At 37.6% G+C, this 144,179-nt stretch overlaps 2 protein-coding genes across 3 annotated transcripts in view; both read left to right on the top strand.

Moving 5' to 3' along the window:
• KBTBD11 (kelch repeat and BTB domain containing 11) overlaps window positions 1–9,476 on the top strand; it is a 23,135-nt gene extending 13,659 nt beyond the window's left edge. Inside the window, exon 2 of the mRNA XM_015859342.2 lies at window positions 1,771–9,476. Coding sequence (XP_015714828.1) covers window positions 2,275–4,059 — 1,785 coding nt within the window. The 5' untranslated portion in view covers window positions 1,771–2,274 and the 3' untranslated portion in view covers window positions 4,060–9,476. The remainder of the gene's footprint in view (window positions 1–1,770) is intronic.
• Window positions 9,477–37,246: 27,770 nt separating this feature from the next.
• MYOM2 (myomesin 2) lies at window positions 37,247–109,246 on the top strand. Of its 2 annotated transcripts, XM_015859343.1 has the most exons (38): window positions 37,247–37,636; window positions 45,011–45,144; window positions 46,175–46,294; window positions 48,037–48,175; window positions 48,371–48,528; window positions 49,401–49,493; window positions 57,926–58,014; window positions 58,092–58,142; window positions 58,409–58,573; window positions 61,513–61,674; window positions 63,638–63,779; window positions 65,364–65,563; window positions 66,678–66,731; window positions 69,368–69,495; window positions 72,819–73,002; window positions 74,533–74,707; window positions 75,609–75,730; window positions 76,488–76,508; window positions 77,141–77,328; window positions 79,803–79,929; window positions 84,272–84,450; window positions 84,650–84,764; window positions 85,344–85,500; window positions 85,610–85,716; window positions 87,462–87,506; window positions 87,904–88,040; window positions 91,183–91,327; window positions 91,440–91,499; window positions 92,939–93,006; window positions 97,579–97,692; window positions 99,101–99,188; window positions 100,312–100,350; window positions 101,007–101,112; window positions 103,630–103,793; window positions 104,081–104,117; window positions 104,249–104,271; window positions 105,118–105,173; window positions 108,157–109,246. In XM_015859343.1, exons 2-38 carry the CDS (start codon window positions 45,038–45,040, stop codon window positions 108,454–108,456), a joined length of 4,365 nt encoding a protein of 1,454 aa, XP_015714829.1. In that variant the 5' UTR covers window positions 37,247–37,636; window positions 45,011–45,037; the 3' UTR covers window positions 108,457–109,246. The 2 variants fall into 2 exon arrangements, with proteins under 2 accessions (XP_015714829.1, XP_015714830.1); XM_015859344.1 differs by lacking the exon at window positions 76,488–76,508.
• Window positions 109,247–144,179: the final 34,933 nt, after the last annotated feature.

The raw sequence follows: 144,179 nt of genomic DNA, 5'->3' as shown, positions 1-144,179 counted from the left end.
TTTGCTTTCAGTCCTCTTTTATTGTTTCACTTGCAAAATCAAGAAGTAGGCTGAGAGGTTGAAGCTACATGTAGGAGCATGGAAACCCTGAGGAGAAGGTAGGAGAGAAGATAGCTCAAAGAAAAATCATGATGTTGACAGCAATGAGGAAATCATATTAGTACCCTTCAAATGTTAATGACGAGTGTGTCAGGCTGTCCAAGAATTGTATTGAGATACAAGTAGAATGTCAGCCCCAGGAAGAGGAGGCAGGCACAATATGTTTCAATTACTTACTTATATTACATTGATATTATACTGGTAGCAATTTTCTTTAAATAATAGTACATTACAGCTTGGCATCCTTGATGTTTTTCAGACTGTCTCCATTTGACATTTGTCATTTTGCAAGTATCACTTACAGAAGCTACTCTTGATCAAAGCTGATCATCAACACTTTGGAGATCAGAAAATGGATTAATCTTAGTGTGTACAGTATAATAAAAAATGTGGTTGAATAGTGAAGTTAGGACTGTGAAGACTCGTTTGAAAATAAAATTACATCAATAGATATGCTGCCCAGTTTAGAGTTATTAATAAAGCAATTTGTCTTTCACACCAGTTGCACATGGAGAATGCTTCATTTCTCTCCATCCTGGTAACTCTACAGCAGATAAGTCAGTAAAGCCTAACCTACCGAGTTAGGTTCTGGCCCTTGGGGAGCTTGCTACTAAGTCCATTCAGAGTTCATAAAACTTCGTATAAAGATCTTAAGTGCTAGGTTTTAAAACACCTAAATGAGAAAATGGTTGTGAAATCTGGCCTCTCTCGTAAGGAATTTTCAAGTGCTATTTAATCCGTGTAACAGTCTGAAAGGCTCAAAAAGCCAGAAGTCAAACCACAGTATTGATTTGTCCTTTAATTGAATGTTCTCAAATGTAATAGAAAGCCCTTTGCAGGGCAAATGCACAAGGCAAGTATGTAGGAGAAGTCTGATCTAAGTGTGGGTGTTTGGATCTCATGTCTGTGTCAGAGGTTTCCAGACAGTGTCATCTACCAATTATGTTTCTGAAAAGTTTCCAAAAGTTAGACTCATCCAACAGTAGTTTAATGAGATAAATAAGTAATCTATACTAAAGGGAAATTACAAGCTATAATTTGCATAGAAAGGACTTAATTTTCTTCCAAATTGAACCTGGTCTGCAGATCCTTGTTGCATGAAATCAAGTACTTTTGGACAATTTTTGTGTATTGTTTATCAAAACTCAAACCAAACCCAGGGAATTTGTAAACAAAAGGATGCTTTTTTATGTGGAATTCTGAAAACTGCATTTCTAAAATGAAGATAGACCTCGTTGGTGATTAGGCTAGCAGGGACTAACCTACTCAGAGCTTTGCTTTACAGCCTGACATTTTACCATTAATAAAAGTCTTGTTCTATTGTGATTTTTACTCTTTTCTGCTTTTTGTTAGCAGAAGTCTTAAAACTTGATCCAGGCCTATGAAGTTTGATTACATCTTCCTAAGGCATTGTTGCTGCGTCTGCTGTTATATATATGTCAGATTGCTTTTGGCATAAGAAAATAAACTCTTTGTTGTGTTTTATAAACAGCAAAAGTTGTTGAGTTCTGTTAGCGTAATTCTGTAGGGTAACTGTAACTGTAGGGTTCCATTGATGTGCTTTAAAAGGAAATATAACCTTAGTAGTCTTGAACTTATGGGAGGGCTGCGACTAAATCTGTTTTAAAGCTGATCAATTTTTCATGTTTTTTTGTTTGTTTGTTTTAACAGGGGGAATGCATATGAGGAGCAGTGATATGAAGAAACCTTCTTGAAGTTCATGTAGAAGAAATCTTGGCTTCTAGGATATCTTCCAGGACAAACTGCAAGCACTGTCTTCCCCTGAAGTAGCTGTACAAGATGAACAGGCTGTGATAATACTCCTAACTATCTGACTTGAAAGGACATGTTTCCAGGTTGCTCAGCACAGTGTGGGGTCCAGTTGCCATGAAAGGATGCTGCACATGAAAACTGTTTAAAATTTTCATATAAGAACAGAAAAAGCAGAACTGCTTTGCAGGCTATTTGAGGTGTGATATTTGTAAAGGGAAGACATTTGGGTTTTCATAGGCCGTGCCTGACTGAGGAGAAGCCATTGCTGGCTAGGCCACAGAAGCTAAAGGCTCCCCGATGTCTCCCAGCAGGTGATGGGCATTTCCGTGCGACTAAGGCCTGTCCAGAGCAGCACTGTGCAGCGCCAGAGCAGCTAGCGTGGCTGTTGCAGAGTGTGGTTTGATGGAGGGCAGCAGCACAGTGGAGGAGGAGGAGAGTGGGGCTGGGTCTGGAGCCCCACCACTCACCCTGTCCTCCCCCTGCAGCTTCAGCTCTTCTCTGTGCTTCAGCTCTGCCACCTCTGAGCAGGGAGCCCCATCACCGTCCTCTACTGGTAGCCATGTGGTGGAGAGCCAGTGGGAGCTCAACAGCGTGGCCTCAGAGTCGGAGGAGGAGGAGGCGAGTGCGCGGGAACCACCAGCTGGTGCACAGCCTGCAGGGCGGCCAGCTGAGGAGCCCGACCTTGTGATTGAGGTGTCAGGGCAGCGCATCCGGGCACACAAGTCAGTGCTGGCAGCCAAAAGTGACTACTTCCGTGCTCGTGCCTCAAGAGACATCCTGCGGGTGAAGGGAGTGAGCTATGGGGCGTTGAGGCTCCTCATTGACTATGTCTACACAGCCCGCATGGGTGAGGTGCGGCACGACAACCTGGCCGAGGTGGTGAGCGGTGCCCGTGTCCTCCAGATGCCTTGCGCCTTGCACTGTGCCGCTGAGGCCATGCGTGCTCAGCTGCGTCTTGACAACTGCTACCAGCTCCTCTGCCTGGCCAAGAAGCAACGACTGGCAGAGCTGCGGGAGGCTGCCTACCGCTTCATGAGTGACCACTACCTGGAGGTGCTGCGTGAACCAGGCGTCTATGGCCGGCTCAGTGGGGCAGAGAGGGACCTTATTCTGCAGCGGCGCCTGGAGGCTGGCCGGCGCTGCCTGTTGGTGGCTGAGGTCAGTGATGCTTTTGAGCGGCCTGGTGGTGGCAGCCGACCACAGAGCCGTGAGAGCAGCCGCCCACAGAGCCCCTCTTCTGTGATGTCTTTGGAGGAGAGTGGCTCCCTCATCCATTGTTACCATGAGGCCAGCCATGAGTGGAGGGTGCTGACGCGTCTGCCTGAGGAGGCCAATGCCAAGGGCTGCGCCATGTGTGTCCTCCACAACTACCTCTTCCTGGCAGGAGGCATTGCTGCAGGACCGGCAGGCAGCGAGCCGCGGGCTCGCCTCTCTGACAAAGTCTTCTGCTACAACCCCCTCACTGACACCTGGAGCCAGGTACGCCCGCTGGCTCAGCCTCGCTCACAGCTCAAGCTGTTGGCTCTGGACGGCTACCTCTATGCTGTGGGGGGCGAGTGCCTCTTCACCGTGGAAAAGTATGACCCACGGGCTGATCGGTGGAGCCCTGTTGCGCCCCTGCCCAAGGGAGCCTTTGCTGTTGCTCATGAGGCCACCACTTGCAATGGGGAGATCTATGTCTCAGGAGGATCTCTCTTCTACAGACTGCTCAAGTATGACCCCAAGCGTGATGAGTGGCAGGAATGTCCTTACAACAGCAGTCGTCGGCGCTCTGCTGACATGGTGGCCTTCAAGAACTTCATCTATCGCTTTGATGTGAGCAGTGGCCGTGGTGGAGAGCAGGGCCCAGGTGGCGGGACTAGTGGCGGTGTTGAAGTTTTCCGGTACAACACAGTGGCCAAGCGCTGGAGCCAGTGTGCCAGCTTGCGGCCCAGCAGTGGCCCCATCCAGCCCTTCCGCTGTGCTGCCTTGGGTAACACCATCTACTGTGTCAACCGGACCGGCACTCTCCGCTTCAACTTAGCCCAGGATGGCGAGGTGGAAGCAGATGGTGGGCTCAAGGGTACCTTTGATGGGGAGCTTCTCAAAGCTCCATTTGATGCTAAGGGCCTCCTCCTACCCTTTGTGCTTACCCTTCCAGAGAAGCTGGAGAAAGCAGGGGACCAAGAGGGTTCCCTCTCACTATGAGTGGCCAGCCTTGCTCTGGACTGCCAGAGGGCTGGTTTGCAGGTTTTGGGGAACACACAAATTCACTCCCACGGAAGGGACCCCCTCCAACATGTCTGCAGAGAGAAGGGGTTCCCCCCACCCCCTCACATGGTTTTTGTCTGGAAGTGCTTGGTTGTCACTTGGAGGTAACTCCTACTGTGTTTGCTGTGCTTTGTGTGAAAAGCTGAGCAAACCAGAGGAGAAGCTGCTATAAAAAGATAATCTCTGGATTATGTTTGTGTCAGTTCCTGATACTTTTTTGCACCCAGGGTTCTAAAAATTCCTGACAACAGCGTCGTAATGAAATGTTCTGGTTAGTATTGGTTGTGTGTCTGCATGTAGATGTGATCTGGGCAGGAGCCTCTTCTGCCACCTGTTTTCTTTGCTCTCCTGGATGATTCCAGGGGATAAGTACTGCTGGCAACATCGCTCAACTGTATTTGTTCTTATGTCAAATCAACTATTTCCTCTGCTAGAAAAGTATAGGAAGATCTTCTCAACAGCAGTGTTTCAGTGCAATAGATTGTTTGTGGAAGACATGGCACTGTGTGGTCCCAGGAATTTCAACTGCGATGATGTAACAGATACCAGACTTAAAGCTTTAAGCATCACAAATGTGTGCCGCATGTTCGTATTTGGAATATACAAAAAAAGAAAAAGGAAGTTTCTTGTTTAAAATGCGGCCTGTTATGGCACATATGAAATGATAAGTTCTTTATTTGAAAAAGGCAATGGTTTCTGTATAAAAAGACAGTGTTTTGTAACTTTTTTTATCAGAGATTTTAAATTATAACAAAAAATGGACTGAAGCTGTTTGGACTGTGGTAGATTTACATGACCATGTAGACCACTAGAGCTGTGGGAACTATTTTGTACTTCAACTACTCTTTAATTAACTGCAGGTCGAGGAAAATTAATCTAAACCAAATGTAAATTCTTTGAAACTGTCTGCAGACAGCTTAAATGTTTCTTTGTATGTTCAGTACCCCGTGGCAAGAGGCTTTTCCAACTTAATGCATGACCATCAAAGGAGGACATGGAAAACAGGAATGTGCTACACATGTTGATTTTATTGTGCACTAGCGTGATGTTGTTTCCCTATCTTTGGATTGAGAGACTGCTTTATTTATTTTGATTGACTGCTGTAATCAATAAGCCCTTGTCAACTGCAGTACGTGCTGATGGCCCATACTGTCATTGGGATTCCGAACCACTTGGGTGCTGATTGTGGAGCAGCGTCCAAACAAGACACAACACCAGAGAAATTCTTCTTGCCTGTGCAAAGTCAGAGCGTATGTTTTTTGTCATGTTACTTGGAACTGGAAAAGCATAAACTGTCTACATGGACACAAACTATACTGAAAAGGGCACTTGCATTTATTTTTAAAACTTTATATATATATGAAAAAAGTCAATAGACAGACAAGGCAAATGTTTTAGCTTTACTGTAAACCACTGAAACCTTTTCTGAAAAATAGAACCAGTGTTTTTACTATTAGTGATTCAGCCTGGAATTGTCATGGACTATGGAAGGGAGTTGTTTATATTCAAAGTCCTAGTATAGATTCATATTTTAGAAATAAATAGGGACCTTACATCAAAGGGCAGCAGATCTTTTTATGTTTTATTAAGATGTTTCCATTAGCAGAACATTAGCATTCTTATGTTATGGCTAGTTCCAAAGGGAGGCAGCAGGCTCTGTCCTAAGAGACGCCGTCTTTGCAGAAGACGGTAGTGAAGTTTATAGAGATTTCTTTCCTTTCCTTCCCAGATTTTTTCTTCCTGGTTTTTTTTTTTTTTTTTTTTTTTTTTCCTTCTCTATCTGTCCTGCATTTTAATACAGCTGATCTGTTTTGCTATCATTAGTAAACAGTGGTTTGGTTCTGACAGTTCTTAGCCAAGCGAGCCTATTCCCTGTGAGCTCATTAAAGCATCTCCCAGGTGGGAGCTGCACTTTGATGCTTATCTTAGCCTCACTGCAGGACAGTGCAGTGGAATTTAGTGCCACAGATGGTGAATTTGTTAGTGATTCGCAAAGAAACTGTTTTGTTGTTGTTTTGTTGATTTTTCTTTTTGCTGAATGATGGTCTTAATTCTTCAGTGAGAATGCTTGGAAATATTGACTCAATTAAATTTCAGTGTTGTAGCTTGAGCGGGAAAGAAAATGACGTATTTGCCTTCAGTATCATTTTTTACTTTAACTGTAGAAGGTATTTCAAGCTGTGTAGTGAAATACTTAGGTGGATATTTAAACTGAAGATGTAAGGGCTAGGCCAGGTTTTCAATTAGACACCACCACAAACACCCATATGTCAGTTCTATCTTACAGTACAATGTGGTTTCGTAGTTCAAAATATTTAGTAGTACAGTTTTTATGTTACAGCATAGTAGGGAGTCAAGCCAGCTTTGTCACTCCTATTAATTGGTCATTAATTAAGCATTCTCATTCTGTTAATGCATGGAAATGCTGCTAAACGAGTTGAGAATTCTCCCTGACTTGAGATGCAAATATATGTCGCAGACTTTGAGGAAGAAATGAAACACATCCTTTCTTCCAGAACTTGTTGCTGTATACCACAAAGAAATAGATTTGGAAATAATCTTTACAGCACTATGTGTTTGCCAAACGTGCGGTGGTTTGTGTTTTTGCTAGCTTACATCATTAGCAGAGGTTGTTTCAAGTGCCTTCCCACTCCGCTGTCACACAGTGAGAGCAGAGTCTGGTCTCCATTAGCAGCTGTCCATCACGCCTGTTTCCTTCCTACACTCTGCATAATCACAGCCCGATGACTGACTGCAGCGCTGTGTTTCAGCCCACATTTCCTAGTCTGTGGCCTCTCTTTTCTCCCTGCTAAGCCTGAGGCAGATTTGCTGGGAGCTGGTTTTTTTTTTTTTTCCTTTTTTTTCTGCTGCTTGCGTCTTTAGTGTATTGAAAAAATTAATGCTTGGGTAATAAAAGCAGAATTTTAGTAGACTTTGGTAGTGGAAGACCAGATGATGTGATACCCAGGAGTCACTGTTGTAATATGTTTGTATGGTCCAAACCAAAGTGCCATGCTACCCTCACACTGTGTCTATGTTTGGCTTTTAAAGCAGTTATTTATATAATTGCCTGAAGGCTTCTGCATTTGCATGGAACATGGAGACATTTGCTTTCTTAGCCTGCAATGATTTAACCCAAATCCCTGGAGGACTGGAGGACTTGGAGCTAATCCCTGCTCTCTAAATATTTGCATTACAATATAATACAATGTTTTGTACTATGCACTAGTTGGCTAAAAATCTCAGAATTGGTCCAAATAGGTGAATTCAAACCACCATCCTCACTGAGTGGTCTGAGACAAGCTGGAGGGCCATTTTCCTTTCTGCTGTTTTTAATTCATGAATTTCACAGTCTCCTCTCCCTCCTTTACCCAAGCATGCAGGAAATATTTTTTCTTTCCTATGGTACTCCTGTTTTCCAGGCCATCTTCCATAAGACATAGACTTGAATTCTCCTGAGCAGAAGAAGGACTGAGCTCAGGCCTCCCACATCACGTGTATGAATTCTGAAATCTGGATATTTGTACTAGAGTATTGGTACTGCATCCTACAGCTTCTTTCAGGGATGAATCTCATGTCAAACTTTCAAAAGCACATACAGGCTCCAACTACTGGATGGGTAAGTCAGGATATGTTTAGTACCAGGAGACTGCAGAGGTAGTTCAGATCCCCCTCAGGGTCAATGCCTTGGTTAAGAGGTGTGCATGGCATGGAAATGCTGGGAGCCTTCACTGCATCTAAATGAAATCCCTGCATGAATAAAGGCATGGGCCACCTCAGCAAATGCTGATTACAGACAGAAATTTACTATTTCCATTAACTGCATCTGTAAAAAGAATTTAATTACAGCAAAGCCATTGGTACAAATTCTGTTTACTCTTGGAAAATAAGTCAAAGGAATAATTGGCAAAAGAATAATCCTATTTGGTGAAAACAGGCACTGTTAAGCAACATGGGAAGGATGCTAATCGTACCCTACTAATGAATAAAATTATGCATCAGCTGATGTGAATTCTGTCCACAAAAACAATATCTTTGTAAACAAGTACATGGTAAAATGTAAAGAATGAATTATTCCCATGAAATCTGTAACTCTCCTGTGCTGTCTGGTTGGCTCTCAGAGTACTGTATCCCAATGTTCACTATTCATGAACGGCCTGTTGCTTTTCTTGCTTTATGGTATCCGTTCCATTGACTGCTCTATAGATGGGTTGCCTTTCATTACCACAAAGCTTAACGTTGGCACTGGGGTGATTTGCTTTGTGTCTGAACTGACGTGTAGTGCTTTCTCCTTGAATGAATCCAAAGGATTTAGAATTATCTTTCTTTGGGCTTTTTATTTTTTTTTAGTGGCGTTGCTCTTGGGAAACTTAAGAGAGCACAGGAAGGGAAATGGTAGTGCACTGGAGGAGCAGTGGTAACAAGCATTTAATGATTTTCTGTCCACCATTGTCCTACACATCAGATGCACACTGGACTGAAAAAGGTTGTCTCTGTGTGACTATTAGCAGTGTGATCCCAAGCGCTGCTGTAGCAAAGTATGTTTTTATTTAAGTATATTTACTGGCTCAACTCCTACTCTGAGATCATTTAATGAAGGTCAGTAGTAATTCCATAATAAAATAGATTACTGGAACTATTCTGAATTGTACAGCTACTAAAAGCAGATTGACACCCAAATTCAGTAAAACCGTGCACTCAGAATATGTAATAACACACTTTTCATTTGCTTTGGCTTAATGAATGCTGTTGTAAGAGCTGCTGGAATGAGCCCATCCAAATTAGGAAGCAGCAGGCTATTTTAGAGGCTCTCTAAGCTTCATAAATTACTAAGTGAGAGGAAATGGGAGAATGAGGAAGAGGGAGAACTGGGAAAGAAAAATACCTACCACGTATTCAGTAGAAATGAGTAGCAGAGAAGGGAAAACAGAGTTAGTGTTGAGACTGTGATGACTACATGACCAAATTTTTTTTCACGTATTTTTTAAGTAGTTTGAGTTTTTTGTCTATTATGTTGTTGGCCTTGTCGTTCTGCAATTCATCTCAAACAACCACAGTGTTCAGTAATCTGCTTTTTACAGGAGCTTTGTGCTTTGCTTTTAAGTTTTGGTGGATAAACCTTGGACAAATCTGTGAAACCATAAAGTAACCATGTTGATGCTGCCACTTAAAACAGGTTAAGTCATGCAAATGCTTTAGACACTGTTCACAATTCAGGTGAATTACATGTGTAACCGATGTATTAACAGTTCGTTTTCAAAGTGTATATAGGTAAGGTCACTGTAAAGCTTTTTATGTACTCCAACTTATGCTGTAATGAAATAAATACATATGAAAAGCTTACGCTCCCCTTAGAGGTTTCTGAGTAGCTGTTGGTTTTTTCTTTAGCATCTGTCTGATCAGTAAACAGTATTATGTGTGCTCTTATCAGAAAACAAAGGCAGAATCTTCAGGAAATCTTTTTGAGGCTGAACTAAAGTGAATACTTTTATTTCACCATGCCCTGAATATTGGGACCATGAAGTACTCAGTAGTGAAAGCACTATGTTTCAAGTACGTATTTGCATAAACTCCAATTCCATTGGTTTTTGTTTCCTGTTCTGTTTTTTGTTGTTTCTTTTTTTTTTTTTTTCCTGGAAAAATGTTAAAACATTTCCTTGTCAGTGTTATGTGTGGATTTTCCCAGCGTGCCCTCCTTTGCTATGTCAGACATTGGATTTTTGGCAGCAGAAGATTTACAGCAGTGTAAGTAAGAGCAGAATCAAGCATAACCTGAGCTTAGTCTCCTACTTATTTTCTCATCTATTAATTTGCTGAAATGAAGTCACGGAACCCTTTTGAAAACTCCAGGATTCACAGTGAGACTCAGTGGAGTTTGACAAAGCAGGATAAGTCAGGAACGACTTAACCATATGTCTGAGGTTGACAGAGGAGTTGTTTCATTAAGCCCCAGAGTTTCGATCTGACTTATTAGGGATCTATTTAGGATTAAAAAAAAGAAACAGCTTATGGATTAAGATTTAGGCAATCACTAATTTAAAGTGTATTTGTGTGTGTGTGTGTGTGTGTGTTTTCTTGGATGTTTAAAAACCCATTTTGTTACAACATAATGTTTTTAAACTATGTCACTTCCTGATTTTCTCTGTGCTGTTAACTAGATTACAGGAAGCATAGGTCCAGTGACATTTCATGTTAAGCATATATTCCCTTTGGGTTCATTGACCACTGTAATAGAGTCATATAATAATTTGAGTTGGAACTTGAAAGACCATCCAGTCTCTTCTCTGCAATGAAAAGGGATCCCTACAGCAGATCAGGTGCTCACAGATCCCTACAGCATCACAGGCTGACCTTGGCTGTCTCCAGGGACGGGGCATCCTCCGCCTCTCTGGGCAATCTGTATCAGTGCCTCACCAGCCTTATTGTTAAAAACATTTTCCTTACATAGAGTCTAAATCTCCCCTCTTTTAGTTTGAAGCTATTTCCCCTTGTCCTGTCACAGGAGACCCTACTGAAGGTAAATATAACTGGGTGGCTAAAAGTAGATCAGAGAAGCAGGAAAGCAAGTGGTGTTTATTACTCATCTATGACAGCAGTTGCAGGCTTTTGTTTGAAAAGAGTATGGAGAGCATCTGCACCTCCAACAGCACCTGGAGCAATTGCAAGCAAGCAGGTTCATCTGTCAAGGAAGGGAGTAGGCACGACACAACAGTGACACTGCTTGGCAGCAAGGAAAGAGATGAGCTGAATTAGAACCCTCCGAATGACAGCTGTGCTGACAAGCAGTCTTTGGAAGGGTGTGAGGAAATGATATGTGCCTGGCAGTCCTGCTGCTGTGCCCTCTGTGCTGAAGGTGTCACACAGACCTTTCTTCCCACCTGTTCTCATTTTTTCTATTATAATGTGTATTTCTGTCTTGCCTTGAGTGCACTAACAGGGGGCTGTGAATTTGAAAAAATTACCAACTGGAAACCAGTGAAATTCCTTTTTATTTGACTTCACTCAAGAAATCCTTAGCTCATTAGTTTTCCCCCCAGATCAGGTGGGGCAGGCTTAATAAACCTGCTCTTGGGCATAATGGTGTAATTAACTCAAGCTGCTTGCTTTCCAAGGAAAGACAGTTGTGAGCAGTTAAATGAGTCATAAGACTTGAGGTAAGAGCTCTGCTCCCTTTGTTAAGGTACTGGTGCTTTCAGTCCCTGCAGCTTGAGGCTTAGCAGAAAGTAACTGTAGGAGTATTGAGCAGGTAGGAGATCTCTGAGGAATGGAGTGTAGACTGAACTATGGCAAAATTAGGTTAGTTCCTACACCATTTAGCAACCATTATTTCAGTGCTCAAGGCGTAATTTATTGACCGCTTGCTAGCGCATGACAGATTCAGTTGTGTATTGTTGTGTTTGAGTTGTTTGTTTGTTGTGGGTTTTTTTCCCTTCTACTGCATTGTAGTTCTTTGTGTTTGTAGAACACAGACTACAATAAAAACAAAGTGCAAAATTTTTAAGAGTAAAAATGGAGAGAATTACCTTCATTCATACATACTCCAGGATTCACAGTGAATCCTGGAGTTTGTTAAGCATTGCTTCAATTAACTAAGTGTTGTTTCAATGCAGATTTCTGCTGTCTTGCTCTGGTTTGCTCTTGGCAGAGTTGCAGTATAAAGGTGTGATGGCAGTGTGTGTTAATTATCACATGTAATGCTGGGTTGAAATCCTAATGCAGGTGAATTGGTGCCGTCTGTAACTCAGCTGACTGTAGCTGAGGAGCTCAGCTTGACTTATTGCTGTCACTGATGCCAGACTTTTCCATCAGGCTGCTGCTGTGTAAGCATCTATCAGCATACCTTATAGGTGCCTGGAATTCTCTTTTATCCCAACCTACAGAGACATTGATCCTACAGCCAAGGAGAGGACATGGCAGAGGCTGGTTACCTGATACTCCCTATTGTAAGCAATGGCTGCAAAGATGCTGGGCAAAAAGCTGATCTGGTTCCGGCTGCTTTCCTGACCAGACTGCCTGTCTCGCTGCTGGTCATGAGGAGGAAGCTATGTTTCTCTCCCAAGAACTAGAGAGGAACAGCAGATTGGTTGTTACCCATTTGTAGGGCTTCAGGTTTTGTCTACCTCAAATTACAAAGTAGCCTCTGATTCCCGAGAGCCAAGGAATAGCTCAGATTACGTGTGTTAAAGGAGAACTTGTAAAAGAAGTTATTTTTGAAGGGCAGTGACAGCTCTGACAGGCAGCAGATTGCCTTTCTACTGGTGTTCAGATGCCTGCAGTGCAGGAATCAGGTGAGTCAAATAGGTGGTTTGGTAATGGTAGTTCCTCACCTTCACCCCTTGTCTGTATGCGTGGAAGGATACGTAGTCTGGAGAGAAGTGGAAAGAAAAAAATAGTTCTCCCTCTCAGTCTTTTCTCTGTTCCTCTGATCTGAAATTAAGCTCAGTATTTTAGTCTGAATATAACTACAGTTACAAGCATTCAAATTTTCATGGTTTTTCACTTTGCCTTTTTTGGGGGGGCTAGTTGTGTCTCTCTGTTAAATGTAACATCCAAAGCCATTGAGCAGTTCATTGGAATCCACTGTATGCATTCAGATGGGATACCCATTTTTATTCTCTTCTAGATGAAATCATAGCTTAAATCTTTGAAGTGTTCCTTTTAGTAGACTTTAGGAAATTTAAAATTTTTGTCATTAAAATTAAATATCCTAATATTTTGGAGAAAAAAACAGTCAAACTCATATACTGGAAAGAGCTGTGATTTTAGGTTTAGATCCAAGCCTTGTCAAGGGCTGCAAATCTAAATACATGAAGTCAAGAGGACTGTGCTGATTTGTGCTTCCTGAGAATGTGGTTACTAGGTGACTTTTGCCAGTGTCCTTCCTTGTGCAAGGATCTGATGGTTTAAGGACATCTAAAATGCACTAGCTATTCCCTTGCTAACCCTGTGCCAGCATTCTACATGCTGTTGATGGTGTAGTTCTCTGAACATTCAGTTCCTGATTCTGCCAGCTGATGATTGCCATAGCACCCCTGGTCTAAAGTTTCAAAACAAATATGGGGCAGCCCTGGCCAGTTCCCCATAGTGACACAGGCAGCTCTGTCTTCGTTCAAACTGGTTGGCAAGGCACAATCAGTTGCTCTGAGGGCACATCCTGTCAACCCTATGAGCTTCTTCATGCGGTCCTGCTATATACAGCTTACCCTTCCTTTCTGGATTGGAAGATTTGTGATCTCTAAGCCAGAAATCCTCTACAGATCTGAACTTATCCAACAGGGCCAATTACTACTCCTGGTTGTTAAGAGCCCTGTATAGCCATCTGAGTGTAGGGAGGGGGTGGAAACCCATGAAAAGCTCTCACATAAAGAATCCTTATTATCAGCCTTCATGTATGTCCACTTTCTAGCTTTGTGCCAGGCCACAGACTTGCATAAAAATTAAAGCTGAGTGTATCTAAGCTTGGCTGTGTTCTTTGAATAGTAAAGAAGGCATTCTTCTGCAGCCTGGGGCTACCAGAGATGGAGTACAGCCTGCTGATCCCAGCCTGCAACTCTGGATGTTACTCACTTCAGACTGATTATGGTTTCAGTAGGAACTCCACTTATGAAACCACACAGAGTGCAGGTAATTGGAAACAGCATCTGGCACAGAGGTCTTCCAGAGCTTTGCAATGGGCTTTGACTTTGTAAATAGAAAAGGGTTGTGGTTCTCTCAGTAAATTTCATAAAGGAAACAGAGACCTTATTGTTTCCTCTCTCCCCATGTAGTTTGTCTTCGTTTTTGTTTTGTTTTGTTGTTTTTGTTTTCCTTTCTCTTTGATCTGGGAAAACTACAGGACAGCTTCTTTAATTAAGGGGCAGTAGGCAAAAGTTTGTCTGCAATTTGTCTGCAAAGCAGTGTTTATGATGACAAACAGAGCTAAGCCTGAAGGTTCTGTCTTTCTCTACATCTGTATTTGGAGAAGCATGACACTTTTGACCTTTCTAAGGTTATAATATTCCTTGTTGAAAGCATTTCTTTTTGTTTCTTTCTTTCTTTCTTTCCCTCAAGAGTACATGCCTAGGCAGACTATATATAAAAGATGCTTTTCTTTCACTTGTATTCACTAGTACTTTTATGGGCACTGCACCAATGGTAATTACACCATTATATTCAAGAGCCATAGGCTTCCCTTCTACGTCTGTTGTTAGGTAACTGGGATATCAGTCATTTCCTTAAACTGTTTCTTCTCCCTCTTGCACAGTTCTTCCCCTTTCTGCCTCTACCCATCTCCTTTTACTGCTTACAAAGCACCAGATATGAGTGTCATTGTAAGCAGCCACGTCTTCAGAAGAAATTACTTCTGGTGCTTTATTTTACAATGTTCACATGGCCAACTTCCCAGCTTAAAAAAGGGACTGTTCAATTCACCCTGCATGACTGGTCGAAGTTATCTGTGGCTGAACTCCTCCTCACTCAGCATCTCCTTGGTGATGGTGACTGCACATACTCCAAGGTATTTTAAAATAAAATATCCCATGGTTACAATTACCAGTTGAATTATGAGGATAATAGCGGTGTTCGGTATCTCACATAAAGAACTCCAGGGAGACCACTGGGACTATAAATACAGTGCTTGTTAATCCAAATAAAAAAGACCCACATGGGACAGAATTTAAAGTGCTGGATGCAGTATTTTATTTATCTTGTCAGTCTGGACAGTGTAAACATCAATGGAGCTGGTTTGGAGCTGAGGAGAAAAGGGAAGAAACATTTTTTATTTTTTATTTTTAATACCATTTTGAGTCTTTTGATGGATTTTTCCCAGGGCTGCTGAAAGAACAGGGTCTTCTAGAAGTAAATTACTCATTACAGGAAGAACAGAACTATTGCCTTACCACTAGTAGTGGGCATATAAATCTAGTTGAAGCAAGCACTCATAAAGAAAAAGGCAGCTGGGATGTGCGTAAACGTGAGCCTGTGGGTTTGGTGACACATAGAGAAGTGGTGCTGACAGTACAGGAGTGCTGGGACAAGTGGGAGGAATAATGATCTCTTGCTGCTGCTGAGACATAGTTGGAGCATAAGCCCTGAAGAGAGATAAGAGACATGTTCAGACAGAAGTCTTGCTCTTACAGCCAGCACTCACCTTCCTTTACCAGCTCTGCAAACTGGTATTGTGCTAACTAAATGCCATGTAAACAAAGCAGAGGCTTGCTTGTGGCAGATGAGATGTTTGCAGTGCACTTGGGAACTGTGTTCGGCTCCTGCCCAGGCTCCTCCTCTGGGTCACACATATTTGTGGCTGCTTATTGCACTTCCCTAAAATCATGTTCTACATCACTAGAACTTGCACCATTTGTATTTTGTGGTTTCCTATCAGGGTAAGGAGGAATGACAAAAATGCTTGCAAAAACAATTGGTTCATTTTTAAAAGTGTTTAAGATTTGAAAGAGTTGTTTCTATTTGGGTGCCCTGGCAAAGTAGGACTAGTGTGTTACCTGGTGGAAGCTCAGTTTTAACTTAAAAGTACTAACAACATGAAGTACAGCCACTGATCCTCGTTAAGAAGAAATGAGATGGTGCTGTCCAGCCTGGCAGAGCTCTGATGCTGACTATCCTATGGCTGAGGCAAGCAGGCTGGGAGTAGTTCAGCTGAACTCCAGAAAAGTATGGTACTCAAGTACTCAGCACTTGTGATGCTGCACCTTGAGTACTATGTTCTGTTTTAGGCACCTCACAGCAGGGAAGATGTTGGGGCCCTGGAGTGTGTCCAGAGATGGACAATGAAGTTGATGAGGAGTCTGGAGCACAAGGCTTGTGAGAAACAGCTGAGGGAACTGGGATTATCTGGTCTGGAGGAGGTTCAGGAAAGACCTTATTGCCCTCTACAACTAGCTGAAGAGAGGTGGTGGAGAGGTAGGAATTGGCTGTTTCTCCCATGTAACCAGCTGTAGGACTAGAGGGAATGGACTCAAGTTGCACTAGGAGAGAACAGATGTTAGAGAAAAATAATTTCTTCAAAAGAGCAGGAAGGTGGTGAAGTCACCATCCCTGAAGGCATTCAATAAATGTTTAGATCTTTACTGAGGGTCAGGGTTTAGTGGGAAATATTGTTGGTAGATGGATGGTTGGACTGAATGATCTTAGATGTCTTCCAACCTTGGTGAGTCTATGGTTGTAGGGTTCCAGAGGAGGGCCACAGAAATGGTCCAAAGGATGGAACACTTCCCTATGTGGACAGGCTGAGAGAGCTGGGGCTGCTCAGCCTGAAGAAGAGAAGGCTTTGGGAAGTCCTGAGAGTGGCCTTTCAGTGTCTGAAGGATGGCTGTAAGAAAGAAGGAGACGGACTCTTCTGCAGGGGCTATTGTGATAGGATGAGAGGAAATGGTTTCAAACTAAAATAGGGGTGATTTAAACTGGATATAAGGAAGAAGTCTTTTTTTTTTTCTTTTTTTTTTTTTTATGATAAAGGTGGTGGGATAATGTGACAGGTTGCCTAGAGAGGTGGAGGAAGCCTCATCGCTGAAGATGCTCAAGATCAGGCTGGACAGGGCTCTAAGCAACCTGCTCTAGCTGTAGGCGTCCCTGATCATTGTAGGGAAGTTGGACTGGATCAACTTTAGGGTTTCCTTCCAACTCAAATGATTCTGTGACTCATGTTTTTCGGGGAGGGAAGGTGGAAGAGCTGCGGTAGGTCTCTGAAGCATGGTGGTCTTCAGACAAGCAGCAGCTGGCTGTAGGTATGGCCTGGTGCAGATGGAGTGAATTAAACTGGCAGAAGGTTGCTGTGCTTGCGTTATCGATTCCTGTCAGGGGAAAAGTTCAATGCTACGATTAAGAAGATAACGTTTTCTGCCTGGATAAGCTGCATTTCACTTAGGGAAACTTCATGGTAGAGCTTAGTAGGAAAGTGGACAAAACATTTAAGTAATCAGAAGGCTTGGATTTGTCGGTGCTTCATGAAGATTGGTTTTAAAAGAACCTGAAGGAGTCACTGAGAAACTGTCAGGAATTCATGCCTCTTTTCTCCTGGTATCTACTCTCCAAAATGGACTATGGTGTCATTCCCTTTACATCCCATCAGACATTTCATCATTCCACACCATATGTAGCAGTCGGTACAGAAAAGACTGAGAAAGGCATCTGGAGAGCCCTTCAAACCCCTGTTTTATCAAGGGGCTGCAGTGATAAAAATTCACACTTCTGTGGGTAGAGGAAAAGGGCTGAAATTCCTTTTCCCTCACTTATATTAAAGCTCTGACAAGTTGCCTCTGAAACAGAAGATTAGTTTCCCTCCCCGTATTTTGTGCAAAATGTTACCTGAAAAGTATGTTCTGAGAGATCTGGGTAAAGGAAACCTTACAAATGTGGTTTTGGATGGCACACAGCAATAATGAGGAAGTGTTCATCTGCCTGAGGATAGGGAAACCCTATAGAGGGATCTGGAATGGCTGAATTGATAAGCTGAGGCTGGTGGGATGAAATATAAGACCAAGTGCTGGGTCCTGCACTTCGATCTCAACAACCTCTGGCAATGCTGTAGGCTTGGGGCAGAATGACTGGAAAGCTGTGCGGAGGAAAAAGACCTGGGAGTGCTTGGCTTGGATGAACACAAGCCAGCAATGTGCCCAGGTGGCCAAGAAGGCCAATGGCATTCTGGCTTGTGTCAGAAATAGAGTTCAGCAGTATCAGCAAGATTGGGGAAGTGATCACCTCCATGTACTTGGCTCTGGTGAGGCTGCACCTCAAATACTGTGTTTGATTTTGGGCCCCTCCCTACAAGAAAGACATCAAGGCCCTGGAGTGTGTCCAGAGAAGAGCAATGAAGCTGTGGAACACAGTCTTATGAGGAACAGTTGAGGGAGCTGGGATTGTTTAATGTGGAGGACACTCAGGGCAGACCTTACTGCTCTCTACATCTATGTAAAGGTAGGCTGTGGAACAGTGGGGGTTGGCCTCTTCTCCTGCATAGCCAGTGATAGGAGTAGAGGAAGTGGCCTCAAGTTGTATGCCTGGGAGGATTCAATTTGGATATTAGGAAAACTTACCTGAAAGATTAATTGGACACTAATGGACTACCCAGAGCTGTGGTGGAGTTGCCATCCCTGGAGGTGCTCAGGAAACACGCAGATGTGGCTCTTAGGGACATGGTTAGTGGGCATGGTGACACTCCAGGTTGAAGGCAGTCCCATTCACATCCAGACATCACCATGATGTTGAGAAATACACGGCAAGAAAGAGAGGCACAAGGGCATGCTTGATACAGTGCTGCAGATGGGTATGGATGTGGTTCCCTGCTCCCATTTTTGTTTATGCAGTGCAGTTTTACTGCAAAAGGATGAAAGCCCAGGGCTGAGAGCCATCTTCCCTGCTTGGCTGTGGGCCCAGTGCTGTGGGCAGTGATATCTCCTGCTGTCTCTTCCATCTCCCAGCACTTGTATTCCTCTCAGCAGAGGCCCAGTGGCTGCTGTGCATCTGTCTTACTTAACAAGTGAAGCTAAAAGGAACCAACACAACATGTTGTGCAAGCAGGAGTGCAGGACTGGGCTTGAATTAACTTTGCTCTGCTAGCTTTGCTTCAGCTTTAACTCACCCCATCTTCCATTGCCTACCACAGAGTTCCTCTGGCATCTTATACTGATTTAGTAGTGTGGAGAATTGAGCCCAGCGTTGGAAGCTCAGTACCATCATTGGAACAGCAGCTGGACTTACTGCTCACACAGTTCTCAGGTCTCTCCTTGGCTGCTCCTTTTCACAGCAGTTTTTTCTTGCTGTGTCAGATCTGCGGTAAATTATATTGCTAATCTCTCAGGCTGTGCCTCTGTGTACAAAATGCTTCCTCTCTGCTGACAACTTGACTGCGAGGGATTTGTGCTGCAGAGCTTGGAGGAAAAAAAAAAAAAAAAATTAAAAAAAAATAGAAAAAACAGAAGAGAGAAGTGTTCCTGTTCCCCTTTGTCCGCGTGCGAATTGAGCGTGAGGCGCTCTGCTGGCCTGGCTGCACAAAAGGGCCTTTCTCCTGCTCGGCCCTGGAGCTGTTCCTGCACTGTTCCCACTGCTCTGCTCACTGGATGCCATTCCAGGAACAAATTGGGGTAATGAAATGGCCTCTGCTGTTCAAAGGGGTCGCTGCAGCTTACATAAAACACACCAACTCCTTAGAACCATATCCAATTCCTCAACCTGATTACTATTCTGCGTCATTTTTTGCCTTTTTTATTTTAGTGTCTGTAATAAACTTGAAAGAGGATTGTATCATCCCACACATGTGCATTACTGCTCTTCCCTAGTCGGTGTAAGATATCATCAAGCCTTGACTAGAATAACCTCTGTACTGACAAAACATTGTGCTTATGCTTGGCAGTACCAAAGTAGTAATGAAATGTTGTACCCAGGTGGAAATATGGATACACATATTTTAAAGTAATAAGATTTCACCTGGGGCTCCATTGAGATTATTGTAAGTGGAACTGTAGTGTTCGCTATGGAGTCCTTGCTTGAGTCACAGTGCTGGACCCTGTGACCTCTGGAAGCTTCCTGCAACCTCACCTGCTCTGTGATTCAGTGGCATTGTTAGCAGCACATCACAGCTGCTTTTGCAAACAAGCACAGAAAGAGAAATACCTTGGGGGGGGGAAGTCTTGTTTAATTATTACTAAAGACATTAAAAATAGTTTTATTCTGGATAACTTTGCTTTAACAGACAAGGACTGAATAAAATGCTTTGGCTTTGCTTTTCTTGTCTCTCAGAATGGCTTTGAAAATATGTAGGAAATTGCAGGATAGGTGTGAACAAGCTGGCTTCAGTTCCATACAGAGGAGAGAGCAAAAGAAGGTGAATGAAATAAGGAAATATATAAGAACTAGAAGGTACACTAAAAAGAGGACATGAAATCTCCTGACCAGCAAGTCTAATATATTAAAAGAACAAAATGATGTGAATATTTGGCAGATGCAAGTCTTGCTTTTGCTGCCCCAGGTTATGACTGGAGTTATGTGGTTTTCAGGCAGACACCTCCATGACTGCCTCATCTTGCAAATGAAGCTCCAGGTGGGTGGCAAACAGCTCATATTCTCTGTGGCATACCTGGTTCTGTAGGTGCCCAGTGTGACCTGGTTGAGTTTTCACTCTTGAGTTCACCAGAACAACATTCATCACCTGGATGTAATACAGGGCCAGCTTTCTTTCATCTAATTCCCACACTGTTTAGGCAATGTATGCTTTATACTTAAAAAGTTTTAGTGTAATATGATCTACTCCATGTCAGCTTACCAGACAAGATCCTGGAACCCTGTCTTTGGCTGCTTTAACCATTTGGTCTGTCCTCATCTTGTAGTGATAAAAACCAGTTTCCTCTTGTTTTCTCTTTGGATTTTACCCCTTGAACCATCGACACAAAGGTGTTTGTGGCTTTTTCCACGTGAAGTTGCTGGCAACAAAAATGAGCTTCATGATAGCAAGAAGGAGTTAGCTTGAGCATAAGCAATGAGTGGCACAAAACACTGCCTCTGTGGGAAGGGAACAGTGAGCCAGGTGGTAGAATCCTACCACATCCCTCAGGATGCTGCTGGAATGTAAAAGAAATTGGATTGCCAACATCATGATGCAAATAGCATACCAAGGAGAAATTAGCCCTCAGAAAATTCTGAACATCGGTGCTATTTGTGAAATGGAGATTAATTTCATTTCTCTTCTTGGCAGGGGTGAGACCAGCTGAAAAACTTCAGCAGCTTTCAGGCACTGACTTTGGCTGGAAATATGGACCCACTGGAGAGGACAGTAAAATGAACATGAGGATCAGGAAATGAGGGAAAGTTCAGGGCAGTGGGTATGCTTAATCTAGAGAATGAAACATTTAGTAAAGAACATGAGAAGTTGTCCATTATATAAAAGGTTGCTATTTGGGAAGTTAAAGATCAGTTGTTCTTTTAGATCCTTTAGGAAGAGCAGAATGAAATCAGAATTATTTTTGCTTACTCTGCAATTAAAAAGTCTCAGACTGAATACTGTGTAAAGTATATTCTATGTAGAAGTAATATTCCCACCAGACAGCTTGAGGGTGTATAACATTCTCATTTCTTATTACTTTGTTACCAGAAATCTCAATGGCTAAAATGTGCTCAGGAAGCGTTAACTTGCTTTCCAAAGTTCTTGAAGTGCCTTCAGGCCGCACAGGGCTCCTGAGTAATTTCTAGATAAAATGAACAAAGATGTTTCGTTCCTAACAATATGTGCTTCTAATTATCTTGGGAGCACTGTTGGAGCGGCTCATCCTTTCAGAACTGATTTTGATACTGAGCTTTGGAGAGAATTCGATGTGCTGTAGTCCAGTCAACATAAGGAAAGTAAGTTGGAAAAGTAAAAACTCCTAAGGAAGTTAAACATGGGAAATAACATTGATTATGTCGTTAGGGAAAAGAACGTCTGAAGATGCTGTGAGAAGAAGAAACGTTTTCAGGCACATGACAAAGTGACCTCAGCAAAGCTATGCATGCAGGTGATGAAGGAAAATCTTCCTAACAGAGAGCTGTAAAAGAGCTGGGTGGAAACAGGAGAGTGGGCAGATTAAAGCAGTGGCAGATGAAGTGTAGGAGGCAGCAAAGAAAAGCTGCAAAATACATGAGGATGAAGTAAAGGTTTTCCTTCCCACTTTCTTACATTAAAGGATAGGCCTGCTTGAAAGAGTTGAAAAAGAAAACAAAATATTCTTCAGCCTTGAGGCTCCTTGCACAGTTCCTGAGGAAGACATAGTGTCATCAAAAACCACTACCTAACCCCACACGTGCCTGATCAGACATACTTTGCTATTCTAGATACCACAAATGGTATCTGGAGCTCATGTTCCTAACTCTGTAGCTACCTGTGTGTACACAGAAAAGTCTTGCTTGTAATTTCTGTGCCTCTGTTGAATCCTGAATTTCTGCTCTAATGACTCCATTCCTTCATTTTAATTTTGTTAGTTCTATTACTGCAAGTGTTTCTCCTTTGGTGAAGCTACAAGATTACTGGTGACCTTGCCTTAAATTGCATGACATAACCACCATACTACTTCTTGGGTATCTCTTATCCTAGAATCAGAGCAAGTGCTTCATTTTTAAATCTACCAGCTACATATATATAAACACTAGCTATATATATGTGTGTGTGTATATATACAGTAAATAGGGTTATGGCTGTTGGCATTGTCACACGTGCACTATAAAGCTCTCATAGCTACCGAAAAAGGAGAACCACATCCAAACCTGCATGGACAATGCACCCTTGGCCATGCTAGAACACGTGTTGTTTGAGAGAGTGACATGTCCTAGCCAGAAAGGTGCCAAGGTGCATTCTAACACTGTGACAGCATCAGCATATCCCTAGCAATCTCCTGTTTGATTAATGACTAGCCACTGTGTTCTACCTTCAGCAACTGGTATTGGAGAAGACTGTCTCCAAGGGTCTGATCCAGACAGGGATAAATGGGACAGCAATTTGGCCTGGTTGTTGCCCATTTTGGTATGAGCAAGAAGTATAAGATATCCAGCTTGCCTATTTTGTCTTTGTCCCACATGGCCAGTGCCCCTCACCACAAATGCTGTTGTGCAGAGCTCATAGGAAACTTAACTGTGGTGTTATGTAACCATAATGTCACTAACATTTACTTGAATGATTAACTTCAAGGCTCAAGGTTCTCCTCTGCTGCATGTGATTTACCATGCTAACAACTCCCACCCCATATTTTCCTTACTTTCAAACAAACCTTTGAAGCTTTTGTAGTTAACACACTCTTACTTAACTCTGTAGCCTAAGGCAGAGAAGTTTAAGCTAAAAGCTGAAGTTCTATCACTTCTGAGAGGTTCTGAGAATTAGGTGGTTTTGGATAGATTTTTGTAAGGTCATCTTACAAAACTGATGAACATGGGGAGAAAAAAATCTCATCTTAGAAAAAAATTGCTACCGCTTGTGCTGTTAAATAGAAATGTAATAAAATGTGTCTCCTTCCCTTTTGCCTACCCCTAAGATCTCTGCAACTCTTACAGCTGTATCTGAACTAATGCATGATGGTGATCACTTTTAAATGTTTATTTCAGAATGGGATGAATTGCATTTGAGCAGTGCCTTTCTCCTCTGGCAGCCCGTGGTGATGAGTTCAGGTATATCTTTGGGGATAACATTCATAGTAATAGTAGGCCATATCACACTGTGGGACAATCACACTGCAAGATGGTAGATCATCAACTAGGGTTTGGCTGTGAGCTGTGAAGGAACAACAGTTGAAAGCCAAAATGAATCAGAATGATGCTGTGGATCAGTGGTTATGGCACTGGCTGTGTAACACACACATTTTTGTTTCTCAATCCCTTGTCTCCCTTTGTAACGCTGAGATAGAAGTTTTCTGCAGGGACTGATCTATGAGGCAGAATCCAGGCAGGGGAGCTGGTGTGTTTCTGCAAGAGGAAGGATGCCCAGCAGGCAGCCATAGCTGAAAGGCCTCCAACTTCTATTGCTTGTGGGAAACATAATTTCCTAAGGGATGTTGGCATTGCTGTTGTTTGAATTGACAGGGAGGTACTACATGATGCTGCATGTGTCATATTATTTTACTAATGTCCTCCTTTATAGGTGGGGAAAGCTTCAGTCCTGTTGGTCAGAAACAGATCTGTAAACTTTTCCGAATGTTGTCAGTAAAATATAGGATTTTTTTTTTTAATTTTTATTACTATTTTTAAATTTAATTTAATTTAAGTTTTTCCCCAAAGAACAACATTTTTAAGGATTAGGTAGCCAAGAACCTGTTCTAGTGCATCACCACTCAGAGGGCAGTGACATATTAGAACAGATTGCCCAAGGAGTCTCCATCCCTGGAGACATTCAAGGCCAGGCTGGATGTGGCTCTGGGCAGCCTGGTCTGGTGGCTGGCGATCCTGCACATAGCAAGTGGGTTGAAACTAGATAGTCATTGTGGTCCTTTTCAACTCAGGCCATTCTATGTGTCTATGAATGTGGGGTTTAGGGGGCCGGGGTCTGTGTTTCACTTCTGGAGTAGATACTAGTTCCTTTATCACTCAAGTTCCAAATTCAGCTCGAGCTCAGCTCTCAGTTCTTCAATCTCAGATCCCATTCTGCCCTTATTTCTCCTTTGGAAACGCAGCTTCTCGTGGTGGACGCGGTAGTGTGAGCTCAGAACTTCTTGCCTTGGAGCCCCATCTAGTGGGCAGCAGGTAGCACTGAGCAGCATCGAAAGCAACTCGGTGGTGCTTTGAGAAATGGAAAGCACTAAAAGGAGCTGATAGGAGATCCCTACGGCACATAATAACTGCAAACAAAATCACTGTGTTCATTCATCTCCTACTAACATTCTGCCATTTTGTTTCTGTTTCTCGTTATATACATAATGTTATTTTGCACTGGCGTACTGACGAGTTTTCAGAACATAGTGAAAGTGTATCTCAGTCCTACATGAACAAGCAAGCAAAAGGAAAAGCTATAAGCCAAACAAACAAAAAAATTATCCATTCCTTTTGTACCCCTGCAACCCCTGCATTTCTTGTACTGTTTTGGAGGAACGGCTACATTATTTCACTGACTACTCTATAATCAATGTTGAATGATTCTAGGATGTCAGAATTACTCTGCAAAGTAATCTATAAATTAAGAGGTTCCTTGGGTAACCTTGGAAATAGGAAGCATTCCAGCACTATTAAGCAGTCTATCAGAGCCAAATGTTTTAAATCAGCAATTTATCTTGAAAGAGCTGCTTATTATAGCTGATTGCTAAGACAGTTCATTCTGACGTGAACTGTTGTGAACCATTAGTGGTATGTATGTATGAGGAACAGAAAAGAAAATTGCTCAAGAAATGGAAAAATATTTCAAGGCTCTTTCTACTTTTACAAATGATGTGTTTTTGGTTTTTTTTTTTCTCCCAGTCCATCTGTCAAATAAATTTAGAGAACAAAATTTGGGTTTCAATTGCAGTTAAGTAGTTCAGTATAACCCGAGGGAGTAAGGTGGATAGCCAGACAGAACATATGGCCCTGGATGCCTAAAAATTTGCTTTTTTAAAGTTAAAAAAAAAAAGAAAAAGAGAAGAAAGAAGGAAATAGATGAGCTATCTATCTCATAACAATAAAGTTGTTCTCCCTGGCAAATGTGTTTTACAGAACTATTTTCAAGGGACTGTCTGTGAACTCTTTGTGGCTCATTGTCTCAATTTGAAATGAACCCCAATAAAAGCACTTTCTGAAGAATTTCTCTGCTATCTGTACCTTCAGAGAAGATCACAAGGGGTGGAGGCTGAGTACTCCAGAAGTTATTTAATGGATTGATTTGACAAAAAGTTATTTCACAAAGGATGGTCTGATTATTTTCATTAAACTGCATAGCAGGGTTATTTAAACACAGTGCATGAAATCCACCAGGAAGAGAGACTGAAAGATAAATGAGTGTCTGACTAGAATAAAAAGAGTATTGTTGGGAAATAAACCTGTTTTTAACTTTGACTATTGAACCATGACCTCGAAGTCCTCTTCACTTATTTATTTATTTTTTCCTTTTTTAATTTTTTTTTAAACCTAGTGAGGAAAAAGTACAAGTTATTCAGTGTCTGGAAGGCTTTCCATGCCTTGAAAATCTGACTTCAGTTTACTGCTTATAAAAGAAGAGTAGTCTGCAAGGGAGAAACTTCTTTCACTGGAACAGGCTGCCCAGGGCGGTTGTGGAGTCTCCTTCTCTGGAGATATTCAGGTCCTCCTTGGATGCCTACCTGTGCTACCTGGTGTAGGGAACCTGCTTTGGCAGGGGGGTAGGACTCAATGATCTCTGGAGGTCCTTTCCAATCCCTACAATTCTGTGATTCTGTGTATGAAGAAAAAAAATCAGCAGATGATTTACCCTTTTTTTCTCATTGACACCATATACAATTTCTGTTTTCAGCTTTTCTCTCTCTTTTTTCTTTTTCTTTTTCTTTTCTTTTTGACTTCCACATCAGATGTCACTTTGGTAGCATAGTTACAGTTCTCTCTTTTTACTAGTTTGGTCTTACACTGTCTCAGGAGTCATGTAGAGAGGGGGTCAGAACTTTAGCTGTGCAAATGCTGTGCTCATAGGCATGGAGAACTTTTTCCCTCCCCAGCCCCCACCTCTCCTTCTCTTTCGTACCTTGTGTCTCTCAGTCTGTAAGAGCTAAAAAAGTTTCTGAAATAAATGATCCTGGAAAAAATGACTTTGAGAATAAATGATCTGAAGCACAGTGCTGGAATTACAGCAGCTGGAATGGTCCCATAAGAGCTATTACACTGACCAACAGTTGTCCTAGTTCGGCTCCTGACGAAAGGCGTGAAGGGCTGACAGAGGAGAATAATGATAATGTTTTCAGAGAATAGATTTTATTTGTACTGCAGCTGTATTCCACTCTAGACTAGACAGAAAATGTATTTTTCCCCATAAGAAAAACTAAGTTTTAGAAAAAGTTCTCAAACTGAGACAGTACTGAAATTTTTGATAAATGGAAGTCCTTCCATTACCCATACTGAGGAACAAGTCCTGGCCTTGGTCTCCTCTGTGTTCTCATATTTAATTACTCTTTCATTATTCAGATTTTAGGGAGGCTGGGCATAATGTCAGAAATGTCTGTTTGGAGAGGGAAGATATAAATCCTTATAAATCCATGCAGCAGTTAATGCCAAAGAGGAGGAATGACAGTGAAGAGGACAGAGATGCTTCCAGACAGCGTGGAACTGAGGACTAGGCATGGGAGAATATAGGTGTTGAGATAAAAGATGTGTGATATGTGATGGTCAAGATACATGACCAAGTGCCTTGGGCACTGGGACTCTAACAGCTCAATGGCAGTCTGTCTTTTAAGGTACCTCTGCATAAATTCTGTATCTAAAGATATACTTACCTGGATGTAGAGTTTTGGTACGGATGTTTTGGATAGAAATCACATTTTATCTTGAAACTCCTGAAAAAAATCTAGTCATTTCCCCAGAATATCAACTCCCATTCAGATATTTTCACATCAAGCATAACTGATGAATCATATTCAGATGAACATAGCCTAGTGCTGAGATGAGCTTTGGTATCCACATGAGGCAGTGGAGCTCTTTGAGGGAATGTGGTTGTTAACCTGTGTGTATGAGTAAACAAACAGATCTTCACGGCTTATTAACTTGGATTTAATTTTGTGGTGATGTAGCTACAGACTGCACAGACTGGAAAAATGCTGGGTGCTTTTCCATAGAGTGCAAGTAGCACCTCATATGCGGTAAATGTGATATTTGTTTTTGGATATTTAATATTTGGTAGCATGAAGTTTAAACCATTAGCAGGACCAAAATAGTTACTGAAACTTACTTGTTTGAAACTAGAGCTTGAGAGCCATCATTTATTGCAAAAGTTAAATGAGGCCTTAAAAGATATTTGAGCAGGTTAAAGTGCTCGTTATTTAAGGGTGAATACTACCACAGAAACTCCGCTCTCCTAGTTTGAATTCCTTATAAAATTCTACATTCTGTGTTGTGAATAAGACAGTAGACATTTCGTGATCAATGCATTTTCACTGATGGCCTGCGTTAGGCAGTGTGTTTGAAGAGAAGTCCTTGGAGTAGGCTTTCACCATTTATTTCAGTTTGTGTTTATTACCTCTTGTCCTTACACTGGATACCACTAAGAGATCCTGTCTCCATTTTCTTTACACCTTCCCTAAAGGGATTTATACACATACACATGATCCCCCCTGAGATATCTCTTCTCCAGACTGAACAGGCTCAGGTCTTTCAGAGGTCTTTCTCCTCTTGCGTCAGATGCTCCAATCACTTAATCATCTTCATGGCAGTTAACTGGAAATATTTATTTAATAATACACAGAGCAATTAATCCAAAGATGGCAAATGAAATATTAGTTAGTGGTGCAAGATTATCAAGTTATGATACCACCTTGAATGTTTGTTATAAATTATTCTGAATGAAAGGAAATTTAAACACCTTATATAAGACATATTTGGACAGCTACTACTTAAATTCTTTCCTGTAAGGAACTGTTGATCTTTGGTGTTGATCTTTAAGTGTAATCCATCTACCTAGAAAGACGTCATTGTACTTGGCTCCTCTTCTGAAATCTTTAATGCACACATGATTTATCTTACCTCCTTGATTGTTGCTGTTTCCTAGTTGTTTCTTTCATTAGATTACATTTATCAAACAAGTTTATTAGCTTTTCCTCTTTTTGACTCCTTGGCGCTAATTTTACAGATGCTACATTAAGATAAGAATGACTGAAATTAGACAAGGCCTACAGTTAGATCTTAGTGTCTTCTCCCTGCCTGTGGCAAACAGTAGGTTCTCTGAATTTGAAGAGCAAGACAAACAGGTATGTTGTGCTGCTCCAAAGAGTAGTTTCTTTCCTCTGAATCTATTCCAGGTCAAGGGATTCTTCAGAGCAGTATGGAACGTCTCCAGTTGTGAATTTGGAAAGGCTGGATGTAGAGGTGTTATTTCAGGACCAGCATCAGCTCACCATGTTTCAGGTGCCCATGTGGTCCATCAACAAGAAGAGTGACTGCCTACAGAGAGTCTCAACAGAAGACTGAGGGACGTCAGGCTTTCTTATGCTGGTAAACTTATATGTAACCCTGATAATATCTTGGTAAGTGGTGAGAGATGATGGCATTGTTTTTCCATGTCCTCCTCTTATCTAAGTGGATAGCACCAATAAAAGGACACTTCCTTTCATCTAGCTTCCTGAAGATTACTAATGAGGGTGGGAAAAGGAGAGAAATAACAAAAAGTGATAAAAATCAATACAATGGTAAGGCAGAAATCCAATATTTATATTACTCTATATTACTTGAGGCTGTGGCTTAGGTGGACTATCTCCATGTGTTTCTTTTGAGGCACTGTTATTTCCCAGCTCACATAACATGCAAAGAAATTTCTGCCACACTCCCATTGGAAAGGATGTGACACTATACACGTGTGTCCTTACTACCAGTAGAGAGGTGCATGAGTAGTAATGCATGTTTTGTTTTCAGTGCCATACTTACTAAAAACTGGGAACAGAGGCATTATTTCTATAATTTCTATATATCTCACATGGTCTTAAGACACACAATAGATCAGAGATCCATGGAAAGGCAAGCCTCATTTGTTGTTGTTTCCATTTAAACTCAATGAGTCCAGAGGAAAACTCTTACTTTCCCTTTCAGATAATTCTATCATCTGCTGACTCCTTTCATGATTCCTGTGCAGACATGACCTTCCTGCCAGCCATTCAACCACCAGGTGTTGCAAACACTGCTACACTCTTTACACATCTGTACTTAGACTGCCTTTTTGTACACACAGCATGAGTTCAGGCTGAGGCTTTTGTATCACAGTGCAGTAATGGAATGCAGTCTTGCACAGATAATATTACCTGGAACGCTTCTGAAAATAACCCTAAATTGTCTTTTTTGACATTATTCCTCTTTCTAAAGTCTTCTTTCTTCAAGATTATTTATTTATTTATTTACATTCCACTGCAAACTCTTACTTCCACTGCTCAAAGTTTATTACCATCAATGTCTGTTCCACATCTCTGATTATTCAGTGATCAGCACATAACGGGAACTTTCTTATTACTTCATTGTCTACTTCTAATGCTGTCTAGGCAGCCACTTTCTTTTCCCCTTACCTTGAAAAAATGACAATTATAATAATCCCAATGCAAAACTTTTTCATGATGAAAAATTTATCTTTCCATTCAGGACTTTTCATGCAGTGGAAACTCTGAACTGCTGGTTTGGGTCCCTTTGCCAGGGAGAGGGTAAGGATCGGTCACTCCCTGAGGTACCCTAAGCAATCCCAATGGCTTCGATCATGTTACGATGTTGTTGCTGTTGTTGTTGTCCTGTTGTAAATGCCCAGACATCTTGACGACTGCAGTCAGCTCAGAATTTTTCCCTCTCCTGCTCTGCTCTGAAGTATTTGTGTCACTTGGGGAGTACTGCCAGTGGATTGGATCAGGTACAATCATAACCAGACAGGCCACTGAGGGAGCGAGAACAGCTGCCCTAAGCATTCAAAGCTTCACATTCTCTGCAGCTCTGAAGTGATCTGGGCCTCCAAATATTTATTAAGCTGGAATAAAACCTTTTTCATTCTTGCAGCTCACTGGATCTGCTTACTTATTATTTGGATATTTTACCATAAATCCAGAATGGTACCCAAAGCTGCTCTATTGCAATATACATTCAAGAAAGAAAACAAAACAAAACAAAACAGGTTTAATTCTCCCTATGGAAAAAAACACATACTGCCACCTCTGCAATACTATTAAGCTATTTGAATATCTAGAGTCCATAACTTCATCCAACTAAAATGAAGGATAAAGAACAAAGGCTTTGATTCAAATATCAGTGAAGCAGGAGTCCAAGTTTACATATTTCTGCCTATAAAAGCTTTCCATTCAGCAACTTAAATATCACCTTGTGATAAAAATACAGTCACAGAAAAATACTCAGTAAGCCTAGGACATAAAATAATATGTAGGTGAGATGACTTACAGAGAAAACCTAAAATGAAAAAAAAAAAAAAAAAAAGGAATGTCTTGTATAAGCTTGTATAGTATAAGTGTGGGAAACAGTCTTTATTTAGTTAAAAACACCCTCTGAGATCAAGTAAGTCTTTATCTTGAGGATGAAGGATGCTGGTGTCGTCTACCCTGGAGACAAATATAATAATAACTGAATGTCAAGGAGGGAGAAGAAAAAATTAAGAACAGTTAATTGGCATGGCAAAAGAATTCAGTAAATCCTCCAGTCAGAGAAACTTGTTGCTGTACAATGGCTGAGGAGCAGTAGTGGTAACTGTGAGTACTGGTGATCACCAAATGTATCTTGGCTGGGAGCACTAACAGGGCTTGCAGCATTGCTGTTGAAGACCTGGAGAAGTGACTCACTGGCATTTCTGTCTAGTAAGACTGTGCAGACTCTGGGCCTGACTGGGTCTGTCAAGGTTAGCACACCTCTTGTTGGACCTCTTTGTACTGAACTCAGTCCTTTTGTTTATATCTTCTGAAATGTATATAACTAGCAAATTCTTTCAAAGAATTCCAGCAGTAGCACTAGAAATTACAGGACCCAACTACCATCATTCCTAAAGAAAATTATGCCTAGGCTGTATTTCCAGTGTTTCTTGCCTGTTCACAGTGAACTCCTGGTCTGACCTCTATTTTATCATTCCTTATAGTTACTGTCCTTGTGAGTAATTTAATCTTTGAACTAAATAATACTATGTATATATATTAATGAGAGTTACCTACTGCCAGGAATATAGAAAAGACTTAGTACTCTAGAGCACTTTTACAATTATACATAAGTCAGAGAGTGGATCTTGTGTGGCACGGGTCAAACACTGCGTAACAAAGTACTTTCAGTGACATGAATTGATGAATATGTCACTCAAAGTTCAATAACCCTAAACAGTAGGATATTCCTGAACTTGATACCATTTGGTGATCTCACATGTTCTCACACTGGACTCATGCAGGTGATTTGCTGTGTGTTATGTTACCTACTTGTTACCTTATCTTTTTTTTTTTCCTCCTGTGAAACAGGAAAAGTTAATTTCCATATTGTCTGTGTGAGGATAAGTGGAATGGAAAATTATTTTTCTCCAGAAGATGACGTGACCTTGTTGTGTAAGGAGGGAGAGAGGAGAACCAAAAATAAAGAGAGAAAAGATCTGACTAACAACAACAAAGTCAGTAACAAAAATGTGTTTTGTTGCACTATTTGGGGAAGCTAGTAGAATTTAGAATGTTTCTTCCAGCAACGTGATCTGATTGAGGTGCTCCTAGAGTCAGGGTGACAAGAAAAGGTGAAGGCAATAAACAAAGACACAGACCTGACAAACAGTGAGAATGTGAGGAGAAACAAAACTAACCGGTCACGTTGACTGATGACTGGATATCCCAGGAAGACTAACCTGGACCTTGCAAATGGTAAGAATGTAAACTAAGGTGTGGAGATCCTGAATCCTGGTCTGGGAGGTGGGAACTGGTAGAACGGTGCAAACTTATGAAGGAGCATTTAGGAGAAAGGAATGGGGGAGGAAGACAAGAGGACAGGACAAGAGGCAATATGCATAAATTAGAACAGAGGAGGTTCCCTCTGAACATCAGGAGACATTTCTGTGCTGTGCAGGTGTCAGGGCACTGGTGCAGGCTGCCCAGAGTCTGCAAAGTCTCCGCTTCAGATGCAATGCTGGGCACCCTGCTCTGGGGGTCCTCTTTGCTTGAGATGGTCCCAGAGGTACCTGCCAGCCTCAGGCTGTCTGCAATTCTGTGACGTGGCTATCTGTGCATATGTTTGATGTGAGTCTCATGTTTAGGAGCTGTTGATGAAATGCCTTGTATTTGGTAGTCTTGGAGATCAGTCATGTTAATGTCTTCTGTATGTCTGCATGTCTCTGCAATACATGTTCAGCTTCAGTACTGATTGAACTTGCAAATGGAAAGCAGCAAGAGAATGGGGTCCAGTATCTGAGCAGGAGGGAGGCTGCTCAGATTCAGAGTAAGTGCTGCTACTGTGAATGCCTGCAGAACATTTCACCACACACTGTGTGACACTTGTATAAATATAGCACAGTTAGACAAAATCATTATGGTCCTTATCATTGTACTTGGCTGAAAAATAGAATGCAATGATAAATGAAGAAAGAGGGGCTGATATATATTGGGGATCACCTATGGTATGACTTGTCTAACTAACTGCAGTTAGTAAACTTCAGTAAGTGCTACTGTTGTCATTAAGTTCTCCCAGAAACATTTTCCAGTAAATGTTTGGAAACTTCCCAAAACATTTGATTAAGTAAATAAATAAATAAGAAATCTAATCAGTAACTTCATGCCACAGGTGGGAAACCAATTTGCCTGGCTCACCCTAAAACTTAGCAAAGCATGCTTAGCTAAGTAATCCCACTGTCTGAAACCCTGATTTTGATTAAAATATCACTGTCAGCCCATTACCAGCTTTATAGTATTTCATGATGTCCAAAGCAATGGTAAATATATTCTTCTTGTCACTCGCAATAACTCACAAATGAAGAATTTGGAACGCTTTCTGGCATGAAGCGACCCTATATTTTTTGTTTGTGTTTGAGCTAACCCACTGTCAACTCCTTAAACAGGCATTAAATCAAGAAGAATATGATTCAGAGCCTTCCTGAGTCAGTAAAACCTTACTGCTGACTCTGGTGTGCTCCACAGTAGGTCCTTGCACAGCAGAGTGACACATTACGGTTTAAATATCTTTTAAAATGTCAACTCAGTGAATCATGGGCATGTTTGCCTTCTTAGATATAAATAAGGATACTTACTAAGAGATTGACTTAATCTTATATTGCAGGGAAAAAGTTCTCAGCATGTTGTGTATACAGGTATTTTAGCATTTGCTCAAAGTTTGTCGCTGTCTGATGTTCTGGATGCAGTTCAGCCTACCTCTGTAGAACTGCCTGTAGAATCATAGAATCACAAGGTTGGAAAGGACCTACAAGATTATCTAGTCCAACCATCTTCCCTTTACCATACCTACAGAAAACACCTAAACCATATCTCCTAGCTCCCTATCCAGATGCCCCTTGAACACTGCCAGGGATGGCAACTCCACCACCTCCCTGTGCAGGCCATTCCAGTGCCTGACCACTCACTGAGAAAAAAAGTTCCTTCTTAAAGGAACTTAAAACTTCCTTCTTAGAAAATCCTGGTCTGGATATTTAAATCTGCTTCTATCAATGCTTTTTGCAGCTGTTGCTGTCCTGTCTCCCAGGAGCTCCGCAGCCTTCTCTTGGTTGTGTCTTCTACTTCAGCAAACATCCTGGCTCTGGCATATCTTCACACAGCCTATCCTCGTTTCTAGGAGGGGTAGCTGGGGTTTTCAGTGCTGTGCCACTGCATGTGCTCTAAAATACAAGTGAGTTGGGTGCTGAAAAATTAAAAAAGGCTCTAGTAGAAAAATGAAAATAAGTAGATGGTAGAGAAAGAAGTGTGCAAGCTTCTTAGGAGCTGGGATGGGGCTGTCCTTTTCCCACCTGAAGAAGGCAGTCAGGTATGTTTAATGATTAAATGGGCAAGAAAAATTTAGAGTACTTCATATATTCTTCTGTTTTGAATAAGAGATATTTTATTTGTCATATATCTGGACCCATAACTGATAATCTTGAGCTTCTGACCAAAGGCAGTAGTTGAGTAAAGAGCCTGTTTTCTTTATGTGGTTAGACTTGCATCCATTGTTTTACCTTTCATTTGTAGTGCCAAGAGAGATGCTAGGACCTGGGTAGCTATGAAGGAAATCATAGAATGGCTTATATTGGAGAGGACCTCAAGGATCATCCAGTTCCAGCCTCCAGCCATGGGCAGAGTTGCCACCCACCAGATCGGACTGCCCAGGACCCCATCCGACCTGGCCTTGAGCATCCCCAGGGCATCCACAACCTCTCTGGGCAGCCTGTCTGGGCTTCACCTACCTTTGAGTAAAAAATATCATTCTAACATCTAACCTAAATTTCTCCCCTCTTTTTAAGTCATTCCCACTTGTCCAGTCATTATCAGATTGCACAAAAAGTCACTCTTCCTCCTTCTTGTAAGCTCCCATAAAATACTAGAAGGCTGCTGGGAGACAGGAACATCTCCCTGGGTTGCTTTATGATTCCCAGTGTACAGTATCCTTTGTCATGATGTGGCATCAGAAACATTACCACAGGGCTTTATAAATAATTAGGACTACTGCAGAAATGAGGAACTTCATTTCTAGTTACCAAACTCCCAAGTCATGTGAGACTGTAAATAGACTAAAAGCATTTGAAGAAATCAAGAGCTAAAATATTAAAGCCAGGCTTCAGAAGATGTCTTTCACAGATGCAATTTGTTTTTCTGGAAATGGAGAGAGAAAAAAGCACAAGGTTGAAGCACTCTTGAAGGGAAAAAGTGCTGTTATATTTCCTTTCATTACTGTTTTGAAACTTCCTGCAGTAGCTAACAAAGCTAATGCATCTGTTTTTTTTTTTTCAGAGCTCCACTGCAGGTCTTGGTATACCCCTTAATGGGAATAGCTGAGCCATTACTTAAGCCTGTATACATGTAAACATCCCACATCAAGGGACTGGTATAAGATAGAGAGGTAATTCCAAAAGACCACATTCACTAAAGGATTTTAGCACAAGCTCAATTTTAAATGCTTGAATAATCCTTTTGATACCCTGCTAAATCTCGGGTTTAAAAAAGTACCTCTCAGAAAAGAATTTCTGTTTGGGAATTAGAGGGATCAGGGGGAGATGCCTTTAAAGAGGAAGTTTGTGCCTGGCCATAATCTAATTTTTTTATAATTAAAATGTTGGTTCATTTCTGGATTGTTAAGTGTCCTACTGCCTATATTTCAATACCACCGAGTGACACAATATTGCCATTCTCCTTTCTATTCTGTATTGTGAATAACTACAATGAGAAGGAGAATTTTTATCTTTTAATTACCTGGAAACAGTTTGGAGTCAGCCCCACTGCATGACTCTTCCTTGCCCTGGTCTCCTCCCCAGAGCCCTCAGGATACACTCTCACATTTTTGACATCCAGCCACACCCTGAGGAAATGACTTAAAATAGAAGAGAGCTCAAGTGTTAGGACAGACAGACAGACCAGGCTGTACATCCCTCCATTTCTTTATAGAAAATAAATATAGCACATGAAATTTAAAACAGATTATAATGAGAAATTTAAAGTTTTCCTGCAAACCTACCTCTTGCCTCCTAAAAGATAATGAAATAGGAGAGCAGGATCTACGTAAGTAAAGTTGGTTCGCTCTGTTCTATTACATTACATCTAATTACTTTGACAGCTGCTTCTGAAGAAATGTCTATGCTCAGTGCATATGCACTCATTCCACAGTGTCTGTCTGTGTAGATCTAATTCTGTCAGACTGAGTTATAGTTTAAGATCGAAGGGAGGAAGGCAGAAGTCTGCATCGAGGAAAGGGTAGTCCTAGAATATGAGAAAGTGAGAAAGATCCTTAACATGAGGTATTTAGGAACTTTGGGTGAGTGCTGCAGATGCAATTAGAATCATCTGATTAAAAGCTTTTCCACATCCTCTTTTGTTCTACCTTATACATGTACATAAGAAGAAAGCATGACTTAAAGGCATGTTGCTCACATATCAAAATTTCTTAAACCATGTGCTGAAAAATCTTAGTTGATATTCAGTGAGTTTGGTCTTGATCCCATTCTAGCACAAGTGAATTTAAAATAAGTTTTGTTGTTTTAAAATACTTTCAACATCCATTAATTACCCTTATTATATGTTGCAGTTTCACTGATTAGGCTCACTCTTTGTGCTGTTATCAGCCATGTACCTTTAGGAGTATCATATATTGGCAGAAACATCCTTATTTCCAGGCAGACTAACAGGAATGTGATTGTTACTTTATACTTGTTACAAAGCCTTGTTAGGGACCCGTTCCCTTCCCATCACTCATGCCACATGACAAATCTCTACTGGGTTGCTCACCACCAGAGTAGGGTACCACCACTGAACACATGCTCGCCAACTCAAGCAAGCACTGTTGTCCCATCATATCCGGATGTATCTGAGCCACTGAAGCAGTGATGCGTGCTGCCACCATCCATGCTTCTGCCCTGGATCTACCAGATGAAAATCTGGGAACCCTACAGGCTCTGAATGACCATTTTAGTTGGTATTAATCAGAGATCCTTGGAGTCTTACAGAACTGTGTGCTTTGGGTTGTTTGCTTTTCTTTTTTCCTCCTTTTATCTTTCTTTCCCTCCTCTTTCCTACCCCCTCCCAACACACAATTATATATACCTCAATGCATATTAATTTCTCTTACATTATCTACGTGTGGCAGAGAAATTTCTCTTAGGTTGACCAGTGACATTATGGAGATGGAAACAGTGAGTAAGAACTGGACTCTCTTTAAACCCATGTCAATAGGCTTTTTATATAGTTGCTGTGTCTTAATATATTGCAGTCATGGTCTCCAAAATCCAAGGAGCTCTTAAGGAGGCAAGGGGGAGGCTCATTTTACAGCCTGAGGCACCAAGGGGATCTCATGTCTCTACTAATAAGATTCTGGGGTTTATGGCTCCTCACTGATCTTCTAAGTTACTGATTATTTTAAATCTACAATCACTTCTAAATAAAATGTTAGAACTGTTTTCTCACAATAAACTATTTCCCATGTGCTCAGTGTCATGCTTTTAACAGAAACTGCTTTATTTAGAAGTGAGGTCTGTCTTTCATAAGAATACAGTTTGGACTGCATATGGGTTAGGGCTTTTCTCTCATCCCTATATCACACCCTTATTGCCTATTAGGCTGACCTCAGTTTTGGGAGAATTACTTGGTTAGTTCTAAATATAGCATTGTATCTGCCCTTAAATGGGAGTGAAGGGGCAGTAGCCTTTAGAGAGGGGAATTATTTTCGTTTTCCTCAGCCAGAGTCTACTAAGCTGGGAAAGGCTGGTCTTCTGTGCTCTGCAATATTTCTGTATCCTTTGGTAAGTCCATTCTTCATCTAACTTGCTCTTGTTCAGAAAAAAGGGAAGTGATTATGGGGAACATGTGCCTTTCTGTACCTCATAAATGATTATTCCTTCCTTGCGCAAAAGCAGCAATAAACAGGACATTGATGAAATTATGGCAAAACAAACAAAAGGAAAGAAGAACTGTTTCATTCTGTTTCCCTTCCCAACCAGTTTGGTTTTATTGTGTTTTATGTACTTTACCTTTTTCTTTTCTTTCTTCCTTTTTTTCTTTTTCTTTTTTTATTTTGAATATAAAGTACTACGTTGTATCAATACATAGTTCTATTGGTATATGTGCATTCACAGTGGCACATATATTGATGGTGCACTGTTATTTTGTTTGTTTTTTGTGGGTTTATGCTTTATGAAGAGATAAAGCATGAGTTTTATGATGGATATACTCAAAAAATAAGCATGAATTTCATCCTGTAGTAGCTGGCAAAACTGTTTGGCATGCTGAGTAATGAAATGTAGCTGAGACAGAACGTTCTACTTCTATTTTTTGTCTGCTGTGCTTTTAAATACATCTTCAGAAAATGCATTCCTAGTGCCTGTATTGCTTTAGGCTACGTGATGTGTTCTGTGCCATATGAAAATTCCAGCCAAATTCCACTGATAGCGTCTGGGGAAATCACGTTCATGCTCTTGAAACTTTGCCTGTGGGTTGATAATACCTGTGAGCCAATGAAAGTATCATAATTAAAGATAATAAAGCTTGTGATGATGGGAAATGACTGACTTTCATCATGTCACTGTCTCACATTCCTTGTTGTCCAGCTGAAGGGATTTACTACACTTGCCAAGCAAAGGGAAATCTTAAAACTGTATTGGAACTTGTTGCAACTTCTTATGTATTTGGAGTGCTGGGATGGCAAAGTTTCAGGTCAACATGGCCAAATGCAGCCTCATTTGATATCCAGTGAAATAATATTGCAGACTCACAAATAGAAGAGGATATATGCTGCTTGGCTTATACCAGTGATAAGGCAAAATACGTTAGACTGTGGTGATGGGTTTTGTGTGTGTGCACTCCCTGCCATCACAAGACTTGTGGAAAAGCCAAAATTACAGATTAGACTTTCAAGAATGCAAAAACTGATGTGCTCCAGATGGCAACAACCTCACTAGAGGGAAAGGTAGCTGGGGGAGGTAGAGCTTTGGCACTGCCTTCTGTCTACACACTGCAGAACATAGCTGGTGGTGGACTCTACCAAGGGTTATAGATGTGACCATGGTATATGTTAAATTGCCTTCACGCTAACTGTGATGGCTGAAGGTAAAGAGGACTGATACGTCTTTGCAAACAAGACCACTAGGTATAGTGAGATGTTAAATGTCTGCTCATTCAAACTTACTTACTTAACAAAACCCAGATACATCTATGGTGGCCAGTATCATCGGATACTTGGAAATGATGCTTTGTTGGATGTTCAGATGTCTAGAAATTGGTCAGAGAGTCTTTTATTTTTATTTAAGTTTAAAGAGGAAAGTGATGCATGTATTTCTCAAAATGATTTGAACCAGATCAAGCATCTTGTCCACAAGATTTCTGTTTAAAACCAATTTGCAAAACTAGGCAAACCCTATTCCCAGACAGTTTAGACATGATCATTAAAAATGAGACCAGCTGTGTAGCTAAAGACAAGACAAGGAAGTAAAAAAAGACAAAGAATCTTGGAGCTTGATGACTAATGTCTGGAGTTCCACATGGTTTAAGCATTGTGAATTCCATATGCTTCTTTAATTTCAGAAACATTTGTATTCTGTTGCCAAAAAAGGTGAAGCTGATTTCTTATTGTGCAGAAGGGAAAAAAAAATTCAATAGGAATGACAACTGTCTGAAACTAACAGTAGATTGTGTGGGGTTGTTTTTTTTTTTCTTCCAATTTCTCCTCTTGCATACACAAAACATAATTCTTTGTATAAGATCTAAATACAGACATACACACAGAGATAAAACACTGAAGAAAAATATTAACATTTTAGAAGTTTATTATCAAAATGGAGATGTTACCAGACCCTCTACATGCCATTCTGTTATAGACTGCAGTGTCTATGCATGGCATAATGACTCATGCTAACTTAACCGGATTTCCAACAAAGTGAAGTTTCCTGAGGGAAAATGTTCTTATGTGTCTGTTGTAATTTCTATGGAATTGATTAAGCCATCTGGAAAAGACTACATGTTTTCTGAGGCAATATGGTAATTCTGTAAGAAAGATATTTGAAGCAAATAATGTCTACGTGCATTATTTTTTCTTTCCCTTCTTTCCTTTCTTCCTTCCTTCCCTCCCTTCCTTCCTTCTCTTTCTTCCTACCTTCCCCTCTCCTCCTCTCCCACCCCCTCCCCTTCTCTCCCTTTCCTTTCCTTTCCTTTCCTTTCCTTTCCTTTCCTTTCCTTTCCTTTCCTTTCCTTTCCTTTCCTTTCCTTTCATACTTACCTTTGCTTTCCTTTCTTTTCCTTCCTCTCCTTTCATTTATACTTTCCTTTCCTTTCCTTTCCTTTCCTTTCCTTTCCTTTCCTTTCCTTTCCTTTCCTTTCCTTTCCTTTCCTTTCCTTTCCTTTCCTTTCCTTTCCTTTCCTTTCCTCTCCTCTTTCCTTCTCTCTCTCTCTCTCTCATACAGGCAAGCAATATGGAATTAGTTGTATTTTATCAGCTAAATATCACAAATTTTAATGTACTAGAGAAGTATAAGTTGGAAAACTAGGGCTTCTGAAAAACTTACACTGAGTAAGCAAACAGAGCTACAGATTTTCAGAGGAAGAAATTCCGTGGGGAAAATCAGGACAAACCTTTGATTCAGTTTAAAAGTTCAAAGTTATTTAAGATGATACGCCAAGGAGGCTCACAGATTTATGCACATAAGAGCAGGACGTACTGATCTTGCAGCCAGACTAAGAAAGATAGGCTACATGAGGGCAGACAAGAACCTGAGAATCATTTTTGGCACTTCTGCAGATGGACAAGGACAGAGATGAGCAAAGGAAGTGCAAGATGCATGGTATAGCATTGACAGGTCAGGCAGAGAGAGTACATGCTGTATAGTGCATCTCTCGTGACATGATCCTCCTGAGTCTGAGAATGCAAGTTGTCTATCTGTGGTGAGCACAGCCATGTTCTCCTTCCCATGACATCTGTCAATCCCATCCATCAATTTATTTGGTTGTGTGCCTGCTCTCTGGGGCTGGGTGTGTGATCATGCTAGAATTTACTGCCTGTCCTTTAAATCTTAAATTAACTCACTTATCAAACAATGTCTCCATATCAGACGCTTGGCTTCCTGCTCCCAAACATGGCCCCTTGTCACACGGTCCTAGATTATTGCATTCTATTCAGACCACTATTACTATTGCATGAAACTATGCTATTCCTGACCTGGGAATTCTATCTACTCCTGAGTTTTCTCTTTTATTCACATACATAAATTGTTATACAGATGTGTATTTATGTAATGTGTATTTGTGTAAACTGAATTGAACAATCTAACTCACTCACATTTTATATCATTAATTCTCATGGGCATTTTGATTGATGTAATATTTTTGATTATATTTGATAGTGCTCTGAGAGCTTTATACAGCACACAGTTAGATCCTGCTGATATCATCGTTTAGAGTCAGAGAAATAAATAGGTATAAAAAACAAAAATGAAAGGGTACAAAGGTACTATGCTTTGCCAAAACAGTGAGGGTCAGATAGGAAACTAAACATCTTGACCTGTAACTCTGGATCTTTTTCTTGAAGTCCAGGGAAGTTAACTGGATCTCCACAGATGAATTTCAAGAGTTGTTTTATGACCAGTTCCCTCTAACTCTTGCACTCACATATCAGCAGAACTTCATGAATAAGATTAACATTATTAATTTTCTACGGTTGTTCAAACAGTTGATTTGTCTTTCTTATGGCCTATTTATGTAATCCTTTTGTTGATTTCTCAGTTTCCCACTGGGAAATGTACTTTTTTTCTTTGATGTCTCTATCAGATCATTGCCTGCATCTTGCTATTGGGTCAGTTCCATCAGTTGGCATGCCAGTATAATCAGGGCTCCATTAGTAATAAAATCCTGATTTACCTGAGTAAAGAAATTCATTGTGGCTAAGTTGTTATTTATGTCCTGAGTTAACTAATACTGGTTTTGGCATGTTGACTAAATATTAATATATATTTCAAATACCTCACATAAATGCATACCAGCAATAAACTGGAAAAACAGCCAACATCTTATTCCTAGGAAGACAATAGAAACTTCCCTTATCCTAAACTCAAGATACCCTATAGACTCTGTAGACTCTGCTAAAACTGTTTTTACAGTGGGGCTGTGATTTTGTTCTTCAGATCATCATCTTTGCAGGACCACTAAGTATTAAATACATACACTGCAAGCATCATTGTAATTAACTGAGGATGATTACTGCATTTGGAACTGTTGCCAGGCAGCTCCCCTCTGTGTTAACAGAAGGCACAATGAGTCTGGCTGCTAACAAGCTCTGCTAATTGCTTGCATGTAGGCTGGGAGCAAAGGGCTATGCCTGTTTCTGTCCTATAGAAGCTTGGGTGAATGTGAAGAATATCTAATCTGAAATTTTGAGATTTGTGTGCTGATTAAAAGAAACAGACATGCTAGTTAAAGTATAAGTTTTACATGTAGTGAAAAAGGCAGGACTGTAAATGGCAAAGATGCTTTCTCCTATCTCAGAAATGAAAATAACCTGGACTGTGATCCATCCAGCCACATGGGAACTACTGTGCAACCCTTGTACACAAATCAGATCTCAGAGGGAGTTATACACATAGCAACGCATAAGTTGCATGTTGATAAATTCATAGAATTGTTTAATGGGGCCACATGTAAACATGAGTAGCTCTTCACAGCTGAGTCAGCTGAATCCATGGGTTTGCCATTTGCACCTTCATTTAAGTGAAAGGGCTAATTAAAAATAGAACAGATGGAACACTATACTATTAACTGTTCGGTTAACATACAAACTTAGGAGAAAGACAGATGTCATATGCACAATAGTCACAGCAGGAAGAAAATCAGTATATATGTCATGTACAGATATGAAAAGCAGGAGGAGACAAAGCTGCTAATCTGTCTGTGTAACAGTGTTTATGTAGCTAAGACAATGTTACTCCTATAATGAGTTAATAGATTCAAGTCAGCTCAGCACTGTGTGAGAGCACAGAACCAAATCTGCATTTCTGCAAGCTGTTACACTGCAGTGTACTAACTTGAGTGATGTTAACTTTTTTATTTCTCTAGAAATTTTATAATACGTTTCTTTAATATATCTTATTAATGCTGTAAACCTCCTTTATTTTTGTCTCACAGCATATGGTATTTTGCAGAAAGCCATCATTCCTGTATGTGTGACTAGTAGCTCTTATATCTCTTTAAAATAGGAATTAAAATGTAACTAGAGACTATGCAAAAGGTGCAGCTGTCAGGTGTTAAATTATAAAACATTGCATGATTATGTCTTATGGCTTTTTTTTTTTTTTACTAAGATCTTTCTACTATTAAGTGTATCTGCTAAATACACCTAAATATACCTGCAGATACTTTTCTTGGAAAAGTAAGACTAGCTGATGTGAGAATGTCATGACTTGGGGGAATCTGATTCAGCATTTGTATACCTGAAACTAACACTCAGATGCAGCTAAAATTTATAGTACCATATGCTAGAAATGGATTATTTGTAGGTACATTACCAGAGTTTAAGGTTCATTTTCTTAACCTTTTAAACATGTCTGTTTGCTTGTTTGCTTTCAGTTAATTTGGATTTAATTTTGTAGGGTTCAGGCAAATTGCTAAACAGACACACAAAGTGAAGGGACTTATTAAACTGCATTGCAGTTTTTCAATGACTCATCTTCTTCCTAAAAGTCTGATATGCCCTATAAGAAACCCAGCTTTGATTTTTTTTTTATTTTTATTTTTTTCCCCAAGAAAAACGTCCAGCAGTAAGATATACAAAATGATACCCTCTGCATAAGTAATCTGACTAATAATACAATTAGGAAAATCTTTAATAGGTCACACTTAAAATTCATGCAAAATTGTTGATTATATTTGTGATTTTCAACAATTTTATAATTGCTTACCTGTACTTAAATAGGAATTCTGCAACTGTTTTTCTTCTTCTTTTTTTTTTTTTTTTTTTTTCTTTTTCTTTTTTAAACATAAGATTATATAAAAAATCTGGTACACAACAAAAAACACTTCTGCTTTCAGAAGAAGTATTTAAAAGCCTATTTTCAGTAAATGGATTGCACATGCTTCTCCCACAATGCAAAGATTAATTAGTTGCTGAAAACTGAAAGTTGACAACGATGTGGTGACTGAGATTATTTAATTTTGAATTAGACTTCATCTTAGCATCTGTTTTCCTGAAATAGTTATTCTTCTACTTTTGACATGTGTGTTAATTTCCCCCCCCAAATCACAGCTGTGTGGTAATAAACAGAAAATAAATTAAAATTGGTCATTACTAGTGCCTTTGAATTTATTTGCTGGGAGTACCCATTGTTTCTAAGCAAGCAAGCACTGAGGGCCCCAGGGATAGACAAGGACTCCTTGGTCACAGGGTAGGCCCAAGGAGTGCTTGGTAGGGATAGGCAGGTCTATCACTACCCTGGGGCCTTCAAACCCTCTCAGTGTGGCCCCTGGGTGAACTAGTGGTGTTTCATGTCCCAGAGAAGTCTACTTTATAGACTTTATACAGGGAAATTGCTTATATTATCACTGAAGAGCAGACATCTCTTGAAGAAAGTGTTGTCTGATTTGTTTGCTTGCTGGAGTGCTGGAGACCCTCACAGACATTTAGACCAAGTAGCCCAGGAGCACAAGAGCCTACATCCAACTGAGAATACAAACAGGACTTCGAGTTGCATGGGCTGGCACCTACTCAGCATATGGCGAGTAGCATTCCACAGAAGAAGTTTGCAAAAAATTTTCATCATGTTCCTAATGAGCATAAAGAGATGCTGATACCTCTGCCTGCTTTTAACAGCTGTGCAGGGGATATGTTTAACATTGACACAGTGGGAAATATGCCTGCCACCCATGTGTTTCAGGGAGCTCCCTGAACCTTCTATATTAAGGAGCTATGACATCTGGAAAGAAGAGAAAAATAATCCATCGAGATCTTCTTGTTCTACCATCTATGATTGTGTGGCTCATTTTGTAGCTAACAGTCTGATGTGCCCATGTATATAATTGATGGCTCTGTTTGTGACAGAGTGATGGAATTTTGTAAGTTTGTGCTTGCACACATGTATACATATGTAAAAATATCAAACTTAAGTGTCTGAAGCATATGGCTAAATGTGATTTCATTGCAGGAGTTGCTGATTGTAACAAACTGAAGTATGTCATCAGTAGTGGTGCCATTTTACCAGAGAAGACACAAGCACTTTGATCAGTCCTATCGCAACATTCAGACAAGATATGTACTTGAAGAATATGCAGCAAGAAAGTAGGTACCATGTATTTCTCATGTATTGCACAGAGATGTTTCTATACTGGATAATCAGCCAGTTCTTAGAATCAAGATATTTACATTCTCCTCTCCCTCAATGTTGATTTATTCGGAATGGTATTTTTTTCAGTTCCATCCATAGAAGTGCTTCTTGTCTGTCATCCCCCACCAGCATAGATAGACTATCTAGTTTGGTAGCAACTGCACAGACCTTTTGTCTGAGTTTTCATCCTGTTTACTACCTCCAAGTTGGAAATCCCATTTTTTAAGCTCTGATTGAAACTCTGTCTTAAGTAAAATTGCAGTGAAATAAATTGTAAATAATAGAAATAGGTTTTTTACCCATTCTTCCATACAACATGAGAAGGATATTAATTCTCCTGAAATTGACTATTCCTAATTATGTTTTTTTGTCAGTTAAAAAGCAATTAGGCAACAAAACAGTTTCAATTTCTCTCCTGAAGTCTCAGAGTTTTAGTCTTAAAGTCTGGAACTTTGAATCTGGGTTGCTTAAGAATTACTGTCCACTCTCTTCAGTAATTAATATCCCTAGATAACTGCCCGGCTTCTGCATATTCTCTTATGAAAGAGGGATTTTATGAGGAATATTATGTGAAGTGTAGAAAGGCAAGAATATTTAGACATATGCAATATTATAGGGATTCTATTTGCTTTGATTCTTAGACAAGCCGGTACCCTTGGGATTCATTTAACAGTGCTACCACAGCACTTAAAGAATTGAAGACAGGCTATAGTGCATATATTTAGTAGAATCAAATGAAATAGTGTCTAACGAGCTCAAGGGATGAATGATGGGCAGTAAGCCTCTGAAGGTCAAGTGGGAATCAGAGCATCCTAATAGCACTGCAGTTAGTGAGGAATGCAAAGTAGCATCCTTACCGAACTATGCTCAATTATAGAATTCAACTTGTTTAAAGTAATTTATTTTACTTTCATGAATGCATTTTTTTTTCCCCTAGAATTTCTGGGCTCTAGAATTTTTTTAATTTATTTTTTATATTTGAAGGGCTGCATCTAGACAGGCTGCTCACTATGAATCAACTGGCCTGGGAAAAACAACATGCAGACTCTGTGCCCGGAGAGCACGCAGCTTGGCTCATGAAGCAATGCAAGAATCCAGGAAAAGGTAAAGCTCTGTCCCATCTGACCTGTATGGTGGCTCTAGTCCCATTCAGTATCTCCTTTTTGCCAGGGCTCTCTTCAAAGTCAGCAAGAATGGAGTCTTCTCTGTCACTGTTCAACACTAATCTATTTTGGCTTGAATACTAAATCACCAAGTATCACTTTCATTCTCATATTTCAACCAGAAAGAGTCGTTCCCCTTAATCCCAAGACTAGTCCTTGAAAATAACTTTAAACTCAATAAAAATAAGAATCTGCTCAGGATCCAAAACATTTTCAAACATATCTAATGTGCTATTACTGCATTTCTGGTTTGGATCAGTTTAAACATTTTGAATTATTGACTTAATACCAAGATGGCTTATTGTCGTGTCTCAATTACAGCCTTGGTATGAAGTCTTAGAATAAATGTGCTGGCAGCAATGCTCCAGTTAGAGAACTTGACTGTTTCTGCTCCAACATGATTTACAGTGACTGTAACAAAGATACAGACAGAATATGATACAAGAATGAATTCTGCCTTGTCTTTAGAAAATTTGTTGATGGTATCATACACATATTTAGGGTTCTAGAACTTTATTTTCAAAGATACGTTCTAGGAGCAGAATGTTCCAGGAGAGTAAAATGCATTAGCATAATATAACTGATCTTTTAAAAAAAGTCTTAAATTTTATCATTATTAAATTATACATGGCAAAAACAAGGCTGATGTTCAAAATACATTCAAGTAGCAAAACCAGATATTTAAAAAAATACCAGTGAAAATAATACCTTGATCTACTTGTTCACTGAAGACCATCCAAGTCCATTTGCTTCACTGCATCTTGGGTTGTATTTATAGCCATGTTAGAAATTCCTGTTAGCTCCTTGCTTTTATGTTGTTGGCAAGGCCAAATAATGTAGGCTGCTTACAGAATCATCATGAATGAAGAGGCATGAGTTAGCTTCTCTTGACAATGTTGAAAATGTTGCTTTTTACAAGAATTCTGAAGAATCTATGGAGTCAGTTTTTCCTCACAGTTTCCCCTGGTGGCTCACTAACCCTTTCAAAACCCACAAATTTCTCAAGAGTCTTTTACTAGCAGTTTCTGTAGCATGTCCTGCTTGCCCCTGTCTAAGGGTAGCTTTAGCATATGCAGTAGTTTATCAAATCTTTCTGAACTCCTTGTTCTCAGTCTGTCAGGTGAGGTCATTTGATGCGGTCCTTGGATCTAGCAGTGCTTCTCATGTGCTAGAGCCAAGGGCACATCAGAAACGTGGCATAACTTTTATCACAATATGACATAGGCATAGAGGTGGGGGAATCACCCCCCTTGGCCTGCTGGACATGCTCTTTTTAATGCACCTCAGGACACCATTGGCCTTCTTGGCCACAAGCACACACTTCTGGCTCATGGCCAACCTGTTATCCACTAGAACACCCAGTTTCTTCACAGAACTCCTCTCCAGAAGGTCAGCCTCTAATCTGTACTGATGCATGTGGTTATTCCTCCACAGGCTCAAGACTGTACTTGCTCGCATTAAGCCTCATCAGGTTCCTCTCTGCCCAACTCTTCAGTACATGCCATATTCATATCACCTCTCAGGCTCACCAGGATATGCTGGTAGACTGTTCAGAATAATCTCTCAACTAAGTTTTCCACTTTGATGTGGTTTTAAAAACCCTTAGCCGCCTAATGTGTGGAAGTAATAATCTTAAAACTTCATATTAATTGTTCTTATCTAACATTTTTTCTTGTTCTACAGAACTCATGAGCAAAAGACTCATGCTAGCGATGAAAAAAGGATCAAATTTGCCAGTGAGTTGTCATCTTTGGAAAGAGAGATTCACATGGCCAGGCACCATGCTAGGGAACAACTGGATAGACTTGCTATACAAAGAATGGTACAGTACTGACTTTTTTTGTCCCAAGTACAACTATAAGATATAGTATGATTTAGGTCTATGTTTCAAATATTAGTAGTGACTTAACATGTTTTGATATTGTAGATTTAGGATTAAATCTTCTAGTCTATTTGAGTCTAGTGCTAAATGCCTCCTTTTTTTCCCCTACTTTTATTGTTTTTCTTTGTTTAACAGGTAGAAGAAAATATGTCTCTGGAAAGACATGCTTTTGAGGAAAAAATAAGTCGAGCTCCTGAAATTCTAGTGCGCCTGAGATCTCACACTGTCTGGGAAAAGATGTCTGTGCGTCTTTGCTTCACTGTACAGGGATTTCCCTCCCCTGTTGTGCAGTGGTAAGAAACTGGCTTTATCCAGGCCTCTAAAAATGTTGTTAAGCTTTTCCCACTGGGAATTCATGGCATTAGTGATAATTGTCACATACTTAATGTTAAAAACACTTTGTAATCCTCATGTATGGTCTTTATCCTAGTACTTGATGCTGAAGTGGGAAGAGTGAGAGGAAAGCTTGCTGAATGGCCACGCTCAGTGTGAGAAGCAAACTTGAGAATTTCAGAAGCAGATTGTAGAAAGCATTTCAGTCTTTTTGGCCATTCATTTCCTTGAAGATTAAGTAGAAAATGGCACAATACACAAAGCTCACAGACTAGGAGTGGGTTAACTTGCACAGCTCTATTGTTGTCATGGACAATTGCCACAGACTGCATGTTTGCCTTGTTGAGGCCCCTGTTGAGGTGTACATTAATGTAAAGACACTGAAGCTGCCCTCCTGTCTAGATAAGTGCTATCTGGTATATATCAAATCTACATATTGACCTGTGCATATCTAACCCTATTGCTGTTTCCCTTTTGTGAGCTGAAGTGCTCTACTGTGATCAAAGTTTGCTTCCCATCCTGCATCAAGGCTAGTGGACTGGAAAGTTCAAGTAGCATTCAGTCTTTCTCCACTGCTGTCTCTTCTTGTCTGGGTAAATTCCTTTCCACTATCTACTGCAGTGATGGTCCTCCTTCATCTCTGTGGCCTGAATATGTATTTATTCACACAATATTGGAAAATACACAGGTAGAGAAAATGTATAGAATTATCAGATTATAAAATATGATTCCTGAATGTAAAAAAAAAAAAACAAAAAAACCCAACAACAATGGAATTATTGAAATGAATTGAAGCTGCTATTAATTAATTCATTTTTTTCTTGATTGTCAGGTACAAAAATGAGGAACTGATTACCCCTGCAAGTGATCCAGCAAAGTACACTGTTGAAAACAAATATGGAGTGCATGTGTTGCATATAAACAGGTATACTTTAGATTTTTATACTCTATGCAAATTCAACATTTCTCTCACATTTAGGCTAGAGCTGGTTCACTAAATAGCTGCATATTATGTCATGAAAATGAGTGGAAAATGAAAAAGTAGATATTTCTATTATTTCTATTTGGCAGTCTATAAAAAGTAAAGTAGATATCAGTTACTGAAAGAAGTAGTTCCATTTTTTTTTGTTTGTTTTTAGAATTTTATCTTCTTGACAATAAAAGTAGAAAAAAAATGTATATTTTATGATATTTTTCATGATGAAGCTCTTTAAATTATCTAGAAATTCTGCTGGCCATGGCAAAGATACTCAATTACTGGGTTTTGTTTTATTATATAGCAGGTTCTATTTCCTTTTGATCTCCATTTGTTTGTTCTCTGGGAACTAAGGAAGTGTTAACTTAGAAATAAAAATCTGATTTAATTTTAAGTTTTTCACAGTGGTGTTAATATTGTAGTACAGAAAGTACCTGTATAGAACATCTTCCTAAAACTAGCACTCGTACCAGCCTGTCCTAAACAACTGAAATGTTGCCTATCGCCTAAGTCTCAGTAACAATTCTTTTTACAAAATATAAAATGCCAGAGTAAAATGAGGGCATAACAGTTTTATTCAACAAAGATAATTAATATATAGAGAAAAGACATTAAAAAGGCCTGTTTTAAACTTCTCCAGAACATGAGTATCAGCTGTGGGCAAACAGCTGAAATATTTGTAGCTAGTCCTTTTCTAGTCAAACTTTTCATCTTCTACTTTGTCTACCTGTCAGCAATGGAAGAAGCCCTGAACTTGTGGTTTTAGCAGAGAAAATAACTGCATTATTCCTTCTACTCTGGGGAAGGAATAATTGTCTTTGTTTCTGAAATGAAGTCCAACTTGACTTTTCAACTTTCCGTAGCTCAGGACAAGAGAAGCATATCCCTGTATAGAAGTCCTCAGCCAGAACCACTCTGCTGTTGCTTCTTAAGGGATATTTCTCAAGGAGTAGTAGTACTTACAAGTACCTATAAGATACAGTCTTCAACCCCAGGACATCAATAATTTCCTGGCTGCTCTCTGTACTATAAGATGTCTCATCACAGCTAGTTCTCTCCCACCAGCATCAGTTTCAGAGGTGAGATAAAAGTAAAAAAACATGTTTCTCTACTGCAACCCTCTTACTTGCACCAGATGAAAATGGAAAATACTCTCCTCTGTCTGGGTGTGTGGCAATGAGTGATAGATAAAACATAGGTGACAATGCAACTAAATGATTGTACTTGTGTTTATCTCGCTTAGTGTTAATAAGCTGCTTCTTGGTGAGTCCTGACACTCACTATGTAGCACAGTTTCCTTTTGTGACTTTTAGAGTGTAAATTGCTTTTTGAGAAAGCATGGATCAGTGAGAACAGTGCTTTTAGAGCATCTGTAGCCATCGCATCAGAAGTATAATTTCCTGTTGTTTTTTATCTTTCTGTTACTGGTTATCAGTCATGTAGACAACAACCACAGCCACCTTTGGGATTGTTCAGATAGAGCTGTACTTATTCAGACATACTTTAGAGTCATTCACTGGCAACCACAGAAGAGTTCACCCCCACTTATCATTGTCCACTGTTTACTAGGCACAGATCTGTATGTATTCATATGTGGTTACTCATGTTCAGTCGAGCTGCCGTTGCTCTGTTCCTCTTCTGGTAGTGTGGTCTTTTCGCTAACTAAGGTCACCTATGTGCTCTCTGATAGGTCTCCCTTCTCCACTTAAAAGAGCACGGGGGTACTGTAGACCCAGAGCTATGATTTATTTACCATAGACTTATACAGTTCATTAACTTAAAAAGAAGTCTAAGTTTAAATAGAATTATTTATTACTAATCTATTTTATTTTAAAACTTGAGCATCAATTGCTTAGTGCTCCCCAATAGTTGAAAAATAAATCTGTGGGAAATGAAAGAATGTTTTGATAGTTTTTCTATTTCTGTTATTAGATGTACCAGTATTAGACAATGAAATTATATGTATTTGGTTAACATATGTATTACTAAAGCTTTAAGTAAAAACATAGATCTGTTCACTTCAGATCTTCCATAAATATCTCTATACATGCATTTTTATAGCACTAATTTTTTCCTAGAAGTAGAACAGTTTGGATTTTCTACCTATCTGCTGCTGTGCTCTTCTCAGCTGTTCATACCAAAGTGCTGAGCTGCATATCATCTGATCCACAGCCACTCAGAACTGCCTTGGAATTTCTTGGCTACCTTTTTAGTGCCTCAGGGAAGCTCAGGGAGTGAACTTTTCCTTCTGATGCAAGTGTGATATTTATTCCTATGAGTATTCCTTGATCCCAGTGGAAAAATTCTCGAGGTGCCAGAACCAGGACGTCACCTCGTCAACTTAAAACAGTAACTGGACACAGTTTCATCCCTCCCATTTGATGTCTTTCAGGGCCAATGTCTGTCTATAGCAGATCATTTTCATTTCTCAGTCTCATATTTTCACGGTGCATTGTGCTCAGTTTACCATAATTTCTACATTCATTAAGCAGTATCATTGCCATATAATTCCACTCTCTTGCTCACTTTAAGCTTTCTCATTTCAGAGTCTGAGCTCAAGATCTCTCTTACGCAGTAAAGAAAGATATGGAGCTTTCATGATAAGTTTTGAATATCTCACAGTTATAGGGCTTGTTCAACATTTATTTCTTCATCCCTTCTAATTTAACTACAAATTGATAATTCAAGAAAATATTTCTCTATTGGAGGTAGTCAGGATTAATACACTTTGCTACTCTATAGCACAGCTATAGTGTATATCTCAGTACTTTAAATTCAAACATTTTGGATTTCTTAGTTGATGCTATTTGTTTAGTCACAGACCTTTGTTCTATTCCCTAGTCCTTTTCTTTTTCCATTTTTTTTTTCTTGTGATGTATGGACTAGTTCTTTCACTGATATGAAAGTCAAGTTGATCCTGCAGTGAATCACTTGACCTTACACAACCATGAAGGGCTATACTATGTATTCTGATATGGTGACAGGGGTATAGAGAGGACGGCAGCATGCTCCCAGTATTCCAAAAGCCCTGCAATGAGCAGGTGGATGAACAGATGAGAAATGATAATCAGAAAAGGAAGTCTGATTTTCCAGAGCTCTGTCAGTGTGGTGCATTTGCACACTGCCACTTGTACAATGCTCAAAGTTTGGCAGTGTTTTATATTTTATTAGTGCTATCTCCCTTTCCTGTTTCAGTAAGTCACTGCTTAAAAATGCTTCTAATTGCAGCAAGAAAGGGTTTGTGAGAAGACAGAGAAAATGTGTGGCAAAGCCAGCAGAGTGCAGTGTAATACCTACTGCCAGAAGGCAGAGCTAGCCCCTAATCGAGCACTCAGCTCCTAAGCGTCATCAGCATTGCTTTAAAAAAGAAAAAAAAAAAAGCTTAAAAATTGAACCAACCTTCTTTTCTAACTATTCTCATTTAACAAATGACACTGTGCAGTCAGTACAGTGCTATTTTAGTTTGATTAGGAACAAAAGGCTTGAAATGATTTAAGCTGGAATGAGGCTTGCCCTTGCTCCTGCTGTGGGTGGAAGCAGGACAGAGTACAGGCACTGCACCAAAGGCACTTCTCCAGTTCAGGCGACAGAGCCTTGGGGCTGCATATAATTGGTTGTGTGGTGATAGGCTGCAGGTCCTGGTGTTTTGCAGGTATGCGCTGCCAGTGTGCGTGTATAGTCAGCAGGTATGGTGTGCTCCTGTTTTTTCTTTGCAGAAATGCAAACAGCATCCCCCAAATGAAATTATCTGCAATTTTCTGACCTGCCAGTCACTGTCCCCTATAAACTGCAATAGCTGGAAGCCAATGAGATGGGCACGAGGCAACGTCAAACTCAAAACAGAGGTCCCCTATTCAGTAATAACAAAAAACAACTAATCAGAAAGAATCTATCAGGTTCAGTCCATCTAGAGAATCAGACTATAAGATGGTGATCCTGCAAAGTGTTTCCACATTTTGGTGTCATATAGACGTAACACCGAACATTTTGTCATTTGAATTCAAGGAGGCAATTTTAACTCTTGAAATTTACTATATTATGCTTCCTGCTCTTGACATGCACTGAGTCGTGCTCTAATTCAGGCAAAAATATTATCTTAGTCTCAACCCCCAGATTTAAATCTACACGAGGCAGATGGATGAATGTAAGCATTTTAAACAGAAGTGTCTGCCTGGGAAATATTCCCCACACAAGCATAAGAGCTGCAGAACCTCATGTGGATTGAGGGCAATTTAATTTTCACAAAAATTATTAGTACCTTGGAACATGTGTGAGGTGCCCTCACACCCTCTAAATGTACTCTATGCATATTTTTTCTGACCTTTGTAAAGGTTGGAAAATACATTCTCCATCGTGAGGCGAGGAAAACTGGTGGATGGACTACACCTCCTCTCCTGGGTACTTCTAATATCCTTTATAAATGGTCTTGACTCAGTGCACTTTACAGTGCATCTAGGAAATTTATTTTTTATATTCACAGAAAAGGAAGTAGTTTCCAAGGTAATCCTCAGTCTGAATATTATCTGGCACCAAAGGAGAATTAGAACTTGATGTACCTTGCCATCCTGTTCAACTTCTTTTAGTGTGCATTTAGCGAATGTGCTGTGTAGTGGTAACCCACTAATCCCATAAAGAATCACAGAACCATAGGGGTTGAAAGGGAACCTCCAGAGATCTTTGAGTACAACCCCCCTGCCAAAGCAGGTTCCCTACACCAGGTCGCAAAGGTAGACGTCCAGGCGGGTCTTGAATATCTCCAGAGAAAGAGACTCCACAACCCCCCTGGGCAGCCTGTTCCAGTGCTCCGTCACCGTCATCATAAAGTTCTTGCGCACATCCGCTATGCTCCAGTTTCTGGCTGTTTCCCCTTGTCCTGTCTCCACACACTGCTGAAAATATTCTGGCCTTACCACTTTGCCCACCACACCTCAAATATTTATAGACCTGGATCAGATCCCTCTCAGTCTTCTTTTCTCAAGGCTAAACAGACCCAGTTCACTCAGACTTTCTTCACAGGGGAGATGCTCCAGGCCCTTTTCCATCTTTGTGGCCCTCCACTGGACTCTTTCCAAAGATCCCTGTCTTTTTTGTACTGGGGAACCTAGAACCGGACACAGCACACCTCCAACATCTGCTTAAAGGCAGGCCTCTGAGTGTTAGGCTATCTAAGGTGGTTTGATTTATCCCCTGCTGAGTTAAGTTAGAGGTTATGGCAAAGAACTATAAAATGGTTTCACAGCAGTGACCTCCAGAAAATGGACAGAATTTGTAGGATCTCTTAAAATGTCTGGACTGGGGACTTATTATCTGTATGTCCATAGTAACAACAAGGATCTTGTTCCTCATCATAAAAGAAAAGACACTGTAAAAAAGAAACGTGCTCAGTCTTTTTATAAAGTTAGTTCTCACACCATCATGAATCCAGACTATTCTGTCAGATAGGTCCTTTAATACATTGAGCTGGTTGGGCTAAAGAAACAATCCTTCTGTGGTTCTGGAGACTTTTATGATTATATCCTCTTTCCTCTACCTTGTTTCATTATGGCAAGGTAACATACAGAGCTGAGAATAATAGTGTGTAAGTTATGTGCATTCCAGTACAGAGACATTGGACCATGATTTAGGAAAAAAAAACCAACAAACCTGTACTGAAGTTTTAACTTACTTTTGACATAACACAAATGTTAATACACTGAAACTGGGATACTAAAGAAAAAGTATTTGTGTTATTTAGAAGTTAATGTCACCAACTCCAACAGCTTTCAAGTAAGTTCAGAATCAGTTAAAATTTATTTAGATTGGTGAACAGACATTGACATTTTAAAAATAATTCCAGAAAACTCTGAAATATTAAATTACATTTAACCTAGTATTTCAATTCTTCTCTAGTGCTTTTCAGGCTTACTTTTCCTGTCCAGAATGTAGTAGAGCAATAATGGGCTTCATACTCTAAGTGGGTTAATCTTAAGAGTTAGTCCTCTGGCTCTGATAATTAAATGTACGATCGACTTGGTAGCATGCCATGTTGTTTTGTGGATTGTGTGCTGAAGATTTGCCTCTAGGAGGAGCTGTTACTCCTGTTCGTTTGAAGAGTTAGATCACAATTTAATAGAGCTTCCATCAAGCTGTATTTTAGGCATCACAGTACAGATAGTATCATTTTTTACTGACACTACCCAGAATATATGTAAGAGCTGAAAAAAAGGAGTCTGATATGTCTGTCTCAAGTACTACATGGCCCCAGACTGGCATTCCCTTATCCAATTTACTTTAAACACCTTTACGTATTTTTTCTTCTTTCACACCTGGGATACAAGAATTCTTAGAAGACAAGCACAGCCATAATTTCATCCCTTTAATCTGGCAGTTACCAGGAATATACAAATTCATTCTTCTTAGAGGAAACTAAGTGTACACGTGTAGAACATTAAATATAATCACTGGAAATTCCTGAAGGATCTCCATTAAATGCATTGAAATACACAGAAGCAGAATTCAATTATATGTGTTTCAGACAGTGCTCTGATTAACTGATGGCTAAACATAATAGAAATTCCAAGAAATAGGAAAGAAGTGTCAATTTTCTTTGACATAATCATATTTTTAAATGAAAAGAGCTCAAAGGAAGATATCAACTTGGGCCAAATTAGAATCTTTATTTATGCAAAACCAATATATGAGAATATTTCATGTTAAAGTATTTAGTATGTTTCTGAAAATAAAGCAGGTGTAAATTCTGAAATATCTTTTTAAAATGAAATGTTCATTCTGAAATGATTATGACTGTTTATAAGAGTGGATAGTAGTAAGACACGGGGGAATGGTTTTGAACAGATAAAAAGGAGGTTTAGGTTAGATATTAGGAGGAAGTTTTTCGCTCAGAGGGTGGTGACGCCCTGAAACAGTTTACCTAAGGAGGCTGTGGATGCCCCATCCCTGGAGGCATTCAAGGCCAGGCTGGATGTGGCTCTGGGCAGCCTGGTCTGGTGGTTGGCAGCCCTGCACATAGCAGGGGGATTGAAACTAGATGATCAGTGTGGTCCTTTTCAACCCTTTTCAATGTATGATTCTATGAAATATTAAAATGAAATATTTCAACTTATTCAAAATTGTTTCTTCCTCCACACTAAATATTCTTTTTTGAGGAAATTTCATTCTAAATCTGCATTTTAACAAAAAAGAGTCCAAAATATTTTTAATGCTTCTAGTCAGTTTTGTTTATTAGACACAGACAAATTTACTTTCATAGAATTCTCAGAACTATCAAGGTTGGAAAAGACCTAGAAGATCATCTAGTCCAACCATTACCAATACTTCCAGGCTAAATCATATTCCTCAGCACCACATGCAAGCGTTTCTTGAACACTCCCATGGTCGGTGACTCCACCACCTCCCTGGGCAGTGCATTCCAATGCCTGACTACTCTTTCCGAAAGTGATACTTCCTAATGTCCAGCCTGAATCTCCCCTAACACAGCTTAAAACCATTCCCTCTAGTTCTATCACTGATTACACGAGAGAAGAGGCCAACCCCCAGCTCACTACAACCTGCAAATTAAAGTAATTGCACAAAAATGCGCGTCAAATAAAGAATTAGTTTTCTTTCCTTTATTTCAACTTTATGTCATATTACTGAAGTAATATTTCTTGTAGTTGAGCACATCTTTAATAGAAAAAGGTTTGGACTTGTGTCATACTTGGCCATATATCTGCTCGTGTAAATTCTCCTTCAAGGAACGATGTGGTAGGTGAGACATTCCATCACTGGGCACTATTTGCCAGGAAGTAATTTTTTTTTTTTTTTTTTTAATTTGCTTTCCCTTATATTCTCCTTACATAATAGATAATTTTTGTCACTAAAAAAATAAATCAAATGAAAATATTTATGCCACAATATAAGTCAGATTCCTTGTTCATTTTTTGTTTGTTTTGTTTGTTTGCATTTCCTGGGAGCTATGAGAGAGGCATAAAACCCAGTACTTTCTAGGAATAGCTGTAGGGCAGTGTACTTCTGCAAGCATCACATCCTTTTCTTCCATGTATCTTTCTAAAAATACGTGGCAGAAGGGCAAGACAGATTAAAGAGCAAAGTTACATAGTGAAAAAGTATAGCCAGACTCGTATATTCCAACTCTCTTCTTTAGATAATTCTCTAAAGGTCATCTCCAGTTTGCTCTGATTCATGAAACCTGCACATTAATCCATGATAAAACTGTAGCAAAAATAGTACCAGCTTTTTGATTGCCTTTCATCAACCTCTTATACTGCTTAGTGTGAGTGAAGAGCTTTGCTCAGTGTTAGCACAGCTTGGTTTGTAATACTGATCATTCAGAACATTTGTATTTGCACCGAATTATTTATTTCCATCTTTTCCCTTCTCAGAGCTGATTTTGATGACTCTGCTACCTACTCAGCTGTCGCAACAAATATCCATGGACAGGCATCAACTAATTGTGCTGTGGTTGTGAGAAGTAAGTCCTAATTTATGATTAAAATAAGAAATAATTATCATGTTCGTGGTGTTGAATCTTTATTGTGTGTTTTACAGGGTTCAGAGAGAGCGAAGAGCCTCACCCAGCTGGGGTAATGCCCTTCCACTGTAAGCAATTTATAAAATCTTTACTTAAGTAGTTTTATACCCTTATCATTATTAAGAGCCATGATAATGTTTTACATATGAGAAAATTAAATGTAACTTGTTTCTTCAGGTAGCAATACGAGCTGTCCAGACACTTTTCTTTCTCATTAGCATCTCTTAATCATAATATAGTATAATAGAGAGTTCCATTTTCTATTCAGATTAGACAGTGATCTGCTTGTGCCAACTACAATTTAATAAGAATGTTTTCATTTTCTCATGTACAGTGCCACTGTCATATGATGTTTGCTTCACACACTTTGATGTCCAATTTCTGGAGAAATTCGGAGTTACCTTTGCAACTGAAGGTGAAACACTGACACTTAAGTGTTCTGTGTTGGTCACCCCAGAGCTGAAAAGACTACGTCCTCGTGCCGAATGGTATAGAGATGGTAAGTATACATATTGAATAGAAGCCACCTGGAAAATGCTTGAGAAAACACTGATCAGTTTGGAATGTGAAATTCAGAAGTTTAATTTCAGAATAAAGCAAATAAACATCCCTAGTAAGAATTTATGGACTTAATCTCTCTTTAAACAGTGACATGGTGCACCTTTTCTTGAGCACATATTTACAGCAAAGGAGGTAATCTCGTATTAAAGAATCACAGAATCACAGAATTCTATTCACAGTATTATCTAATAAGGTAATGGTTAAAATATTTACTGACTAGGTGGAAACCTAAAGTCACTTCCTCACATGAGTGCGCCATATTGTTCTAGTTTTCACCCATCATGCATCGTTCTTGCTCTGTGGAGCAACAGGTTATGAACCTTTCAGATTAATACTAAATGATGCCAGCATAATTCGCTTTTGATATGTAATGGATATGTAGATGGATCACATTATTTCCAAGAGGTGTAAAGCTGTATCAACTGGCAGAACTTGTTCCCAAATACAGCAGAAATTCATGAGATATGAACCTTTGCTGTGTGCTACAATTCCCCATGTGGAATCTCATGAGATCTGGAGGCAAGGCATAAATATAAATGATGAGAAGGTTATTAATATGTAGACCATTATGTGCTTTCAATGTTGTGGGTTTTTTTTGAGATAATATTTAATTCTACTATTTTATTAAGACAAACTTCATTTTTCCTACGATTTTTCAGTTTATATTAACCAAATAATAACAATGGAATCACTGAGAAGGATGTGTATGATTTATTTCTAATAATTATACACAAGAGAAATATGTGTTTATCCAGTATTAATAAGCTTCACATGAGTGAAGCTTATTGAGGTTGTCTACTAGACTCCTAGGGGCATATAAGTCAACTGAATCAAATCCTCTAATGTGGTTTGGGATTCAGCAAAGATGAATATGACGTTTACAATTCATGGTCCACTTAGAACAATCTAAGATGCTGAAAGAACTAAATCAAGACAATACTTCTGAAATGTATATCCAATCTTAATCAGCTGGTAACTAGAGCTTTCTGATATTGATCTCTGGTGTAACATAAACATTATGAAGTGATATGCACCAGCATTCTGCAGTTATTTATACTGTAATAGAGAATATAAAATTTAATTCAAAGGAAAAAATCACAGAGTGCACAACTGAGCTGATGTTACAGGAGATCAAAATGCCTGATGAAGATAAACTTCAATCTATATAATTTCCCCTCTGTACAGTGTTTTAGGAAAAATGTCTCTTATACTGACAGCAGCAAGTGAAGACTTACTCATACTGACTCTGAGGGTTACTCTCAATAAGTCTTGGTAGAAATCATGGAGTGTAACGTGTCACTGTACTGGAGATTTGATCACAACTGGGAGGCTTTAGTATTGTAATATTATTGTGATCACGAGTGCATAAATACCTTCCCCAGTAAAACTAGAGAATACTTTTGTGGCCTCTGAAATTTATTCTTTTTTGTGGCTTCTCATGTCAACCATCCAGGCTGCATTAAAAAGAGACCTCTTGCTTTCTTAAAGGATTTGGTGCGTCTTTGGCCTTCTGTGAAGGAAAGTTTTTCTGCTCTTACCAAACACACCTATTTCCATGAATTCTGGTGTAAGGTACACATGAGCAGTGGGAATGGATGATTCTGGCCTTACCAGGCAACACAGGCTTGCTTGCAGTTTGTATATATTAATTCTGGAGTGTCTGCCATTCCTCTCAGCTTGGAATGTATATAAGTGACCTTTTATTCAGAGGTGCTGGTGGCTCAACTTCATTTCTCTCTTAAGGATTTTCCACAGAACTCAGGCACTGGTTAAAGATTCTAGGTGGAGATGCTTTCTGATTTCATTTAAAGTATGTCACATCTCTCTGCATAAAGTGTCAGTTCCATTGTGACATGACAGAAAGGGACAGGCAGATTGTCTAGGCAAGGATCTCATGATTAAGGATTTCATGGGAATAAATGTGACTGCATTTACTTTATATTCTTCTCTCTAAGAAGCTGTGTGCTTAGATGATCACGTAATTTATTGTAAGTTTTAGTAGCATGTTTTATTATCTCCATGTGTTATTTTTTATGCTTTTCCATGTAGTTCAACTGGTAGCTGGAAAAATGAATGCCTTAGCAATCATCTGAGTGTCTGCACCAACGTGTATTTAAGCAATAGAATAATAAACATTTATAGATATTCATTTCCTTTAAATGTAATTCTGCTGAATTGATTAGAATAAATTAATATGCAATAGGACTTAGGGAGCTAGAAATAAAAAATAATCCAATCAATTATTTAAAAAGTTGAGGTGAAGAAAGTCTCTTGGCTAGCATAAAATATCCTGCTTGTTCTTTTGCTCAGGTTTCACTAGGCAATCAGATTAATTTGCATTAATCATGGGTCACCACCTCTCACCTACGAGAAATTCAAATTTAATTTCATTCACTGCTGAACAGACATACCTTGAGGATTTAAATTCAGCCCAGATTAAACAGAAATCTCATTTTTAAACTTGGAGAAAGAAACTGAGTAATCTGACATTTGACCTGAACAGGTTACAAAACTTATTAATAATGAAACAAAGTTCCACCCTACATTTATTACAGAGTATGGCAGTTTTTTGTATTTTTTTCCCCAAAATGTAGTGTTTTGTAATATTTTTCTCTGTCAGCACATTCAAAACAACAGTGATGAAAGTTGAGAAGTTTGCACTGCATAGGATAGTCTGTGACCTTATATATGCAAATTCATTAAAGAAATATGCTTAGGGAGTCAAAGCTCACTTTATGTGGAGTTTTCATGGCATCAAAGCACTGTCCCTCTAAATAGAATTTCTATAAAGCTGGTGTAGTTCTTACCTTTGATTAGCACAGAGTTACACTAAGACATTGTTCTGGACAGTGTGCTAATGTTGATCTCCTGTTCCAGATGTTCTGATAACGGACTCCAAGTGGACAAAGCTGTATTTTGGAGAAGGCCAGGCAGCTCTGTCCTTCACTCATCTGAACAAAGATGATGAAGGTTTATACACCCTGCGGATGGTTACAAAAGGTGGAGTGAATGAATGTAGTGCATTCCTGTTTGTCAGAGGTAAGGTTTTCACCCCCTTCTTGGAGAAATTTAAAATAGCAGTAGAAAGAGCAGTTTCATTAAAAAAAAACCCTATGCAATAAATGAAGCAGAAAGAAAGGTTTGATTTATATACTAGCCTGTGCTAGAAAAAATACAGTTGTTCTACATAAGTGAGAGCTTCAAGAAGAAGGAGAACAAGGTACACCATTCTTATAAAGAAACGGCATATATCTTTCTTTACTTTCTCTTTTCCCAGTAGGAAAGAAACATCTTTGCATGCTAACAATCTGCAATGTAATTGTTTTATCTACATTACCAACTGGGAACAAGCCTTGTTGGGCATACTCGAATTCTGTGCCTGGCCTTAGGTGGAGACACGGGAGAAAAAAAAATTCTCACTGACATACCAGCCACACAGCTTAATAATCAGAAAAAGAAGCAAAGTAAGAAATTAGCTCATTGAAGAAGAAATACGGTTTTCACAAGAGACATAGCTAAAAGGAAGATAAATGTGTTAAAATAGAATAAAGGTCAGAATTTGCCCTTGCATTTGCATACACAACTCTCAATGAAGAGAGAATGAGCTCCCACATGTACATCTGTGCAAAGCTGTTTTTCCTCTTTATACTTTCTTTCTTTCTTTCTTTCTTTCTTTTCTTTCTTCTTTCTTTTTCTTTTTCTTTTCTTTCTTTCTTTCTTTCTTTTTTTTTTCCTCCTTCTTTCTTTCTTTTCTTTCTTTCTTTCTTTCTTTCTTTCTTTCTTTCTTTCTTTCTTTCTTTCTTTCTTCTTTCTTTTCTTTCTTTCTTTCTCTTCTTCTTTCTTCCTTTCTTCCTTCTTCCTTTCTTCCTTTCTTCTCTTTCTTCCTTTCTTCCTTTCTTCCTTTCTTCCTTTCTTCCTTTCTTCCTTTCTTCCTTTCTTCCTTTCTTCCTTTCTTCCTTTCTTCCTTTCTTCCTTTTTCTTTCTCTTTTTTAATTGAATGATGAATATAACTGGCTGAGCAGTGCTTTCATTCTCTTAAAATACATTTGACCACATGCTTGGGTGTGGCAAACTGGTGCAGACATGCTGAAGCTGTTGGAGCTGCAGTAATTTTAAATCCATGGAGATCTGGGCTGGTCTTGGAAACACACCTGCAGAAGTGTCTTCCAGCCAATTTGTGCAGAGTGGAGATGCTTGAATGCTTTTTTGAGTGACAGAGATCCATCTTCCTCACAGGACTAGCCTGTGGGTTTCATCATCTTTGCGATATGTCCTTAATAAGCCACCCTGATCTCTCTGGAAACAATATGCAAAAGATTTCTAGTTGCATTTAACTTCTAAAAAAGAAACTACCCAAGTGAAAAAACCTTCACTAATTCATAATAATTTTCCTAGAGTTTATTCTCATTCTCATTCTGATGAGTTAATTTCAAGTACTGCAGTGGTCCATTTTGCACTTAGTCTGATGCATTCACACACACAGAATCTTGGCCTTGAGCTCGGTACTCTGGAGTCTGTAGTGCCCTTTGTTGGCCTTTGTCTTAGCTATTCTTTTCCCCTTTCATGTGTACAGGGACATTCATTACTTTGGCCTGTTGGTACTGTAAAATTTTATATAAAAAGCAGCCCTAGAAATGAATCAAGAGTTTGAAAAATTTTAATTCCCTGAGAGATTTATTTTCCTCAGCTGTACGTTTGTTACCTTGGTCTTACCCATTTAGCTACAGCTCTCAGTGGGAAAGATCAAAAAACACATGGGATAGTAGGGCTTTTAATTCCTGTGAAATGTAATACAGGTTTGATTCTTAAACTCTTTCTGGAACATTTTTATCCATGCGGAGAGAGAGATATGAGTCTGATTCATTAGTGCAGTGAATTAGAGTACGACAAAACTTTTGGCTTCCATTCACATAAAAGGCTAGCAGAACAACTGAAAATTTTTCCTTTTGCCTTTGTTGTAGATTTCACAATCAAAACTGACTTACTTTTATTTGTGATCCAGATGCAGATGCATTGATCGCGGGAGCACCAGGGGCTCCAATGGATGTTAAATGCCATGATGCTAACAGAGACTATGTTATCGTTACCTGGAAACCACCAAATACAACCTCTCAGAACCCAGTCATTGGATATTTTGTTGACAAGTATGTAAGCACTGGGATATATTTAGTTCTGTTTATTGTCAAAACAATGTACATTCTGAAGAATAAAAATGCCATTGTATTCCCATGTACTCATCATCTTTAGCTGTATTTCTCTGCAGACTCCAGGCATTGTAAGTTGCCTCCTTTGCTGAATTACTAGAATGTTTTCTGGCATGATTATAGCTCTGATTTTCTAGTACTTTCACGGGCGATCCTGGACACTGTCTTGGAGCTAGCAATGACCAGGAGCCTTTCCCAGTAATTGTTTGCAAGCACTCTTTATCAGACAATGAAAATGCTCAATAGCCTGGATGTGGCTAAATCAGAGAATATGCCCTGACACTATTTGATTTATAGGAGTCAGAAACTATGCATATCTTGAATTAGATTTAGTCTTTATAATCTGTATGCTGCAAAAGCTGGAATATAAGAATTATTATATTATCTTTTTATTTTAGCTATAACTGTGTTATAAGTGGGGCTTGAGGCACAGGCTCTTGGGAGCCAATAGTTTAAATCAGAATCGCACTTCTTTCTTTCCTCCAGTCTATTCTGCATTTTGCTCACTTTCAGCTCAGTGCAGGCAACCCAGAATTGGGAAGTCCAATTGTTATTTTGCATCTTTCTTCCACTGAAGTGCATAGTTGCCCCTTGCAGCTGGGGTAGAATATCTGACCTTTATTGTTGGAAGCTGACAGTCAGCTAAAAACATTACTGAAATGATTTCACAGTGTACAACATTCTGTACTTAAAAGCAACATTTATAGTTCATTGCTATTTGCTACCCTGTAATTTAGAGTAGTTCAGAGACAACTGTCTGGGAATTGCTGGAAAATATTGGTTTATGAATAGCAGTCAGCATGAAGAAATTAATGTAAAAACTTAGGACTCTGCCAGCTATATTGAATTTGTGCAGTGTGTACATCATAGGAACATTTCATCTGTTTTGTATGTAATCTATCCAGCTGTTCTTTTTGACATTTTGCCTGGAATACTGCAGCATGAAGTAGCCTTTGATCATGACCCTGTTTTTCACAGTACTGTCATAGCAAAAGGTGGCCTTCTCCATTAAAGTTTATGGTAGTAGGAGAAAAAATGTGTGGGCACACAGTGGGGCCAGTACGCAGACATCACTGTGCTTCTTGATGACTCCTGCACTAAGTAACTGAACCACTGTCGGAGAGAAAAGCCTGTTTGATTAAAAATATGACAAGGGTGAGACAGAAAAGATTATGTGAAAGTTGCAATTTCAGCATGTTCTGTAGAGATACATATAAAAAATAAAAGTGGAATAACTTGTGCCTTATACAGCAAGGTAGAGAACTAAATTGAAACAGAGTGAGTTGACAAGGACAAAAACAACCCATAACCATGCAAGAAAAATGACCTTCACAATTGCATAATGAATAAATATGAACAAGGTGAGCACTGGTTGTCTGATCAGAAGAAATTATATAAAGTGTGCAGCTTTCATTAATAAGTTGTACAGTTCAGTGGCTTTTGTGATTCTGATTTGATGTGTGTGGGATGGTGTATTTTGATTGTGGAACAACACTGATAAATGCTGTCTTCTGCTACTCCAAGATGTGAAGTAGGTTTGGAGAACTGGGTCCAGTGCAATGATGCACCTGTAAAAATCTGCAAGTATCCCGTGACTGGTCTTTATGAAGGACGGTCTTACATCTTCCGTGTGAGAGCAGTGAACAGTGCTGGCATTAGCAGGCCTTCTCGAGTCTCTGAACCAGTTGCAGCTCTTGACCCTGTTGACCTGGAAAGAACACAAAGTAGGTTGTACAGGGCTGGAACACATATTGAATATTTGATCTCACTTTTTTTATCAGTTTCTGTTTACTTGAATAAACTGAGGAGCAGCATTTGCTTCTTCCTTTGAATAACTATCTCACAAGTCTCAAGGTTGGGGGGATATAAATAGAATGCCAAGATCTGCACAGACAATTTGCCAGGACCTGGGGCTTCTATCTCAGTTATCACTGTGATTAATTAATTAAGTATAAACAATATAAATTACTGCAAAGAATGGTGTTTTCAGAAGAGCCAGTATGCCCTGGCAGCTTGTATCATTTGCAATGTGAAATGGGCCCAGAGGTCCCATTATCTTTGACATTTGATGGCAGCAACATTTGGAAAAGTAGTTGAATATGCCTGCTTTAGAAAAAAATACAAATGGAATTATGATATAAATTCATCAACCCATGGATTGATGTACTTACCCACAACTTTTTTTTTTTTTTTTTTTTCACCTCAGAAAAGTGCCAGTACTGACACAAAGCTCCCCTGCTACTAGTTGAGGTATCTGATATTATCACTGATAGAAAAAGTCAATCTTACAAATGAACAGAAACCCTTTCTGAAAGCTGGTCTTGTGCTAAAGGGCACTAAAGTCTGCAGAGAAGCCTTATGAGAGCTTCTCTGTGAGAAGAATAATCTGTCTTGCTCTGGGGACTACTTTTATTCCATATATTGTATGTTTGTGCACCTTCAGTTTTGTGTGCTTCCCTTATGTTGAAAGGAATTAAACTCATTGTGAAGATGACTGAGTGCTATCCCAATATATTCTGTAAAACCTGAGCTGAAGATACTCTTTCCATTGGCTTTATAATTAATTCCTATAGCAAAATTCCAAATCACAATACAACTGTTTACCAATCTGTGACAGAAAAGAACTACTGTGACTATGGTTCTTACTGTTTATCACATCATAGTGTCTCACTTGGCTTACCTATGAAAGTGAATGAAGCAATGTATAACTTCTAGTTAGTAACAAAGTTATGGAAATAGAAGTAAAGAGGGTTATTAATAGATAATATACAGTAATTTGCAACATTTACAAATATGTTAAACAGATTCAAGAAACTAACTGAATATTTTGCTTAACAGCTGTTCGTGTGGATGAAGGGAGAAAGATTGTAATCAGTAAAGATGACCTCGAAGGTATGTTACATTTCTGTGATTTCAGTCCATCTGTTTTAATCCCAGGAATTTAGCATTGTAATCTGAAACAGCTTGAAAAGAAATCCTCCTAGTGAATAAATGCTTTATAATAATAAATATAGTCAGTTATTTTGGCTTGCAAGCCTGAGAGAACACAAGTGAAAGGTAAAGGTCTTAAGGGACAGACATCACTACACTCTTGACTTCACTAATTGCAGTAAGTGCTGACAGTATCTCCTCACCTTTTTACTCTGGCTAGTGCTAAGCTGCATTTAAACAACATTGCATTTAATCACTTACATTTCTCTTCCATCCATGCTTCTAGGAGCTATAGTTTTTTGAGTGCATTTGGTGAGCTGAGCAAGTTGTTTCTGCATTCATTAAAAAAAAAAAAAGAAAAATGAAAATAAAATTAAAATCAACCACATACTAACATATCTTTCTCTGAATGGAGATGTTGTTATTAAGGTTAACTTTATGGACTAAATATTGATCTTCTCAGGAGAACTAAAGAGGCTGCTGCCAGTTTTTGCGATAAAGCCCAAATTTCTTCCATCTTTGGTTGTTTCTATATGCCATGCCTTTTTTTTTTTAATTATTATTGGCTTGGATAATAATCTTCTTTTTACTTAAATGGTTAAAAATGTTAGCTTTAATGGCTCAATAGACAAAAAAAATCTATCTACTGTCTTTAACAAAGTAAACTTATAAAGCTGTAACTCCAATAATGAATTAATAGAAGAAAATCCACCTGAGAATAAGTGTAATTGAATGGAGAATTAAAAGTTAAAATGTTTCTCTAGTGCACAGCTAGGACAGATGAAATTTTGGCCATGTATCCTAAATGAATTTTTATGGATACTGTAGAATCAAAATCACATTATAGAATCAGAATATGTTTGTCTGATTTTTTTTTTTTTTTTTGGTTCAAAATACATATTCCTCTTTTCAGAATTACCTTAGAATGATCATGGGGGTTAAACAGGCAATCTGGTATAAGTATGAATAGCGATTCCTCTTTCATTATTTCTTCATATTTAGTAAAAAGAATATGATTCATATAGATCACTAGTTTCATTTGAGAAATTGGAGAACACTGTTGAAGAAGTGATCTCAGAGATCACAAACAGATTTCTTTTTTAGTATCTGTTACCCCTTGTTCTAAGAAAGAGGGTCATATTATCATGTTATATCATTAGAAACTGCCAACTTTGTTTTTTTAAGAGTATAAAAAAATATGTTGAGTTATGTAAAACCAATTGGAAGTCTTTGGCTACACTTAGTGTTCAGCAAATGATTATTTTTAATGTTTAAAATAGTTTTCTTGACTGAAAGTCAGCAGTTTTGTCTTAGACTCATCTGATTCATGTGCTTTTCTTAAGGAAAAAGTATCTGTAGGAAATCAAATATTAGAAAATACTTAGAAAAAAATGTATTCTCTTGGGCTAGGTCAGTTCACTTGTAAATGTTTTTGATGGTAAAAGTTTTTGACTGGAAAATATGAGTGAAGAAATAAAATTCTTTTATTTTTATTTTTATTTTTATTTTTATTTTTATTTTTATTTTTATTTTTATTTTTATTTTTATTTGTATTTTTATTTGTATTTTTATTTTTATTTTTTTTTAATTGTGAGCCCTATAGATTCTAGAAATGTTTATAAACACAGCATTGTTTCTCTAATTTAAAGATTACTATTAAAACATGTTTCTCTTTTTTATTGTCAAAATTTTGGGTACAAGTGTTCCCTGTTAGTATGGGAAATGAGTAAACTGACCTTAAAACAACAAAACTTTTTTTTTCCTCAGTGGCAAGCCATAAAGAGTAAAAGATTTGCAGGTATTAGCTGAATTGTTATTTGTGATCTGCTATCAAGAGGAAGCTTCATTCAGAACTATGTAGCTATGTCTGAAGCGTTCCTTTGTAGGTCTGGGTTTTACAGCATTGTAATCCCACTGGCATGGAAACAGACTTCTTCTCATGCTGTGGAGGGTGATAGTGGACAGGAAGAGCCATGCTGAATTCCTTCAGCCTGGATCTGGACATGTGAGTCCTGCCTCACCTTCCTGGTAGTCCTTCAGAGCAAAAAGGTAGAAGGTTTTGGTTAGGCCTCTCCAACTAGTAGAGACACCAAAGGGCTCTACAGTTTTTGGAAATGCTTTAAGCTGGCTTGTAATATCATCACTTTATATCTCAATGAGTTGTATTTCCTTTCCTGCTTTCCACTTTGTTTTAAGCTGTGTCCCTCCTTCTTGTTCTTCTTTTGCAGAGAGATGAATTTCTTATATTAACACACAGGGCTTCTGTCTTTGATCAAAAAATATATCTTATTTGTATATAAGAGGAGATTTTTCCAAGGCATTCTGCTCAGCAGATAAAAGTAATTCAGATGTGATCAAAGAGAAAAAAATGTGTGACAAATGCACAGCTTGTCAGGGACATATTTAACTTTTACTGAAAAAGTAAATAATCAACTCAATTCCTCAAAATGGAATTGAAGTGAGCAAGTGGACTGCAAGTATGATATCATAGCTGAGACTGTGCTGCAGGGTGGGAGGTCAGAAAGATGAGCTGTAGCATGAGCCGACTCTGAGGTTAATCCACTGTTTCACACTTGCTATGCTTATTACTCTTCCAGGCGATGTTCAGATTCCAGGCCCTCCCACCAATGTACATGCTTCAGAAATCAGCAAAACATATGTTGTGCTCAGCTGGGATCCACCTGTTCCTCGTGGCAGGGAGCCACTGACGTATTTCATTGAGAAGGTACTGTACTGTACAGAGGCATTTGACTATGAAGGGTTTCATTGCCACATGCAGTTTTATTCAACTCATTTTTAGAGCTGCAGAATGAACAGAACAGAGCAGAAACTAGGATCTTTTGAAGTCTTACAGAATTTGGTGATAGAATGTTAGAGAGACCAGGACAATGAAATGATTTAATGGATATTGAAATTCAAGGTTTGGGGAAAAGGTTACTGCTTCGCAATTTGATTACTGCTGTCTAAAATGAGAACAAATAACATGTGTAAGATAGGAGTTTAGTGGGAAAAAAGCCATCTTCTTAGGTTTCGTATCCCTATAGACAAGACTGCAAGTTTGCACTTTGCCTGTATTAAAGGGGTTGTTATGCTGGTCCTGCAAAAAAGCAAGGAATAAACCATGACTCATAACTTCATACTCTTCTTTTTGAAGGCATACTGCCCCCTCTTCTATAACCAAATATTTCCAGTTTATTCCCTATGAGGCCAGTAGCTGTTTCTCTCAGATTCACCGATGCCCAGCAGTCTTCTTTGTTGCCTTCCTCTTCCCTTGGACTTGATAGGGAACTTTGTTGGTCACAGCAGGAGATGTTTGTTCTCCCCTGTAGGCTACAAAGATTTAGGTACAGCTGTCCCCAAGTCAGGTATCTAAATCATGTTGAAATACAGCCAGAGGTTGTAGTCTTTCTTCCTTGCAATGCTTTGCCATCACTTCAGCAAGTAAATTGGGCCTCATACCTGACCTCTAAAACTCCTACATGCCAAGCTATATTTAGTTTTTATGAATGATGTCTCTAGCATATGCCTCCTCTTAATGACCCACAAACAGAGAAACCATCCATAAAACTGCCACACATTCAGTTTCCATCTTAAATATCGTGACAGCATTTTCTTAGGACCTTACTGTGCAAGTTTTTTTCTTTTTAAAGCTGTTCAGCACATTCCTTTGAAGTTCATTTCTTAGCCAATTATTTTGTGGGTATTTTCCCACTTTTTGCAGCCTATCATCTTGCCTTCCCCTTCTAAGTCACTTTGAAATCTCTACATCCAGTGCCCTTCATCTGTACTTTATCAGCATATATTGCCAGCAGGGTGCTGTAACATGAAGGTCACTAACAAGATTTACCAGAAAGTATGTTTATGATTTCTCCCCCTTCTGTTTTTCACTTTCAGGGAAACTAATTACAAAGTCCATTGAACTAAGTATTTTGTTTCTCTTTATGCAACAAAATAATAACATGCAATTTCTTATTTATACTTATGCCTATATATAAATATCTGTTCTTATTTATAAATATAATGCAAATTAAACAAATAATTTTGAATTAGGTCTTTGTTCTGTACTGATACCTCCACTGACAGTAACTTTTGGTATCCGACTATGGTTTCCAGGAAAAAAACAATCAACCAAACTAACCAACCAACCAAACACAAAAACCCCAACACCGACCCATATCAGGAGCATGTTTTAATCACAGTCTGACAGGAAGTATGGGATTAATCTTAATTTTAGCTGCCTATAATCTCAGCTATTTACTTGCATTTTTCTGTAGCAGTGAAAAAGAAACCAGAACTTTGTATTGGACAATTACTTGGATGAAATGAGGCCCAAAAATACCTACTTGTTTCCAGAATATACAGAACTCATTAAGATGAAAAGCTCAGATGAAAGTTTCTATTGAGTGGACATTAAAATTTAGTTGAATTTCAATATAATTGTGAATTAGAAAATACAGATATATGCATATTTTAAAGGAAATGCTTTATATAGCTTCAGAAAAACTGTACAGCAATGGCAGAGAGGAACAAATGAGTCTTAATTAAGTACCAAAGTTACTGAGAGAAACTGAGAATGAAAACTAAAAGGATATTATTATTAGGGAAAAAAAAAGTTCATCACACTAATTAATACCTGACTGTAAAATTATTTGGAATATAAATAACTTGTATATATGAATAGCCCAACCAGTACATAAGTGTACATTTGGTTTTTGCTTTGCATAGTCATTTGTTAATTTAGGAAGCACATTTTCTAATTAATTTCAAATAAAGAAATCTCAGTCCTGCATAACAAAAGGAGTATTTAAAGGCCTCAGGAAACACAAACTGAAAGTGAATTTTCCATACAGCATAGCAATATTCCCTTAAAGCATTTTTACCACATAAATTGAATCAGACTGCAGGGTAAAATATGATATCGATTCTTGCCCCTATGAAACTGAAATGCAACAATTTATACTTTTCATTCCAAAAAGTTAAATAATAAAAAAAAAGTTCAGATTTTCCATCTTATTAAAGAAGAAAATGTTACATTTTTGTTTTGCTATAGACAACAATAGATGCATCTATAAAATAAGATTTTGATACATGGGCTCCAGATGTTTACTTTTTTTTATGCACCTAAAGTAAGCCTTATAATGTACAGGGTAGTTTTTAAGGACCCATGAAACAGTAACCCTTCTGTGAGAAATCTGCACTCCATTAGATTTTGTTCTTGGGCTCTTTTCCTGATAATTTATGAAAATATAATTTTTATGCATGTTTCTGTGTTGGAAGGCAATTTATTTATGCTGTTTACTGGGCACTTGTGTTTTATGAAGCATATTGAACTACAATAAGAGTAATCTTTGTTTTAGGTCAACAAATTACCTGGGGAATCTAATGGGTAGCAGAACTTTCAGAGACTGCAGGTTTGCTGGCTCTCTTCTACGTGCAGTTATAATACTAACTAGCCCAGCAACTCTTCCAAAAGCAGTATAACAGAGACTATTCAAAAGTAATTGTTTCATTTGATGAATGATTTTAGGGATGTGACCTTTCTAAAAAGAAGCTGTAAATATGTGGCAGAGAGTAAAATAACCTCACGCCACAACATACATTTCTGCTTAATCTGCATTATACTGAACCTTTGGGTGTTCAAGTAAATTTTACAGAGTATGAGACCTTTGGGACCAATCTTTTGGGACCAATCATAGCTGACAGTCATGACTCTAAATGCAGGTTAGCTATATGTACAAGAGTACATATATTCAAGTCTAGACAGATAGGGAGACAATTAAGTACTCAGACCTTTCCTGTAGAGTAATTAAATGCACAAGTTATGAGAATCTGCATATGCTAAAGCAGGACATCTGAGAATAATCATTCTCCATTAGTTCATGAACAAATTCATGGCAGAATGCAATATAGCAATGTTTATTTCTGACAGTTCTCAAAAGTGATTTGCAGCATTTTTATTTTTTTCTTTATTTTATTTTATTTTATTTTATTTTATTTTATTTTATTTTATTTTATTTTATTTTATTTTATTTATTTCCCTTCTTTCAGTCTATGGTTGGCAGTGGAAGTTGGCAAAGAGTCAATGCACAGGTTGCTGTAAAATCTCCTCGCTATGCAGTGTTTGACCTTGCAGAAGGAAAACCATATGTCTTCCGAGTCTTGTCAGCAAACAAGCATGGCATCAGTGATCCATCTGAAATCACAGAACCTATTCAACCACAAGATACTATTGGTAAGGAATTAATTGTAGGCATTAAAATTGAATACAGTTGATATCGTACAAAATATAAAGAGACAGCTAATGTTGTAATTAAATTAGTCTGATTACAACAATAGTAATCAAATTCATTTGTGTTCAATACTGCAGAATTTTAAAAAGACCAAGTTGTTAAATTTTGAAAGCATTCCAAAACTTTTCATAATTATTACAAGTCTCTTTGCTGAGAACAATAGTTGCTAAAAAGTTAAATGGATTTTAGTTAGTCATTCCTCACAGTGCTCTACACATGACTTTTCAAAAGAGAGCATGGGTTGTCACTGACTTAGATAATTACATTGTCTGGCTCAGGAAATTATATACTACTTAATTTCCTACATTTTCAGCTCGATAAGTTAGCCTTTCCTTTCTTTCCTAGTATTCTAAGTGGCAAATTACATCTGGTACAGAATTCCTGTGGCAGACAGATGATTAGATTTTAGTGATGGGGGAAGATACATCTTCATGGTCAATGGTTACATTCCAGATGAAAATGAAGTGTGTATTTTGGGGCCACATTCAACCACACAAGTAAAAATTTAGGGAGTGGTTATTCCTCTTGTTGCTTAAATATTTGGTCTACTTTTGAGGTTTAGCAAAGTTTAAATATGACAGCCCCATGTATTGACAACTGTCACCTTCGGAGAACATAACTTGTTAGTGGACTTGCTGGAAGTTGAGAAAGTTAGTACAATATCTGATATACCACAGTGCAACAAATGTTGATAGATTCTTCTTAACATTTACCATAACTTTTAAAAAAGCAGCCCACTGCCTTTTAGCTTGATCTCTTACTATACAAAATGAAATTAAATCATCCTTTGCTTTTATGTATTCTTGATTTGATATTTCACTAATGAATAAAAAGTATTTAAACTGTTCAACATTCCCCAAAGTAGGAAATAATAACAATGTATTTATTTAACTTAGTACAGAAAATAAACTGCCCCTTAGCGGTTAACACAAGAAGTTCTGAATAAATCATCATTAAAATTGACAGCAGAAAGAAGATGATTTTACTTTAAAGAGAAAATAAAGGAGTACTTTCAGAGGTGGAGTTAACCACCTGAGCTAAAATGCATCAAATAAACATGACTTCATTTCTGGCACACATCACTACTCAGCATTCCTAAGGGTAGCTGAGACAACTTCATGGGACTGCTAAACATTATGTACAGACTATGGGGTGGCTGTTTCTCTTGAGTGAGAACTGGAGTGAATAAGGAGTATGCTAGGCCATTGAAAATGACACAGTTGAATTGAGCGGTAGAAGGGGGTTGAATTTGAGGCTTACATCTAAATTTAAGTATGTTTATGTAGGCATCCATATAGGTGCTCTGGGTCTCTCTCCTCTCACACTAAATTATAAATCATATAACAATAATAACAGCAAGAAAAATCATAGCCAGAGTAATGAAATATTGTATAAGTGTCCAGTGTTGTCTACTTTCACTTATTTTTTTTTAATGTGTTTCATAACAATACATATTTTTCTCTTTTTCTTAGTTGTCCCATCAGCACCTGGTCGGGTAGTGGCCACAAGGAATACAAAAACATCAGTTGTAGTCCAATGGGACAAACCAAAACATGAAGAGAATTTGTATGGCTACTACATAGATTATTCTGTGGTGGGATCAAATCAGTGGGAACCTGCTAACCACAAACCTATTAACTATAGCAGGTACTGGCAATACTTACATATTTTGTGGAGATTTAGAATCAGTAGTTAGTTTTAATTCAGTTTAACTGCTAAGCGATGGTGTTCTCATAGGTTGTGAATGCTGAACGAGAGTGAATAAAAATAGTTTGCAGATTCTGAGCTAAACTTTGCTGGGCAAATTCTTCTCTTCTCATGGGAGAGCTGCTCTAGTCCCTTGATAATCTTGGTAGTCCTTCTCTGGACTCTTCCTAGTATGTCTATGTCTTTCTTAAGTTTAAATGTGTAAGGCATATTTTCTTATGGGCGTATAACAAGCACGTCATACTGCTTAGTATATTTTGTCAGTTACTAATTAATTTTGAGTGACTTTGTGTTCTGCTGAATCCTTTGATGAAGCAGTTTGATCAAAGCAATTTGAACAGACAAAAAGTAGAGGACTAACTGTTGACCAAAAGGGTAGGGGCAGCACAAAAGTAAGAAAATAGTGAATCTATCCTGTACTGGGATATTTCTGACTATTCTAATGCTACAGTAATTGCCCAGAACCTCATAACATAACTGAAAGCTTCATTGGGTGGTTACTATGAAAATGAAATGAAAACTATAGTGTCTTCCAAGATTAGATTAGAATTTGGCAAGCCAATACTCACGTGAAAGATACTAGAGTTGGCATGATTCTACCCAGTAGATCAGCATTAGCAATTCAATATGAATCCCCTGAGTTTTTCCAGTGTTACATCCAAATACATTGCATTAAATCATAAAATTATATATCAGTTTCCCTCCTGGGAATATTTTTCTTTGTGAAGCATTCATGAGGTTGAATTTATGGTTGTCAAGATTTCATGTTACAGCAAAGAATGGTTTTATTTAATATATTTAAAAAAAAAAAAGTGTTTTTATTTTTGTTTTTTAAACACAGATTTGTTGTTCATGGTTTGGAAACTGGTGAACAGTATATCTTCCGTGTGAAAGCTGTGAATGCTGTAGGATTCAGTGAAAACTCACAGGAGTCAGAGGCTATAAAAGTGCAAGCAGCCCTCAGTAAGTACAATTCTGTGCAACTAAACTTCTTGTTTCTTTAATGAGTTACATTCAACAACCAGCTCATTTACTATAACAGTATATTTTCTAGCCATTAAACACATTCCCTCACTGAAGTTTACATTCTGGGATGTGGCTGCTATACAAAGAAAAGATGATTTTAAAAATGAAAGTTATTTCTACAGTCTTAGAAATATTGGGTCAGATTCGTTGTAATGCCCCGGATTCCTGTAGTTGCTCATCTATAAGAAATAAACAGTAAATTTTGATGATGTTAGGCAATAGCTTATGGGTGACTTGGAGTGGTGTAAATCAGTTTAGGATGGAATCTGCTCAATTTAGGAGAGTTTTGGAAAACTTTATTACTATGGGGCTTAACAGAAAATTGCCTTTGGCTGTTCAAGGTCAGAAAACAGCCTGCGTCGTCTTGTACCCTGCAAGCAAAAGTCCTGTGTGAGAACAATCCATGGTTTTACTTCCAGTAGGAACAATACATGGCGAGTAGAGGGGTGAAAAATTATTTAGAGCATAAATCTGGGCAATTTCCATTTCTGCACTGTTTCAGATTCTTACTGAAATACTTAAAATGGAACAACTTCTCACCAGCCAAATGGCCCATATTTCTTAGAGAAGACCAACAAATATCCTTGTCAAAAATAATACTCTGAAAGTTCCACAAGTCAGAACAAATATTAAAAGATGCCTTCCTAACTTTGCATGAGGTGTTACTGACAAATCTATTCTTGAATTTTTTTAGGACGAAGCGTGTCTCATATGGGTAGGTGGGACACAAACTCGTTTATATCTGTCACTCATATTTCATAAATGCACTCACACCTTTTATTTTGACACTGTATGTTTTGAAAGTGAGAGCTGCATGGAGTATGTCACCAAACACAGAGCAAATGGACCTTATAGAAACTTACAGGATGTGAATGAATTTAATCCATTTCAGTTGTCTTAAGAGAAATTCAGCTCAACTATTTGTAAGGCTCACTACTAAAGTAATGCCTCATATTTATTTCCATGGAAAATTCAATAAATACAAAGAGCACAATAACAATATTTGATAGATTAAATTCTCAGCTACAAAACGCTAATTTTTAGCATGTTCACCACCATTAGCTATGCATTTTTCACCAGTCCTGAAGCAGAGCCTGTATGTCATGCTTCTAAAAGTTTAGTGATCCTCTGTAGCTGTCACCACTGCTCAAACACACCACTCACTGCTGCACTGCTCACATCCACTGTTATCTCTCCAGGAACATTCAGCAAGTGTCAATAAATGTCAGTCTTCATCTATTTCTTCTTATCACCTCCTGAGAGGACAGGACAACAGGCAGATGTTCCATACAGGAGCTTCCATATTTAAGTTTGGCAACAAAATTAATTTTGATTATTTTCTTATAGCTTGCCCATCATATCCTCATGGCATCACTCTTCTGAACTGTGATGGTAATTCAATGACCCTTGGCTGGAAAGCACCAAAGTACAGTGGAGGTTCCCCAATCCTTGGTTATTATATAGATAAACGGGAAGCTAACCATAAAAACTGGCACGAAGTCAATTCTTCCCTTATTACCCGGACAATTTATACGGTTGGTACTTTTTTAATCCTTAACTTTCTGGAGTTGGTTTTTACTAATTCTTTGCTCTTGGCTGAGTTCTACTTTTATGTGGATAAATTATTTAAATTTACTTACTACAATGCTAACAGGCCATCCTGCTGTGTATTTTGGAGTGTAACAAGCGTGAAAGCTGGAGTAGAGACACAGTGAATCAGCATAATCATTAATGTGAAACTGAAAGACCAATATGGACATTAGATGAAGAAATTTTGAAGAAAAATTTGCGGAGTTAATTTCTCACAAAGGACGAGATAAGCTATATATTCATAAAATTGAATACAGCTTTCACTAATGAGTAGCATGTGTATCACCACTGTAGTAACATCCAGAGAAAGGATAGCAGCATTTAGTAGGACAGATGATCATGCTGTCTGTAGAACTGGGGACTTGAAAATGAAATGCAGATGGGCTTGAAACAAATGTAATGAGCCCTGTTCTTTCTCTCAACTTTTGCCTGCACCTGGAAATAGGAGTCTATTAATAAACCTACCGTTATGTCTAATATCCTCCTTTCCAGTGTAGCAGATCAGTAATTTTAGTTTTGAGATAAATTACATCTGGTAGCTCCTATAATTTATTCAGTTGGTTAACAGAAGGAATTTCTAGTTAACTTGCATGAGGAGAGATTAGAAAGATAGGATACAGCAAGTAATTAATCAATATGATGCATATTAAACAATGTTGTTTTTTCTCAAAAAAATAATTGAAATTATCTTTGCAAGCCAGCAAATTGTTTATCAAGGTATAAATAAGTCTTTAGGAAAAAATTGACACTGAAGTGAAAAACCCTGCAGATGAACTCAGAAAGAATGTTTCATGAATAGAAGGCAGCCAGTAGTACTCAACTACACATATGATTGTGATTGAGTTTATAACTGGCATCTCTGACATAGCAGACAGAGAATGGATAGAAAGAAATAAAAAAGGGTAGATAGGATAGACTAGAAATGGCAGTGCTAAGCAATGATTTTCTGATATTTTCAATTTTGAACTCATTTGTAAACATATGAGTAATTAAGGGAAACCCTTCAGAGTTTAAGTTGATATTTAAGTCTCCATCCTGCTAGTAGCTGGATTTGTACCTGAAGGTGCATCTTCGTACATTATTTTTGTGGACTGGAATTTGAAATACTTAAGGGAAATAAAACTAAGACAGCTTTTAGTAGCCCAGAATATTTTATGACACTGCAATCAGACAGAGCCCTCAGATACACAGAACAGCACCAGGCAATCACTGAAGTGTAACTGTTTCTGATTAAATAATTCAATGGGAACCCAAAAATATTCTTTCCTTAATAACCTGGGATTTCAAAGTCATATTCACTGGCTGAATTATTGTTGCTTTTTGTAAACGACACTATATTGCTCTTTATTGTCAGGAAATTCTGTCTTAACTGTCTTGATGCACGTCTTTTCTTAGCTTACTCTGTTTACTTTGGTATTGCATCTAATGCTGCCCCAGATCATCATCACATCATATCTTTGTTCCCATAAAGAATATCACACTGATATACATATATATATATAAATCTCATGTTTTTCCAGAGAATACAGCTATAGTATGTTTATCCGTGAACATTTAAAACCTTTCAGTATCTGTACCAGAATTACTGCTGCACTTTCCGCTTGAGGTATATGAGTGATTAAATACAATTTTGATAAATTAATCAAGAGGACTGAAGTGTTGAAGACTTGTTTATTGAATTGAGGTGGTCTGGTAAAGGAAAGAGGTGCTTAAGGTGTTAAGAGGTGCTTGCCTTACAGATTACACACCTTGATCTCAAAATCTGAGATGATGGTGTGAAGACACACTCATTGAATATGTCTGGTTTCACTTACCAGTCAGAGAGGTAGCATAGATTCTGCTTATCCCATTTCCAGTGCTTACTTCCTCACTATGTAATGATAAGTAATATTGAGAAAAACACATACAAGCAAGAAAATAATTGTTAAGAGAGACTCTTTCCCAAAGTAACACACACACTACAGGTATTAATTCCTCATTGTTTCCCCCTCTTCTCTGGTCAGTCCAATATGATCTCTCTAGACTAAATAAACATCTGAACTCTTGTGAAAGCAAACAATGTATAAGTATTACAGGAAACTATTTTATCTTCGAACACTCCTCCCTCAGTATCTGTTGGTGGCCATTCGTTAATTAGGTTCTCTGGACCTTTTTTGCTCAATCTTTTACAGCCTGTCATGCCAAAATGTTGATACTTCTAGGATGATGTGTTTGAAATCATGGAAGTACAGCCTATATTAATGTAGCAAGTTTGGTTTAAGAGTAAAATCCATAGGTTAGAGCCTGCCAGTAGTCTAGGCATGGCAGTAAATCTTGATAATGAATTAACCAATGTCAAAATGCTTATTTTTAACTATTTCGTGTACTTAAACACTATAAATCATAACTTTTGATATATTGATTTGTTTTCTCTGTAAAGGTGGAGGATTTGATAGAAGATGCCTTCTATGAGTTCAAAATTGCTGCAGCAAATGTGGTTGGAATAGGTCAACCTTCAGATCCCAGTGAGCACTTTAGGTGTAAAGCCTGGACTATGCCAGAACCTGGTAAGTCTATTAGTTTCTCATGAATTAATCTTACAATAAACTCTTTATACAACCCATGTAATGCTCTAGTAATGTCTCTGGATCTCCACTGATGACAGCAGATGCTCTAAGAAGTGGATGTTCTTTACTTAGCTTGTTAAACATCACTTTCATTTACTGTCCGTATCAGAACAAAAATACCCTCAGCCTTTATTGTATGTTTTTATTACCATCATCTTTTTAGCTCTGGGCTATGAGCTCTATCTCACTCTCTCCGTTAGGGCAACATGCAGTCATCCTAGCACAATAATTGGAGTCTATTATAACTATTTCTGGAGTTTCAGACTCTGATACTGGGATGGTGGTCATAAATAAGATTCAGCAGGGACCTGTTTCTTGGCCTAAAGGAAAGTAGCACAGCATACCTCACAACTTATAGCTAAACTCTCACAGTCTCAATTACTGTGCCTGCCTCCCCCCCATCCCCACTATGTGATTACTGCAGATTGTACCCAGATGTTACCTGACAGATCGTTATTAGCCAGGTGTTAGAACAAATGTGCTAACAACCACACAGTAGGAATGATCATGTGTGAGAAATTAAACTGGTGTTTAGGTTGTCTTTAGTTCAGCAGTGTAGGCATAGCTAAAGACTGTTAATTACAGTGCTAACTCTTTAAAAACATTAAAGAAGCACTGTGAATTTAGGGCAGGCAGTAGAAGGAAGTTAACTTTTAGTTATCCTGTGAGCATGTAAATTTGTGCCTGAATGTTAGGTACCAAGGGAATTGATTTCTGTCAGTAATGCATGAGTTCTGCAAATAACCTATGAAAGGATACTTGAAGGCTAGTGTGCTCTTTTTATAACACTCCTTCACACTGAGCAACAATTTTGCTGAAGCTGTTTCTGATATCTGTTACTGATTTGCCTAAACAAAGGGTGTCAAAGCACAGCCCATAATGAATTCACAGGTACCACCCACTTTTATGTTTTTATCTTATTTTCTTCCAAATGCTGTGAAGTACAGATGTGTTGTTAAGTTGAACTTTGTATATGACACTGAGTTTTGTAATGCTGTTAACGATCTACCTTAGTACCTGTTTAAGTAATCAAGATCTGTCTGAGCTATACACATCTGTTTTATACTTGAGTGATCACGTGGTCTTTTTGTCAGTAAATCAAAACACTGAAATTATTTATGTAAAACTATTGAAGACTTTTAAAAAGGCATAATTCACTTAAAAAGTCTGGAATCTTTATTTTTGCTTTCTATATAAAATGTAGCTTTTTGCCTAGAACAAGAAATACTTCATTGAGTTGATAAATACCTACGTTGTTGGCAGAGGCTTGTTTATAGACCCATGAAGAATGTCCAGGCTATATAGACAGGATCTATTCCAAACTTTACTACATTATAATGCAGAAGTTTTTCTATTATGCCTGAAACTTGCTTGTAATTTAATCCTGTTTACTCCTTGTCTTGTCTACAGAGGATGTGAAGAGGAGATTGCTCCTTTCCTCTTTGCATAGCTCTCTTCTAGGACTAGAGGGAATGGTTTCACACTGCATAAGGGAGATTCAGGCTGGAAAGGGTGGTCAGGCACTGGAATGGACTGCCCAGGGAGGTGGTGGAGTCACCAACCCTGGGGTTGTTCAAGGAGCGATTGGTTGTTGTGTTGAGGGACATGGTTTAGTGGGAGCTATTGGTAATAGGTGAACGATTGGACTGGACGACCTTTTTGGTCTTTACAGCCTTGGTGATTCTATGATTCAGTGGATTTTCTTTGTTTTTAAAAACTTGTTCAGGCTCACAGCTTTTGTCTTAACAAGAAAAAGAAGTCTGTGAAGCATTTCCACATGGATCATTTATCTGCTATCTCTAAATAAATGTATTTTTTCTCACTTCTGAACTTTTTCTAAGTAAGTGGTTCATGTCCATCTTGAATGGTAGCACACAAACTGGAGATATTTCAAATCAAGTTTTGTCAGTACTAAGCAGGGAAGTGGTGACTCCACATCCTTAAATTATATGCTCCCCTATAAATCCCTTCCTATTTGTCATTCAAAAAATCATTACATTGTTGTACTAAGTTTAGGATTTACTTCTGTTTAATGCCAAGGATTTATTTATTTTTTTCTGCAAAACCACTTGTCAGAGAGTTCGTCAGCACAGTTTCTAGCTCAGTTCTTCTCTGATTTCATAAACCTTGACTTCTGGGTTCAATGACATGGCAAAGCTGTCAATTACAAAATGTTTAAACTCCTAACATAAACTTCCAGTGTGTTAATTACAATTTCTTACCATTCTGTAATATGTAGCTTAAATGCAACATCAGAGGGACAGTTACTTTCCTTAAAGAATAGATCTGTGATTTATACTCTCTAAAGTTTTTTGCAAATGTCAGTGAAACTGCCCAGTGTGTAAACCAGTCAAGATTATCCTTCATCCTTCATTTAAAATTATATATAAAGAAATTAAGTAAAAGGCACTTTCAGGAAGTGAAGAGAGTGAAATTCTCATTTTCATAATGAATAATCTGACCTTTCCGTTCCTTGGCTGATTACATTGTTCTCATTATGAGTACAGCTGAATGGAGCATTACATTCTTCTTGCTTAAACAACAGCATGAACAAACAACCTTCTTGTGCCCCCAGATCTTCAGACTTGTTAAAACATTTCCCAAGTCTTTACTAAGATTAATTTTAAATAATAGCTTAGCAATAGCAAATATAAGAACTTGAGAATTTAGACTGTGAGAGGCCGATCTTTTCCCTGAGTAGCTGAAAGTATGGCTGACTAATGTGATGTGACTGCAATGTACTCCCAGTGTCACCAAAATATTCTCCCACGTTTTGATATTGAATTGCAAGATTTCCAGTGTGAGTGATGGATTCAGTGCCCAGAGTCCATTATTATTTCATTGCTCTGCAGAACTCCAGCCCTAGGTATATCTGTGAGCCTCTGTGAGTTAGTGATGAAAGCTCATGAATTATTTTACATGACTTAAAATAAAAAAAAAAAAAAAAAAGAAACATCTGTGATCTCAGACTCCTCAGAATAGAAAATACTTCATTACACATTTTGTCCTGTTGTCTAGATTTCTAGTAGGTGCATCTGCCAGTGGAAATTCAATTATCTTTGGATATATAGACATTTAGGTTGGAATCTTAATCGAGCCCTAAGAGAATGCTTTACCTTCCTTGAAAATTCCTTGAAAATTTCCATGAAAAGTCTAGTATTCAACCTCGTAAGATCTGCAGCATATACTCAAATGTTTCTTTTCTGAAATGTACTTATGTACTACTGAGAAAAACTCTGTGATGCACTGAATCTCAGCCCTGAGAAATTTCTCATATGTTGACATCAAGTAAGCTGGAATGGCAATCAGATTTGTTTTCAAGGTTTTCCTGCTTTTTGTTGTTTTACATGATGAGACTTGTAGTAAGAAAAAGTAATATTTTGATGTAGGCAAGACTAACAGCACTGGAAAATCCCTGTCTCAGGTTTTATTATTTTAAATTTAAAATGCAAGAAGCAAGCTTCCAGCTACATTATTTGTCTGAGAGGCAGTATTCTGTTATAGATGTTGTCACTTTTCTTGTAAATGGATATGATTATGCCTTGATAGTCTATAGATAGGGATAAATACCAAGAATGTAGTAAAAACTAAATGCTATAAATTCAACTGAATGGTTCTGGGACAGTTAAGTGAAGGTAAATAGCAGTGAGAGCATTCCATGATAGCTGCAAAGGTAAGAATTTATTTCTAGAATAAATCAGGATGTTTTTGGTGTAAATAGTTATCTTAGCAGACATACTTTGTAAAAGTTATTCTTGTCTATCATTATCCACTTCCCATTGAAGAATGCTCTTTTGCCAAAGAAAGTGAAGCCTGATTTGAAGTCCACTGGTACCAGTTGGTTTTGAACCAGGCTGCAGGATGTACACCATGAAAAAATACAAATCTTGATGCTAAGTTGAGAACCTGAATCTACGTTCAGTGAAGCAACTTCGTTTTGGGGCTGGAGAATACACAAAAAAGTTCCATTCCTTGTTGTAAAATTTTGAACAGCATAGATTGTCAAACTGAATAACTTTCTCCTATAATGGAAATATTGGCATCCAGATAAGAGTGCATGCTTTGGAATGTTAATGTCACTCACCACATAAAGCATATCTTGCTGTTTACTTGAATATAATGAATAACAAGTTTATTACATAGGAGGAGATATTTGGAAAGAAACACAGTCGAAACAAAATTAAAATTATATATTTCCATGTCTTCAGGAACAGTTTAAAAACTTTATTACTTCACTGATGTGAACTTCCATATATGTTATCAAATGTTTGAATTGTTTTAGGTCCTGCATATGATCTCACAGTTTGTGAAGTTAGAAATACATCACTTGTTCTTCTATGGAAAGCTCCTGTGTATGAAGGCAAAAGCCCCATTACTGGGTACTTAGTGGACTATAAGGAAGTAGATACAGAGGACTGGATCACTGCTAATGAAAAACCTACTTCACACCATTATTTTAAGGTAACGTATAAACATTACAGTTTTTGTTAATTCAAAATTGAATTTTAAGAACATCTGATTGAGTTCAGCAAAGATGCATGTTTGAACTTCTGCTAATAATGTCTTCTGCTAACATTATCATATAGCTAAATGAAAGAACTTAGACTGTTGTGTTTTTTTGTTTTTTTTTTAATTGATTTTGCTATTCATCTTTTTCAAGGTTACTGATTTACATCAGGGTCATACCTATGTTTTCAAAGTTCGTGCAGTGAATGATGCTGGGGTTGGCAAGTCATCTGAGATATCTGAACCAGTGTTCGTTGAAGCAAGCCCTGGTAATGGACTGTTTTACCTCCTCTGCTTCTGAAATACCTGCAAAGAGATTTAATCACTCTGACCAGATATTGTAGGACAAATAAGTATTTCACAACTTCAAAAGCTCTTAGCCTTAAAACTGAAAGAAAAACTTGGTGTGAATTCAGAGGTACTACCAAGCCTTGTTGCCTTACTTACTGCAGGAAATATTTTGATAATTGGTTGTTTTAGTTTTTTTTCTCATAATCAGAGGTGCTGCTGTGATGGGTGAAAAGTATAACACAGCAAATTTATTTAAGCTTCAGTACTGAATATAATTTACTTCAATTGTATGTATCTTCTCTTATTCAGTTTCATTTTATTGCTTTGTTTCTCAATAAGCACGTAGTATTTTTAGTATTCCTTATTTGTTTAGAGCAAGAAAGTGGCTAGAATGTGATGCTGAATCAAAATATGACACAAACATACTTCAAAACATACAGGTAAACCAATATCTATTAATGGTAATGGTTAGCATCTGCATAGGTTTTTATCATTTCTGTATAGCAGTGCTAAAAAGAAATGCAGCATTGACATTTGTTTTGATTCTCATTTTGCAGGAACAAAAGAAATCTTTTCAGGTGTGGATGAGGAAGGTAATATTTACCTGGGTTTTGAATGCAAAGAAGCTACCGATGCATCTAATTTTCTGTGGGGAAAATCATATGAGGAGATTAAGGATTCTGATAAATTTAAGATTGAGACAGAAGGAGATCAGTAAGTCATGCAATCATCTGTATCAGAGTCCTAGGAATTTATACTATTAATAAATCCCAATAGCATGATAAAACCCACTAATTATATCCTTCATTATTGATTATTTTAGTTCTAAGCTGTACTTCAAGAATCCTGATAAATCGGACATGGGAACTTACTGTATTTCAGTTAGTGACACAGATGGTGTTTCATCCAGCTTCGTTCTGGATGAGGAAGGTAAGGTTCTTACCAGCTCAGGTCTGTATTTTGTTACCCCATATGCAATAAACATTTTCAAAGAAAAAGAAACAAACAAACCTCCCATTCTTTCCTGTGCATAAAGAGCAAAAAAAGAATGATATCACAGCAGGTTTCATGTTGTTATATTTTTTTATTATTATCACAATAATGAAATTTAGTATAAATATAATTTAATACCAGTGAGTTGCATAGAATTAGGGAGAAGAATCTGAGAAAAAGAATGTTCCTTTAACAAAAAGTAAATATATTGAGTTCAGTCATCTTTTGGTATAAATTGATATTAATTTTGTTTTACTTTATTGTAGCTGATTTATTTCATTGGAGTTGCAGTGGATTTGCTTCAGTCTGACTTTGGTATAGCATATAGGGTTATGGAGGTGAAATGCAGAGAGAACTTGGCTATTCTTTCACACAAATATTTTTGGAGCTTTTGCAGTCCACATTCTGCAATTGTAGAGTTCTTAAATTAAGCATGATTGTCTCTACTGCTACCTTCTTTTTAAGATATTTAAGGAGAAACAATGAGGCCAAGTGAGAGTCCAGTTGTAGGCAGGATTTCTGTTACAGAGCAATCAGCATCAGTTCTACCTTTCACCTTCCATTCAATGTTGGTATCAAGTTTTTTAAGTTTTTTGTACATATATAAAAAAATAAAAAGATTATCCAGGACATAGACCATTAATGTAGATTCTTAGCTGTTATCAATATCATTTTCTTCTAAGGAAGATAAATTTGTAATATTTTGAAATTTCTGTTGAATACTGTTGGAAAAGACAGGCCTGTACTTGATAATGGTAACTTCCTTTTTGTTTAGTTTTGAAGCATGTCTCTGAAAATGCTTTATAGGTCTTGTTACCTTAAGTCCTACCTTCTAAGTTTTTCTATACAAGACAAAGTGATTCCCAACACATATTTACCTTATGTCTTCCCTTGTCATATCCATCACTCAAAATTATACCTGTATTTGTTCCAAAAATAAGTGTCTGTTTTCATATCTCAGTGCCAAAAAAACATTATTTCACTGCCCACTTCAGAAATTCTGGAATTGGCAACAATGTTCATATTCTAAATCTTTATTATTAATGGTATGGGGTTAGTCTGAAAACCTAATAATGTGATTTCTAGACACACAGCCTTTATGAGAATGTAGTGCATTAGACAGAATTTTCTTCGCCTTTCTCAGACTAAGTTGCACTCATTGTTTCCTGCCATAGTAAGCAAGATTTTCAGGTGCCTTGTCAGAAAGGATGTCAGTAGATAAAAAAGCCTAATGCACTGTCTGAGCTGTTGTCTTCCATCCTTAGTTTAAATCTCATAGGAAGTTTAATATAGAGGGTATGCATGAAATCATAGAATCATAGAACAGTGTAGGTTGGAAAGCACGTTAAAGATCATTCAATTCCAAACCCTCTGCTGTGGACATGATTGCCACCACTTGATCACACTGCTCAGGATGGCCTCAATCTGGCCTTGAACACCTCTAGTGATGGGGCATAGGAAATAGGAAAAATGAACTTATAAAAAATGAACTCATAATAAATCCATGTATCATACTTTTAAATTTCTTACAGCTTATATTTAGGGAATAATTTTCTAAAGAAAACTGTGTATTTCACATGTAAAACTTAAGGAGATTATTTGCTCATGCTCATTTATAACTTCGTTGACAATCATGACCATATTTTTCAGAATAAATTAAAATGTGCTTTTCTGAATTTCAGAGTTTGAACGTTTGATGACAATAAGCAATGAAATAAAGAATCCAAGTAAGTTGAAGACCTTAATCTATTTTTTACTTCTAAAATAAATATAATTACATACTAGTGACTGGAATTTTCAAAAGGATCTTCCTGATACAATGGCAGCTTCACTAATCAACTTGATAATAGACTATAAGTTGTTTCTAGCTTATTCCTTAAATAATCTACAAACTGTAAATTGTAGACTCTATTTTCTCTTTGAGAAAGTAATTTAAAAATGAGCCAAAGACATTAGATGTCTTTTCAATGCATAAAATTACTTCTATATTCAGCATTCCATAAATAATGGGACGATATAATGTTTGACTACAAAAGTCCCTTAAAAGAATTCATGCATTGATTACTTATGATTGCTTTTTTTTTTTTTTTCCTTTTTTTTTTTTTTTTTTTTCCCTCCCTGCAGCAATACCTCTGAAATCGGAATTAACTTATGAGGTTCTGGATAAAGGAGAAGTCCGTTTCTGGATTCAAGCTGAAAGCTTGTCACCAAATTCTACCTATAGATTTGTTATTAATGATAAAGAAGTTGAAAATGGAGATGTAAGTGCATTTGAGTACTAGTATATTTGTGAAAATGCTTAATGCAACTTTAGACATTAATAATATATTTATATTAGAAGTTTAAAGCCAATTTATTAATATCAGTGTGATGATATTTGAAAAAAAAACCACAACAAAACCATAACCCTCGGAAGTCCATGCTCATTTTTTGGAGCCAGATGGGTAACAGGAAAAGAAAAGGGGAACTTAGGCCCTTAATTAAACATATCTGACTAAAAGTAGTGAATAAATATTTTAGGAAAATTGTTCAAGACATATGAAGCTGCTTCAAAGTACAGTTTTTGACTGCAAACCATGTAGAAATACTGCTCCCTCTGAAGCCAACATTGGCAGTTTTATATATAGCGTGGAGGTACTTGACCATGCAAGAACTGTCATAGACATAAAAGCTTTAGATGGTATCACTTTCATTTTCTTTAATTATTATTACTATTTTTAATTTTGGCCTAGACATTGAATTGTTACTGACTGGCTACACAGAGATGAAAGAGTATAGCTTTTTAGCTCTAGGAAGCCCTTTCTTGCTAAGGGACACTAAAAAGATTGGGCTGTGAAGAAATCAAGGTTATGTTCTTGTGGACCTGTAATATGATTCATTTACTGACCATAATGTTCAGCACTGGGAATATCTTTTCCTGTGAGGAATACACATACAGTGCAGCTATTTGAAAAGTTCAGTTTATTCTCAGGCTTGCAAAGCCTGACTTTGGCCAGAGGAACTTATCTGCATTTTTATAACACAGAAAAACAAGAAGCATTTCCCTTCATGATATACTTGCTTTCTAAGCAGAATACTCCTCTGTATTTTGTACTTCAAGAAATAATAAACTCTAGCACTGAAAACCTGAATTTGGTGATTAGAATACGTTGAAATGGTAATATTCAGTCTTGGCAGGCTCAGTAGAACAGAAAAAGCTATTTTTAGCTCACATATGTTTTGAAAGTGTTGACATCAGAAGGAGAGTCTTGAAGTGCAGTTTCATTATTTCACCTTTTTAATTAGTAACCCATAGGTGACATTTACTTTTGGAGATTGATGATATTTTTGTGGAAAGTCACATAAAAACCCGGTATTTATGGTGCCCATAAAATCATTGAACTTCATCTTGCTGCATAATGGCAATAGTTAGAAGCCTAATTACACTTTAAAACCTGCCTGGAGACTGGGCTAAAGTCACTGAACATGTTCAATAGACCGTTGTGCTGGTGAATTGTAGTCTGATTCTTGACACTGAATAAAAAGATATTTTTTTTTCCTTTAGGCCCTACCCAGAGAACAGTTTCCATAAGATTTTGAAATAATATGAAAATGGAACAAACCATGTCCCAGTTAATCAACTGTAATTTAAATCTTTTAAAATCTTTTTTCAGAGAAAGTTCACATTTTTTGGAGATATGATAAAGTATCAAATTAAAATATTCACCTTGCTTTTTTTTTTTTTTTTTTTTTTTTTTCCTGCTTCTGGAAAGCCTCAACATTCTCCCTGGAAACTCATTAAATGAATGCAAGTGTTGTCCTTGACTTCTGCAGGCAAGAGAGTATAAGAGAATTTGAATTTGCATTTCTTGATGGGTTGCTGCTGTTATTAGCTCTCTTTTATTCAGCTCTCTCTACTGGCCTATCTCGTCCAGTCTTATATATCAATACTTACATAAGTAATTTTTCTACTTACTTTCCCTATTAAGTCTTATCTTTTCATATGATGTCTTTTACTATATGTTGGAAAATCCATGCCAAATTATAAAATCCTTTTCCCTTGTTATTTTAGGCAAGTGATGTACCTCAGTCACTTTCCTCTAAGGCATTTATTTTTTCATTAGTTACCAAATTGATCTGTTGGCTACTGCTTTGTTTAATTCCAGTATTTTTTTTCTTTTTCTTCATTCTTCAGTAACCTAACAAAGATTTAAACTAGATTAGTCTAATTGCATTTCCATCAATGATAATATATTTTTAAAGAATGTTTCCTGGCACCATCCTGTTAAATATTTTATCATGCAAACAGTCCTAGCTCTAATTTTTGGTTATGTTGCAACATAATTATTTTGGAACAATTCGCTTTGCACAGAGTACTATATAAGTACTAATAAATCTCTAATGTTTACACATTCCCTTCTTTTCTAATTGATTACAATCTCTTCCTAATGCTTTTCAGATTTGCAGGAGCCCATAATTTCCTTATGAACTGTGCTCATTTCTTTTCATTCCCAAAACTCAGTGTTCCTTATTGCCCAGTATTTTCTTGTAGTTTCCTGTTTTCTTGAAGATTCCTGCTAAGAAGTTATCTTTCTAGAATGTGTAATAGAAAAAGCACCCATTTAAAGAATATTAACAGTGAAATCATTTTAATCATTTGAAATTGAAGTTGTTACTTGGTTTATTCAGTGTTCTCCAATGGCTATAGTGGGTTGATAGATGTTTTGACAGAATTCTAATTTTCCTTTGCTGGACTTTTCTGATCTTTTTAGTTCCTGGCAGTTCAATTGGCTCTGAACAAGGAAAACACAAGTTACATGTTCTCACTCATGGTCTTAGTCTTTGGGCATCTCTGGAAAGAATCCATAGCATAAGATGAGCAAATTATTTTACTCTCCCTAAATATACATTTTTAAGTAAGAAAAGATCCAGTATCAAGCTTTCACATACACCTCAGAAAATGTTTAGTGGTCTTAATGGCTTGAATTTGTTCTGAAGATTCATTTACAAGGTACACATCTGGAGTTCCACATCTGTACCTATAAACACAATATTCCAGCTACCTGTGGAATTTTCTAGGAACGTTGCTTCAGACTAACTTTGTTGAACTGGAAGCTGTAATGCAATTGGCTGTGGGGGCATACCTCCAAACATGTGTAGCACAATAAACTATTATTTTTAAATGTTAAACATCTGTATTATTATGATTTGAGGGTTCCAAATGCAGCAGCACACAGAGGTTTCCACCACCACTAGGACCTTGTTTGACAACAGTGAACTCAATTAGGACCCTGATCTCATACTACACAATACAGAAGAAATGAAAATGATTAAGTGTGGAAGTACTGTTACAAAACATGTCTTATTTGGTAGGGAATCATAAGTACTTAATGAAATAGTAAATTTATTACTTGTTTATTTCAGAGGCACAAGATAAGTTGTGACCATGCAAATGGCATTATAGAAATGGTGATGGACAAATTTACAATTGACAATGAAGGTACCTACACAGTACAGATTCAAGATGGAAAGGCCAAAAATCAGTCTTCGTTAGTTCTCATTGGAGATGGTAAGTTCAATGAAAAATTAAAACTCTGACTCATGTGAAGAATTAAACTTCAATTATTTCTTGAGTACTTTTATGACTAACTGATTATTCATTCACCTCTTCTAAAATTCAGCGTTTAAGACGATATTGGCTGAGTCTGAGCTCCAGCGAAAGGAATTCCTCAGGAAGCAAGGTAAGAGAGTAAATTGGTGACTTGAGGGCCATTTTGCAGCTAATGATGCATTCCAGGTGAATAGTAAGTGTTTCTGACTTCCACACAACTTCATTAGAAGATGAGTATACTGCACAGTTGGAGAGGATATTGAAGCCTTGCTGGGTATGGATCCTGTTTTCCAACACTGTCATTTAAAACTTGAAAACTGCAACATTATTTTCATTAATTAGAGAAAAAGTGGAAATTTGTATAAGAGGTTATATTTGCTGAATATTCATAAGAAGAGCGCTTATTGTAGGCTTTGATCCAGCAAAACACTTAAGCACGTTTAGTTTTAAGCATACAAGTTGTCCCTTTGTTATAACTGACAGAAGAGCTGCCAGTTCAGAGTCAGACAAGGAAGATTAAAAGTCTAATCCTGTGGATTCTATCCAGGCAAATCTCAGGAACCAAATATATGTGTATTTGTTATATATCTGCTAGATGGTTACACTTTGTTAGGTACTTTTTATAAATTTTTTTTGGAGCTAAAAGTAAGAATTACTACTAGATAGCTAATTCAGAATTCTGTCACTGTGAAATACTGAAAGAATTGAGTTTGAGCCTAGTTTGTAATTTCTACTTGGCAAGGAGTTGACTTTTATGATGAACGTAATGACAATAATTACAATTTGTTCTAAACAGCTTAGGTAAAGTTATCTGATTAAGTACTGTAATTGTTATATTCTATCTTTAAAGAAAAAAAAATTCTCTTTACTGCATAAACTCACAAGAGATTCAGTTCTCAGTAATCTAAGCAAAAGTCTAGAAATTTGCCACATCTCAGATCTGAGTATAGCAATTACAGGCACAGATCCTACAGACGGGAAAACGTACTCATAAATTTACTGATATGAGTAACTACAACAACTTGAAAAGGACTAAATATATCAGTAATTTTTCTTATTGACATATATATTTGGATTTGGAACCACAGTAGGGAACAGGAATATTTTTAAACTTCAAATAATTTGAACAAAAGTTGTCTGGCATGGTATTTTGGCTTCAAATATTCAATTGATTGAGTGTCAGAGCACATTTGTCCATTATCAAGTTCCACTTGCATCTTAATTGCAACTATTTTGTTTCTTTCCCATCTTTACTTGGAAATTGAGCATGAACATATTTAGCAAACTTGTTTGTGTCACTCACCGTTTTATGTTTTGGAATGCTACATGACTTATCCTAGAAACAGACATGTGCCTCAGGTTTCTAATTGGTATGCTAAACACGTGGGTTAATACAGTGAATAATTCCTGCAGGATTTTTCCTCTTGTGCATTAAGGAGTGTCCTCTGATCATTCTGATATAGGGATGTTAGAATGTAATTATCATTCTTTTTGTTTCTTTTGCTAGAACTATCAGATATTCTTTCCTTCCTTCTACAACATATGCTTTAAGAATGTTTTGTTTCTTAGGTCCCCACTTCTCAGAGTTTCTATATTGGGAAGTTACCGATGAATGTGAAGTTCTGCTGGCTTGTAAGGTGAGGAAAGACACTTGAAGTATTTTTTAGAATATGTTGCTTAATAGTCGAGGAGAAAAATGCAATAAAAGATTTTGATCTTTTTATAATTAGATCCTTTTAGACATGGTTTAAACTAAACTTTCTGATATTTTCAGCAGTAAAACTAGTCATAATCTACCCTCTTCCAGTTGGCCTTCTGGACTGCAAGCATACACTGCTGGCTCATGTTGAGTCTTTCATCTTCTGACATCCCTAAATCAATCTCCTCAGGGCTGCTCTCAAGCCATTTTCCATCCTGCCTGTATTTGTGAGTGGATAATCTAATCTTTTATAATAACCGTGAGCCATAAAATTATTTAAGTGTAATAACCAGCCCAAACAGGTTTTTCCTCTATCCACAAAAAGTATCTCAGAATCACAGAATCACAGAATGACCCAGGTTGGAAGGGACCTCAAGGATCATGTAGTTCCAACCCCCCTGCCTAGCAGGGCCACCAAACATACACTCAGTTTGAAAATCATCACTCATACATCTCAGTTTGAAATCTTTCCTCACTGTTTTCTGATTTGGAGGTTCCTCTACTAATATATATATATATATATATATAATTTAATCAAATGTAGCTAAACATGTAACAAAAGTTTTAGAATGAGTGCTATAAAACAGGATTTTTATTATATTTGGCTAATGACATTCAATTCTTTTGAAAGCTAATGTGTACAGAATTCAGAGTAACTTCTGCTATTAAGGTCTTGTATGCCATTCTAAACTGATGTATTTTCACTTTTGTTGCTCTTCTCTAGAAAGACTAATTAGAGGCCTCAATTAAGGCCTCAAACTAAGCTAATTGAATTCAGTTAGCATCAAACTGTTCTTCACTGCCTTTTCCTGTAGCACATACTCTACTGTATTCATTTTCTCCATTTCTTTTGAATAATTTTTTGACTTTTAATTAGATCAACTTGAATCACTCATTATGAGCAATTCACATGCATCTTTTTTATTTCTTCTCTCTGCTCACTAATTAGGAGGCCTTTAACCTCAACTTATTCCCAGCAGAACTGACCTGGGTGGTGAAGCTGCCACTCGGTGAGCCCTGATTTTACCACCAAGGCTCATTAACTAGTGTGGTACCTTTGCTGGTACTGAGATGTATAGTTGCAGCACTTTGTAATCTCAACATGCATTTGCCTCAGGCATGAACTCTGCTTATCCTTTTGTTCACATGTGGAATTGTATTGCTGAACCAGTTATACTAGTGTTAACTCTCTACAAATTAATCTGAAATTATCCTTCATTTCTTTGACTTTAGAGCCAGTTTATACCACCATGAAAGGGTGATACACTTTTTATTGGTGTATCTTTTGTTCATAGGCTCAGAAAATTTTATGTAAATGCAATCTAGGATGTGGGCTGTCTGTAAACTCATCATTTTAACTATGCAGTTGACCTTAAAATATTTATTACTGTTAGTGGGTGACTGGACATTAGGTTCAGGCCATTGTTGATTGTGACTCTAACTAATTTTTATACATAGGAAGAAGCTGAAAATTGAAAGGATTTATCTTACTAATTTCAGGTACCAGACATTTAAGTTAGAAGAAGAGCTGCTGCCTCAACCTATATTTGCAGTAATAAAATGTCCAATTAGCAATCTCTGCCTCCCCAGGCCATATCCTTATATTCACACTGCTCAGTTGGCTCCCTGTAGATAAGACAGGGCATGCACAGGATGCTTAGCACTTGGCACAGGTCTCTTCTAGACTCTGCCTTGTGCCTGTGCGCAAAAATAGTTTTCATAGGTGCTTTCACCTCTTGAAAGAGCCTGGGATAATGTGAAGGAGTGCTGTGATCTTCAGGAGAGGGTTTTTGGCCAGGACCTTATCAAAGGCTGTGGCACATAATGATGTCTTTGGGAACTGGATGTTTAGGTATGGCAGAGGACTGATGGTATGATCCAGGTTCGCAACATAACAAACATATGTGTATTGTGTTATATAATAACACATCCAAAGAAGTATACATTCCTTTTGGTATCGCTTCAATTCTATGAGATTGGACCTAATTTAATTTTTACTTCAAATGTAATTCTAATGATCATATTATTGATATTGTAGACTTTGAATGACAGAGGGATATGTTTGTCCACCTGAATGATAGTTTGATGGTGTTTTCTCTTTTTTGCATGCTTGTTTTTCTATACATGCCAGCATCTACTACCATTTTTCTTCCATAAGTTCTAAATTTCAGAATGTTCAGAAACTACCTACTTTTGCATATCTTTGACTTATTTATACTCTATCTGTTAAAAGCAAAATTTTTGGTGTGTGACTAAACAGTAAAAAAAGTAACTTTTCATAGTAAAAGTCAACATCAAATAACTTTGGCACTGCAAACTGCTTGTGACTGAATCTCAGGGTATTTATTGTCAGATTGAGAACTAACAGACTTTCATGAAAAACTGTTGAAAAATTTTAAAGGTTTCTTCCTTTAGGCTTTGTTCAAATTAAATTGCCAGTCATCATATGACTACAGGAAAAGCCACCTTATAGTTACTGGCAAATGTAAAATGCTTCTCATTTTTTCAGGCAAGACATTGCTTTGGGCCAGACTGTGAACCCATACGCTTTCAGAGGCATATAGCAACCACACTGATTATTACACAGCAGTATATGTGGTTATATTATCAAGAGTAAGATTTCTCTTATGTAAAAAGTTAAAAGATTGGTGCACGTATTTTCCTCCCTGCAAGCCACTTGATATATACATATATAGAAATAAATTAACTCCTAGGCTGCCCAGTATCCATTTGTTTAGATATTTTCAAGATTTTCTTAACTGACTCCCTGGGGACTAAGAAAGATCTTACCAGGTATGTACTTCTACCAAAGCCTTGTTAACTTGGGGTACCCTATCCCATGACCTGGAAGTCTCAGATGGGGAGTGGAATAAACCCCCTATGATTTAGGTAGAAACTGTTAGAGACCTACTGCTCCACCTGGACTGCCACAAGTCCATGGGGCCAGATGGGATCCACCTGAGAGTGCTGAGGGAGATGGTGGAAGTGATAGCCAAGCCACTTTGCATCATCTATCAGCATTCCTGGTCAAACCAGAGAGGTTTCAGAGGACTGAAGGCTTGCCAATGTGATTCCCATTTACAAGAAGGTTCATAAATAAAATCCAGGGAACTGTAGGCCTTCCAACCTGACCTTGGTTCCAGGAAAGGCAGTGGAGCAGATCACACAGCATGTGCAGAACAGCTAGGGGATCAGGCCCAGACTGTGGGTTCATGAAAGGCAGGTCCTGCTTGGCCAACCTGATCTCCTTCTATAATCCTATATAGGATTGTTCAGTATGGAGAAGAGAAGGCTGAGGGAGATGTTGTCGCGGTTGTTGTGAGGTAGGGGTTGGCCTCTTCTCCTATGTAACGAGCAATAGGACTAGAGGAAATGGCCTCAGGTTGTGCCAGGGGATTTCCAAGTTGGATGCTGGGAAATACTTCCTCTCTGAGAGATGAACTTGTTGGTCTTTTTCAACTTTGGTGATTCTATGATTCTACGATTCTGTGACTGGGGACTCAGGCTAGGCACACAAATAACATTGCATTTATGTGATTTTTGGAATGAAATGAGGATAGCAACATCAAATAAACTCTAGTACTACTGAAGAGGAGAAAAGCAAAAGCCAAGGTTTCTAATCACAGCTGAGATTTTGGCTTCTTTGAATTCACACTTCTATGCCATTCATCCAGCAATATTTTAAGTGTTTCTAATGCACAATTTATATTTCAAAATTATAACAGTACATGAGATATACATGTACTCTATGTTTTACTCAGATCAGCTGTAATAATTACTCATGATCAGCTACTATTACAGCAAAATTTTGGCTTTCAAGAACCTTTTCTGCATTTAAACTACTTTGTTAAATTCTTTTGTATCAAGAGACAGTCCTAATTTGTTGGATTCCTCAAGTCTTTGTATTCTCCTAAGGACAGGTAGTGGAAAAAAGGATTTCTAGTGCAGCTTACAATTTTGAAGTCTCAAGTGTTCATGGAATAGTAATTTTAATGGCTCTTTGTGGTGCTGCCCTGAAGGGCATTTCTTAGGTAACCAGGATAAATGTACAAACTGAATGAATGTTCTCCAATATAGGGTCTAAATTTTATGTTACAGGTCTCTAGAGACATATGGCAAACACAGAGGACAGAGGAAATTTCAGCGGCTCTAATTTCAAATATATTTTTTACAGATAGCTCTAGACAAACTGCAACCAGATAACAAGTGGGCAAAACTCCTTAAGGGAAGAATCTGACAGAATTGTCTTTAAGGATTTGACAGTGCTCTGAAGCTCTAAGCTGCCTACTTCCAACCAGTTCTTTGCTGCAAATAAATGCTGTAGGAATAACATTCTGCTAAATAGGACTTAGTTTGAATTATTTATTTATTTATTTATTCCACTTAACTTGATTTGACATGTGTTATAAAATATTGGCTTCTTATTCTGCAAGTATTTTTGTGACCATGTATAGTACAGCATCTTTGATCAGGATATAGTCATGATTATGTGCCTTTTTCTGCTGTACAGATTGCAAACACAAAGAAGGAGACTGTTTTCAAGTGGTATAGGGATGGTTCTGGGATTGACGTTGATGAGGTGCCTGATCTGCAGAGGGGAGAATGTCACCTCACTATTCCAAAGGTACAGTATCACCTACTGATTAGAAATGACAGCTTCTGCTTGATGTACTATGGATTTGCCAGGCAGATCACTCAACCAGCTGTCATGATTTCTATGAACAGTTTTAACAAAAGTCGTATTTTCTACCCTTCAATTAGCTAGTGAGTAGTTACCGTGAGTAAAAGAGTATACATTTTTGTTATAAATGCAGACACTTCTTGCTTAAATTGCTTCAAAATCCTTAGGTGAACTCTGTGTTTTTTTGTTTAATTTTGTTTTTTCTTATTCCTTAATTTTTCAGTTTGCTCCATACCCTTGTATTTTATGGTTGCCTTAGTTTTATTTCCTGAGGTATATGGCTTTTTAAGATTTATCTTCTTGCAAGCAAAATAATTTGTGACTGAAGCCTTATCTTGAATAGTTGCTTTCTTTCTCAACTGTTGAAACATCCCCTAGATCAAGTCGTTGTGTTTTCAGCATAATGTGCATTAAGTTTAACTTTTTTACTTATTATTATTATTATTTTTAATTATCTTCATGTTTTTATAATTTATTCCCTTAATGTCACTTGCAACAGGATACTGGCTTTCCAGTGGCTTTATTTTTCCTGTGTAGACTTTTTGGAGGGAGAGTGGTTTCAGCTTGTCTTGAATTTCTCTCTTTACTTGTCATTTAACAACGTGACACTTTTCCTATTATTACTTGCTTGCAGGCTTGTTTAAGATTCATTTAAGCAGCCTCCAACCTGAATATAAGTATTTACATATTTTCCTTTAAGTTTTCAAATAAAATAAAAACACTCAAACAAAAAACTACTGCCTTTAAGGCAGTATCACAGAGTTAATTTATAGAATGTTCGTTTTCTAGGGTTAATGAATGCACTTTTGTAGCACACGTGTAATTTGACTATAGCTGTTGCTTGAAGAAATCCACTTAGTTGATTCTTGAAAAGTTGAAGGGTATAGATGCATTGTCTTGCTCTGCACATAATGACTCCAAAAAAAAAAAAAAAAAAATAATAGCTTCAAGCGAATAAAAATTGCATTCCTAAAATTTATGTGAGTTGCAGTTACCCTCTATTACGTCTTACTAAGCTGCTTCTAGTTTCTGCTGATAAGGATCAATCTCTATGTTTCTATGAAACAAGAGAAAGAAAGGAAGAAAACTCACAGTTCATTTGAATGGAACTTGTATTACATTCTAGGCTTAGGAACTAGATATAGCTACTTAAAAAAACAAAACAAAACAAAACAAAAAAACAACAAAACATTTACAATCCATTTATATTTTCCCATTGTATCTCTGGCATGATTATTCAATAGTAAGTTAATTGCAGTACTATGTCTGTTGTTTGATTTAGAGAAGCATGCAGAGGTTAAGCAAATATATTCATATCAAGTTGGTCAGTAAACATCTGCTTTTCTTGTAGTTGTCTCGCAAGGATGAAGGTGTTTATAAGGCAACACTCTCAGATGATAGAGGTCATGATGTTTCTACTCTTGAATTATCAGGAAAAGGTAATATTTGGTTTACTGTGTCAGAGTAATGATCTCTACATTCTCTCAAAAGATGTTCAATAGATACCTTTGCAAATTGCAAGCTAGCAAGCATATTTGGGGTTCTTCATATTTCAGTGCCTTCCTTATGGCATTGAGGCCTCAACTGTTGATAGTTTAGAAGCGGTGACATAATATAAGACGTAAGTCTTATAATGATTACTTTCTAGCACCCTCACAGTGAAGTAAATTTTAATCAAGCAGGCACCACCATTTATGTGGGATCTTTTGTAAAGAGCTCTTTGTCAAGTTCAGTAAGTTTTAATGTCTACAGAAGACCCTTTAGCACCAGGTCTTTCAAAATGCCAAATACATTGAGGTGGGAGTCTCAGTGGGGACTGACTGTTACTCTGATTGTAAAATTGTAGAGCTGTAATTCAGAAACTGTGAAAAAACAGACCCAGTTGTAGAGAAAAAGATGTTCACACTCTTAAATGATTTGCCGTTCAGCAGAGTTGCATTTTCAAGTAAAGTTTGTGCTGACCACTGGAATGAACAGAAGATACTGTGGTTCTCCATCTTATTGTCAGCTGTCCTTCCCAAGCAGGAAAGAACCCCTGCTAAAAGACAGTGCTCCAATCTTCTATTATTTTGTATAATGTTCTCCCCTTCCAGCATCCCATCAATACTGTGATTTTTTTTTTTTCAAGTTTGGTATGATACCTGGTGTTTATTTGCTGTCAAGAACTTTATATTTGCCAAGTGCTCTGCTACTGGGAGCAGATGGGTACTGTTTTCTCCAAAAATTTAATAATCTTTTATTTCTCTTGCACTTTCCTCTGAATGTGAACCATCAAATTAATGACCTCTTATTGTTTCTGGCATGAAGGATACAGTGCCAAAGATCTGAAAGCACATGGCAGATGCTGCATGCAGTGGGTACATTCACTGACACAGCACAGAATTCATGTATTGTACGCAGGTAGTCTCCAGTTTATCTTGTACACCTGTTACAATTTTAATGGTTTTCTTTGCCTGAGGATATGAAGATTTCCCATATCACTTTAATTAAACTAAGCATAACAAAGCTATATTTTGATTAAATTTTGATGGTACATTTTCTTTTTTTTTTTCCCCGCCACAGTGTATGATGATATAATGTTGGCACTGAGCAGAGTCAGTGGTAAGTAAATGCTCTCTTGGATTTTCATGGAGTGTTTTTATAGTAAAGCCATCTGAACCTGAGGCAGACAATTTTTACTGTAAGTGGGAAATCTATGACAGTCATGATACACATTTTTATGGGCATGCTATTAAGGTTTTGATTAGGCATTTGACCTTGCTAATTGACATTATTAAGAGGGGAAAAAAGTATTATTTCACCTGGCTTGTTTTGTTTAGATACTGTGACAATGTTATAGCAATCATTTTCTTTATACTTCCCATTAGTGACTGAGCCTTATGATGCAGATAGAACTTGATTCTGATCCTAATGCCAATTCAGAGCCATTTCAGTGAAAGAATAGGAATTGCACTCAAATAAATTTTGCATGCTATTAAAATAATAGCACCATTATTTTATGGCAATTTTATGAATATCTGGTTACTTCACAAAGAATCATGTCGTAATGTTTGTATATGATCATAAAACCATAAACTCCCACTAAACATTCAGCTGACACAAATCAGCAGATCTCCTTTGAGAAGCATGAATCATTGTCTCTTTATGGTACTTGAGAACAATGGTTCAGATCTTGAAAATTTTTTGGTCCTCCATTTGACAGTTTTTCGTTCATTTCATTGTATGGTTTGATTTAAATATACTCCATTTCACCATAGGCAAGACTGCTTCTCAACTGAAGATACTCTGCACTGAAGAAGGAATAAGGCTCCAGTGTTTCTTGAAGTACTACAATGAAGAAATGAAGGTCACCTGGTCTCACAGGTAGATGAGAATGTATTTTCAAGTTTATGACTATATTCAAATTTATTTGAGAAAAATGTGGCCTTGAAGACTATTTTGTATTCTGTGACATTCCTGTAGAAAGTGTAGCGCATGAGTAAATTTCTCTTAACAGCATTTTATATTCTCAGTTCACGTAGGTGGTAGATACAATAAAAGAAATATTCACAGACTTGTCCAGTACATAGAAGTAATAGTACAAAAAAAGCACCTACAGTGTTTCAGTCTCTTACTCAATGCCAGATTTTTTGTCTTTCACTATGTTATTCTAGTTGGTTCAAAGACAGTTAAGAATTGGAGCATAGTTTTCTGTTCAAGGTTTCTCTTTTCTAGGAATGGATAAAATCCTCCTCCAGAAGTACGTGAATACCAAAGATTTGCTCTCACCATTTAATATAAGCCTGTACTAAGAAAGCAATAAACCACAACATTCAGACTTTTTCACACCAAATATTTTAATTCTATTCCTCTTCTTCGAAATGACAGAAGAGGAAGGGAAAGAAGTACAAAATGTTATAAGAATAGTTATCAGAGCTGAGAGCATAACTAGAATTCCACTATAAAATTTCAAATACTTTTTTTCACCCTCACATTATTTTGATTTTAGACTTCAGTTGTACTTTTATTCATCTGTGTATTTAGAGTTAAATGTGTGTCCAAGTGTTTTGGTATGTTAGGCCTAAATTGTTTTGGAAACTACATGGAGGATTTTGAAGGATTTTAAACCTCTTCAGATATTTTCAACTTTCACATTCCTTGATGACCTCCAAAGATGACACACAGTGAAGAGTTCTGACCTGGACAGAAAGAGGATGATGTTGCTGTACATTGTCCTAGTCAGTTGGAAATGTGAGAAAAGTGTCAGTGAACATTAGGCTCAGGGAGTGCAGGGAGTGCGAGCAGACTTCTATGAGGGTGCTCAGCTTTACTCATAACTTAAGCTTTGTATTCAGTAAGTTATGCTCCTTCTTTCAGTAAATTTGATACTTGTGTGATGAAAAGGAGACATCAGCATGCAAATTTATATCTGATAGCTGATATCCCCCATATACTGATATTCCAGATTTTATGGTAGGTTTTCCATGTTATGTTATTAAAAACATTTTGAACAAATCGCATTTCAGTCATTTCATAAATATTATGATTAGGGGCTGAAATTCTTATGAAGATCTAAAACAAATACTAAAACCAACCAACCATAAATAACCAGCATCCTCTACACTCCCCCATACTTGTTCCTTTTTCAAATGGAGTTCTAGCATGTTATTCCTGGACAAGAAAAAAGACTGAACATTTCTTGTTTTTAAGCAACTGCACTCTCATCATGAACTATAGTAAACAAATTTCTAGCTAGCTTTGAATTATCCATTATAACGAATAGCAGGAAATATAATTATAAGACCTGAGACCAGAATGCATTATCCACTCATGGCACAGTAGGGAACAAAGTATTTAGTAATAAATATTTATTTCTATCCAGGTATGTATTTCAATATACTGAACTCAATGTAATCCTTTTACAGAGTGAGAGAAATAATAAAAATTTATTTTCCTCATCAAACTGGCTATGAAGCCAAATCAACCATGTCTGTGCAAATACATTAACTGATCAAAGAAAAGCCTATGATGACTTACTCTACAAAACAAACAAACAAACAAACAAAACCTCCAGTTAAGTATGCTTTGGGAAAAGGGAAATAAAAAAATCTTTAGATAATGAGAGAAAGAAAACTTCTTTGCAAGCCATTGAAAATAGGTTGGTTTCCATACTCTTCCCAGATGGTTTCTTCTATTTCCACTCTTCAGAACAGATTATGGAGCAGAAGAACAACTGATCTAAATTAACAGAGCATTTCTTATATTTGAGAAGTGATAAGGGATGATTTGTGATGAGTATTAGAATGCTACTCTTTGCTTTTTTTTTTTTTTTTTTTTTTTTTTTTTAAGAACATATTTACTAATTATCAGCAATTAGAAAATTTGCTTCTTGTCTTGATCTTAAAAACAAATGAACAAGTAAAGGTGTATTTTGTGTTGATGCAAGAATAATATGCAAGTCTTTCATTATTTTATTAATATTTTTTGGAAGTTAATGAAAGGTAAACATTTTCTTCCTCTCATATAAAAAAAATACTTTTTTCCTTAAGTTGACTATTCTAATGTGTGCAAGAGCACTGTGCATGAAGAGTTTAGAACTCTGAAGTCACACAGCATATTCACATTCAGATATATATGGGAAAATAGACATAAGTACAGATGTCTTTGTAATGAGAGAATGAAGGTGTAAATCTTCAGAAGGAAAGCTGAAGTTAATGATTCCAAAGTGTTTCATACTCACACTAGAAAGAAAAGAATCCCCTGTGCAATTGCATTCCCTAGTTGCAATTTATTTCTAATTTGGAAACAGTATGTTGTCCTTTGTAACATTTTATGGATGCTCTCCTGTGGAGAGTATATATGAAAAGAATGTTTGAACACATTTCTATTCATTTTTTCAAGGGAATCTAAGATTTCTTCTGGTGAAAAGATGAAGATTGGAGGTGCAGAGGATGTTGCTTGGCTGCAGATAACTGAACCCACTGAAAAGGATAAGGGGAACTACACCTTTGAAATCTTTGGTGGAAAGGAATCCTTCAAACGTACACTTGATCTGTCTGGGCAAGGTATATTTTTAAGATCATACTTATGTGGTGAATTTTCACAGATTAAACAGAATTAATCAGGAATAAGAAGAGGAATGCAGTAAAAATAGCCTGTGGTCAAAATTAGGTGCAATTTAGTTTTTACCACTAGTGACACTGGATTCAGGATTTGGTTTTCCCTTCTGCTACTGCTTAACACTGTTGTTTTTAAAAAGGATTTGGTAAGGATATGTTTGTAAATGCTTATACTGAGCCCAAAATGCAAATAATGTTCATGGACAACAACTCTCTCAACTGTTTCGTTACAGCTTTTGACGATGCTGTTACAGAATTCCAGCGACTGAAGTAAGTGCTACATCTTTTACATTTTAGTGCTATAACAATAATATTATCACAGGAACATTATTTCATTAATAATCTTATTAATAATATGTGGTTTTTTTTGTTTTTTTTTTTCCACTTCTCAACAATTTTAGGGCAGCTGCTTTCGCTGAGAAGAGTAAGTTTATTTTACACTTTATTTTACATGTTCTATATTCTAGTTCACTGTTTTCTGTAAGACATCTATCATGATAAGTTGCCATACGTGTCAAAGTTCTGTAATGGCAGAAATCACATATTACTGCAGAATATTGCAATAATAATAATAATTTGAGGGTTATTTCTCTTTAATTCCAATGGAAAGCTTCTGAGTGTGCATTTTACACATTTTGCAGTGATCCACTATGTCTCATAGGATCTGCAGAGTTTTTGTGAGATATGAGTGTCTGAGTGTCACACAATGAGGTATTGACAGAAAGCTAAGAATTATAATGAATATTGGGATCTGCATATTAAGTAGAAAAAAAACTGCTAATGACTGTTGGATACAGAGCATGTTGAAAAAGAGATAGTAGGGAAGCTTGTTACTGCAGGAGCTCTGGTACAAAGATCCAGTGTAGCTTGAAAGACACTTCTGCCCTTGAAAACGATGGCAGGACAGATTTTCCTCTCATCTTAAATATCACTGCATTGCTGAAAGTATCTGCTTTGCTTTGCTCTTTATCCAAAGTAAAGCTTGGTAACAGCTTCAAGGCTGTTGTGTCTATCAGCTTACAACTCCATAGCACAATCTCTGCTAAAAATGTGAGGGAACCATAAAATATGTTAATAAGAAATAATACAAAATATTGTGAAAAGTACATTATTTCATATTTAATTGACCAAGAATTCTGCTGCATGTCTATTCCATGACAAGCCCAAATAGACATCATGACTAGTGTGACACCATGTTAATAAAATCACTAAGAAATGAATAACTTTGAACACTAAACTTCACTCATTTATTTATTATTTTAACTCCTAGATCGTGGTAAAGTCGTTGGTGGTTTACCTGATGTTGTTACTATAATGGATGGGAAGGTAAGAACAGTTTTTATCAATGAATCACTCTGCTGAAATTTCACACTAGTGAAATGTTTTCTTCAGTGGGGAGAGGTAGATAATACAGATGATTCTGCAGAGTTGAGAGAAAAAGGAAGTAGTCATTTAGTTGTGTTGTGAAGCATAAGTACCACAAGCTGGCTACACAGGGGAAGCACAGCCTAATTCCTATCTCAGGCAGGAAAGGTCATCCTCGAGAGGTGCTTGTCTTTTGTCCTGATTGAGGGGAGACTGAATTAACTGCAGACTTAAATCTGGGCTGGGTCTCAGCTCTGTGTTCTGAGCATAGCAGTTCAAGGAGAGAAACCTATCTTGCCCTCTAGGAGAATCTGAAGAGGCAGGAGAAGACGGCCACTCTCTGACACCCAATATAACACAAGAGGAGGTACTTGGAAACGGTTGTTCACACAGCATAAGAATTGAGTGCATAATTAAATAGTCACTGCAATTGTAAAAAGAATTGTAAAAAGAAAGTATTTTTTCAAGAGGTTCATAATTTATTTGTGCTTTTATGAGTTAGATTAAAATAGATTTGGGTCCCAAGAAAAGGAAATGGTAATTTCCTAATAAAAGAAATCCAGCAATGGCTATTAAACAGTCATCTCAGTACAGCTTGTACTTATAAACTGTTTATAATCCGACAAATTGTGGAAGGAAGGAAAGTGCACTTGAAGTAGGATCACAGCATTCATTCTCATCTTTGTACACTTCTTTATGCAGATTTTTTTGACCACTAAAAGAGCTAGGACTTTGTTCCAATGTACTATAGCAGATCAACTTTTGAGCCAGTGTGACTCTTACTATCTGTAGTTTCTTAAGAGCATGTTGAACAGGGTGTTTTGTATACTATGTGACATACATCTTCAGAGGCTACAGCTGTATTACCCTGTGTGAAAACTGTCCTTCTCATGGCCAGAGAAAGGGCAACACATAGCTCTTCCAAATTTTATTGTACATGGCCATTTCTAGATATCCAGATACAACCTCTTTAGAAGTAGTGAATCAAGGAGGCCTTGCAGTGGATGCTGAAACCTGCTCAACTCTGGACCAAATCAAGATGAGATGATTTTATTCTTGTCCTATTCCTTCATTTGCGGTGCTTTCTCATTGTAGTAGACAAAAGCACTTCATGGCAAGAAAGCCAGTCTCTTGGGAAGTTAGGTATAATTTACTTGATGACCAACATCTTAGTTTTTGTTAGGAAACAGCCAGGAGAAGTCAACCTTGTGCATGCACATAATAGCTGCAGTTTCCTCATAAAAAATTATGCCCTAAGGCCCATGGCCTTAAATTAAGGAAATGCTACATAAAAAGTTTCCAGAAGTTAGAAGAGTTCAAAGAGGCTTAACTATATGAGGATTAAATAACTGAATATCCAAAGGAAATACCTCTAAAATCAAGTAAAGCAAAACATACCAGAAATAACTGAAATTTTAAATTTGCATGTAAATTATATATGAATAGGTACCATGCAAAATTCATGTAACTACGAATGAGAAGTAGCTATACAAAAAGAAGAAAAAGTAAAGAGGTTTCCTCACACGATGGAATGTTATATCTATGCAAATATATGAACACAAGACAAAGCTTTACTAAATCTTGTTAAGAGGGTGTAAATGATTTTAGTCCACATCTATAATTTAACAAATTAGAACAGGCCCAAATGATCTAAAATGATTGTGGAATATATCTACTTTCTGGCAAGCTTTTAATATTAACATATTAAGGCGTGATTAATTATTATGAATTATTAATTGCTCTTAAATGAGGTCATTTTTGAGGGCAATAGTCATGAAATGTTGCTCAAGTTACAGAAAAGACAATGAGATTTAAACTTGCTGTCTTCTATCAGAATTAGTTTCATTTCCCAACGTTTTATTTTCATGTTTACATTACTCCTTTAAATATTTTATAGTAATGTTAGTTCCTATAGGTCATTAGTTAACTTCGCATCCTACATGATATCACTTCTTTAAGTATACTTGCACTTATGTAGTCATCAGGTTGTACCCAGTGTATGTAAATCTTCCTTCAACATTCCCCTCTGATTCTGGAGGCACACCATATGCAAAACTGCTTCTACTTGTGTATGTATGGTGCTTCTAATCACTTAAAATTTTTCAGATTTTTTTTTTTCTCAATGTGTTATATCAGTCCTATTTGTTCACTGGAATTCAAGAAAAATAGTGCAGAAATCATGCACGTGCTCACAAGGATTGCGTACGTATAAAGTAGTGAAAACAGGGTTCAGAAAGTGATCCATATAGATTTGGAAGAATAACCACCAAAATTCTGCGAGCTTCTTCAGTCCAAGTTCAGTTCTGAGAAAACACCTGAACTGTCAGGATCACCTACGAAGTCATTTCTGCTATTCTTTTAATACACTGAGCATGCATGCAACACTTTCACAACCTTTATGAATTATTTAGTCTTCATAAAATATTTCCATTTTACGAGTCAGCAGCATTTGTAATCAGCTTCTGATGATTCATGTTATGTACTATTTTTTAAATGTTTTTTTTTTTTTTTTTTTTTTTAATGTCATATTGAGGAGTAAACCCAAGAGGCCTAGATTGGAAAAGATTTTCTCAGTTCTCTTCTCTGCTGTGTACAGGGAATCTACAAGGTTGTTTTTAAACCTATCATTGCTTGAATATCATGTCAGACTAATGGCTTGCCAGGAGTCTCCTGCAGGCAGGACTGCATTGGCAGTCCTACTTAGAGTATTTAGAATCTTACCCTGGGGCTATTACTGCATCACAGTCACTGGAAAGATGGTGGAAAGTCTCAGTGGAAGAGAAAAATATAGAAACTCTACTTTTCAGTCCTCAAGAACATGCTACCTGTCTTACTTACTTTAATTTACTAGGAATAAGAAATGTCTGAAAGTAATACTGAGAATATTCTGTTTAAACAAATCTGACTAATCCTTAAAAAAATATTTCTTTTTTAACTCCCTTAGACTCTGAATTTGACCTGTACTGTGTTTGGAAACCCTGACCCAGAAGTGCTTTGGTTCAAGAATGACAAGCCCCTTGAGCTTAATGAGCACTATTTGGTTTCACTGGAACATGGAAAATATGCCAGTTTGACAATCAAAGGAGTGACCTCAGAAGATTCGGGCAAATATAGCATTCATGTCAAGAACAAATATGGTGGGGAAACAGTAGATGTCACTGTAAGCGTATACAGACATGGTGAAAAAATACCTGAAGTCAACCAAGGCCAGCTTGCAAAACCTAGACTAATACCACCATCATAATCTAGTTCTATCTAGAACACAGGAGCATGATAAAATCCAATAAGTAAAGCTTGTAACTATGTTTGATGAACAAAGTAGTATATGTGAGCTGTAGCTGAGGTATTCCCATACATAACTGATAGGTACTCTCCAAACGGAATCTGAGCTTTTCGAAGTTTGCTTTAGGCTGGTAGCTGTGCTACAGCGCTGTACACACGTGCACTGAAAACATTATGACTACATGTAGTAGGGTAGTACTTCTAAATAGCAAAAAGCCAAATGCCTGCAAAAAGTTCCTATGGGCAATGGCAGATTGCATAAACCTACAGTAAACCTCCATTTCTACACATCCAAAAAAAGCCATTGAGCACTCTCTCGAGAAAATTGAGAACAAATGTTTCATCATAGAAGGTAGTGAACTGTAGTTACATGCTCAGAAATGATTCCTGCTCTGTTACACACACAGTCCCTTTGGCTTTGAAGCCTCTGATCACATAACTTTAGTGGATAGTCTCTATTTAGTAATTATATTGTTATTTTATAGTGTGAATTTTTCCTTAGTAGTGCTCAGTAGTTTTACAGATGTTTACTGTTTGCTCATTGAAGCGTAGGTTACATGGTTGTATTTTGTTTTTCTTGCATTGTGCTAATAAAACTTTGAAAGTCACCTTTGCCACTCACTGCTCCAAATCACACCTAACTAGTTTTGTTTACTCTCTTTCATTGTTTAATTATTGCTTATTGCACAATTTCACAGCTGGTAGCATGCAGACAATCAACTTTCAATAAATGCAAATTATGGTTAATCACAGTCACTGGGTGGCACTTATGATATTAATTTCACTCTTTGCAATACAGAACAAGATGCAAAATCAAACTCATATCAAAAGGCATGTATATAAACTCAGTCACTTAGGATAATTACCCCTTTGATTCTCCTCTATCCAAAATGAACAAAAAAACTCTTCCATAGATGACATAATGTTCTGCTAAACTAAGATTTAAATATGTTTAATACATTTATATTTATGAATGTCTTCAAGAATACTGTTCATATCTTTCATATGTTTAGCACTGTGTTTTTTGGTTTTGGTGGTTGTTTTTTTTTTTTTCTTAGATCAGGTTCTCCATTTCATTAAAAGTTCTTTTACTTACTTAGACGAGCCTTTGCTATTTGCTAAGCAGCTTTCAGCCAAGAGTTTAACGGTGAGTAATAGTGGCAACAGTGACACAGACATCCCATATACAGTGCTCCACTCTTTTGACTTCTCCCAGGCTCTAAGATAAAGGAACATTGTGGGAGGCAAGGGTGATTGGATGACTTATGGCCTATAGAAAAAGTACTGCAGAATCTTCACTAAGGAAGCTGGATATGAAGGTGTTTGGTACAAGGATCAGGAAAGTAAGCCGTGCTTGGGGGTCATGGCTAAGAGCCATAGCTCAGGTCTGAAAATATGGAAACGATATTTATTGTTGTTTTGTTTGTTTTACCCAGTAAACAAACTGGAAAAATAAGCACAAAACCACCACCACCACCAACAACAAAAATATATATATATATTTTCATCTAAATGACAGAACTTTTTTTTTTTTTTTTTTAATTTTTTTTTTAATCTGGAAAAAAATACTTAACTTGATTCAGAACTATTTTATTTTTGAGATGGTTAGAAAAGTAGAGGATGTGCGAAGACAGTTTACAAACTGTCAAATATCGTAGGTAAGAACACTTATCCAGGAGATGGGAGAACAACATCACAACATTTAGTTTTTCCCCTTCTGCCTCTTCTCAATCCATGGAGACTCTGAACGTAAATCTCTTACCATCAGAGGTAGTGCACTAATCCCCCATCTTTTCTGTATTTTGAATTTGTATTTGAAGTGCTGCTTCTCCCAGTTATTTGTGTTTTTTCCCTTTGTGTGACTAGGTAAATAGACACCAAAAAAGAGAAAAGATCTACCTCTTGTGAGCATTTTGAAGTGCTCAAGTGGAAGCCTGTTTTGCAGTTCACCATCATCTGTGAGAATTCACGAAGAAAACAGCAGGCTAGCACTATAAAGGAAACATTCACACTTTATTAAAGGTTAATCTGTTTTTAAACAAAAAGTTTTTGGAAGACCCTATGAAAGGTGAACTTATGTATACATACAAAACAGAGTCAAGTGTCACATTGATCAAAAGCACTTTTTTGGGGGTTGAAAAACTCATGTGGTTATGGAACCAACATGTCTAGCCATTGAATGAAAGTAACTGACAAGGTTCAACATTAAAGAACATAACATTGCTGTGAAATAGTTTAAATGGGAGGTTTTAGAACAAAGCAAAGTAATGCTCCAACTACATAACAAGGTCAGAAAGTATTATTTCTATGGATCTACTATCAGAAGAATTTCATCAAATCCTTCAATTACATGACTCAATTTTTCTTCTCTATTCTAAGTTAGTCTTTAAGGCCTTTAAGGTTTTCAAAATCTTGCTAAGGCAGGCTCACAAAGCAGCAGAGCCAGCCTCTGTAGCACACAAAGTGAGTATCAGCAAGAATTTAATATTTTTCTTATCTCCTTCTACAGTACACAGGTTAATTTTAGCTGAGACTATCAAATTATTGCATGTTACGGCAGCTTTCCAGAGGTATCCTTGGGCACAGGAGACAAGGTTAGCCTCATCTCAGTTATACCTTTAGCTGGCCTTCTTAGTTAAGCAAGCTTCACTTATTTCCTTTCAGGCAAAAAGAAATAATTTATTATGACAGTTAATCCTCCACTGAAGTACAGAAATTATCATTCACAGGAACATGGCATTCAGAAGGCTAAGGACTTGCAATAAACTGTTTCACATTTTTCAGTGTTCAATGCAGCTTTGATTCTCCTGTACGCATTTAAAAATCTTGTTACCCGTGCTAGGAAATGAATCAGGTTAACTCTGTTAAAAAAAGGGAATGTGCATCTAGTTGCCCAGAGGGGCTATACAAGCCTGTGGCTATTAGAGGGACAAATAAGATGCTCTGGTGATTATCAGATGGAATCCATGATGAGGCACATTAGCATTTGCACACACTATTCACAGGCTTAATTAAGTTAATAAAGATTTTGAAGGAGGAAATGGGGAAAGTAAAAATTGTTTGAAAAGGTCTGATGTCAATGAGCCTACCCCCATGGAGGTTAACAGAGACCTCATTCATAGAGCACATGAATCTTGTCTATGGCTTCCTCATGGGGTGCAACAGGGAGGCAGCACTGATATCTATTTGATGATCAGAGATAGATAGAACCCAAGGGAATAGCATGAAGCTGTGATAGGGAAGGGTTAGGTGAACTATGAGCAGAAGGTTATTCACCAGAGGATGGTCAGGCACTGGTACAGGCTCCCCAGGGTAGTGACCATGGCTCCGGGCTGCCCAAGTTCAACGATCCTCTGGACAAATCTGTCAGACAGATGGTCTGTTTTTTGGTGGTACTGTGTGGAGCAAGGAGTTAGACTTGATGATCCTCTTAGGTTCCTTCTGACTTGGACTATTCTATGATTCTAACAATTTCAGGGCCTCATTACAATGAATTAGCTATTTCTCTTACTGTGAAGAAAAAAAATTCTTTGAGAATGATTTTCTGTCACACAGGTAAATTTTGTTTTGCTTGAGTTTCATGTTGTGCTTTTCTAGGCAGTTCTAGCATAGAACAAAGCTGCTTTGTCATAGGAGGCAGTTAAAACATTACCCAGCTGTGCTGACAGGCCCAACGCCGCAGCTGTGTCTGTCATGTTGGCAGTCTGCTACAAGGCTGGCAAGGCTGCATTCCTTCTGAGCACCCACTTCTTTTGAAACAGCTTTGATAAGCTACTCTTTATTTGATGAAAACAAGTTCTATGAAATTTTTCCTAGGGCCAATTTACAGGTGCTTTTTATGAGAAAAAGTTGTTCTTTATGTGGCAGTATTTGCCTCCAGTATATACTTTTGCCCAACCCATGAGGTTCACTTGCATCCCACAGCTTTAAAAGTTATGTATACTACATTAATTTACTCTTGTATGGAAAAGGATGTTCAGTGACGGTAGTACCGTAAGTGGTGTTAATGCATAGGCAGTTTTTAATGGAAACTTTTGAAATATAATAGAGCACTTTATATTGTTTAGTAGAACTAAAAATGAAACCTCTAGATGGCACCAGAAGAACAAGATACAGAAATGAACAGCCCTTAAAAATTTCTGCCAGCTATACCATATCCATCTTTTTGATGCAAACACATCACTTAGGGAATGGGAGATTATTAAAAGCATTACACTTATGCTAGTGACAAGGACAGGTCCAGCAAATGACTGTTTCCCGGAAATAGCAGGTGATTCTGCAAGCAATAATGCTGCCTCTTAATCTTTGCGTGATGCACATTAAGAGGTTAAGTATGCCTCTGTAAAATATTGCAAGACTCACATTACAGCAAGTTTCTCCTTAGGATGTGATAATTCTAACCATGGCACATAGACTACATTTACAAGGGGAAATTCAGGCTCTAGAGGTAAAACTTTCAGACTTAGCAGCTTCCACTGTTCCTAATATTGTTATATCCTTGCCCTACAGTTTTTGTTCATTCCTTATAGAGGGCTGATTCCATTTGAAATTAACAGGTCTAAGAGAAAAAGAGCACAGAATCTGGCTCTCAGCACCACCACTGCAAGACCCAGTGATGCCAAGGCCTGTAAGAAGCTATCAGTAGCCTTCTATATTAATATTTCATTCCTCATTGGAATGTGCAGTACTAGCTTTGTCCTTGGATATTAGCTCAAGGTTTATCAGACTGTTATATTTTAAAAATAGCTCACTTGACCTCACATCATTTCCATTATGAACATTTGAACTTTGTGTGGTAGCAATAAAGAACTGTTAAATTGTAATAAACTTGTCTAATTTTTTAAGCTAGTGTAACTTCATTTTCTGTTATTGTTGCTATCTTACATGAATACTGTACAGCTGAGAGCCTGATTGCAAAAATACAACCCAATGCAGTTAGTTCTGTTATGGTTAATGACTGCAATGGAGGCCTTTCCCAAAGCATCCTGAACTATCTAACAGGATTATCCCATGATTTCACCTGGCAGCAGTTTCTCCAAGAGCGAATTTGCCCTCCTCTCTGCAAAGAGCTTCTGTTGGAAGCCATTATCCATCTGATGATGGTGGTGCATGCAGCATGTAGAAGAGAGGCAGATGGAAAGAGCTACCACTAGTGTTAAACACAGAGTTAATGCAGATTTTTTTTACATGTTAGGTCATGGAAAAAATGATGATCAAAGTTTTATTCTGATGACTTAGTGACCTCCAGTGAGACCATTTTGAATGAACTGCACAAAAATCCAATCCAACAATTGTAAATCAACCCAAAGCCAGTTCTCCTGATTGCAAGATAATGTGTGGAAAAGAACCCCACATAGTCGTGTGCTACTTTTGCTGTCTGGGAAAAAAATATCTTCCATATATGAAAATGGCAATCAGCCTCCTGCATGGCGCTTAATGGGAGGTAAAACACAGTATGACTCCCTGTCTGGCAGTTACGAGGCCACATGCAGATGTCTCCATATGAGCTAATCACTGAAACCCCCTTCTTAGAAAATGGAGAGAAACTAGTACTGGTAGGGCACAAGTCATGTCATTCTAAAGTAGGTGTCTCAAATAATTGAGATGAATCATGTCTATTATTTCCACTAACTGCAAATGGAGATTAGTGTAACCAGCTTTGATGGGAGACATCTACATGTTTGATGTTTGAATTTAGGTGTGATAAATTCTGCACCATGTTTCTCTAATTTAATTGGCTCTTTAGTTGAAAAATCTATTTAAAGAGATGCTTCATAGCAGTTGCACTTACAGGCTGGCTTCCTCCACCAGATTGCTGTGTCTTGTAGTCTTTACTCCTTTATCTGATACTGATATTATTTTGAAATCTCTGTGCAAGTATTTACTGACATCCAGCTGCCACTTCAACCCAATTCATCGCCAGCTCTCATGATTTTATCTTTATCACAATAAAGTGCTAGGCTTTCTATTCTTTTTAATATGTAGCTTTTGAGTGGCTGTACTATCACTGTTAGAGTGGGACTTATTTCTGCCTTTGCTCCTCTCAATGCCATTGTTCTGTGGTAACATATCAGCCAGAAGAGGATGTAAGACTTCCATAGTCAATCTGTGCCCTTCTGCTAAGCTCATAGGACTTGCCTTGTGCAATTCCTCTGTCATTCTGACCAGGGACATCCTCTGGCTGGAGAAACGTGATTCTGTGGGACTCATAAGCCAGACTTCTGCCACTGCACATAAAGCAGCTAAGCAACTGGCCAAAGCTTTGAATCCTGCAGGACCTGGCTTTGACCTGGTCTTCTCTTGTCTTCTAGTTGTCTCTAATTAGTTCCCAGTTATCTTTCTCTTCAACTCTGTTACTCTCTAGATTTCCTGTTTACTTGATATGATTTGCATTTCTCTATAATTCAGTCTGTGGTTTTTTGATACTGCTTTAATGGCAGCAATTTTATCAGTAAATGAACAAGTGCCAAGTTTGATTATCTAGTCCTTAGTTCATTCTCCAAAAGAAACAATGGAGGTTGACTTTTAATGTAGAACATGCTGAAAGTAATGCCTCCTATTTATTTCTATGGAAACTACAATAGATACAAAGAATACAATAACAGCATTTGATAGTGAGAATTCTTAGTGATAAGGCATTATTGTCAATGAATGTCAGTGGATGCAATTTTTTCTGCATAGTTGAATTCAGTTCCACACAATTTCTTTGTATTTACTTCCATTGCAGACACCATTCTGTCAGACTGTCCCGCTGACATCTGTTGCACGGCAATAAAATTTAGTGGAATACTGTCAGAAAAGTTCAACCTCTACTTTCTTCTTAAGACATAGATAGGCCTCCAGCTTACATTCAGTAAACACCTGTGAGAATTTTTTTTTATTAGAGGTTATCTTCTGACCATTCAGGAACAGGCTGGTTTCTAAGGAGACATTTCTCCTTGTCTTGGTGCTTACCCTCTACTTTTTCAGTCTGGCTGGCAATTATGGCTGCCCAATAGTCTCCCACATTACCTCAGGTATGTCTCCATTCTCCAAGTGTGATACATAGAACTGTTTTATGTTGTCATCAGTCTTTAAATCCACTTTTGCACTTACTTGAAACACAACCTTGTTTTAAATGCATGGCTCCCCTTCAACTTGTTTCAGGTGAGTACATCTTGCTCCTTTCAAGCTTACTCATCTGAAGTGTGTGTTCCATCCTGTTGTGACTATTTAAAGCATCCCACTGCACATCAGAGAGTATATCTGCAGACCTCTGTCCTGTATCATCAAGTCACCTACATTGTAGTCTATTTAATTAGCCATGATTTCTATTGTCAGTACCATCATCTCCTTACCTCCCAGGACCAAAGACTCTGAAACACAATTTGGATCGCATTCAGAGCTCAGCAGTGTCTCCTCCGCATTACTTCCTGGTGGGATGTTGTTGGAACTCATGTCCATTCTGTGCCAAAAGGTGAACTGATATGGTGGTTCCATTTGAAAGACCACATCTAGTAAGTAATTCCTCTTCCATCTGAGCACAGTCCCTTTGGGCCTGGCAGGCTTTAATTGAAAATGCCATAGGCCAGTGACTTTGCATTAACTGTGCTCCCAGATCTCCTCCTGAGGCCTCAGGCTGTAATTACAGATACTTCACAGGCATTATAGGATTGGAAACTTACTTGTATTCACCTCTGTTGTTTCAGATGATCTTGTAGCCTAATGTTCTGCTTACTGTCTAATTTTTCACCTAGTCCCAAGCTTTGCAAATGGCTGATATGAATGTGCAAAATGTAGAAAAACTGCTATCTGCACCTGCTAGACATTTCCTTGAAGGCTCTAACTTCTTCAGGGTCTGTTCAGAGATGTGGAGGAGCTGTAAGTGTTGACATCTTCTGGGTAATTATTATAAATGTATACCATTTTTTTTCCCACTACATAGTAAATAAAAGTGATTGCAGATAGGAAAAAGTCCAGCACATGTGTATTTCTTTCTGTTTATTTCCATTGTGTAGCAGGTAATTGAGGCTTCATTGCCAATTAAAAATAAATAAATAAGGGGTATAGGTGATAGGAGGGATCTGATTCTTATTGCTTGTTTAACTTGAACTTGCTTACACTGTGCTAGCAACATCTAAGCTTTGAAATGTTTGCAATACATTCCCAAGACTTCCTATTCAATTTACTTACTGCAGCCTAGGAAAACAAAATTATTGATCTACTGTGGACAGAGGACTAACTTTTTATTATATTTCTTTCCCCATGAAATATGGCCCAATTCTTCCATTACCTGCATTTGTTTAGATGTAATGCACAAGATTCTTGGTCTTATCCATGATCATTTAAGGAGATGGAAAGATGAGGTAGTAGAGGAAGTGGTAACATTCATGCACGAGACATGTCTGTGTCATTAACATTCAAGGCATACTATTGTGTATAAACAGCTGTCAAGTAGGAAATTCAAATTATTCAAATTACAGAATATTATAATTTCAAATTCCTAATCAAAGAAATGCTGGACATGAAAACTAAGTCTAAAACAACACTGAAGAAATTCTGATTCTGTTCATATCAACTTTGCTTGAAATATGACTGTTATAATACTGTATTTTTTACTAAATATGCAAAACCTGAGACTACCGGTAGAATTCTCATTATCTGAATGTTTCGAGTTCATTCAGGTATTTTGGATTAACAGATAAACATATCTCTGCAGTCTTTTCAACTGAAATTGTGCAAAACTGGGTTTGTGCCAAAGCAACTAGAATTGACTAAAACCACAGACAAACAGAATACCAATAGACTGTTCTATATTCATTGCCTGAATGAAGAGAAAGGAAAAGAAAGAAGTACAAATAATGACAAAATTGCTTTTTAAATTCTTCATGAACAATAATCAATGTGTTATGACAATAGCACCATAAAAAGAAAAAAATCCACAAAACACTGATAGTTTTACTGACATTAGTTCTTCAAATGCATTAATTTAAAATGTATTCCTTCTTAAAACACTTTCAGATGATTTTTATTTTTTATTTTCACTAAATGATGTGGTTTTAGTAAGAAGTTAGTTAAAAAAACAAACAAACAAAAAAAACCAACAAAACAACAAAACCCACAAAAAAACACATAGAAGGACACAAGACTAGCATACAGTTTGTGTGGACTTTGTGCTAGTTGATAGTAGCTTTGTTGCCCATTGTTTCAATATTGCCAGCAAAAGCACACTAAAGGCCAACATTAACAATTCTAATACTCTCTGAAGTGGCTGTAGGTAGCAACACTATGCAAGAGAACATTTCTTTTTTCCTGGTCTACTTACATGAATAAACTGAAGCGTATGAAATTTCTCTTTGAAATCAGCATTCCCACTGACTAAAGATGGCACACATGAAACCTCAAAACCTCACCAGCAATTCCTTTTTAAAAATCCTGTTTGCTGTTGCTTTTATGTTTGACTCACTATATATATATATATATATAACTTAAGTCCCTGCCTCGGGTTGTTTTTCTTTTACAATTATTTTATTTGAGAAGAAAAATGGGATTTTTTTTTTGGTAAACATAGCTCTGCTTGAACACAAGAAGAATTATGTTAAATTTATTTCATATACACATACGAGCTTTATGTTATGTGTTACAAAAAGTGTATCTGCAAAATAAGCTTATTAGCCATGTTATGAAAATTAAAGCCCTTTTAAAACTTCTTCTTTTTTACCTCCCAGACTTTTGGGACATGGTCTTGAGGCCCCAAATTGAGAGGAGTGGGAAAAGGGGTTTGCAAAAGAAATTTGCCTCTTGCTGTCCTCCTGTAAACTTGTCTAAATATGGTCAAGTTAGTAAACTGCAGTTTACACATGAGCAGAGATTTTCCAGAGGTAAAAGTCTGCAATGGTTCTTGTGTGCAGAGGTCAAGCTTCAGCTGATAGGAAGCTTGCCCTTATCCTGAGATGACTCCATGGAATGCTGGAGGCAATTACTGCTTCCTCCTAACTGGATGCTACAGCAAAGAATAATCTCTTCTTTTCCTCGTGCTGCCCCTGGGATTCAAGCAGGGTTACTGTGGGGAGCCTGAGGCTGCAGTGAGACCAGAGACGAGAGGGAAAGAAGCCATTGGGAGGCAGAGTGGGGAACAGGGCTGCTCTGGAGACCCTGACTGCAAAAACAAATAAGAGCAGGGAAGGAGGAGAGCTTTGAAGTAGGATGTGGGGAGCTGGCTAGAGGGGATGTAGGCTTTGGTGAGGGAAAGTGAGGCTGAGATGAGGAGTTAGATATATGTGTGGAAGAGGCAACAGTGAAACAGAAGGCATTTGGACAGAGAAGTACAAAAGCAGTAGGACTGGAGTTCATCCAGCACAGAAGTATGGGTTGGATGACATTTCTGCAGAGCCTGAGATCATGGAAATCTTCAGATATCTGAAATTTATTCATTAATGAAACCTGCTATTGATTCCCCAGTATTATCACTGGTAGCAGATTCTAGGGAGCAAAGCATGGTAGGAGACTAGAAAGATATCATCAGTAAGACAGCCTCACAGGAAGAAAGAGGCTGTTGAGAACCTGAGGGAAAGATGCCACCATAACTGGGTAAGAATACATCTGAGCAGAAGCCAGATGACAAGGAACAGAAGCAACTGAGGTAATAAAGCAAGACTTGCAGTAATACCAACCATCTTGCAGTGAAGAGGGAAGTGAAACATTCAAACGAACTTGCAGGCTGAGGAAACTCACAGTAGGTGTATTCACGTCTATCTGAGGGCATTTTCAGTGGGAATGTAAGATATTTTTAGTTTTCTTTGCTGAAAAAATTAGGTGCAGAAGACACTGGTATCAGAAGCTGAGATATGTGATTGAGCTGCACAAGGTTATGACTAGTCAGATGAATGTATAAGTTGTTCTTTTAGTTATGGCAGATACATCCCTACAAAGCTCTGACCCTCTACATTTGAAGACCGCCAAAGCTTACTAAGGACTCAGCTACCCAACTCTAAATAAATCACCAAAAATCTGTTACCAGATATTCAAGATGAACTTTCAAAATCTCAAGCTAAATCTTTCTATCACAACCTTCTCAGGATCTCTGTACAGCATAGGACTCTGTAAAGTTTACATACAGTATTCTGAATGCATTATTCATCATGAGAAGTGGAATTCTCTCTTCTTCCCCAGGGGTCGCTGATAGGGATTTCTTTTTTTTAGGGAATGTTTTGACCTTACCCTCTGCCTGAACACAAACAGCAGAACTACCAACAAAAGTAAAAAAAAAAAAAAAAGTCCATCTCTGAACTACACAACTTGATTAAGTGTTCTTTTCTGGTTGGCTGGCAGTAGAATGGATCTCAAATAGGGCTGAGGAGGAATTGCACAGCTATCAGTATTCTCTGTGCAGTGATTTCATCTGTCAAGCTGCATGCAGCTTTTGCTTTAGTTTTATAAAGCCATTATCTTTAATAGAAAAAATAATAAGTGATACTGTGGCTGCTATTTTCACTGATGTGTTCCAGGTTCTCTCTACTCAGCCCCACTGCTGCAATAGTCCATAGCCTTTATGTTATGACTCTCTTGTAGCGATGTTTCTCTTGCTCTTCTGGCATGGTACAAAACAACAGCCAAGAATATAGCATATATTTTTCTCATCAGTAGAAGCACTTTTTTTCAGGGTATAGGCGCAGCACTGCACTTGCATGAAGCAGATTGTGTATATTTTAGCCACCACTTTCTGATATTTAAGTTTTGCATTGTTAGATTATTTTTCTGAACAATAAACTGCCTCAAAAATGAACCTAAACCTAATTTGGAAGAGAAATGGGAAGGCAATCCAGAAACTTACTTTACTTTTTATTTTTGTGGCTAATACCAGGTAAGACATTTACATCTTTTTTAACAAACAAACAAAAAACAGAAAGGACCATATTCTTTAAAAACTGTCACAATATTCCTATTCAAGCCAGAATAGGAACTTTTTGCTATCATTAACTAGCACAGTATTTTAAAGTGAAAAGCTTTGGTGGAGATTCTTCAGCAAAAATCAGAGTCACCAGGACAAAATAACAGAGAAAAGGTAGTTAATGCACTTCAAGCATAAAAAAGTCGTCAATGTGGTCAAGTCAGACTTCCTTGAAAAGTTGTGAGCTACAGTAAGATTAACAAGTGGGAATGTAGAATGGTCTGTCAACAAAAGTGTAAACACCTGATATAAATAGATATTTAAAGGTATTTTTAGATATTTATAAATAGATAAATAGATAACTTGTCTTACCTGTTACAAAACAAAGAAATTAAAAGAAAAATATACTTCCTCTTCCAGTGTCTTAACTGACTACATTAATTATGGGTTCTTTTTGGATTCCTCTGGAGTAAACGGGCAGAGCTGAACACTTCTCCATGGTGACTGATCCTCCATTAGCTCTCAATTTCTCTCCAAGGATATCAAAGCCTAGAGGCGATAGAACATGCTTCTAGAAACAAAGACGCAGAATGTTTCATGAAAGCAGGCTAAAGAAAAGAAAACTCAGAAAATATCAGTAGTATTGCAGTCTGGCTCTTGTTCTGTTGCTTCAGACACGAACAAACATTTGAAACCACATATTAGGAGGAAATAAGACTCCTTCAGGATATGAGAATTCAAATTGGAAGCAGGTTGCTCATTTTCAACACTGAAAATCAGTTAACATATGGGGCTTACCTTTCAACAGTAATTAAGACAGAAGGTCTTTCTGAATAGTTACAAATTCATTAACTTACAAGTTATTTAAGAACTGCTCAACAGTTTAGTGTGTTGTTTTCTTTTTTCTCCTTCAGGGTAGTTATAATCTTCCTGCCTTAAAAATCTACAGAGCAATTGCAATAGTCCTGATGAACTTAAGATATTAAGTAAAGCCCTTATTCTTTCTTTAGCTCACAGATTTGGGGACAAGGTCCTGAATGAAACAATAAGTGACCCTGTCGTCATGAAGGGCATTCACTTCAGCAGTAACTGAGAGGGGAAATTCGACAAAAGAGGTTCCTGAGAGGGTCTGCCTTACAAGGGAGGAGAAGGGAAGCATAATAAGATACAACTGCATTTGTATCAAGAGATGGGATTCATTAACAATCATGAGTTGTGTGCAACTCCTCATATATCTTCAGCCTGAAATCCTGAGTCATGGGCTTGCCATGTTATTAAAATGAATGAGGTTGTACAAAGTGACATGTTCTTGAGCATAGGGAAGATTTGGCCCCCAAGGATTTTACTTACCATGCTAATTTTGCTAATCATTCAACTGGTCATTCACATTTAATCCTGGTGATAAAACACTGTTGCAGTAGAATTTTAGTTTGTGATCTCCTTGTTCTCTCTTGTGAGTCAAGTTAAACTAATTTGACATTGCACTCCCCTCATAACGCTAAAAGCTCATGAGAGTAAGAGGGAGTTTACAGTAGTCTGTCCCACTGTGTTGCAGTAGTTTGTTTACCTTTCAAGTGGTGTTTGTGATACAGGACAGATAAAAAACTGTTCAAAACTCATATTAAAAGTATAGGTTTACTGCTTTTATCATGATAACATTCAAATTTCTGGTAGAGATCACACTTGAATGGTGCCAGAATTTGTACAAATATAAACCAGCTCTATCAATGAGATATAATGTTCCCAATGGCTCCACTTTCTGCTGTAATGCCTCACAATGACTCCAATTACTAGGCTGCAGTGATAACCTGAGTTTTAACTTAATATAGAAGAATGTATTTCTAACCTTGTGGTGGTGCATAAAAGCTTGAGAACACAAACTAGAAAAGGTTAGAAAAATGAGAAAGTAGCAAACACAATAGTATGTACCCTCTAGGAAAGAGAAAGTATATTTAACATTCTCCAAGAAAGCTGGACTTAATCTGCTCATTCTAACAATGAGAGCATCCACAAGTGTGGCCTCCCAGGTACACCTAAAGAATAACACCAGGAGTGGCCTGGTGCCACTGGAGCCAGATGTAGAGCCAGTTGCAATGGAGCCTTTCTTGGAGGTTGCTTGGAGAGGGGACAGCTCTCCTCAGGCTGCAAAAATTGTCTTTGTTACAACTGCAAAGTGCTCCTGCTCATTGTTTTTACTTGTGATCCTTCCCTCCTGACATGCCAGCAAGATAATCAATTTATTAACTGAACTCCCTCTCCCAGGCTGTTATTGAACTGCCTGCAGAGAGATGGATGCTGAAAGCAGCTGTACGCTGAATTATTTGTTCTGGCTGGCCACAAGTAACTCCATGGGCTGTGGAGTGAGCATTTTCTGAGCTATAACATCATCATAACTTTGAAGGCATTTGGCTGATAGCTAATGATATATGCACTCAGAGATTAATTTTACCTTCACCTGTAATTAAAGTTGTGTGAGGATCAGGACTTATCAAAAAAGAACCTGCTTAAAACTCAGAGACAGGTTTGATTTCCAGGGAAAACAGTGCTCTTATCTATTCAAGAAGGCTTCTTGATCATTTTCACATTGCAGTCTACTTACTGCAACATGCAATAATATGATGTACAGCTTTAATGACATTCTGTTATCTTTAGCCATGAGCTTGTAAATAAACCTTCTTTACCCAAGGAAATTAGCTGTCCTTTTCATTGTTACAGCATTTTACTCTGCTACTCTAAAGCAAAATTTTCTATTTTTCTTTTTTTTTACACTTTGAAAATTAAAAAATAAAAATAGAAATCTATGATTCCTTTAGTAAAAAAGTTAGTCTGAATCCAACTCGCATTAAAGCAGGAATTATTGATTTGAGTATTTAGTTTAAAGGGGAAAACTGAGGTTTGGAGGTACCTAATACCCCATGGGCTCATAAAGATGAAGCATATTTCAACAAGTTAAGCTCTCATTCACTGGTAAAATAAATAGCTTACTAATATATAAAATGAAGAAAAGTTGAGGGAGTTGGGCTTATTTAGCTTGGAGAAGAGAAGGCTTCAAGAAAACCTCATTGTGGCCTTCCAATACTTGAAAAGACCTTATAAGTAGTAAGTAAGTGGAGCAACATTTTACACGGTGTGATAGTGATAGGACAAGGGGGAATGGCTTTAATCTAAAAGAGAGGAAATCTAGTCTAGATGTTAGGAATAAATTATTTACTTAGAGGATGGTGAGGCACCGGCACAGGTTGCTCAGAGAAGATGTGGGTGCCCCATCTCTGGAGGTGCTCTAGGCCATGCTGGATGGGGACTTTGGCAGCCAGGTCTGATGGGTGAGAACCCTGCCCACAGCAGGGTATTCCAACAGACAATTTTTAGAGTCCCTTCCAACCAAAGCTATTTAATGATTCTATGATGATTACCTACATGCCATGAAACAAATGTCCATTTAGATTAAGGGTGAAGACAAAGATGAAGAACAGGAGCCGAATTCTTTTTAGAATATGGGTGGATGCCCTGAGACACATGCTAAAGGTTCATGATGATGTTGAAAAGCAGGCCACGTGCATGGTTGCCTAAGCACAGGTTAATGAATATGTGGCAGTGTGTAGCCTCTGCACTGCTGCAGCGTTCATGAATCAGAGAATGGCAGCAACTTTGCAGACTGCTGAATCCTGCAAATGTTAATGAGGCAGTATGCAGAAGTCATAACTGCTGCCACTGTCAAGTGGCCATGAAAATGATTATCTGGTAAGATCATGGAGGCAGAGCTCCTATCACCTAAATTCTCAAGGAACACATCTGAATTACTAACTTCTCATTGCGTCAAGATTTTTAGTTTGTCATGGCAACCTAGAAGCAGATTGAGGAACAGGATGAGATCAGGCAGCACTCATAATGCAAGCAGAAGTTAAATGCCTCTAAAGTTAATGATCCAAATTCTTCACTGCAGCCGTGGGGCACACAATGTAACTTGGAGGAGGCACACAGATGCTGTAAATTATTTTGGACACCATTACCATGACCCAAGCCAGATGCATATGAGAACAGATCGGTGGCATAAGTTACAATATTCCAACTGCTGCTGTGGGTGCTCCTGAATGGCTGTTATGGCAGCTCTGCAGTGCCAGGGCAATGCTGAGCCCCTGCCAGGCTTCTCTTCCCTTCCCTTCTGAACTCTGACTGTAAGATTGAGGACAGTATAGGAATTGCCGTGTTTTTTTCTGCCCCTCTCTGAATAATCTTTCCATTGCTGCTGGCCCTTATAATTCAGTACAATACTGTAAGTCATCTTGGATTCAGAGTGTAAGCTAAGGAAATATACTTTCCCTTGATTTGCACTTGTTTCTCCTTTACCTTCTGTTTTATCACAATAGCATGGACATTAATTTTGCTTTAATTATAAAGCCTAGATTCAAGGAAATGCTATTAATAGTATAAAAAAACCACTAATCTGAGTGAGAAATGGAAGAAATGGTAACTGAAAAGTGATGTTATTGACAACATTCTCTATCAACAGCATTCTCTCTACAGTTGCCACAGTGTGATCATATTAGTGCATGTTAGAGCTGCCAGCCTGCTATGCAGCCTGCTTTTTGATGATAAGTATTATCTATTATATTGCAGGGGCTTTTGGTCAGAGACTGGTATATTTTGCAGTTTTCTGAATTTATTTCAAGATCTTAACGTCAGGTTTTATCACCTGCCGATGACTTCTGCAGACAAACTAACAGAAATTAATCTGCTGAAGGAACAGGGAGCAATGTCTGCAGCCAGGGAAAGCAGCAAACTGAAGTTCGGAGACAGCAGCTGAACCAAGTGAAAGTAGGACAGCCCTAGCAGGGAACAGTCACTGTTCTGTGCAATAAAATCCATGCAGTTTAAGTCACAGCAGTAAAATTAATGGGGTTTTGGTGAGCTGCCACTCCCTGGAGATAATGCTCAGCCTACAAATAAAAGCATGTCTGGATTTCTTGCCTCCTTCCTTCTTTATCCCAGTCACCAAGGCTGCTGAACCCCTTTTTACATATCTTGCCCCGCTTTTTATTTTCCCCATGGAATATGCCAGAATGGGGCCATATGTCATAAAGCAGTCACAGTATTAGGAGAGAGAAAACTCCCAAAGCCTGTGTAAATGTCAGTGCCATGGAGCAACTTTACCCCTGAAAGGTCAAAGACTGCAGTTCCAACGCATTCTGGGCCAGGTGGCAAGCAACAAGTCAAGTGTATCTGTTCAGCATAATACTGCATTATTACATTTATCTGGCCAGCATTAAGTGAGCTTCACTCTCATGCTTTGTTTTCCACGACTCTGAATGTGTAAGAAAGGTCCTGCAGGCCATTCTAAAGCTGTTCACTCAACGATTAGTAAAAGGCCATGGTGTCTGATCTGGGATTTAGACTAAATGGAAACACCTAACATCAAAACTGTGATCCTCAAACTTAGCTTCCGTCTCATCCTCACCATTTACATTTGCTAAATACCTAGTACAGAGCATTAAAGGTGTTTGTTAGCACTGTAGTTTTGCTGCAGCTAGGGTGCCCCTGAGAATAGCTCTCTTGGTTGTCTGAATCTCCCATGTCCTGAGCCAGGGATGCAGAGAGGTGAGCCTTGATCTTGGAAACTAACAGAGACTGTGCAGTCCTTTCCTAGAAAAAAGAGTAGCCTGAAAGAAAGCAGTGATTTCTCCTTTCTTTTTTTGATGGCTGTGGAAGAAAGGGTCTCAGAAGTTTCCAGGTCCAAATATCCGTGCAGGCTGGTAGTGCTAGGGCACTAATATATAGCACAAATCTACCCTGCTCTCTGTGTGGAAAGCTGTTCTTTGTGTGTCCAGCCGTCCTGCATCAGGGTGCCTAGACGTTAGACACTGCACCAAAATTTTGACTCCTGAATTCACTGATTATGTATTGCAATGGAGTAGTGATTATATATTGATTCCATATCATTTTAAAAAAATATTAGCTCAAGTTTTCACAATCACTGTGACTGATTGTTCAGACAACTAGTGATAAATCATTCATCTGATGACTACTCACTGGTAATGACTTACTTCTTTTCCATGAATGATTATTCTTTTGGAGATTATTGAACATAAACTCTAAAAGTTTCCAAAGCTGTGCTTTGTGTGGGTGAGCCAGCAGTTTTTAAGAGGACTCTGCATATTATAATCTTGTCATTTGCTAGGGCAGACTGCTGATCGCTACCTTCAGTTTTCTGAACATTATCAGAACATCTAATTTCTATCCCGCTTCAGGGTCACACTAAATTACCAATTTAAAACAGTTGCTGTGATGTTGACAGTTTTAATTTGTTCCACTTTATAAGCTAGTAGGCCTATTGTCTGTTCAAAGTAGATTTTGTGGTTCTGAAAGAGAGAGTTTCAGTATTTTCTTAACACGATGCAATTTGTACTCATATTGCAGCTTCAGACATCTCCTTGGGGGCAAGTCTAATTGAAGTTGCTTGATTTCTGTTAGTCTTCTCAAACTGCATTCCTTTTCATCTCAAATACCTTAAGTTTCTGCTGTATTAGCTAGCCCACTCAGGTGTAATCTTTGCTCTGACTCTGCCTGCTTGACCACAGACCTCTGGTTGGTTCCAGTCTCCCAGCTAACATTTAAAAAGCACCCAATGCACTCTGAGACTGTCTGAGACTTAGAACTTGTTTATCCCTTCTTAAAATGGTTGCACATAAATTAAGCCATAAATCTGGGTCTGACTCACCTTTACATGTGCTGCACCTTAAATGACAGTAGTTGGCTTCAGTTCAACTCCCAGCAGTCTGGACAGGAGTCAGTATGAATCAGAGAATGAACATCATCTGGAACTTTGTCATTTAGTAGACATTTAAAGGGCTAATATTTCAACTGTACTGAAGCAAGTTACTTAAGTGGATTACTGCACAGAACTGTATACGAATTCCCTTCTTGAAAAAGAAAAAAAAGTTTTTGTTGTCAGTTTCAACAGTACATGATGAGCTACGAGAAGATAAACATAAGCTTATGTGCATTTGCATTGTAATTAATAGAACTAGTGAATATGATATTGAAGGTGGAAATTTTCATGGGAATACATTCTTCATGGTTAAAAAAACCCACAGATGTAAGAAGCACTCCTTTTGTTTTTAGGAAAAACATGGGATGTATTCCTTGATTCCTTACTTACTTCTTTGATTTTATCAAGATGGCAAGTGCTTGACATTTGTAGATCTATTCTACCCCATTAATTATCCATTAATTATCCTGGTGGATCTTTTGCATATGTTTGCTTTGTCATATGTTTGCTTTTTCTTCTTTTTCTTAGAGTTTTGTGTAACTTGTATTTTAAATTCCTTGGTTTGTGTTGCGTTTCATGCCTTGTGTTAGACTCCTGTTGTGATGATATGTCAAGGTGCCTTTTATTTTCTTTTTTTCTTTCCAGGGAAATAGATAATCATGAAAAGATTTCTTCTCAGCACTTCACAAACTGGCTTTTTCCATTTGGTTTTCCTTCCTCACACAAGGTTTGTTCTCCAACCATTTCTGCTTTGGAAAGATGGAGAGGCAAGAGGGACTGACAGGAGAATAAGGATCTGTTGTACACGAGTGTCTTCAATTCTGATTAACAGGAGCAGTGTTTTTTGCCTCGGCATTCTCTTTCCCTCTCTTTAATGCCTGCATTTTTTTCCCACTAGTAAAGGCATTTAATAAAGAATGGAGGTAGGCGATTTGTACTGTGGGACCAAGAGGGGTGGACGGAGATTACTGCAGGAGATGGTAAGAGTGGTTAGCAAGAGAGTTATTTCTCAGCATTAGTAGATGGAAGATTCACAGAACCTCTTAAGTTTTGTGATCTCCAAATGATGCAATATTGGCCTGCCTGTATATAAGCATATAAGTAGTCAATTGTAAGTTTCTTGCAAAGTGTACATGATTTATTTTATCATCTTTAATTTGGAGATGGGGAAATCAGACACAGAAAATTAAGTGATTTACTAGTGGGAATAAAGACAACCAGAGCTGGAAACTGCAGCAGAATTAATGCACTCCCACTGTCCAGTTTTATGTCTTTTACATTTTGTTATGAGGCTGCACACAGAGACTTAACAATTATTCACTTTTAAAATAACTTAAGAACCCTTATTAGTTTTGTGTATTGTTGAACTTTCCTAAATATTTTAAGATGGTGCAGCTAGATAATTGATCATGAATTTATTAATATTCAGACACTCCTTTGAAAACACTCTAGAGCCAGATCCAGAGCTAACACAGACCAATATATGCCCACTGAAATCACACTCACTGAGGAAGTTCAGCATTGAACTATTGTTTCCTTTAGTAATAACATATACAAAGTGAAGTATTTCAGAAATTACAGAATGGATATTAAGGAAAAAACTACCATACTTACTTACTGCAAATCATTAATAACTTATTATATCCACCAAAGTCCCACTGTAGAGCATAAAAAAATATTTATTTTTATTTCAAGTAAGTCTTTTTTAACATGCAGCACTTTCATCTGATCTGTAACATGATAAAAGTTTCCAATGAAATAAAATTGGATGGAAAATCTTGTTTGTATACAAAATTCAGACATATTGTACTAAAAAGACACAGATGATTGCGAAAGGCTCTGTTTTTTGTTGCATGAAAATATGAATGTAAAAAAGAAAACCTTTCCCCTTCATGGCTGATGACCTCTGAATGAATTACTGTGGGAAAATGAATTTCTCAATACAACACCAACGTTCAGTCTATGGTCCTGACGATGAAGCTGGATCCTTGTAAATCTTTGCTGATAAAGTACTACCTGTCACATTGTTGTCTAAAATAATGATGCTCCATTTCTAAGCTAAATCATAGTGCAATAAAAATGCATGGAACTAGTAGTCTAGTGAACCATGCCATGAAAAATTGTAATTGTTCTGCATAAGTCTCTGGAGGTTTGAGGTCCATGAAGCTATTGTTAAACTTCTCTTGAACTTACCATACTATTAACTGATAAAATAGGTGTAACAACAGAATGTTAACTATGTTAAAACTGTTTCTAGAAATATTATTTGCCATTAATATATGTATGTATTTTCATACACAATAGCTGTTTTAATCCATTGAGTCTATTCATTATGTGTATATTCATTACTGTGTGATAATCAACATGGTTTCCTTGTGTCAGCATGCTAAATCATGAGGTATATTAGTTTGTTTGCTTTTAAGAGAGATTAGAATGGAGATGCTATAGTCAGAAATACCAGTTATAATATAATTTATTGGAGTTTACATCAGCTGTTGACATTTTAGTCCAAATTTTTTAATTGATCTCAAGAGCAGAACATCATATTCAGCTTGCTGTTGACTCCTACATTTAATTGAAAAATGATATTGCTTCACCTTATGTATCTGAATCTTCTTGCAAAGAGCTTTTCTGCTGCAGTGATATCTACATTAAATTAGTACCACAGATTAAAAGAGCAGGAAATGTTTAAACGACATTAAAATTGAGCAGTAAATCTTTCACTTTTTAAAAGAAGAGAAGCAAATATTTCATTTCTCATTTCTCATTAAAGGTAGGCGACTAATTAGTCTCACTCCAATTAAGACTTGTGTTATATAGAACATGATTGATTCTGCCTAGATTTTTGTCCTTTGATTATATAGCAGCAAGGAACGTGAAAAGTATTCATCACTCATTTTTGCGCTGTTACCTTCAAGTGTGAATGCATGCATTATGCACGGGCAGTGGTGTATTATTTTGTCTGAATGGGTTGTCCAGCGAGGGTGTGGATGTTCCCTCCCTGGAGGCATTCAAGGCCAGGCTGGCTGGGGCTGCGAGCAACCTGGTCAACAGGAAAGTGTTCCTTCCTGTAGCAGGGGGTTGGAACTAGTTGGAAGATCCCTTCCAACTGAAACCATTCTATGGTTTAATAACTGTATTTCCGTGGTTTTCAGCTGATAAAGAACAAGTCTTGGTCATGCAGGAAGAATATTAACCACATGTAGTCTACAGATGGCTTTTGAAAGCGTATCCAGGCTGATGATTCCAGCATGAAGAAGAGGACATAGCAAAAATGGGCACTTATATAACAGTTCAAGGTATGATGCAGAGTCTGGATCTTATACAAGATAGACTTGCAAAAAAACCATCTAGCCTGTCTTAATTCCATACAGTCCATTCCATGTGGCTGGCTGTTCTCCCAGCTCTTGCTCTCTTCTAATCTTTTAAAGAAAGATGTAGAGGGGACTGTTTTCTTTGTAAGTGAAGAAATCAATTGCAAATTAATTCTTATACAAAGATATCCTAAAAGGTGAGGAGAGACAGGCAAACACAGATTTCCCATTGTCAGAGAGCACTGGCCAGTTGCAGACTGCTACAGACACTGGGTCTTCTGCTACACTACTTTCTTCATTTCTGTGTTTCAGATAAGGTCCTTGGCATACCACACATCAGTGCTTGCTGCAGCTCCCCACTGATGATTGTCATGCTACAAAGAGAGATGAGAACTGGACTTACCATAGCTGGAGTTCTTTCCCATTCTACATACTTTCCTGTTCCATGTGTACACAAAGGGTAGATGTAGCACAGAAGCAGGCTGCTACTGAACTATAGCTGCTCTAACTGGCAACGACAAAACTGCTGTTAAGCAGTAGAAGTAGTCACCCCCGTTTAGCAGTGTCTTTACAAACCTAACCTGCCTCCCAAGTCTCCTCTGTAGCATGAATTAGGTATAAAGATCTTCAGAAAATAAGGCTAAAGAAATCCACCCACTGTGAAAAATAATAAACAATAATCTGAACAGTATGTATTTGAACAGTGTTGCTTCCACAAACATTTTCTGGCCTTACTTTGTAAATTAAATCAATTCCTGATAAATACATGAAAATCCAGTATAATTAATTTTTCTTGTTCATATATCTTGCTTGAGAAACATTTATCTGTAACAAAGCATATTTTCTGCACTGTTGAACTACATTCATTTGAACAGGATGTGCCTCCTTTGCATTTACATGTTTACTTGAGTAGGAGCCTTGCTTGCTTGCTTGCTTGAAAAAGGGAATTTTGTGAATCATGAAAATAGGGAAATCTCAGATCCACAGACCACTGTCTAGGACTTTTATGCCACAATTTATACATTAACAGAAGAATTGTTAATTTTCAAACATAATCATCAGCAATTATTCATAGTTTTGCATCATGAAATGTGAAACAGAACAGTTTGTTTCTCTGTGATGAAACAATTTGCCTCCCTGGAATGAAAGGAAGCTTCAGTAGCCAGATCCTCAGATGGTACAAACATATGAATGTTGCTGAAGTAAATATACAGTCATTCAGGTTGCCTCATGATGTTCCCTTTCATTCCCTGAGTGGTGTATGTCATCACATTCATGCAAACCTGGCATAGCTAACATAACCCAAGATACTATTTACAAAGCAGGGGAGCCTTGCTCTCTGTATGGTGAAAGGAACAGTTATTCTCTACCCAGTTCATTCTTTCCTCAGTCGAAAAACTGCTCCCAAGCTATTGGCTCAAGCAAATAACCAGAATATATTTTTACTTTCAAAACAGAAAACAATAAGCAGTTACTCAGAGATATATCAGCAAATTGAACAGAATAGAACTATAATCATTTACTCTTGTAAATTTTAACCCTAGCTTTTAAGTATATATATATTTTATATCTGAATAACTCTTCATTTTCTACTCACTAGTTTCTATTACAAATCACTTATTTTCCTGGTGACCATCAAGGCTATCAAGTAAATTCAGGCATCGTGCACTGCACATAAAAATCACTGTGCAATTATTCTGTTATGTTGACTCTAGAGACTGGAACAAAGACGGCACTGCATCAGGAGTTGGAAGGAGGGAAAAAGAAAAGGAGCCATTGAATAACATGCAGCAGAAAGATACTGAAGGAAATTTCAGAGGAGATCTGAAATACAAAAGTAGACTAAGAAGATAATGAGCCATGAAATGGTGAAAGATGAGGAATGCAACAGAAAAAAAGATATTACACTTTTATTTGGCAATAAGTGCAGGAAAGCAAACTAATTTTTGTTATTTCTTGGGTTTTTGTTTTTTTTTTTTCTTGTTTGTTTGTTTTTTTGTGCTAGGTGGTACTAATATTGCACTAACACCTGTTATAAGTGAAGTAGAGAAAACATTCAGCAAAGTTTAGTGAAAATAAATTACTGCCAAGATTCAATTTAATTCAAGAAAACTTTTCTGTATTTTAAAACAACTCTTGTAAATCTGCTGTGTGCACTCCCTTTAATTAGGAGTGATACTTTATATTTGATAAGTAGTCATTCTACAAGTATTATTTTACTGTGATTTGCTAATCAATAATTCTTTGCATTGCTTGCAGAGGAGTCAAATAAGATTCACATAAAACAAAAAACAAACCAAAGCCCTAGAAAAAAACACTGACTTCTTTAGTTTGACCTCAGTAGATACAGAATCACAGAATCACAGAATTGTAGAGGTTAGAAGGGACCTCTAGAGATCATCGAGTCCAACCCCCCTGCCAAAGCAGGCTCCCTACACCATGTCACACAGGTAGGCGTCCAGGCGGGTCTTAAATATCTCCAGAGAAGGAGACTCCACCACCTCCCTGGGCAGCCTGTTCCAGTGCTCCGTCACCCTCACTGTAAAGAAGTTCTTCCGCACATTTGTGCGGAACTTCCTATGCTGTACTTTCATCCCATTACCCCTAGTCCTGTCCCCACGCACTACTGAAAAGAGACCAGACTCACCACTATGGCTCCCACACCTCAGGTATTTATAAACCTAGATCAAGTTTCAGATCAAAAGAAGTCTCAGCCTTCTTTTCTCAAGGCTAAACAGATCCAGTTCCCTAAGTCTCTCCTCATAGGGGAGATGCTCCAGGCCCTTCACCATCTTAGTGGCCCTCCACTGGACTCTTTCCAAGAGATCCCTGTCTTTTTTGTACTGGGGAGCCCAGAACTGGACACAATATTACAGATGAGGCCTCACCAGGGCAGAGTAGAGGGGGAGGATCACCTCCTTTGACCTGCTGGACACGCTCTTTTTAAGACACCCCAGTATGCCATTGGCTTTTTTGGCTACAAGGGCACACTGCTGGCTCATGGTTAATCTGTCATCCACCAGGACGCCCAGGTCCCTCTCAGCAGAGCTCCTCTCCAGCAGGTCTTCCCCCAGCCTGTACTGGTGCATGCAATTATTTTTACCCAGGTGCAAGACTCTACACTTGCTTTTGTTAAACCTCATCCGGTTTCTTACTGCCCAGCTCTCCAGCCTGTCCAGGTCTCGCTGAATGGCGAGATATTTTCGCTGAATGGTGAAATACTTCAAGGGTCTGTCTCTTGTGTAGATGTCTAACCTACAGTCTTCAGATGAAACGAGCTAATGACCACTTCTCTGGAGAAGGAAGGTGGCATGTCCTGGACAGTATAGTTGTCAGTGTCTGGGGTTGAGATAAGAGGAAACACATGAGGTGTCCCACTACCTTGGAGAATCTGGAATCTCTTGACTAATATCTCCCATCTCCTAGTAGACTTCTGAGCATGGATTTGTTACATTATAAGACATGAGTATGTATCAACACTTATTGAAAAAGCCTGATTATAAGCTTGAACTAGGCACAGGTTGTCCAGGAAGGTTATGGAGTTCATGCTTCCTCAGGATATTGAAAAACCATCATGAAATGATCTAGAGTGACTAGCTTGCTGATGACCTTGCATGTACATGAGACCTCCAGAGATCCCTTCCAGTCTCAGCCATGGTGTGTAATTCTCTGTGTGTGGATAATATATTCAGTGACTAGAAATGCGAGGGACATTACTATGAACAAAACATCAGCACTTTTGTATCTTGTTGTTGCTAGGGATTCAGAAATGTTCAAAAGACTGAAGTCATGACATGCATTTCTATCACAGCTATAAATTCCACAGATGCAGAAATAAGTATATACAATTAATTACATTTTGCTGGTTGAAGGACCAATTAAAAGAGTACTCTATATTATGAAAAACTTTGGTTGACAACTGATCACACAAAAAATAGTAAAAATAAAACTGGATCCAATTTATTTTCCTTTCCAGTCTTGGAATCATGTAGTTAATAACACATTCAAAAGATATTAAAAGTTTAAAGGAGTTTACTATAACTTACATTCAAACTTCTTTATTCCTACAGGATAAATACAATTATTTGAATTCTTCATTACAGATGTTTAAACTGAAGAAAAAAAAGTATATCAGCATTCTTCAATTGCCCTATTCAGATATGAATACAAAGTTGCTCTTTTTAATTTTATTTATTTTATTTTATTTTATTTTATTTTATTTTATTTTATTTTATTTATTGGAAAAAATATTTAGTGAAGTGGAACACTTGTCTTTAAAAGAGAGATAATTTCTCTCTTCTTTATTGGATTGTGTATTTTTGTTGTCTGAATTGATGTGCCTTGAGCAATTAATTGCTGGAGTTCACTTTTTTCAAGCTGATTAGGTAGGTTTTCTGCATCTTTATTGCTCAGAGGAAATTGCCCTCTAGTTAGAAGTAAAGGAAGTCTACAAGTATCCGGGTTCCATCTCAGTTGTTAAAATATGGGTTAGATTCTGATACAAAGAATGATAAACCTATTTCCACGATAAATGTAGTAAATGTACGAAACCAGAGTTTAATTACAACGATACCAAGTGCTAGTTTGTTTATTTCTAGGTATATAGGAAATACAGGCATATGTTGACAATAAAGAATAGTATATTGTATAACTTTATTGTATAAAATGTATAACATTTTAAAATCTTTCTTATGTAAGATCTTTGCAATGTTATGTATAACAATAATAATAATAATAAAACAATAACAGTTTTGTACTCTGTTATATTTATTTTGTAACATAAAGGAATGAAATGCATGAAACGGGAGCTTTCTGCAAATATGGCACAGTATAATTGTACTTACCCTGTAGAACTGGTAGTTCAGAATCAGCAGAGGAATAAGCTGTGTAGAAGACAATGAGAAAATGTGTTTACTCTGTGTGCCATATGATCTACATTCCTGTAGCCATTGCGGCAAGGGAAAATTTTAAAGAGTTTTTGAAAGAAGATATGAATGAGGAGGATTTCAGTATCATTTTCAGTACTGATTCTAACCCTGTATTTTCCTTTCTCCTAGAGCTGTGATCTCTCACTGTAGCTGAATACCTCCTGTTTTCCACAAGATTTTATGCCATTATACAAAAATCACATGATTTTCAGGTGTATTCACAGAGTACTGATTTACTTTGAGTTTTAATTTATGAAATAGGAACATTTCCTGTGTATCTGTATGCTTATATATTAATGCTTCCTGCATATTCTTGCACCTTTAGCTTATCCTTCACAGAATCAGAAAGATTTCCAGAAAAGTTCCACTCCCCAAACACAAATCTGCTGTTTTTGAGCCTTTCTGTGGAGGACTGTTCAGTTTCCTGTGGTCCAAATGTGTTCCATAACTTTCCCTTTCTCCAATCTCATTGTTGTGCTCTACAGGTTCTGATTTAATCTTCACAGCACTTCAGTTTTATGATCCAGTTACTCTACAGCCTGAGGCCAGTACTCACTGTGGTTGCTGTGTGGGAGTCTGTCATCAAACAAATCGGTTCATGATCAATCTGTAGTACAATCACAAAACAGGAGGGCTGCCATAAGGATTATATGACAACTACTCTTTAATTTTGATCTCAGAAATGATGTACTGGTCCAGACACAAAAATAAACTACCTGTACAGTTTGCTTATTATATCTAGCACCTAGAAATAACCTCTGACATATGGTTTGAGCCTTCCAGAATGCTCTTTCCTATATTTGTCTTCTCTTGAAGTCATGAACTGATGAGTGCCACTTCCTCTCTCTTTTTTTTTTTTTTTTTTTTTTTCTCCCTGATTCTTCAGTTCTGCTTGTTCATTCATTGCTGAACAAACAGTGGCAAACAGTGGAAACAGATTGTTTCTACCACTAGAGCATGCAATTTCTTTCCTAAATATGTGCCTTTAAAGACTTCATTCATAGTTAGCTTCTGTGGAACAGCTAAATTGCAGGATTAAGTAGAGATAAAACAAACTGCATGGAATCAACTTGGCAGCATAACACATAGCTAAATGAAGGATAATTTACTCAAATGAGAGATGGAGTATGTTAGTACACAGATGCTGTATGTGCTATGAATGATATCTGAGTTTCATTCTATCACATCTCATCTGCTCTTAATCCTTTGACCAACCTTAGACAGGACCAGCAGAAATTGTTTTTACTTATCTTGTATGTCCTTATTTCATATGGATTGGCTAGTTCAAAATTTTATAAGTTTTCAATATTTGTTCAGTTTAAGCAGCTATATTGATGTACACAGAAAATGCATGCTATTTGCTACTTATAGAGACACTATATAGAGTGTCTGTTGAAACAAATATTTATTTATTTATTTTTTTACATTAGGACTTGACATACACCTCCTACCCCCAGGAGAAGGGAAGCAGGAAAACCAAGTCACCATACTTCACAGAAACAACAGAACTGCATAGTACTGTAACATGCTTTCTAACATAGAATCATAGAATCACCAAGGTTGAAAAAGACCTCTAAAATCACCTATCCAAACGCTGATCTATCACCAATGTTTCCCATTAAGCCACGTCCCTCAGTACAACATCTAAACATTTCTTGAATACTTCCAGTGATGGTGACTCCATCACCTCCCTGGGCAGCCTGTTCCAGTGTCTGACCACTCTTTAGAGAAGAACTCTTCCCTAACATTCAAAATGAATCTCCCCTGGAACAATATGTGGTCATTCCTTCTAGTTCTATCACTAGTTAGATGGGAGAAGAGGCTGATCCCCACCTCACCACAAGCTTCCTTCAAGTAGTTATAGAGATAGATAAGCCTCCTCTTCTGCAGACTAAGTAATCCCAGTTCCCTCAGCTGCTTCTCACAAGACTTGTATGAAATGTGACATGTATAACTCATAAGAATCATGTGAAGATGTTACACATTTTGGTTTGTCTGCTTTTAACTACATCATGCAGTGTTATTTTTATGGTAGAATGTATTGTTTTTATAAGAGCCTTTTGGGTAAAGAACGTACTTCTGTCTTTTTAGGATTCCTTAGAGTGTTGGATGTCTTTGACTGTAAAAAAAAAAATTCCTCAGTTGAACTTGTGGCACTTTTAGTTTACACTTTAGTTATATATTACACTCTTAATGCACTATCTTGCTATTATATTTTTGCCTTGTGATAAAGGCCTGTGAAATACTGTCTTTGACGTTAATTACACATAGAGCTGAGTAAGTTTGTATGTTTACGATAAAATATTCAGAAGACAATGGGAACTAGGCTTTAAGTACTATAGATTTTACTGCACATCTTGAGATGACCAGATGTTCTCATTTCTAATGGTGTGTTTGTTATTGTTATTGCCACTTTCTTGAGTTGCCTATCTGTTTTACTGAATTTGCTTCTGAATCAGCAGCTGTCCATAAGGCTTGAAGGAGATGCTTTATTAGAGTCTTTACATTCATGAATACAGTATATCTGAGGATGTATGAGATCTCTCTGTTTTTGCAGTAAAATGAATGTCCCTTAGGAACATTGTGTAAAATTGAGGACTATGATTATTATGTTTCAGGAAACCAATGAAACACAAATAAAGAATGGCAGCAACAGCTTCCCTGTAAATGCACTGCAAAACAAAGAAAGGTAATTTTTCCATTCATATAGACCGTACTTCAAATAATCTCTTCAGAAGGTTCTTGAGAAGTAGTGAATCTTCAGTGTACACTCATTTTTGAACTCAACTTTACTTTTAAGCTCCACTGGCAATCCCTTGTAAGAATTTCTGAACTTGATCCATGCCTGCAGCTAATGGAGCTAGAAGGAAGGTCATGATTGGAAACAAAGCTTTGTCTCCATGTCCTTTAGTCCTACTCCTTAAACTCTAAGTACTTGAGCATTAAGTGATAAGTAGCTGACTTCATGTTTAGCGTTTTCTTCTTTTTATAGCCCAGGACTATCTACTTAGCTGAATTTCAACAAAACCGTCTCTTGAAATTGTGTTTTTTGAAGAAAAGGAGCCAGTGCTCAAAACAACCAACCAACTAAACAACAAAAATAAAAATAAACAAACAGCCACAAATTAAGGTATAACTTGAAGAGGCTGGTTCAGATTGTAGGCACATTGAGTGCTCCACCACTGTTTATTTTTCAGATAAAAAAATGTAAAAACTACACCTCTTTCTTACTGCATCATTTCTAATCACATCTTTTCCTCTAGCCTTTTCTCCAGCCTAGTTATTATCAGTGGAAACCTTAAAAGTAATTGCAATCAGCAATCTCTAGTTTTTAAAGAAAATATTCTTTTCATCACTTCAGTCTTGTATGTTGCAGCCATCTACTGTCAGGCCCCTCCTCCTGTTACGGGATGCAGTACATATAAATGTATCCGATTCTAAAAAAATTAGAGCAGTTAGCAACACAAATGAATTATGTGTTCTTATTGTCAGTGGCTGAAAAGAAAAGCTGAAAGTTCCAATGGAGCATTAACATTGAACAGAAGAAAAATGGTAGTTTGACATGTTTATGGAATCACAGAATCACAGAATAGTTGAGATTGGAAGGGAGCTCTGGAGATCATCTGGTCCAACCCCCCTGCTCAAGCACACTCATCCAGAGCAGGTTATCATCATAGAATCATGGCTTGGGTTGGCAGGGTTTTCAAGGATCATTCAAGTTCCAACCCTCCTGCCACAGGCAGAGCTGTCAGATGCTAAATCTGGTACTACATCGGATTGCCCAGGGCCCCATCCAACCTGGCCTTAAGCACCTCCAGGGATGGGACACCCACAACCTCTCAGGGCTCTCATCCAGTCTTTGGGAACCACTCCTGGTTGCCATAAATTTTCAAAGGTAATTCAGTATGGCCTTGCAGTGACATTAGCCTTGTTGGTCAGAACAAGTGGATGCAATCTGTCAGGTCCCATGCACATATATTTTTTGCATTTTATTTGTTCAGGTGAGCTTTCTTTGTTCTAACAGAGCCTGCAGAATCATACAGCATCTCTATAATCTCCCTTGGTTCATTTCCCTTCTTTGCCATCCTGGATGCTTCCTTTTTACATCAGCAAGGTGATCTTTGAGTATTAATTATGTGGATTTAGATACACTTTAGGAATAAACATTTTAAAAACATATTTTCTGTTGGTGGCAATAAAAAAATATAAGTAGAAATGCAGAAATATTTGTCCATTTAATAATTTGGAATGTTTTGTACTAAAATGAATTTAAAAGAAGCATCTCATAAATGTTTTCAGTAGAAGAGATGTTAAAATTTTTATAAAAACTAAAATATGGCATCAGTTCAATTTCAAGATATAAACAGGAATAAATATTATACATGAGAACATTAGGGGCTCTATTTAAGGAAATTTCTTTAGGTAATTAATTAAAATACTGATTTGAGTAATATTGGAACTTTAGTAGAAATGGATAGCTGTGACTGCCATTTCTAGAGTTAAAAGAATTTAAGCTGAGGACCAGTTTCTGGACATTAATCTTCAGTAAAATGATTGGGATTTAGAGCTTACTGAGGAATTTTAGTGTCTAAAAATATAATTATAGCCACACAGTAAGAACTGCTTTTGGATGGATTATACATATTTATACTGAAAATTTTGTGGTGTTATATGATACCCAGTGATGTATTAATTAAAAATTTGACCTATAGAAGTAACAGGAAATGTATCAGACTAATTAAAGGCAAGTCTACCACAAATGTCAAAATTTACTTGCTATTTGTTCCAAATTATAGAACTGTCTATTTGGACTACTTGTTCAGTACTTATTTATATAGCAGTTTTCTTGATGATGGTGAGAACAAAGCAACTGAAAAATTAGCAATAACATGATGATTGACAGGAGAACAAATAATTAGGACTGCATGTTCTCATACAGGAATATGTATTGCTAAGTTGAGTGGTCAGATGCCAACAAAAAATACTTTGAAAAAATGCCACCTATAAGAGGAGAACACAAATCATGGAAAATAGGACTTCAGGATTCCAGGAACAGCCAGCTCTCCATGTCCCCCACAGTGTAATGATGGGGGCAAGAAGGGCTAATATGATTCTTATATAGGTAAAGAGTAGAAATAGGGTCATGAGCTTGCCTCTGGCTGCATCACTGAGAAAGCTGAAATGATAAACAACTGCATCTGACCCTGTAATATGAAGGGATGTACAAAGACAGTTTGAAGGAGGACACTCAAAATGATCTATGAATTGGAAAACAATGTGGGACTGTGGGACTTAAGGTGATCCAACTATTGAACTTACTGAAAAGCAGGCTGAAAGAAAATTTCACACATAAATGACTCTGCTGGGTGGAACCATTCTAACTTTCCTAAATAAATAAATAAATTAATTAATTAAAAACAAATCAAAACTGGAATAAATAACTGGATGTTAAGTTTATAGAAAATCAGCCTCCAGGTAAGATGAATTTAACCTGTAGTGAGGGGAATTAAAGATCAAGGAAATGATGGACTCACCATTGTACAAGGAAAAATAAATAAGCTTGGATAGCTATAAGACAAAAAATAATTCATTTTCTGAGAGCATTCATATTGCCCAAATAAGTTCAGTTCAGCACTAGGGCAAAATGGATAGGAAAACCCCAGTGCCAATATTTTCTTCAGGGCTTGGAAGGAATGTTTTCCTCTAGGCACAACTATGCAAGTGTTTTGTTTATATTTTTGATTTTATTTTCCTGCCTCTCACCTCAGAAGTATCAAAGACACTGTTGTGCAGTGCCCTTAGGTGGACTGAGTCTTCTGTCTGGAGAATAAACCAATCATTCATCTTTAGAAAAATGCAGCCTGACCAACTGTAAATATTGGAGCCAGTAAGAAATATATCCTCAAATTCACAGGGCTCTAGAGTTCCTCCTTTTTTTTTTTTTTCCCCCCCTCCTTGGCAACACAAAGTAGAAAGCACCTTTAGAATTATCAAGGCATATACTGTTAAGTTGTCTGTTATTTTGGGGCCCTAACGTCCTTCTGCTGTACCCTGAACTTTGCTACTTCTTTGCTTTAGTTATACAACAGTCCAACTGTCCCAGCTTCTGAGGATTAAAGATTTTTTCCACAAAGAAGATGGTTGTGTTTTTCTGTTTGTTTTTCTTTACTAATAAAAGTTTCTGTAAGAAAATAAATGTCCTGAGATAAAAATCCTGAGATATCCAGGAAATAAACCTAGATGATTTGATGATCCCCGAAGCCTCAAATTCAATGGAGCGATGGAAGTAGTACATAAAAACACAATAAGGCACATTCCTTTAAAAAGAGCACAAACCATAGGCAGTACTAAATATAAACTCTGAGAATCTCTTCCTCCACCTTCACTTTCCTCTCCCCTCCCCAACAATTAGAAGGAAATATTTATGTAAAAAAATCTTCCATTCAACTCATAATTAACCATTTGTATATGCATTCATTGGATTAAAATGCTAGTGGCTAGCTTATTAGGTTAAATGATCAACCCACATTTGATCAATGGCTCTCCAAATAGAATAAAGGCATTGAAATAAAACAGTTTACATAAGAAAAAGCAATCAGTGATCTCATTAGCATTTTTCCTACATCAGTAGGATACAAGCGTTTAGAAAATTTTCCTGTTTGAGTGTTTGTCAATGAGAAGGGAGATCACTGTGAGGAAACAATATCAATAAGTTTAGAAGCTGAGCTTTCTAATTAAATGTTAACTTTGCCTTGGGCTTGGAAAAGAGATAAGAAGCTGCTTCATACTGATAAACAAATATGCTTTCAACACAGTGGGACAATGAGATCACTAACTTTGCTTTGCCATATGTGGAATTATCATTTTTCACTTTATTTAAATAAGAATTACAATACCAACACAATGTCTGTTTACACAGATCAAAGACATGCTTGAGATTAAAGTGATGAAAGTGAAAATCAGACTTTGTAAGGTTCATCGCTTGAGGAGCGGTGACAGATAATCACTACCATACTTTCAGTGGGTGACCTGTAAATTGTCTGTAAATCCCTATCTTTCATAAGTACTAGAGATGATGTATGTTTATAGGTAATGTAAAGACGTTAGCTGGGAAGTGTCTCCTTTAAAAATCACGCTCCCTCCTCATCAGCACTGCCCTTGCATCTGGAGCTCCTTGTGTTACTTCTCTCCTATTACTGCAGTCTTGAGCAGGTTTTCTGAGGATGTGGTTGTCTTGAAGACTTATTTAGATAGGTGCTGACTTGATGTCTATGAGTTGAAATCTGTATTTTCTTTACAGCAAAATTCAAATTGAAAATTTATTAGTGCTTGTAAGTAGTTGATCTTTTAGTTTGTGTTTTCTACTGGGTTTCAAATACATTTTGTAGAACTAATGCTCACAGTCCACGGGTGAAATTATTTAAGTGACCTGAAAACTCGGTGTCTTCTTCGTTGAGAAGGTTGGATCTGCATTGGAAAAGAAAACAAGAACGCCAAAGAGTGAATAAAAAACACATCACTTTATTTTTTTATTTATGTTCCTTTAGGTCATTGCTAATGTTTTTTCAGCTCAGTTTGATCCAAGAAACTATTGCACTTGAATAGTCTGCAAATCATAAAAGCTGCACAAGAAAAAAAATAAAAGGAAGTGGAGAAAATTATTTTGTATCCTGCCCTCTGTGCTTATATATGACCTGTTTTGGGAAAGCAGAGGAGGTTTAAAGCATAGGAACCTAAAAAGGAAATCTGTATGTGAGGCTAGTAACTGAACTTAAGAAAAAGAATTACTTCTTTTCATTTGTTTTCTTTCTTTCTCCAGTCAAAGGTTATGGTGTCAAACTGTGATGAAAGAATGTATAAAAGAAAGGGCTAAAGAAATGGAATTTGATGCTACATGATATCCCAGAGAGATCTAGGCTGACAGATCAGCCTATTCCATCTGTCAACGAAGACACAGAATTAAGTGATTTTTCCAAGCTAGAGTCTATAGAAACATGGTTCAAGCTGAATTTTCAAAGCATGTCTTTTGTCTTTACTTAAAGCTCACAAAATGCAGATGGAATTACCACTTTCTAGTCTTCTGACTGTGAAAAAGGAGACAAATAAATACGCAATTAATATCTGTTAGGAAGCTCCAATGAGAACAAACACAACAGCAGACTCCTAAGAGTACATGAAATCTTACTACTGTTCATTATACTGCTTTCCTCTACGATAGTCTCAAGGCACTTCATAGCCTCTCTGCCAGTCTTTCAGTTATTCAGATCAGCTGAATGAGGTGAAGTTCCTTTTTTATCCTGTAATCATAGTCAAATAATTTCTTTAATGGATTCCTCCACTCTTCAGTATTTTTTTTTTGTAGACACACATCTTGAACCAAAAAAATTTTAGAATATCTGGATCTAAAAAGAAAAATAAAGAATACTGCATAGTTTACACATATGTACACCTGGAGTGTTTTTTGTTGTTGTTGTTGTTTTATTTATTATTTTTTTGGTCAAATATCAAAAGTTTATTGCAAGCTACAGGTAATAAATTTATTCTAAAGCATATAAATAACGCGAACATAATATTCATTTTCCTTACCATACTAAAAAATTGCTGAACTGTTTTCACTCAAGTAACACAGAAATGCCTCAGGCAAAAAGCAGAGGTAGCAAATGTCATTTTGAATGTTAGAAATTTGGTAAATTTGAGTGCAAGTGTAAACAAGTCACCGTCAAACTTAAAGTCATGCAATCTTAGCTACTGGGGTTGCTACGTAATGCTGTTTCAGATAAGCTTATCAAAGTGATTTTTCTCTTACTG

Source organism: Coturnix japonica, chromosome 3 (assembly GCF_001577835.2).
Source record: "Coturnix japonica isolate 7356 chromosome 3, Coturnix japonica 2.1, whole genome shotgun sequence".
Classification (NCBI taxonomy): domain Eukaryota; kingdom Metazoa; phylum Chordata; class Aves; order Galliformes; family Phasianidae; genus Coturnix; species Coturnix japonica.
Note: the sequence above shows the minus strand (reverse complement) of the source record. Positions and strands in the feature narration are given on the sequence as shown.

Bases quoted from the DNA above. Each gene is read 5' to 3' on its own strand.
- MYOM2 (XM_015859343.1), top strand. From the start codon at position 45,038: ATGTCATCAGTAGTGGTGCCATTTTACCAGAGAAGACACAAGCACTTT. The intron at 91,500-92,938 runs GTAAGAGAGTAA...TTTGTTTCTTAG, and splicing joins GGAATTCCTCAGGAAGCAAG to GTCCCCACTTCTCAGAGTTT. The intron at 105,174-108,156 runs GTAAGAACAGTT...TAACTCCCTTAG, and splicing joins TTACTATAATGGATGGGAAG to ACTCTGAATTTGACCTGTAC.